The sequence below is a fragment of the Diceros bicornis genome, chromosome 8, assembly GCF_020826845.1.
Source record: "Diceros bicornis minor isolate mBicDic1 chromosome 8, mDicBic1.mat.cur, whole genome shotgun sequence".
Classification (NCBI taxonomy): domain Eukaryota; kingdom Metazoa; phylum Chordata; class Mammalia; order Perissodactyla; family Rhinocerotidae; genus Diceros; species Diceros bicornis.
In genome coordinates, this window is record NC_080747.1 from 60,597,521 (window position 1) to 60,741,699 (window position 144,179).

Here is a 144,179-nt window from a genome sequence, read left to right on the forward strand (position 1 = left end):
TTCATTTTGCATGTGAAATCATGGCCCTCATAAGGCCTTCCTCATACCGATGTTTTGAATTATTAAGAGCAAAGTCCACAAAGCTCTCTTTAACTTCTTTGAAGCTATTGTAGCTTTATTGTGCTATTGTTATGGCTTTAACAGTGTGTTGAAATTTTACATACAGCAAAAATTACCTAAGTGTTTTCAATGTTGCTTTGGCTGCCAAAGTCCTCTTCCAATGGCCAAACCCACCTTTATTTACTTATGGATATTATAACCTAAGGTAGCATGACTGCCTACTCAGAAATAGCTTTGAAATAATATCTAAAAGCATAAAAAATTTTTTAAAAGATGGCACTGGGCTTTAAACTATGGTTCAGTATATATTTTTTATTAGTATCAAAGAGAAGAAATAATACAAGGATCTCTAATTGATTTTAGTGAACTCTTGCCACATCTAAAGACAAGAATTACTAGTTAATATCTTTGGATGTTTTATAAGCACAAAGTATTACTTAAAAAATAGCAAGTGTATAGCCAATGTCAAGTGGAATAAACAGAAAAAAATATTGCAAGTAATAGTCAAAATGAATTTATTGAAGATCATAGTCTCTACTTGGATGTACTATAGGGAAATGGATTCCTGTTTTAATGCAAATGCCAATAGAATCATATTTTTACAGGATAATATTCTTGTGAGGTCACATTGATTTAATAAGTTGAACACGTGGTACTTTATCAAAAGTAAGTGATGCTAATTCTGTGATGGTGGCTACCTTGATGACTGTTTCCATTCTCCTGAATAATCAATATGCTCTCATCCAATGGTTGCTGATGCAGTGAAGAAGCCGTTATTCATGTCACCACTGGTGACCTGTCACACCCTCACTGCCTCAGGGAATAGATTTATTATGCCCTTCAGCTAAAGGCAATTGGGTTGACCCAATAATTTATATGGCCCTATTTCCTTCCAGACAAGTGACTTGTTACTAATTTAAAGATTAAGTGATATGGGAGTCAATTTTAGTAGAAAAGTCACACTGTTACAAGTTTACTTTCTGGGATTGGGATGAATTTTGTTTAAGATGGTAATAACATCAAAATTGGTTAAATATTGAGATTAGGTTTATAATACTGCTGGCACATTCCAGTGGTTACCCAAAAGGGTCTATTTTCATTGGCTTGAAAGGCATCAGAGCTATCCAAACAATTTCTATCCCTGAAGATTGAAGAGCCATCTTCGTTAGCTTTCTCAGTTTGTTTTTGACTTCTCAGGTGGTAGTACCTGTTTTCCTTTGGAGACTTCCCCACCCATGGGGTAGCACTTGACACAAGTTAGACCAATCAGACTCATTCACCTAAGATTTCAAATCTTGTGTGAATAGTCTTAACTAAAATTGGATGGAGATAATTCTTCTTGAACCTCCTGAGAGGGCTCGCTAAAGAAAAGTCCTTTAGTTCCTGCTACTCAAGACGATCATGGTTCTTGAGACCTGATGTTTAACATTTCCTCCCTTTTTGAACTACCTATATCCCTCAAATAAGCTCATTTTTTGCTTAAGTTAGCTAGAATCAATTTCTGTGCCTTGAAAACCAAGAACCTGACAATAGAAAGACTTTAAAATTTGTGATCAAATAGTCATCCCAAGACACGAGATTTCCAGGATTCGACTGGATGTCATTTTTACAGCTTTATGAGTTGATGGTTCTACCAAATAGAAGCATACGAAAGAAAGTCTGTCAAGTTCAAAGGATTTACAACTACATTAAGAGCCAAAGAGATGCCAAATTCAGTCAAGCCACCTAGATGGGAAAAAAGATTTTCATGAGCAGAGCAGAGAAGTGGACTATACGGACTAGGAGACTAAACTCTTTAAGCTATGAAGTCCTTCTAATTGGTGTTGCAAACAAGAATTCAGTCATCATCTCAGCTAATAACTTTAGTCATTACATATGTGAGAAGGTTTCCCTAAAATGTCTGAGGATTTGATAAATGTTTATATAGTGGATAAACATATTTTAAACCCAGGAAGATTTAGAGTTAAGTTTTAAAATATTTCAGAGAATTGTGTCTATAATAAACCCATAATAAGCATAATAATTGTGGTTTAGAAATGTCTACACATTTTGTATTTTATGTACTTGTACTATGTCAGAGAATTTGGTCTATTAGTATAGTCATTTTATAATTCTATTTTAAAATATGTAAATATGTAATTTAGATTAGTGATTTTAAGTGGAAAATTTCTTTGTTTATATATTATCAGAATATTTAAAAGAACTTAAGAGTCACTGTTTGCAAATTTAATTTATTAGATTTAAAAGAATTATTCAAGAATTCAGAGAGTTTTCATTCATTAAGGCTGACAACAGAAACACCTAAAAGGGAAATTAAAATATTAAATTTATAATTGTAGTTTAAAATGTCTTAAGATGTTTAACTTGCATAGTATAAGAGGCTAACTATTATCCAAAACTTTAAAAATGGTATATACAATTTGACTAATCAATAAATAGAATAAAATTTGTAAGCTGAATATAAAACTTTCAGTATTTGTAACTTCAATAAATAGAATAATATTTTCATGCTCAAAACAACCAAAAATAATCACACTGACAGAATCCAGAAAGATAGATGGTAGGGGGAAGGACATAAGTTTCCAAGCCAGTTGTGTTAGCCATGTTAACAGTAAGCGCTACATACAATAAAAATGTATTATTCCATCAAGTCTTTTTTTTTCTCAGCCTAAAGTTAAACTTCTCTTGTGCTTTCCAAATACATGATTTTTCCTGAAGACACACATGAAGTGATTAGAGCTTAAATTTATTCTTCCGAAGCAACCGACCTACAACTTCCTCATGGATTGCCCACATTCACAAAGATATGAAGAGGAAGAAATTACATTCAATTAAAGAGTAGAATGAAAAGAGTAGTGAACCAGAAGTTGTTTGAACTGGGTGTAAGTTTCTCTCTGAACCTGATTAACTACAATTTTGGACATATCGCTTAGCTTCTCTGTGCTATAATTTCCTCATCTGTGAAATGAAGAGAGTAGACAATAAAATCTCTAAGATTTGTACCCAACTTCTATATAATTATTATATTAATTATATCAATAATTATTCTATTATTCTAAAAAGAATTTAGACTAATGATATTAAATATCATAAATTGTGATTCATCTGTTAAAAAATCATTTTAAAAGGAAAAATCATGACTCATAAAAGCAACACATATCAAAGATTTTATTTAACTCCTTCATAAATGAGGGAACCAGTCAGATGTTACAACTGACTCCAAGGATTCAAAATACCATACAATTATAGGCAGATGAGGAATGCTGAAATGAATTTACAAATGGATGCAAAATTGGCAAAAATGCTCAATATCCACATAGTGGTAGTCAATTGCATTTCAATGAACAAAATGTATGTTTATATGGACTAAAATTATTTACATTATTTGCGTTTTCTACAGATTTTTACAGTTCTACATGCTTGTAAAATAGTCAAGACAAACAGAAGAGCCCCATCCTGGGCCTTCTTCAATTAAAGGATATTCAGTAATCTCTTTTATCCATTTCAAAATACTCCTCAGTTCAAACATAAACTGAGTTAAGACAACTTTGTGGAGGACTAGAGATGGTAGATGATAGCAGTAAAGGTTAGTTCTTTACATCTTTAACTGTTAGGCATTCTATTCATTGTCTTAGAGAACTAAGGTATGATTCTATATTCAAGTAGAAAAGTGGATATGAGAAGGTTCTCAAAATCCTTTAATTCTTCAGATTTCCAGCTCAGTAAACAGGTTGGTCCAACAGAAATCTGGAAGTCACACTTGATTCCAGCATCTCCCTCAGCTCCACATCATGTTATCAGTGAGTAGTCCTGTTACTTTTACCTCCAAAATGCATCTCAAATCCATTTTCATCTCTGCATCTTGACTGTCACTACTCTATTCCAACCACTATCAGCTTTTATCAGAACTATTACCAGTACCTTTCAAGCATGTGGCAGGAAAATATTTTAAACTATTAATCTTTTTATTATAATTATTGCCATATTTCCTTCTTCCCCTGCCCCCAAACAATCATTCCAGTTTTCATTGCCAGCTTAGTAGGGAGGAGACAGAGAGGGAAGGACTATGCAGAGCAAAAATCAGAAGTAGCTTAGTAATCATCCAGGCCTTTGTTTCCAAAGACCTAATGCCTAAAGCTGGGAGAAGACTAGCATATGGACAAAGTGTCTAGTGGCCAGAATCATGAAAGGAAAAGGATTTCCCTAAAACAAGAAAATTTCTAGGACTTTAGGGGATAGTTGGATAAAGAGAACAGAGAGGCCTGACAGTCTAAATGCAGAAGGGACTTCCTAGGCAAAGCCACTAGAGGAGTGGAAAGACCGGTAATGAAATGACTACTTTTGTGAGAACCAAGGCAACCTTGCAAAAATTCCTACACCCCCGCCCTGGCAGAGACCCCCTGGATTTGAAGAGCCATGTTGAAGAGAATGATTGATTCTCAATGGTAACGTGGGTTTCACAATAGACAGATGACTCAGTAACCAGATGCTCTTACTCTACTCCAAACTTTAGTATTGAGAAAGAGTCTGGAACCATGGCAAAAAAATCCAGAAAGTTGGGGGTAAACCACAATGACTAAGGTTCAAGTTTCTACCAGCCTAATGAGACGGAAGGCTTAAAATAGAAATTGAGTTACAGAGAATAAAAGTAAGAAAAAAATAAAAGGGGTGAAAAAAGACTAAGAAAATACAAGAGACTGTCACATTTGTAAACACATAGGTCTAGTTATTCTAAAAAAGAAAGAAAGAAAGAAAACGCCTCCTGATGCAAGATATCTTTAAAATTCTGGATAAACTACTATAAACTTTTTATAAATATATATCTAGACTCCAGAAAGTAAAGAAAATCCCCAGCAAACCGCCCCCGCCCCCCGCTCCCCCAAGAAAGGAGAATAAAGCTGTAATGCGAGTGGTCAGCAGTTCTTAAAGCTGTAGAGGCCCCAGCTTTAATGACCACATGGGGAACAAGAGACAAGGGCTTGATTTGCATAAACTGGAGTAATGGGATTAGATTCCCTGGGTAAAGCCAGGGCCCTTGAAGAGTGGCTACAACTTAAATAAAAAGGTAAACCAGAAAAAAAAATATGCCTAATGATAAGGGGAGACACAAAAGGTAATTTTTCTGTCAGGGCCTCAGCTCAGCTCCACATGAAAAAAGAAAATAAAAAATAACAATAAGGGAAGTAGTCTCCCTCTTAAGAACTATAGCCCTAACCTCACATGGATTTGGAGTTTGAATATACATTCCTTAGTTCAGGAAACCCCAGGCTAATAATTTGAAGTTGATATAAGTATGGACCAATCCAGGAGCTCCTAGCAGAATCAAATGCAAATCTTCTCTAAATCAGGGGTTGGGTTGGCAAACTATGGCCAGCAGGTCAAATCTGTTTCTGTATTGCCTGTGACCTCAGAATGTTTGGAAAGAATCAAAAGAAGAATATTTCCTGACACATGGAAATTATATGAGATTCAGCCTTCAGTGTCTATAACTAAAGTTTTCTTGGAACTCAGCTACACGCTACACTTCTTTGCTTACGTGTTGCCTGTAGCTGCTTTCACACTACAACAGCAGTGTTAGTGTGAGTAGTTGTGACCGAGACTGTGTGTGGCACTCTCATGGCTTCACGCTGCTGCTCAGTGCAATACAACTCACAATGGTGAAGTCATAGCCGGCACCATTTTCAGTGTCACACATATCACCACACCACAACATTTTATTATTATTATTTTTTATTATAGTATACCAATTATGTCAAAAGGAACAAAAAAGAAAATGAAAAGTAGATGCCAAGTATGACACTTTTTAGGCACAATGGAAAGTGGATTATTTTGCCAATATAATGGCCAATGTATGGCATTCCCAAAACAGTCAGAAAAATTAGAAAATTTAAAACAAACGTCACATTAGATCAGAATTTTTCCATGAAAATTAGAAATGAAAATGAAGCTTCAACCAAAGTAACTTTCCAAGTGGTAGATTTGTTAGCCAAGCAAGAAAAACTGTTTACTATTTGTGAATTAATTAAATTGTATGATGTCCAGAGAAAATGAACTTGTTTGGGCTAGTAGTTTTTCTGTGAGAACAGCTGCTCAAAGAATGGACATTAGGAGCAGTATCAATAGTCAACTTAAAAACAAGAAAAATGATTTCTACTGGTTTTCCTTGGCTCTTGATGAGTCAACAGATGTTACCAATACTGTTTAGTTCTAGTTATTTGAGGATGCAATACCAAGTTTGAAATGACTGAAAAATTAGTCTCTATGAATGGTCTGAGTAAAACTAGACTCAAGAATATTTTCAAGGGACCTAAGAAAACATGAATTCAGTAAAACCTGAAGTGGAATCTACTAAAATGTCTTAGACAACTGATGGTAGTAAAAAAATGTATAGAGCAGAAAAAGGGTCAAGTTGGATAAATTTACAAATATTGTGAAAACGTAAGGTGTTTAAAGCCCAGGTTATTTATTATATTTTCCATTACAACTATTTGCGGAAATTATTGAAATTTATTACGTATTATTAAAGTAGCATCAAGGGCGATCTTCACTTGCTTTCACAGATTTAACCGTTTTCAGTTACATGAATTTTTTCAGAAATAGAAGCTGAATATCCTGACCTGCTCTACCACACATCAGTTCAATAACTTAGCAGTGGTATGGTTTTATTATTATTTTTTTTTTAGCTCATAGCTGAGAATGGCATTTTCTGTTTTCAAGTTTAAAAACCCTGGGAAAGTGCCCTGAGTAGGGCAAACAGAGCCTGATGTTCACCCTACACCAATCACTGGGGCAAAAGAGGCAGCCTCCATAGGAAGATGCCACCGCCACTGGAATCACTTGCTTAGAGAAGAGAAAAGAGCATTTCTCTGAAGAAAGGGCTGCTCTGGACAGATAAAGCTGTGGATGTTCTTAGCAATCTTCTAAGATGCTTCACTAAACCAGCAGTTCTCAAAGTGTGGTCCGCAGACTCCTAGGGGTCTCTAAGATTCTTTCAGTTCTGCAAAGTCAAAACTATTTTCATAATAATACTAAGAGGCTTTTTACTTTTTTGGCATATTTTAAAATTTTTTCTTTTTCTTTGATGATACAAAAGCAATTGTGGGTAAAATTTCTGGAGTCTTAACATAAATGACGGCGGCGGTACCAAACCATACCAGTAGTCATTGTCTACCTAACCACCAAGCATGTCCAGTTTAAAGGGGAAAAAAGCACGTTTCACTTAAGAATGTCCTTAAAGAAGTAGTAAAAATCATTAATTTTATTAAATCTTGGTCTTGAATACACACCTTTTTCATATTCTATGTAAATAAATGGGAAGTATTCATAAAGCAGGTTTGCTTCATGCCAAAGTGCAATGATTGTCTCAAGGAAATGTACTTGTGTGATGACCAGAGTCACAAGCTAAACTAACCAATTTTTTTACAGAATACAATTTTTACTTGAAAGAACAACTAACAGACAAATTGTAGTTATTCAGACTTGGATATTTGTTAAGACATTTTCTCCATGAAGTTAGCTTGTCACTTCAAGGAAAACAATAGTATTTGGTGCCAATGATAAGATTTAAGCTTAGAAGTGAAAACTAGAATTTTGCCAAACTTGTATCCTCCACCATTAACTTGATAGCTTCCCAATATTTAAAGACTTTTCTGATGATATAGGTGGATATATTAACAAACATAATTTTTTGATATTGTACATTGAGATGTGTTAAAATTTGGAAGATCTACATAATTCGGTGAACCAATATTTTCTATATGACCAATGCATGATGTTACAGAATCATACATGAGTAAAAGATACATTCAAAGTGCAAGATAGACCAATGGATTTTAATCTAACAGAATATGAAAATTTCATTGAGATACTTTTAGATTCCACATTGCTGCTAACTTAAGAAACTACTGCTTGTTGAGTTTTGGTGCAATATAGAAGAACAAAAACCACAATTATCCGAAAGGGCCCTTAATATGCACCTCCAACATAAACAAATGGTTTTTGGAGTTCCTAATCAAATTTAGGAGTGTAAAGGAGTCCTGAGACCAAAATGTTTGAGAAATGCTTCTCTAAACTAAACTATGCATACGTAGACTTCTAAGGCCAAGCAATATTGTCAATGCCTCTGAGTAGTAAGGAATCTCTAATACTACAATGACAGTTGGGAGAATTTTACTATTAATAATCGTTTTTCATCATCATCATAATCACTCCTACCAAATATAAGAGCAAACCTTTATTGAGGCTCTGCTCTGTCTAGGGTCTATTCTAAATGCTTTCCATGTATTTAAGCCTTACAATAATCCTTTGAAATAAGGTATCATTATTATCATCATTGATTCATAGAAGGGGAAACTGAGAGTTAGAGACGTTAATGAGGGCTAGGGGCTACACAATCAGCAAGTCTTAGGCTACTCCACTGTCAGTTCAGAAAGTCCCACCCGCCTGCTCTGTACTTTTACAGAACGTATCCATGAGGCAAAGCAAGAGACTGGGCCAGTATTCTTTAGCCGAACTGCCCATTACGATAGCTACTAGCCACATTTGGCTATTGAGTATTCAAAATGTGCCTAGTCTGAACTAAGATGTTGTATAAGTGTAAAATATACACTGGATTTTGAAGACTTAGAATGAGAAAAAGAAAGTAAATTATCTCATTAATATTGTTTGTATTCATTACATGTTTAAATAACAAATATTTTAGATATATTGGGTTCAATAAAGCATATTATTAAAATTAATTTCACCTTTCTTTCTCCTTTTTTAAAATATGACTTCTAGAAATTTTAAAATTACGTATGTGATCTGTATTTTACTTCTATTAAACAATGCAAATCTACAGTATCAACTCAGTCAAGTTTTAGACTTGTTTAAATAACAGGTTTCATTATGTGTATCACCTCCATGAAGCCAGTTTCTTTCTTCCTGAAATATTTTAAGGGCTTCCTCCTTAATTAAAATAAAAATTAGTGACATGGTTTAGGGTCCTCAAAGAGCTCAACGCAGCTTCAAACAAGTTTATTTAAATCAGGGAAACAACCGTGTTTCCTCACCTCCTTTTAAAACTGCCTTTGTCCAAGCAAATATTTTTTGGCAACATTCCAAATTTACTCTTTTGCACATATTGCATAACTGCCTTTAATCTTTTTTTGCCATTAATATTAAAAAGAGGGAATCAGAGTTAAGAGAAAAGCAAAGTGATGTGAAGACGTGTAGCAGAGCCCACGGAGACATTTTTGCAATGTAACTTGGGAAGAGAAATGAAACCAACGCAAAATATATCAGGGACTGGAGGCTGCTGCCTTCCTGCCTTTGGGGAAGAGGGAGGTGGGGAAGGAGCTGGCAGAGACAGTTTAGAGCCTTCCCCTGCAGCTCACTTGTAGCAGGAGTGGAATTACAGAGGGCAGAGTCCAAGTCATATATCTGTGTATGAAGAAATAGCTGCAGCAGACATTAATGTTTTCTCCTTATACTTTAGATCCAAAAATGTTTTTTCTAATGTACCTCAAAGTTTCTCCTCTAGCGGCTGGCCTGGTGACGTAGCAGTTAAGTTCGCACGTTCAGCAGCCCAGGGTTCGCTGGTTCGGATCCTGGTGGAGGACTCACTCACCGCTCATCAAGCTATGCTGAGACAGAGTCCTGTATAGAAGAGCTACAACTCTACAACTACCATACACAACTATGTACTGGGGCTTTGGGGAGAAAAAAAAAAAAAAGAGGAAGATTGGCAACAGATGTTAGGGCAGGGCCAATCTTCCTCAAAAAAAAAAAAAAAGTTTCTCCTCTAATAATATTTATTGGCACTTGGAACATGTCAAGCCTTTCACATATATAATCCATTCAATCTTCCCAATAATGCCAGGAGGAAACTGAAGCATAAAGATGCTATGTAATTAACATCACTCAGTTAGGGGGGCAGCAGATTAGAATCCAGCCTTCAGGGGCTGTGGGCTAGAATCAGAACTCAGCCTGTAACCACTGTACACGCTCCCTCACTCAGCTCTCTCAACCAAGTTATTCTGTCTCTCCTAGGCCATGATGAATTCCAGAGTCCAGAGCTAACACTTCTATATTATATGACATATGTTATCTGACATTATCTATAAATTATAATAAATTCAGGATGTTGAAAACTGAGTCAACCAAGGGCAATTTTTTTAAGATGTTGAAAGTCTATAACCCTAGAAATTCATCTTAACAGTGATCAAAAAAGAGTGGAAATCAATAAAAGGCAGATTTATCTTAGATTTTATCCCACTGGAGCATTATAAAAGAACCAAGAGAGCTCTATGAAGAAACTGGCTTTTGCAATAAGACTTGACCCTGCTGCTACATGCAAATTCCATCCCTGACCCCACTGAGGAGAGCATGTCCCCCTGCTATAATATCTCATAGCATCTTTTGATTTCCGTCATACTTAAACTCTCTTTAAGTATCTCTCAGTTTCTTTATTTGTAAAAGTGGGATAAACTTATAGAGTATAAAGTTTAAACAGATTACCTAAAATGCTTAGAACAATTCCTAACACAGAGCAGAAGCTCAATAAATGTTAGTGGGTGTTATTACTCATACTATTTAGCATAATAAGTTATTGCATATATTTTCATGATCATTCATTCGATGTTTGACTCCCCACTACTAGAATATAAGCTTCCTGATGGCAGGGACAATTAACCACTGTGGCACACATCATAACTGTTCCCTGCTCTCCAGTTCTCCTCTCCATCTAAGCACACGAGAAGACTGTGCTTTCTTGAAGTTGAGCATGGCCACTGACTTGCTTTATTTATTTATTTATTTTCTGGTGAGGAAGATTAGTCCTGAGTTAACATCTGTTGCCAACCCTCCTCTTTTTGCTGAGGAAGATTAGCCCTGAGCTAACATCTGCCCATCTTCCTCTATTTTATATGTAGGACACCCAACACAGCATGGCTTGATAAGCAGTGCATAGGTCCATACCCAGGATCCGACCCCATGGACTCTGGGCCACCAAAGCGGAGCATGCGAACCCAACCACCACGCCACCGGCCGGCCAGCCAGTGACTTGCTTTAACCAATGAAATGTGAGCAGAAACATCACTTCCTTGTGGAAGACTTAAATGCTGCACTTAACTCTCCACTTCTCTCTTTCCCTGTCTCAGGGAAGCAGGTTTTGATATGGAGGAACAACACTGAGTCCTGATGTAGAGGACAGCTACTCTAGGGAGGAATCTGGATCTACAGCAGAGGTTGATGAGCGAGAAATAAACCATTACTGCTTCAGCCTCTGAGACTGGGGTGGTTTATTACATACAGCAGCATAACCTAGCCTACCCTGACTATTACAGCCTATTACATTCCCACAGCATAAGGTCTGGTACCTGGTAAGTAATCAAATATGTTTTCACTAAATTAACAAATTAAAAGTTTTAATCATTAATAAAAATGAATGATTTTAGTTAAAGAAATTATTTTCAACTCTACTCTGTGTACAATGAAAAGCTTTGGAAACTGTAACTGATTCGTATGTGGGGAATCACCATCCTTTGGGTATTAAACCATCATCTTGGAAATCAAAGTCAGAGTCACACATGTTTTGCATTCCAGAGAGACTTCCATTAAAGTTTTGTTGAATTTCGATTGAATAATTTTTTCTCTGAAGTGGTTTTGAAAAATCTTTATTTCTGTCATAGAGTCACTTATTTAAATGGCACTATTTAAAGGCACCAGTGCCTTATAGAACATCCCTGCAAAATTCCATCTGTGTGTGGTCCCTGCCCCCATGATGACCACAGCCCAGATGCAGAAATTCTTCGTAATCATGTAGATTACACTAGAAACCAGAAGAACCTCAAGGTCAAAAGCCCATTCTTTGAACCTGTTTAACAAATTGAATTTGTAGTTTCTCTGGCCAGGGAGGAGGAAAGGGGGGTGGGCACTTGGTAGTAACATCTTTTACTTCTTATTCCAACAAGAATCAATAAATTTACCAAGACAAAAGAAAAACTATGAGCGCAGTCTAATCTGGTTGTGGAAGCATGACAAGCTCTACAAGTGGTAATGGCGGGTCAGTAAGAAGGACTGACATCATCACAGATAAAGCAATGAGACCCGAAAGAGCGAGAAAATAAAACCTGAAGCTCTGGTATACGAGAAGGAAGTCACAGAAAAAGAAAGCTGTTCTCCAGCACTACTAATGGTCCTGAGCAAATCAATTCTTTAGGAAGGCTCATAAATTCCTGCTGTTTCTCAGCTCTGGTGACTAGGGGACCACCAGGCTCATAATAACATAGATATTGGGAGATGATCTGGCATCTGCTCTGATAGAGATGTGAGAAAGGAGCCAGTCTAAGACGGTGGGGAAGATTAGGTGAAAGGTCAGCTCCCATCTGTGTGAACACACAGAAACTTTGGGCTTTGAAGAAGGAGGATAGTACAGGGGCTGATCCAGGATGTCTGGGCAGGCACCTTACCTGTACCATGAGCTAGTTGTGAGACCTTGGGCAAGTACTTAAACCTCTCTGCGCTTCCATCTCATCCTCTGAAAATGAAGATATAATAGTGCCCACCTCAAAGGATTGTTGTGAGAACTTGATGTGGTTAACACCTGTACAGCACAATTGACCAGCATGCAGCCATCACTCAGGAAACGTCAGCCTTTGTTCTTACGGCCCTGGTGCAGCCCTTACCAGCCCTGTGACCTTGAGCACATCACTTATCTTCTCCGTGCCTTAGTTTTCCCATCTGTAAAATGAAATAATAATACTTATGTCATAGGGTTGTTAGAAGGAGTCGCGATACAGCACCTCGTAGGGTGCCTGACTCATAGTTATCCACCGATCACTGTACCTGACATCAGTACTCTTTCTCCTAGTAAGAAGCTGAATAGGATAGCACACATTCTGGCTCAGGCATCAGGGAGTGCAGTGGGGTTGAACGTGTGTGAGGGTTTAATGCACATGCAGGAACATTTGGAGAAATGAAGGAAAAGTTTTTCGTACTTGGAAAGAAATGTGTACGCTCCCTTACAATGGTGGGGTCTTGGCTTCGTGGTGACGCCTAAGATGGCATATGGTCACCTGTTTAACGGTTGTAAGCTCATGTAAGAAAAGCTGTGATAAGGGGAGAGATCTGCTCACGCTTTTTGCATCCCCTTAGTTCCAGCATCATGTTCGACGCTCCAAACATTTGCTGGACCCAGTCAAAACTCGGATCTCGCGCCCTGACTGTCCAGCAGAGGCCGCCCTGGGCCGGGGCTCCCGGGACCTGAGAGCCGGGAGAGGGTAGGCCAGGGGGTGGCCTTGTCATCGCCGCGGGGCCCGGGTGGGAGGGGTTTGTCGGCTGCAGGCGCGGTGGCGGAGGCGGCCCGGGTTCGGGCGGCTGGGATGGAGCAGAAGCGCGCCGGGCGCCGGAGGACACGCAGCTGACGGAGCCGCGCCGCGTTCGCCTCGCTTCCCCGCGCGCCGCCCGAGCCGTCCGTGCCTCCCGGTTCCCAGCGCAGCCAGCCGGGCAGAGGAGGAGCCGTCCGCGCCCAGTGCGCTCCGCCAGTCCCGGCAAACTCCCGCGCCGCCCGCGTCCGGCTCGGCATCGAGCACCAGGGTACCATGGTCTGCAAGACTCTCTTCGCTCTCTGCATCTTCACAGCAGGTATTTTGGGACGCCATCCTCCCAGAGGGGTCGGGCACGGTCTGGGCCCCGGCGGCCAGCGCTGGTGCCGGGGCTGAAGTGGGGAGACCGGGAAGTAAGTCGCTGCGAGCGGGTGGCCAGAGTGGTGCGAGCCTCTGGGGTTGCGCGAAGGTATGTGCGCACTTGGATTTGGGGTGACGTGCGCCGTTGGAGATACTGGGCCGTGCCGGACCAGGGGGATGGCAGGGTTCTTCCTGCCGCAGCCCGCGCCCTGCACAAACTCTGGGCTTTGTGGAACAGGTGGCTGCGCGCGATGCGTTCGAACCCTGGGTGGGCGACACTGACTGCGACTCCAGGCTTCTGAGGTCTCCGAACACACCCTGCCGGAGTCGAACACCAGACTTCCTGTCGCGGTTGGCCCCGGGGAGGGATGAAAACGCGGGAGAAGCGGGAGAACCGCATCTGGGAAGGCTTTAAGCAGTGGCTGGGCGCCTGGCGGGGCTGGTTTGCGTTCCCCGAGACTTGGCGGTCTCTGGTCTCCTGCCCCCTTTCCTAGTTACGCTTGGGGACCATGGGACCCTAACAGTCACAAGGGCAGCTGCCCCGACCCAGCTCAAGCTCTCGATCACCGCTGGGAGTTTGCAGTTCTATCCTGTGGCTCAGAGCCCTCCAAAAATGCGTGCCACGGCAGAAATTGTTAACTTGGCTAAAACTAGCATCCCCTTGTGCCCCCCTCCCACAGACATACGAAACTGCCCAGGGACGGCTTTCCCATGCGCACCTAGCGGGTCTCGGGAACCGACGGCGACGGCCGCCTCTGGCAGGGGGCTGGGGAGAAAGGAGCAAGAGGATTGAGGTCGGCTTGGTGGGGGCTGGAGACAAATTCAGAGCAATGCTTTGAGGCTGGAGTTGGGATATCTAGTTTTTCCAGAAAATGCAACCCGACAAGGGACAACTGACTGGATACGGCGCCGGTAGAAAAAGTAGCCCGAGTGCGCAGACACTCATGTTTAGATAAGAATGTTCCAAAGCCACACAGCCGATTTGATTCATGCTTGCAGTCCGTGTATTTTTTTCCTCCTGAATTGCTTGGGTTCCCGTAATTGTGGACACAAGTCGTTACAATGTCTTGAAAAGAAGCTAAGGGTTTCCTCGCAGCTCACAAAGGATAATGCAGTTTTGAGGGAAAGTTTCCCAACTTGAGGCTACTTGCTGAACGTCTGAGAAAACTCCGTTTTCGCTATGGTATCCGCACGATTTGGAGGCGCGTCGGCAGACCGTTCCCGAACACTCTCGGGCGGTTTGGGCTGCGCATCCTCGGCCGGGCTGGGAGCGCCTGGATCCCAGCAGGTGGAACAGCCGCGTCCCAAGCCCCGGGATTGCCATGTGTGGCCATTCCCGTAATCCTCGAAGCAAGAAATGTTTAGGAAATGCCATGAAAGGTGCCTTTACTGTCTCCTCTCTAGAAATCTTTTCATAAGACTCAGGGCTCAGAAAACCCCGAGTGAGCCAGTAGGGGGATTTGTGCTAATATTATTTCGTGGCTTGTCTTTTTTATTTTTATTTTTTTAACAGCTCTCGCAGTAGGCAATACCCGGATTAATCCTACCAGGCAGTGTATTGTACCATTTTTTTCTAAGAAGCTCAAGATTTTTTTTTCCTTGGTCAGTTTTCCAGTTTAGCCCCGCTATTCCGGGGGCGGGAATATTGCCCTCGCCCACCGCAGTGAGGGGGCTGCTGGCTCAGGGACCGGTCGGGGAGCCTCATCCCCATCCATGCACACGTGTGTCAGGGCCAGAGCCAAGAAGATTACAGCCTCTCGGTTCTGGGGCTCCTCTGACCCTGGAAGACATAGTTAGGTTTCTATGTACATCTCCCAAATCGTGAAGCTTCCTCCTTCCCTCTGACGTTTGTGCCTCTGAAGGAATCTCTTTGGGGGTCAGTGTGTTGTCAGAGCTCCTTGCAATAAGTTGTTAGGAAAATAATATAAAAATTGGCATAAATACCTCATGAGATTTTTTTGCTTCCCAAAGAAGGGTATTTTCAGAAACTAAAATGTCATTTTTCTAAAATAGAAATAGATGTGTTGGTAAAGGAGAGAGAGGTGAGGGTTCTTGAAATGAAAGTGGCATGCATGTTTCAGTGGCTCATCCTGGAGCTCCCTTGGCAAAGCTCTAGTTAGTTTCACCAGGCAGTTATGTCTTTTCTTCTTTTTTTTTGTTTTTTTGTTTTTTTACCCCTCCAGCTTTAGAGGCTTCAGGAAAATTTCTGTAAATCTCTTAAGGTGATACTTTCTTGAGCCAGGAATGGGGTTTGGCAGGGGAGTTTTTTTAGCTTAATAAATTCACTCAATGTATACATAGCATTTCCTGGTCTCCTCCCAGGGAGAGTAATACACTCCGTCCCATTACCCAGGCTGACCTCTTAGCCCCTTGGTGATGAAGTTAGGGAGAGCTAGATTACAGTCTGCCACCCAGCTAGAGATGCTATCTGTGTTCTGGGCCTGTCATATAGCTCTTCTCCAGGTGACTAACATCTAGAATGACTAACATCTAGGATGACCCCTCCCTACACATTACGGCTCTGTTCTTACTACAGGTCCTGATATATGTCAGGGCCTTATTGTAAGCATTGTAAAGCCTTATCATAAATCTTATCATAAACGTATTAAAATTAAACCAAAAATGCACACACATTTGCAGGAACAGCAAGGTTGCCCTGAAGTCTGTGTCATAGTGAAAGAAGTGACACATCCTTCACATGAAACCTGCCCTTCATTGCTATCTGATACATTTACTGAGGTAGTGTTGCAGCGTGGCACGTCGATTCTGTAGCTAGATTGCCTACGCACAAAGCTAAGTTTTACTACTTACTGATTGTGTAATTTAGGGCAAGTAACTTAACCGCTCAGAGTTTTCCTACCTACAAAATTGGGAGAACAAAACCCCATAAGTGTTAAACCACTGCATATACGTATAGTGCCTGGGACATAGTAAACAGTATGTGTCACCCATTGTTGTCGCTTTTATTCTTATGAATAGTTTACTATATTCAGCACTGGTCAGGTCCTCTCTCCAAAAGCAGAGTTTATATGTTTGCGCTTGGACCATGTAAATCAAAGATCTCAGCTACTATTCCAGCACAGTGCCAGCTGTTCTGGCAAACCCTGATGTGCAAATTAAGAAAATATTCAGCTGAGCCTACAAAATGCCTAATTTGAAAAGGTTAATAATGTGCCAGCTCAGATTTAGCACAACAGTCTAAAAAATGCTCAGTAACAAATAGAAATAAAGTCTCACCAAGGACTTTATTTCTTCCACAAAGTCTTTTGCAAACTGGTGTATTTCAAGGGCCCGACTCAGCTCAACCTTAAGGTCAGGTTCCCAGAGCCACAAATTTTGTATAATTCAGATCAAACAACTTAGGAAAAGGCAGCCTATGGTGTCTGAATGATCCAGAATGGCTCTCTCCAGAACCCAAAACCATCAATAATGGCCAGATCTCTAACTTAACTTGAGCATTTGGACCTGGTCTAATTGAGCTTGTGTTTTTATAAGGAAAATATTGGCCAAGTATATATACTGTTTGAGCAGACTTTCTTAAGCAATAATTTTCCTTGTGGGGGTGGGGGTTAGCTATCCACTGAAAACAATGGAAAAGGACATTTGAAAAATATATTCAAAAGGAATTGGCTGTCTTAACACCCCAATGAAAGGAATCTTGCCATAGCATTTACAATAGTTTACTTCCTTTTGGAAGTATCTGTCACTGAAATTGGACATATTAGTTTAGGAATCAAATATTTAATTTTTTGATAAGATATTGAATGAAAAAGTTGCTTGGAAAAATTAATGTTTCATTTAGAAGACAGCGGCAGTTCTAAAAGGAGATGGGCAAGTAGTGAATGTGTGCCTTATGCAATGATTGATTTTTACTTGGAAATGCAGGGCTAATAGGTTATCCAGTTAATGCGCAAGCAGGGTGACTATAAGATAAGACTGATTTGTGTATGTAGTTCATAGCATTACTTTTTTAAGCCACAGCTTAAATTATTTAAATGTCAGGGACTGATGTAACATCAGATTTTCCAATGAGGGGATCTGTCAGTGTTCATCATAATCCTTTACACCAGCATAGCCCATTTCTTTTACCTTTTTTAATGTTGTCTAGAAACCTTGAGGCCTTTGCCATTTTATAAGTAATATAAATTATTAAAACAAAATAGACAATTATATAATTCTTTTCATTTGTGTTTTTCATTGGTGCAGGATGGTCTAATGTCAATTGAGAATAAGCTATTTTAATTTTCCTTTGTCTAGTGTGGCCAGATTTGGCAAATAAAAGTGCACATTGCCCAGTCCAATTTGGATTTTAAGTAAACAGTGAATTCTAAGTACGTCGCACACAATACTTGGGACATACTTAAACTGAATGATTCTTTGTTGTTTATCTTGAATTGAAATTTAACTGGGCATCCTGTATTTTATTTAGAAATCCTACCTTTCATCTGTGGTTCATCTATGCAATGGGTTTGATATAGGATTAACTTTAGTTTGAACCCTGCCTCACCCGGCTTTAGTTGCCCTGCACCATTTCGATAGTAACAATCTGTTCATGGGAAGACAAGGGGATTTCAGAGCATCTCTCTTGTGGATAGCAACTACAAGGATTAGGATTCAGAGGCAGCTCTCCAATGAAACATTTTGAATCTGATTGCTTATCCATTAACTGTGCACTGTTGTGTGTTTCTGAACAATTGGTGGGATTTCTGTAGCCTGCCTGAGGCTACATTACCTGACCCCCTTGTGACCTTTTCTTTATAAAAAACAGTATATTTTAAATGGTAGCAATGTTCTTGCATAGGAGCTGCAACTAGAAACCTTCTAGAACCCAGCTGGAAGCCGATTAAAAAAGAAAGTTATAGAATAGCTTTGGATTTCAATGTTCTCTTCTGTGCCAGGATCTTAATACATCTCACAAATATTAATTATGTAAGGTTTACATAGTTCCTGCAGGATAGGGCTGTTGGTATCACTTGAAAGCTGTGGCTATATAGAGCCTGAAGCAGCATATTAGACAGAATTTCAAGGCAAATCAGAAAAAAAAATCCTTTAAGCAATTGAACTGTGGTGGAAATTTGTGCCTTTTATACCTAAGGCAAGATCTGTGAATAGGTAATGGTAAGTGGAAAAAAATTGGGGGGAGGTTGCCAGGTGTGATATTTAGAGAACATGTCTATTCAATACAAAATGAGATGCATGGTGGAATACAACTTTGATGATAGTATCTTCTACTTACAGTCCAAATTCTGCCGCCCGATTTTCTTTTCCATCAGGGAGGAAGCAAGGACAGGAGAACTTGAGTGCAGCTGTTGAACAGGAAAAGAATTGGAGGAGAGAAGGTTTTGTTTGATATTTTTGCTTTTTTTGGCCATGATTGTAAATGTAAATCTATCATTCAGACTTCCCACTGGTTAGAACACATTGTATTTCCGTATATGGGGTTATTAAGATATATTTTATCTTTTGAATTGTGATATTCTTGCCAGCTTTGTGTAGTCCAGAGGCATAACTGCATTATTGACAGAGTTTATTCACCCACTATTGTGTCCATGATGGATTGTTATTGGTGCTGTCTGCCCGTTATGAAATCTTTTCAGTTTCCATTGGAAAAGCTTTTGTGATCCCATAGATGGATGGCAGACAGATTCCGTTTTACTGGCATTGAACATTTATTTGATTGTTAAAAACTTCACACTATGTATATGATTCTTGCTTTGTACTGTAATTTGGATTCTTTAGGAAGAACAATAACAATTATTGTAAGGATAAAAGGATGCTCTCTTTATTCACTATGCAAAATCTACAATGCACTGTCTATATGTGTTTAGGGAAATGTTTAAGACTTCAATCATGCTATTGAGTTAATGTAAGATGTCATATTATGAGAGGATTTCAGTACATCTCAGAATTACAACATGACAGGGTCTCCATGCCCAGTTGTTCATCAGAGGGTCCTAAAGAAATCTAAAGGACCAAATGTCTCTTTCTTGCCCTGGGAAAACAGGCAAGTTATTGGTGGATCACATCCTCTGCCAGTCATGGGAATTCTTGCTGTTGATGGATCTGCTGCATGAGAGACAACATCAAGGTGAAAACAGCCATCACCCAACCAATGGGAACCCTAGATGTTTTGTCTTAAAAATTACAATGGTGATGGAGACAGCATTCAAGAAGAGGGAGGACTCTTCTCTCTGGACTTCTCCTTTTTGAAGAGCTGTTCAGACAGGTCTGTGAAGGAGAAAGAATTATCCGTTTTTGAGGATAAATGATCATTCATCATTTACATTCTAGGAAATGTTGGTGAGGAAGGAAATGCGATATCAAATTATGTGTGAAACTGGGTAAGAAATGGACAGTCAGAAGATGCCGAAGCTATTTCAAAATTTCTGCATGAGATCTATGGGAGAGGTTGAGGGTGGTATGTTGCATGAAACTGACAGAATATCAGATGACTGGATGGAAGGGATAATTAAAATTATTTGGGGCTACTAAAGACCAAAGCACCCCCTTGATGCTGCTGCTAGGAATGAAAATTTTTCGTATTTTTCAGGTGAGGATGGGATTTGTGTTACTTCATATGAGAAGCAGCATGGTATAAGGCGGCTTTGGAGTAAGACAGACTGGCATGGAACGCCATCTCTGGGATCTCAGTTTCTTCCCTTGTAAGGTTATGATAATGCACATCAAGTGCCATATGAGTAAACATTCAACAAATGGGTATTAAGCAGGTACACCAACAGGTAGAAGATTTATTTTTACTTACTTGCTTGTCTGACTTTCACTACTAGATTGTAAGGTACATAAGAGCAGAAATTTTAGCCATTTTGTCCCTGCTGTATCCCCAGAACAGAGCAAGACACATAATGGGTGCTTAGCAAATATTTGTTAAATTAATATTTAATTGAGAACCTACATGTGCTCAACACTGTCCGAGGCTCTGGAGATACAGCAGTGAACAAAATAGACAAAACTCTACCCTCAGGGAACTTACATTCTTTGAGGATGATGAATTTTGACTTGGTCAGAAGAAAATCAGTAGTTGACTATCTAATAGTCATCTCACATTCAACACATCTGACCTGAACTCGTGGACTTCCCTCCCCCAAGAGTCTCCACCTGAAGCCTTCTTCATCTCAATTAACTGCAACTCCAACTTTCTAGTTGCTCACGATGAAAATCATGAGTCAACTTTGAGTCTCTTTTTCTCTCAACACCCCTCATCCAACCCTTCAAGAAAATTGGTTTGCCCTACCTTTATAGTGTACCCAGAATTTAAACACGGCTTCCACCTCCATTGCTCTCACTCTGGTGTGGGCCGCCATCATCTTTCTCCTGGGATACTGCAGTGGCCTCCTCTCAGGTCCACCAGCTTTTACCCTTTCCCTCCTAAGGTCTGTTCTTTACATAGCAAGAGTTGATCCAGTGGAAATGTGTCAGATGATGTCGTTGCTCCTTTCACAGCTCTGCAGTGGCTTCTTCTTAAAGTGACCATCGAGACCTGCATGAGATGCTACCTCATCCATTCTTGACCCTAGGCTTCTTCCTCTCCTTTGCTTACCCTATACCAGCCGCACTGGCTTCCTTACAGCATGCAGTGGCTGGTTCTCCTGTCTGGATCATACTTTAGATATCCACATGGCTAATTCCCTCACCTCCCTAAAACCTTTGCTCAGATGTCACCTTCTCAAGGAGACTTACCCTGACCAACATTTTAAAACTGCAATCTGTTCCACCTGCCAATACCATATTTCCAGTGCCCCTTATCCACTTCTTGCCTCCCCTTCTCTTTAATGTCTATCTGCCTCCATCCCTTACCCCTCAGCTGTCCAGGAATTTTGTCCCTCTCTTTTGCTGTGATATCCCTAGTGCAAAATACTGTGTGGCACTTAGGGTTCTTCAAAATATATTTGTTGAACTGACTGTTTAAAAAACATTTTCAAGGGCTGGCAAAATGAAGACTTAATTCAAATTTTGCCTTGGATCACCCCAAAATGAGACATTGGCAAACTTGCTTACTATCAGGTGCTTATGTCTAGTGTTTCTAAATAGTTTTTTAAAAAAATGAGTCGGGGCTGGCCCGGTGGCATAGCGGTTAAGTTCATGCACTCCGCTTCTGCGGCCTGGGGTTCACAGGTTTGGATCCCGGTGTGGACCTGCGCACCACTTGTCAAGCCATGCTGTGGCAGCATCCCATGTAAAGTAGAGGAAGATGGGCACAGATGTTAGCCCAGGGCCAATCTTCCTCAGCAAAAAGAGGAGGATTGGCAACGGATGTTAGCTCAGGGCTAATCTTCCTCACAAGAAAAAAAAAATTTGCCAGGCTTTTAGTTTTCATTGAGGGTTACAAAAGCTAAACTTTAAACTCAGCTTTTTCATTGAGCTATGCACATATAAAACACTTCTTTTTAAAATGTAGGCATTTTTTTTTCCCAGGTACATCACTTTGAAATAGCTGAAACTTCTTAAACTTTCTGGCCAATTAAGAAAATGTCACCTTTGAGCTCAGCTAGAGAAGATAAAGTTATCTCCACTATTTGAACATTTTTGAGAATTCTCTGAATAACTAAAAATAGCCTGATGATAAAAATTGATTTGAATCTAAGGGAAGCACACTTGTAATTTCCCAGTAATGTTTGAGAAAGTTAAGCAAACACTCTGAACGTTGAGGGTGTAAGTCAGTCACTAACAAACTGAAAAACAGAATGGGAGTTTTCTTGGTCTTACAGCTTCTGCCTTCTGCCTTCCTTGGTGATTCTGAAATATGAACTGTGTTTTAGTCCAATCAATAGACAGAAGTGACGTGAAGTCCTGACTAAAATCAAACCTGGATCCTGTGAGCACTTGTTATCAACCCTGTGGGGCTAACACCCCTTGACATGGCTGGTGGTAAAAAAATCACCCAGGGTGGCACATACCCAGCTTCATCATTCAGCAAATACTCATGGTACTTTCTGGCTTAAATAGGAACGTTTAGTTATTTAGCAGTCACCAGAAAGAACATGAGCTTGAAAGATAACAGCGGGCTTGTCTTGAAGCCTTAGGGATAATAGTAAAACTTAAGATTATATCGATCTGAAGAGCAACCTATAAACAAACCAAAGATGGGAAAAGATGACACGTTATATTACAAACACGTGCCTTGCTGATTCGGTGAGGTCCATTTGTTCATTCTTGAGATGGGAAGGCACCCAACCCTCTTGAAGTGCAGCAGCGTTGACTGTAAATAGAGGAGTGGCAAAGGAGAGTCACCCTGATGTTGTGCTGGAAGACTGACCAACAGGCAACTGTGTCCGGTGCTGTGGGTGTGACACTGGAGGACAGGTCACGGTTCCCCCACCTCTTCTCAATAGGAGGTACCATGTTTCCTGATTGAAATGAAAAGCAGGGCCTGAGTTCTCAGTGGAAGGCAAAGGAACACACATTGACAAGAGAAGGCTTGTGGTACCCAAAATCTCAATGTGGTACCCAAAATCTCAAAGGCAGGTGCGGCTGCTGAAGGAGCGAAAATTGCTGCATCACTGAGAATAGAGTTTCAGTTTGGAGGGTTATCAGAAAGAGGGGAGATGTGGCTTTTGAGATTCAGAGATTTACAGCCAAGTTTTTGTTAAAAAGAATTAAATATCAGTAAGTGACAGTTGTCTCTTGTTTTATAACAGTTTTTAAAAGTGGCACTCAAGCACTGAGTTTTTTTTATTATGGAAACCATAAACATACACCAAAATTGACAAGAATGTATCTATAACCTTTCCAGATCTGATTCAGTCTTGTTTGTTTGTTTTGGTTAAGAACTTTTAAAATATTAATACATTGGAAACAATGTAAATATCCAACAATAAAGTGCTAGTCAGGTAAACTAGCATACACTGGACATTTATTCAGCTGGGCAATACTAAGCAACTGCTTCAAAGAATGAGGATGTTCGTTTGTGTACTGACAGATAAAAATGGTTACAATATATTGAACTAATATATTGTAACTTTATATTTCACAGTGTATTGAAAAAGCCAGCTACGGAATAAAATGTATATTATGAGGAAATACTGAAAACATTGTGTTCATGTGTGTGGCTGTGGAGAAGAGGGTTTAGAAGAATGCCCTGGTTATCTCTGGCAAGTGAGCTTTGGATCAGTTTCAGTTTTTATGCTTTTTTTTGTCTTGCCTGACATTTTTTTAAATAATTTATATTGCCTTCGCAATGGAAAAAGTAAAGATGTTATCAACATTTTAATCCTTCTTTATCAACAGTTAATGTGGCTATAGTAACTGCTAGATGGCTATTTCTATCCTTAAAATCTTGATTTGCAAATTCTTCTGACAGAGTCCTCAAAAATAAGATCTTAGAAAAGCAAATAATCTCAGAAAGGTTTACAGGTCATCACTGACGTAATGCACAGGGAAAGTTCTGGGAAGGGATTGACTTAATATTTTCTAAAACCAGAGTGCTGCATAAATCATTGATCAGGAGCAACCATCTTGGACAGTATTTTAAGAGGCTCTGAGTTAACTGACCAGTAGTTAAGGTACTTTGTTAGTTTTTAATATCTTAAAAACAAACAGTGTTTGTTACTTAGGGGAGCAATTTTAAATTAAAAGATTATTCTAAGTTTTTCTAAGATGGAATTTGCCAACTTAAATATCAAATAATAAAAATAGCCCTCAGAAGAATATACGATTTGTTTTTCTTTTGGCAACGTTAAATTTGTTATATTGTCTTTTCAATAAAATAATCAATAAAATGTGGTTGAGGCAAATGCTAGAGGATCCATTATTAATACTCCATGGCATTATCAGAGAACAATGCAAGTGGGAGTAGGGAAGGCTGGAGCAGATAGGACTGGAAGAGGCTTTGGTGTGATCTGGCCAACTCTTTCATTATATAGATAAAACTATACAAGTTGGGGGGCATTCATATTTTTAATTCTTAGTTGTATTACATATCACACATTATAGTAGGTTCATTTCATCTGCAACTTCATCTAATCCTCCCAACAACTCTGTGGGATAGGCTGTACTCTTCCCATTTTGTGGTTCAGGTCACTGAGTCTCAGAAGTTAAGTGATGAGATGTAGATCACACAGTTGGTAAGTGACTGAGCTGGGCTTTGAATCCAGCTCTGTTGTCTTTTACCCACCTCAGCCCCTACTGCCTTGAACTGCCAAGTCAGTTGATAAATCCTCTTGTGTAAATTTAGTCTCTAGATTTCTCCGAGTGCTGATCCTCTTCCCCGTCTCCACTGCTACAGCCCTGGTTGAGAACCTTATCATTTCTTCCTAGACTGTTACAGTAACAGTGTAACAGACCTAAATGGTCACTGGTCACCCTTTCCCCTCTCACAGTCTTTGGCCACTCTTTTAGGACTCATTTTGGCCAGGCCAAATTGCCTGCTCCCATCCAAAGGAGGGGAAGCAGACCTATATCTGCTTAAGAGTCTTCCAGGTGCTCAGATTGTGGTTGTTAAATTCCATTTCCACTAAAAGGAGTGAAAGTTCCTTGGAGAAGTAACTAATTCCAGGTCTGGGTTAGGAAATGTCTAAGATGAGCCTTAGACATTTGGAAGGAATATCTGGAATATCTCCGGAATATATAGCAAGGATGCTATCAAAGACTACCAGGTTCCTGTCAAAAGGACTCAGAACTACTTAATGAGGCTCCCACGGGCCAAAGATGGAACAATTTAAGCATCAGTAAGCCTAATTGCAATGAGTTTCATGAGTTCATGATGATACCAAAAACAAAACAATGATAACACAAAACTTCATTGATCTCCATTGGAGGATGCTAATAAACCAACACATTATTTTGAAAAATAATAGATAAATAGAAAGAATTAAGTATTCTTTATTGATTGATTGATTGATCTTATTTTGCCTTTATTTTATGAGGTGTACCTCTGAGTGACTAAATATTAGATGATGTCTCTATACAAGTATTGCAACTAATAAGTGAAGATGGCACAGTAGACATAGAATATCACCATGTTGCATGATCTAATGAGTTAGTGGATCTTGGCACTGACCATGGTGGCTGCCAACATCATGAAACATGACACAACCAGACACTATATCTCCTGATGGGAGAACATACCATCCCCTGTGAAATAGTCTTGCCACATTGAAAGGAACCTACATCTGATCAAGCCTCCACATCCAACAATCAAGTCACAGGAAATATGAGGACCAAGGAAGATTTAAATAACACCGCAGGAATGAAATCAGCAAACTCCAAACTATGGGAAACTCTATAGGACAAACAACGTGGTTTCTTCAATAAATAAATTGCAAGGGAAAAAAAAAGATAGATTGAGAGATAGATGTAAGGGCAGAATTTATAGACTAAAAAAGACTTAAGAGATATAGCAACCAATGACAACTGTGGACCTTATCTGGATCCTGAATCAAACCAAAACTTTAAAAATAAATGAGGACATTTATGAGACAATTGTGAATTTAATTATTGACTAGATGTTTGATGATGTTAAGGTGTTGTTATTTTCAGCATGATAATGATGTAGCCCTTATGTTTTCAACAAAAGTCCTTGTCTTTTAGAGATACATACTGTTACATCTACGTAAGAAATGCAGCGATGCGTAGGATTTGCTTCAAAACTCTATGGAAATGAGAAAAAAAGTGGCGGTATTATAGAAAAAAATGATTGTGAGTTAATAATTCTGCAAACTGAGCAAAGGGAAGATAGGGGTTCATTATACTCTTCTCTCCAGTATGGTAAATGATTAAATTTTTCCATTATAAAAAGTTTTTAAAAACAATCTTCCAGAACTTGCCATTTCTTACCGAAACAAGTCCAAACTCCTTAGCAAGAGGCTTGAGATCTGAATTAGAGGAAAAACAAAAGAAACAAGGTACAAGTAATCATGGTGTGAGAGGCTGGAGAAGCAAATGGGTCATTCTTGTCTGGGAAGTCTTCTCCAAGATGGACACACCTGCCACGTAGCTTCAGGCCTTTGTCCATGCCAGTTCCTCATTCTAGAATGCCATACTCCTCCATTCTCTGCCAACCAAAATGCTCTTCATCCTGCAAGCTCAAATTTCCCTGTAAGTTGTTTGCACCTGTTAGCCCCAGCAGACTTCCGGCCTTTGGAGAGCAGAGCTCCTGTCTTTGTTTCATATCCCTCCTTCCCATGTATGAGTGCATACACGGTGGGTGCTCAGTACTTGTTGAATTGAACTGAGGAAACTGAGGGTCAAAGATGTGGACTCCAAGGTCTCACAGCTTGTTAGTGGCTGAACTTAGACTAAAAATCTCATGTATATAAGAACATAAGTCCCCTGACTTCAGGCTCCAAAGCCCCTTCAATACTGTTCACCAGCACTCCTCCCCTTGCGAGTTATGACTTAAAGGCTTCGTGGCCTCTGAGAGAAGTAACACAACTTAGCGTAGCTGAAAGTTATCTATTGCCATGCACTGGCACATAGAAGAGCACAGGGCCTGGAGGGAGTGGCCTGTGGGACAGATGGATGGTGTGTTGATGATGGAAAGTGGCCTGAGAGCTGGGGTACGACCTGGACAAGGATTTGCACAGTGAGAGGCACCATGAATGCACTGGACACCAGAACGTCCCAGGGGAAGCACAGAAAGGAGAGGAGATCCAGTCAGCCTGCTTCACGCGATCACACATCAACATGTGAAATTTGGAAAGGAGTTGTAATCACTTTCCAGACAAGCTTGCTGTCTTTGGGCAACCACCCTTACCTGCACATCTTTATGAAATAAAATTTCACTCTAGATAAGTGAATCCAGTAAAGATTGTCTTTTAATGGAGCCATAGGTAGAGGAATTTAAAAGGATGTATGCCCTCCTGGGTAGAAAGGGAAGACCTTCTTCTGCCTTCTCACAAGTTGCCAGTAAGTAAACGTCCTGTCCCCAAATATTACTCCCCCCAAACTGCTGTGAACTGCTTGCTCCCTTGAACTATGCCAACCTGCCAAGCTTGAAATAAATATAGATTAGCTATTGTCTTACTTTTCTAGGGCTGCCATAACAAATTAACATAAACTTGGATGGCTTAAAACAACAGAAATATATTCTGGAAGGTAGAAGTTTGAAATCAAGGTTTCAGCAGGGCCAGGCTCCCTCCAAGCCTCCAGGGGCGTATCCTTCCTTGCTTCTTCTAGTTTCTGGTAGCCCCAGGCGTTCCCGGGCTTGTGGAAGCATTCTCTCCAATCTCTGCCTCTGTCTTCACATGGTCTTCTTCCCTGTGAGTCTGTCTGTGTCCAGACTCCATTCTTATAAGAACACCAGTCATCCAGTCATATTGGATTAGGGCCCACTCTAATTCAGTATGACCTCATCTTAACTTGATTACATCTGCCAAGACCAGATTTCCAAATATGGTCACATTCACAGGTACTCAGCATTAGGACTTCAACAGATCTTTCTGCAAAGACACAATTCAACCCATTCCAGCTATATTATTTTCACATCTAAGCCATGTTCATGAAAGACCCTCCCCCACTGATAAGAGAAGCCGTTAATAACTTAATCAATTTTAAGTTACTTTTATGCAAGGTAGCGGCTGCTATCACCTGAAATATTTTTTGTTTACTTATTTATTTATTTCCCTTGATGGTAGAAGGCTGGTTGAGACTGTTTAAATCAGGTGTTTCTCAACCAGAGTGCTGTGTGCATTTGGAGGGGACATAACACGTGGAGACAGCATCCCTGGTCCCTGACCACTAGATGACAATGGTACCCTACAGGAGTTGTAACAAGCAAGATAAAAGAAAAATAGAGGGGAATAAAAAAAGAAGGGAGGGAAGGAAGGAGGGAGAAAATGCCTTCACAGATTTCTAAACTTATCAGACTCACTGAAAACCAACGGTCTAAATTGATGAAGTTTTTAATGGCCCTCCTTAGAGCTCCACACAGAATGAGTTGTACTAAGCAACAGCAGTTCTGCTCACTCAGCCAGCTGCCAGCTGTGAGACGCCTCTAGATGCTTCAGGAACATTCTGACGTGGACATGGCTAGTAGCCTGTGTACTAGTTGGGAGGCATGAGGCAAATTTGGAGGGCACCGTTTCACTTCTCTGCCAGGTTTGGTACTATATTGTTTTTGACATTGTGCCTGAGGTAGAGTCAGGAAGAGAATAGAAAGAGCAGAAAGTTTCAGGAGATGAAATAGCTTCTGCTCTTTTTGGTGTAGCTCATTGCTTGTAGATATGATGCCTTTCCTCTCTGCAGGGAGGGCATGATCCATACCCTAAAAAGGATGTTTTCCTCAGTTCTGTGTAATGTATTACTGGATGTGGAAAAGAGGAGGTCACAAGAATCAGTCATGGAAAAGTGTAGAAAGTGTGACACTCTAGAACAGTGGATTTCAGCCTGCCAGTGTGAAAATATGTACGTGTAATGTATATATGTGTATATTTATGGGTAGGATGTGTGTTTCCATCTTTTCTTGCCTGCTTTCTTCCTTACTAAAATAATTAGAAGAATTTAAAAATGGGGATACCAAGTAGTACTAGACAGAATGTCTTTTTCAGGGAAAATTAATATTCAATAAATTCATACATTTTCTGTAATATCTAAAATTCAACTCTTCCTCCCCATTAAAAAACAAGATCTTCTGCACATGTAACAGTCATGATCATATACATCCATGTCTTCTGATTAGTAAATAGGGTATTATTAAGTAGAACATATACCGTTTTTTGGCTCTGTAGCTACCTATTCAATGTGTTTTTTAAATCATAGTTTTCCTTATGAGTCAAAGTGAAAATCAACATTTGAAATTCTTTTCCCTGGAAAAAATATAATTTCGTTAATAGGAGAGTTAATTACTTATACAGTTTTGCTTATATAGGCAAGAGAAATATTCTAAGGGAGAGGTCTCCTGTCTAAAGCCTGCCTTGATTTGGGTTGTTCTCAAATGAATAAAAAAATTTAAAGCTCTAACACTAGAAACAAAGCTCCTTAATGAGAACTGAGTTCATGCTGAGATAAAAAGTTACAAAGCAGGAGAACGGCCTCATTATATTTTTAAAATGCCAGGGAGAGGCATTGTTTTGCCAGAGCAATGTGGTGAGACAGCCTGGGACCCAGCATCGGTGCCCAGGAGACTGGAGTAAAGAGCTGTAGCAGCTTTGAATTTTTTTCTAAAACAATCAAGATTAAAGGAGTTAATCAGGAAATCTGAGGTTATATAAGGGGTGAGCAGGTCAACCAGCTCATATATCTGGTTTGGGGCACATGCTTGAGATGACCGAACTTTTCCATGGAAGATCGTACTTTATGATAATTCTTCCAGAATGAAAGAAGTGACAAGAAACATTAAAGTTTGAAAAGTGATCCACTCCCCTACCCCTACCCCACCCCCAGGTCACCGACATCTGAGAACATCCTGGCCTCTCCAGAGACATCTGAACTAGGAAAGCAGATGAGCTGGGGCTCAAACCCCCAAGGGCCTGAAAGGAAGAGGAAGGAAAGTGGGTCATGTCTGGTGAAACAGCTTGTCTTCCTTGGCAAGTCAAGCTGGCCGGTTGGAGGCTACCAACTCTAGGGGGCTGGCCTGGCCACCTTGCTGCCTCCTTTCCAAAGGTGGCATGGCTGCTGCTTGAGACTACGTGGCACTTGAGGCAGAAACTAGGAGTAGATCTGGAATGTATCCTCTGAAGCTCTGAGGCTCAATGCCCGCAATAAATTCTTCTCGAAATTAGTGGGAAGAGATCATTCACTATTTAAGCAAGAAGTACCCAGGAAAAAACAAAAGTCTTCTGAGATGGTGTGTGAAGGGACAGGAGTTCTAGGGAAAAGACCCAATTTCTCTTTGACTTAACCAGGGTTGGGTTTCTAGGAAGGCACAGAAAGCTTGAACTAGAGAGACAACGTCCACTGACCTGTGCCAGCTGATATCTCACCAAGTCTTTTTCAGCCAAAGTAACAATCATGTATCCTCTTTCTTAAGCTGTGCCTATTCTGGTCACACTTTACCGACAGGAGCAGCACCTGTGTTCTTTGCTGAGCACTTACTGTAAGGTTTTTAACAACCCAAATGTGACCTGTGTTTGACTCATATTGCCCGGCAAAAAAATGCTGCTATTTTGAAATTACATGGCAAGCAATGTGTAGATTGGACCTTGCTGTAAACTCAATGGTTCTACCTGCTCATTTTCTTTTCACTTGTGACACTTATGGCCTTTCCTAGCATCGTGTTCAGAAAACACAACCAACCACACTGCACCTGCAAGAGAGCAATTTCTGCTGGCTGTGATGACAGCAAATAAGTAACAGGCACAAATCCCCATCTGCAGTGGGAATGTTGGCCCTCGTCACCTGGACTCCTAAATGTACAAATTATACTGTTTAAGCATTTTCTTGATTTTATTTTTATAAAAATGCCCTTTTCCTAGCATCAGACTTAAGCAACACTTGATTTTTCTTTTTGATGAAGAATCTGGCAGAATATCGGCAATTAGCTAGGAACTGTGTAAATTCAGGAAACCTGATTAACAGATCAAAACTCATCTAAGAATTTAGGTGTAAACCCTGGTGGATAAAGTATCCTTCTAAAAGCATTAGCAGTTTGGCTTTAAATGGGACATTGGATTAATTCAATCTGTGCTTCCTTGCTACACAGCATCTTTTCAAGTTATAAATTCAATTTATGGTATGGAAAATGGATAAGACATGCATAAGCTTGTCTTGATTTAACACGGATGACAAATTAAATGTTCGGGTAAATGAAATATTCCAAATAACTGAGCTTTCTTTATATAGTGTGGGTTGTCAGTTTTTTTCGATGGCAAAAAAAAAACACATTTAAAACTATATTTACCATTTGTGATAAGGTCACTAATGAGCTCCTGCCTCCATTTGTCATCTGTTAAACAGGAGTATTAAATGAGATGAGCTTTAGTGTCTGCTTTCTATGATCTAAAACAGATTCTTACCCTGAGGTCTACTAAAACTTAGATGACACATAAATGAGCACCAGGAAGTCCACGAAACACCTGAAATTGTATCCATCGTTGCCTGTATGCACTTATGTGTCTTTTTTGCCTTGGGAGAAGATCCACAGATTGTATCCAATACTTGAACTCTGGGTGCCCAATAAGGTTAAGAACATCTAACATTCATTCTGCGATTCATTTGACCCTTAAGTGATTTACTCTTTCTCTGAAAAGTCATAAGGCTCCTGGGAATGGTGTGGTACTTGAGGGTGCCCTTATACTAAAGGAAGTAAGTGCTGGCTCAAGTTTATTTGGGCTTTGGCTTCCAACACACAGATTACTCTCGCATGTATCTGTCTCACCATCGGATCACCCACCAAGGCAGAGATTGTCCTTTCAAATTATGATAAGGAAATGGGGGGCGGGGGGTGTGTGGAGGATGGCTCAGAGATATGTCACTGAGGTGGTCAGTGAAAGCCCTGGGAGTCCATCATGGGTGTTTAGACTTCCTGGTCTGGTGTTCTTTCCATTACCCTCTGATATGTAGAATGCCATAAAAACTACATTTTAATGCATGTAGCTCTCAGTACTTTGGAAGCCACTTATTTAGTTAAGGTCTCCAAACTCTAGTGCCCCCAAAAAACCGATCTAAATTTAATCAGACTAATGGCAAGTATGAATTTCAATTTAAAAATGGAAAATATTACCCTGAGCATATAGTTCTTCAGGATCCTCCTCCCTAAATTCTAATAAAAACATTTGAATAGCACCTTGTGGTTTCCACAGAGCTTTCAGGTGCAAAATGACACTCAATCCTCACAAGCTCTTGGCAATCAGTTAGTACCCCCAGTATATAGATGAGAAAAATCGAGACTCAGAGAAATGAGGTGACACATCCAAAGCCACAGAGAAAAGGGCAGAGCCAGAACTCAGTGCCAATGTCATGATGCCATCTTTGCACCTGTTCATTGTACCACAACTGTCTCTACAAAGTTCTTAGGACATTGAGGGTAGGAAAGGGGTACACTGGGAAATGTGTTGTCAGGTGAGACTATTTTCATAGACTCATGCGTTGGAGAGGGAGCTGTCTGCAAAAGAAATTCCATGGCAAGATAAACAGTGCATTCCCTGGAGTCTAGATTTGAAAAATTTTTCTAAAACTTCAGAATCTTTCCCCATACCAGTCAAAGGACAAATATATCTCTGACCAGCAGAAAACTACCGACACTGAAATCCTCCCTGGTTCTAAATGCAGCCTACAACTTTTGACAAGACATTTTTTTGTGGACTTGCATTTTTTTCTTTCCAAAAGAATACATAGCCTACTTCAAATCAGGGAGACTATGAGAGAGATTTAGGACAAGAAAGACTATTGTTGTTCCCTATGTCTTATTGGCTTTTTGCAAATTCCCTAGGAACTGAAACCCAATAATTAATTCTATTATCTTTTGCCAACGTTAAACCTTTCTCCTAAGTAGTTCTATGACATTAAGTGGCTTACAGAGATATTTTTATGATCAGGCTGGACTGAAGGCACATTATAATGCACTAGGGGATGCATGATTTATGTGTTTTGATTTTGACTTCTAGAAGATTTACATCTGGGCATAGATACATAAAATAATAGATAGAGAGTGTTTTGCCAGTACAAAGGAAAGAGCCACTCAGTTCAACTAGTTTGATTCTATCACTCCAGTGGCAGACGAGCAGCTCAGACAAGTTCTCATTACAGATCTGCAAAGAACTTGGGTCTGGAGCCCGTGACCCTGCTTTCGAATTCCAACTCTGCCATTTAGCAGACAAGCGAAGGGGGAACCAGCATTAAATCTGATGAGATACCAGCCATCATGTTAGGCACATTACAGACATTTTCTTATCTGACTCTGCAGCAGCCCTGGAAGGTTGTACTACTGGTCTCTATTTCTGAATGAGAAAACAGAGGCTTAAGGAGGTCCAATAATTCATCCAAAACCACAGAGCCAGTGGCTCCCAAATTTGAACCCGGATCTCTCTGCCATTAAACCCATGCTCTTTCAGTCATTCCACAGTTCGTTTCTGGGCTTCAGTGTCTCCGTCTGTAAAATGTGATCATCAGACTTTTAGGATTGTTGGAATATAAGAGATTAATTTATCCAGAACAATCCTGATACACGAGAGGTATAAAATAAATAGTATTTCTCTTCTTACGTTTTGTTCTGGTAGTAGTTCTGATTCTGTTTGTGTGTTGACTTGTTTGTTTGTTAGGTTGACTGATTAGTTTCTTTTCTATTTTTTTTTTAGATTTGGACCTATCTCAGCTCTTTTTAAAATGCAGAAGCAAAAAGATGACTCTAAATAGAAGTGTTTGTATAGCTTTAGAGGACAGAGATGCCAGAAATAACGTTTTGTTCTTCTGTTTTCTGTCTGAGGTGAAGAGCTGCAGGGCAGTGAGTGGGGTGGTGCTGTTCTGCTCCCGGGGAGAATGTGTGGGGTCACCAGGTGTCTTTTTAGCTGTGCACCAAGGCCTCGTGAGTAACTTGGACATCCTTCATAAAGCAGCTGCAGTCCTGTTGCTTTGGGGAGGGGTTGAAGCCAGACAGCAGCCAAGCTGCACCCTGATAGGCCTGCAATACTTCTGAGTGGCCTCTGTCGCTGTAGGCAGGTAGCCCGGAGCCCTGCCCAGGCCTGGTGCATGGTGGAAAATGCAGACAGAACTTCGCCAGAATTGTAGGAAGAGGCAGTATTTCCTTGCCTGTAAATGACAGCCAGCTTGCAAAGAGACTTGGGAAGAATTGTCTCTGAAATAATGATTATGTATGTATGTATCTATGTCTCTATTCATCTATGTACCTATACATGTATGTATTTAACTTTGCTCCCTGCCTGAAGGCCCTGGAGCCCTCTGCTTGCAGATAATGGATACATCTAAACTGCAAGGTCCAGGGAAAATAGAAAGCATCTAGATAAGCTGGAGTGGTTGGAAAAGGTGATGACTCTTAATCTTAGGAAGATATTTTGATATTTTCATTCAGCAGACATTGACTCAGCACCTTTTTTGAACTGGGGACATACAAAAATGATTGAAGCACAGACTTCGTATTGCATGCACTAACAATCTGGTGGGAGACCAGACTTGCAAACAGATAGTATAACGCAGCCTAGTGGGCTCTGTGTTTCAGGTATGAATGGAGGGTAGTGGAAACCCAAAGCAGACAGGGTAACTGCTTTGCCTGATGGAGAAGTGACATTTGAGTTAGTTTTTAAATGACAAATAGGAAGTTGCCAAGCAAAGGAAAGCAGGAGAGGGAAGGCATCCTAGACAAAGCATGTGCAAAGGCCCAGCATCCACGACAGGAGGATTGTGAGGAATCCATAAGACCTGGCCATAAGACAAACGGGACCAGAGACCAAGCTTGGGGCCAGGATGAAATATCAGGGTCTCTAGATTACGACAGTCAATGGACTCAAGTCCTAGCTCTGCCACTTCTAGATTTTGGCTCTGAACAACTTACATAGCCACTCTGATTCTTGTTCTCCTCATTTATAAAATGGGGAAAATAATAGTGCCTATCTCAGAGGGTTGTTTTGAGGATGAAATCAAAATAGCCCTTAGCACAAAGCTAGCATAGTAGTACTCAATAACTGTCAACTCTCAGTAGTATTCATGGCATCAGTAGTTAATTTTACAATAAAATCAATAACTAAGAACATGAATAGTGTTCACATTAGACTTCTGAAGGGTCTCTTTTAAAGACAAAGGTCTAGAACAGGGCTGTCCAATAAAACTTTCTGTGATAAAGGAAATTTTCTCTTCCTGCCCCATCCAATTCACTAGCCATTAGCTGCATCTGGTTGTTGAGCATTTGAAATGTGACCAGTGCAACTGAGAAACTACAATTTTCATTTTATTTCGTTTAAATGACCACACATGCCTAGAGGCTACTATATTAGACAGTGGAGGTCTAAAGTCATGGAATCATAAAATGTTTAACTTATAAGAAAACTTAAAGATTGATATAAACTTTCCTCATCCTCCCCCACTACCACCATTTTACAAATGTGGAAAGGGAGACTCAGAGAGGGAAATTGACTTGCCCAGGGTCACACAGATAGTTAATGACAGACTTGGCACTAGAACCCAGTGGGTCTTCTGGCTCCCTGGCTAAGGCTCTTATTATCCTGAAGTTTGCTTGGGTTATCCTTTCCACTTTAGAAAGTTGCCGTTGCCCGAGCATCATGGGTTCTGATATCCCATTCAGCCAACTCTCCTTCCCCCACCGTGCACACTTCTGCTCTTTTTGTTTCTAATACACATGCTGCACCCAGTAGATCCCTGATAATCCATAACTCACTGACAGATATTTTAGTTCCTGGTTTTGACAAATGCTAATGGGAACATTACGTATCGGCAGCAGCTCATTTAGTACAAAATGCCCAGCACCACTGTTTTGATAACTAACACTTTTTTGTTGTTGTTATACTGTTATTGTTTTTTGTTACCTTGCCTGGTTATTAAACCAAAGTATTAACAAAAATACAGACCTTCTTATACTATTTACAAAACATGAGCCGAAATTCTTTATCATTGGAAAACTGAGGTGATGGAAGCACTTCTCAGAGCCGTTGGTCAAGGAGGGGTGATCAGGTGCAGACAGGAGTCTTTGCAACAACAAGTGTAGTTAGTGACCCTTGAACCAGAGGCAAATATGCTGACATGACTACTGTGGTTCCTGATCTACAAATGTAGCTCTTTCCTTCTTCTGTAGAGAGAAGCTTCAGCATTTATGTGTAGCAGACCCTGCTTAGGAATGGCATGTGGTATCAGGGAGCTGACCTGTGGGTTTGCTGTCTCTTTCTCCTCCTTCCTGAGACGTGGGTGTGCGTGTGGGTGTGGAAGGAGCAGGGTGGCTAGCTAAGGGAGGTGAGGACAGGTCAGTTAGCATTGAGTCACAGTTCACACAGTGCTCTTCTATGAAATGAAGGAGGTACTTAACTCTTGCCCTCCTGAGCACTTCCCATCATTCCCTGCAGGGAGGACAGCATTCACAGTCTCGAACATGGTCTTAACCTGGCCCTGCATGATTGCTGAGGTCATATGGGTCTCTATGCTCCAGACACACTGGCTTCTGCAGTTCCTAGAATATTCCAGCAGGCCCTTCTTTCAGCCTGGATTGCGCTTTTCATAGTCAGCTTAGCTAACTCTTACTCATCCTTCAGATCTCCTGCAAAAGTTACTCCCTCAGATAAATATCCCTTGACCTCTACTCTCAAAAAGCAAATCAGGGGCTGCCCCAGTGGTGTAGTTGTTTGTTTCATGTGCTCCACTTCATTGGCCCGGGGGTTTGCTGGTTTGGATCCTGGGCGCAGACCTACACCATTCATCAAGCCATGCTGTGGTGGCATCCCACATACAAAATTGGCACAGATGTTAGCTCAGGGACAATCTTCCTCACCAAAAAAAGAGAAAAAAGCAAATCAGCTCCTCCCCACACCCTGCAAATTACACACACGTGCACACACACACACAAACACACAAAGTAGGTTTCATTACATCCTTCCTTGATATTTTCTTTATGATTCTTGTCACAGCTTGAAATGATACTTTATTTTCATGATTGTTTGTTTAATATCTAGCTCCTTAGACTATAGATTCTATGAGGGCAGGGATTGTGTCTGTTTTATTTACTACCCTATTCCAGGATCTAGTCCAGTCCCAGACACTTTGTAGGAGCTTAGAAAATATCTATTGAATTAAAACATAAACAAATAAAAGAAAAACTTTAGGTAGGGGCTAGCTGATTTAGCAACTAAACACAAAGAATAATTTTTTGTTGTGTGAATAAATGAATGAATGACCTGTCCTCCTGAAATTTCTAGGTTAGTTTCTAATTCTCTGGGAGATTTAGGGGTAGTCTTGTCTAAAGACCATTTGGGACATAGAGAGGGGGCAGTGAATCGCAAACAACTAAAGCAAAGTAATGAGTGAATTTGTGATTGCCTTATAAACGTGAAGAAAGCCAATACCAAGCCAGCCCTGATGGCACTCTCAGCGCTTCGGCAGCCTGGGTTTGTTTCCCAGGCTCAGAACCACACCACCCAGCTGTCAGTTGCCATGCTGTGGCAGCAGCTCATATAGAAGAGCTAGAACGACTTACAACTAGGATATACAACCATGCAATGGGGCTTTGGGGAGGGAAAAAAAGATGAACATTGGCAACAGACATTAGCTCAGGGCAAATCCTTCCCTGCAAAAAAAGAAAGAAAGCCAATATTGAACATTTAGGCAAAATAAGCCCCCAGCCACCCATCCTGACTCCCAGATACCAGGGCCAAAATAACTTGCCACAACTCTCCAGTTCATCTTGCATGGGTGGACATTGCATTGAAGTCATTTCTCACCTGATAGATTGTGGGTAAAAATTATTTTAATAATCCTTCTTTTGTGTAAAAATAATTATTGGTGATTGAGAAAATTATTATTTTTATTGAAGTATAATTATCATACAATATTATATTGGTTTTAGATGTACAACATAGTGATTTGATATTTTCATGTATTACAAAATGATCACCACACTAAGGCTAGTTACCATTTGTCACCATACAACGTTGTTACAATATTACTGACTACATTCCCTATGCTGTACATTACATCCCCATGACTTATTTCTTTTATAACTGGAAGTTTGTACCTCTTAATATCTTTCAACTGTTTCACCCATGCCTTCAGCCCTCTCCTCTCTGGCGACAAGTAGTTTGTTTCTTGTATCTATGAGTCTGTTTATTTTGTTATGTTTGTTCATTTGTTTTGTTTTTTTAGATTTCACACATAGGTGAAATCCTATGGTATATGTCTTTATCTGACTTATTCCACTTAACTTAATACTCTCTAGGTCAATCCATGTTGTTGCAAATGGCAAGATTTCATTCTTCTTTATGACCGAGTAATATTTTATTATATATATATTTTTTTATTTTATATTTTATTTTATTTATATATATACCACATCTTCTTTATCTATTCATCTATCAGTGGACACTTAGGTTGCTTCCATATCTTGGCTATTGTAAATAATGCTACAATGAATGTAGGGGTGCATAGTATATCTTTTTGAATTAGTGTTTTTGTTTTCTTAGGATAAATAGCCAGAAGTGGAATTGCTGGATCATATGGTAGTTTTATTTTTAATTTTTTGAGGAACCTCCATAATGTTTTCCATATATTTATCATCCCTAGGTGACTTTTGTGCAGATGGGTCTTCAGAAGGGCTTTTGCTGAACCAAATTATAAGTGTACAGATACATAAGAAAAGAGTTGAGGGATGTAGGGTACAGATGGATTGGAGTTGGTGGGTTCCAGAGGCTCCCTGGGCAAGTGGAGGCCACATGGGCTGACCTTCCTATATAAGAGGGGGGAACACTGATATTAGTGGGGATTTTCATTACCTTGTGCTCTGCTTTATGCCATGTAACTTTCTCCTCCTCACCTCTCCCACCTTCCACAATGAAATCTTCATTAAAATTGCTCATTAATGCCTTGGGTAGTGGGTTTCCCTTTGGATGGCTATGGAATGTGAAGAGCCTTGCTCCAAAGTTAACAAGCAAAAGCTGCCATCTTTGCAATACTCAGAACAATCAAAATAATCACAAAAATATGATCATGTGATGAAAAAGACATTTCACTTCTGTGATATTCTTTCCAAAACCCCATAACCCTGGTCTAATGAAAAACACATCAGACTAACTCAGACTGGGGAACATTCTCCTAGACACCTGACCAATATTCCTCCAGACCAGATAAAAACAAGGAAAGACTGAGAAACTGTCACAAACTGAAGGAGACTGAGAAGACATGAAAATTGAATGCAGTGTGGTACCTGGATTGGAGTCCGAAATAGAAGGAGAAGACTAATAAAAAAACTAAAGAAATCTGAATGAAATATAGTTAATAATAATTTTAATTAAATTTAAAATTTAATTAATAGTAATGTACCAATGACGATTTCTTAGTTTTGACAAAAGTAAGATATTCATAATGGGGGAAACTGGGTAAGGGGTATATGGCAAATCTCTGTACTACTTCTGCAATTTTTCTGTAAATCTAAAATTATTCCAAAATAAACAGTTAATTTAAAGGTAATGCCTCATAACCAAAATAGCCAATGTTTTCTGTAAATCTAAAATTATTCCAAAATAAAGTTTATTTAAAGATAAAGCCTCAGGGGCTGGCCCCATGGCTTGACGGTTAAGTGCGGGTTTGGATCCTGAGCGTGCACCGACGCACCGCTTGTTGGGCCATGCTGAGGCAGCGTCCACATACAGCAACTAGAAGGATGTGCAACTATGACATACAACTATCTACTGGGGCTTTGGGGAGAAAAAAAAAAAAAGGAGGAAGATTGGCAATAGATGTTAGCTCAGAGCCGGTCTTCCTCAGCAAAAAGAGGAGGATTAGCATGGATGTTAGCTCAGGGCTGATCTTCCTCACAAAAAAATAAAAAATAAAAAAATAAAATAAAATAAAAAGATAAAGCCTCAAAACTAAAATAGTCAGTGTTAGCTCTTTGTTAAACTAGAAGGGGAAGCAAGTAAAATAAATGATTAAAGTTTAAAAAAAAAAAGTTTATTTAAACAAAGGAATTTCAAAAAGGAAACCTTTAAGCTCCCTGCTAAGCAGACAGTGACATTTGTAATTGTCACCACAATGCCTTGGCTTTAGGCTCCTATTGCAACACAATCACCACTGTTAAAGAAAACATTATTCTGACACCTGTTACAATGGAAGGAAGACTTTTTGAAATAGATGTCAAGACTATGGCAATAGGGGAGAGAGAGGGGGCTCAACTCAACTACGACAAGACAAGTGGGGATTTATAGCCAAAGAGCAGGGTGAGGGGTCAGTGGATGGAAAATCGCTAAGAGGAGACATCAAGGGTGGGGGATTCTTGATAAGCCTACGTAACAGGCTTGCTGAAGGCAGTCAAGGACTTACACATCAAAGATGGTGGATGAGGAATTTGGTCAGGTATCGAAGATGATCAGATGTCAAGGGTGGGGGGATTCTCGTTAAACTGACTTAGTAGGATTCTTGCTAAGACTGGGCTAGGCAGTCCAGAGACTAGATGGGGGTAGAGGATGAGGGGCCCCAAGGTTGAGACCTAGTCGAGAAGAGGGCTCAGAGAAGCCTGACTGAAGTTTGGTCAAGGAAAGTTTATCATCATTAGTCATGCTAATACCATGTAATTCCAATTTGAGTGGCGCCAATACTACCAACATTTGCCTTGCTTGACTCCTATCTGGATAATTGGGTTGCATCCATAGTCTTGGTATGTTGCAGCCTGAGAGCAGATTTCAAGTGTGATTTCACATCCAGCATCTGAATCTTGGCCTCTGGCGTTACTGAATTGATGTTATATGAGCCAATTTCCTCCCAAATTGATTGGCTTGTGGGTCTGGAGACAGCAAGCTTTGAGGATTTGGCTTGTAATTTTGCAGATGATTTGGTACCTAGAATCCACCAGGCAGTTCTTTCCCAGAGCAGAAGTCCTTTTTTCCAGTCAAAAGATCCTTATGCAGATGTAGGAACTTTACATATAATGCAAACTCAAATCCCATAAATCTGTCAGTTTAGGTCAAGAAGATGAACTACAGAAGGGCTTTATTTCCCTCTGTGCCAGCCCATCACATTCATTCACATTAACAAATCCAGGTGTGCAGGGCTTTGCAAAAATTGATAAGCTCAGTCTCTACTTTGCATTTCTCTTGGTGTAGAATATCATGGTTGTTTGTCATCTGGGTAAGTCCTGGAACAGTGTCTTTTCACGTAAAACCAAGTGATGAAATGCAGACAGCCAGGCAATTTCGAGCAGAACCAGTTTTGGTTTTTGGCCTGTCTTCTGACCTGAAATTATCGTCACAATAGCCCCATTTCTCCGCCTGGATTTGGCTGTGGGGACTCCTTAGAGCTCTGTCTACAGGGAGACAGACTGTGTCACGGGGAGCACTAGAGGAGAGAGCTTTAAGGGGAGGGACAACAGAGGTTGACATTGGCACATGGGCTGAGCTGGTGAAAATTTAAGTTCAAAGTTGTGGGGTTTTTTTATTTCGGTTCCAAAAAAATTTCATAAGCTAACACATTCTGACTCTCCCAACTCCTTAAATAAATTCTGAAAGGACATGAAAGAAGGTCATAAAATCCAGCCAAATCTATGTCTACCTGTAAGGTCCTCTTGTTCTGCTGTTATTTAACTTGTGGTTTTTCCTTGGGGAATATTTTAATATACTGAGAAGGTGAGACAGTGGCTAGAGTATTGGGCAAAATGTAGCCATTATTAAGCAACACACTGACAGATTGTCAGCTAATACCCCAACGCTTTGGTGGATACTTAAGTATCCCACCAGCACAGTGGATAAAGCAGCAAACAAAAGGATCTTGATGTCTTGGAAGAGACTGGCAAGGAAATATAAGTGTTTCATTATTTCTGAAGTCCTCACAGGTTTTTTTTTTTCTCCTTTCATTTTCCTTCTTGCAAAACTCTTTAATTTTAATGCCATCTCTTAGCCAGTTTTCAAAATAAAATTAATATATGTCTATGACTTCATTTCTTTTCAGCAGTTTATGATATTTAAGGACAAGCCAACCATAATTTATTTATAGAATTTGATCCTATTTCTGTTTCTCTATTTTGTCTCCTAGAAAGCAGAAGAAAATAGCTCTAAATGTATCAGAAAAATTAGACATTGAACTTTACTTTCCCCCAAATGCTACAAATAAAATTAGAGCATTTGTCTCAAGAAAAATTAAGGCAAAGAACATTGCATCATTTGGAAATCAGATTACTAAAACATCAGGTCTAGATAATTAAGTTTGTACAGGTCAGGAAATAAGAAAGTCGATTTATTCTGGTTTTATGCCTCACCCTTTATGTGTGGGCTGTACTCTGTAATAAGACTTTCGTGCTTCCTGAATTTTATACCATCTCAACTTCAAATGAGATTTAGAATTTTCACGTCATACCCTGATTATTTGTCAGTGTGCATAGAAGAAGGAAAAGGAGGGGAAAATAATACTTGCACTTAAATTAACTGAAACAGTAATTAATTGTGAAACCAGCCTCCATTTCCCTGACGTAGTCTTGCTGACCGTAGAGAGAAAAGGCAGTCTAGGATCAGTTGTCTGTTTTACCAATTTTGTATCCAATTTTTTTTTTTTTTCAGAACAAAAGAAGGAACTTATCCTTTTGATCATTTACTTCTGTCTCCCCATTACTCAAAGGTAGCAAAATACATGATGTCATTTCATTGGACTGAATTAAACCAAGCTTAAGTTTTGGTAGGGTGTCAAAATCGTATTCGAGAAATACAGGCAGATCTGTAGGATTTTTGGTTTCTGCTCATTCTGAGAGTAGTGGTGCATTCCCACATTTAAGAAACACTGTGATGAATTGAAAAGGTCTCCAATTACATGATTAACATCTTGAGGTTTGACATTTTGTGTCATGTCATTCCAATGTCAGTGCCCCATCTAACCCGAAACTCTGGGGATAGAGCTTGGAAATTGGTAATTTTGTAACATTGCCACATAAATGTACAACTCAGGAGTGAAAACTACAGTTGTAAAAATATTTCTTTGTTAAAAAAAAGAAATGCTGTGAAAGACAATATTAGGTTATGAACTGGTTTGCCCAAGCTGTTCATGTTCAAAAATAGAAATAACCTTCCAGACAGAGATCCAGACTAGACTGAATATAGGCACGCAGTACACCATGCTTTGGCTGCCAGTCTCTCGTGACAGGTAGGTAGTGTCAAGGTAGCCAGGGTGTGTGTACACAGGGCTTCTCCTGATAACCAGGGAGAGGGCAAGGAAGAGCAGCTGACACCCTCCTGCTGCTCTGTCTCACTTTCCAGAGTGCCCAACAGGAGCCAAGCTCACAGTCCTGTGGCTGTGTCGGGGGGTCCAGGGCCCCTTCCTGGTGTGGTAGATAGCTTAAAGGGGGTTTGCAGGCGTTCCGAGGGAAAGCACAAACCTAAACTCCTGCTTCACGTGCAAGAAGGGCCTGAAACACAGGGAGTGTAGCGCAGCATCCAGAGGGTTGTATTATCCAGGTGGCTGACAAGCAAACATCAAATGCGAATGCAGTTGCCACCCCGTTTCATCCAGCCTTCCAGACTCACATGGTGGTCCTGCAAAGCCAGAGGAGGACAGAGAGGGCAGACGGCCTCACATTTCATCACAAGAGCTAATGCGCCTGTCTTGCCTGTGAAAACAGTGTCTCCAGAGGAGTGATGCATTTTCTCAAGCATCTGGTCTGAAGGCACAGCATGGAGAGTGTTTCTTTTCTTCATGAGGTGGAGAAAGCGAAGAAAACAAGGGCCAAAAGACCAGCAGTGGTGTGATGGAACCGAATACCCTAGGAGAAGGCCACGCCTTCATTCCCCTCCCAGCGCTGGCAGCGAGGCCGCCCCTTCTCTTTTGGACGCTCCTCAGCGGCTTGCTGTCAGGTCTCGGGCACCAAGAGAGTGGCCAGGGAGCCTTGGGGTTTTGTTTCCCACTGTTTTCGAGATCATAGTGCACCGCACTCTCATCTTGAGACAATCTATGGGCTAAGCTCCCAGGGCTCCTAACAGGGGCCAAGTGAGTCTGGACGCAACCTTTTTTCTTGTCCAAGTCATTGGCATACTCAGAAAACCAAAGCAGCTCACAGCCAGACGACTAGCCCAGGGATTGTCGGGGGGGAGTAAGGGGTGGGGCAGTCATTATGTCCACTCACCTGTAATCCCGGGGTTGGAATGCTCTGAGTTAAAGGAAACTTGTCCCCACATGAGGAATTAAAGTCCATGCTTCCCCAGCTTAATTTAGTGTGAGGACAGGAGGTACACAGTATCTGTGGTTCCTGGGGCACCAGCCAGATGAGACATTCCAGATCATTCTCTTCAAAGCCTAATTTGTGCTGTGATGCTATCCTGGCACTGCAGCAAGGAGCTGTCCTCTTGTGTGACCTTGCCCCTCTTCTCAAGTCTGAGGGGGTTCTGGGCCACCTGGGCTGGATATTTAGAGACAGGCATGGCACACTTCCACCATTTACCTGGTGACACAGGAGTTGTGGAAGAATCTTAGCACGCCAGCTTTGGGGTGGAGGGAAGGGCTAGGCCTATGGAAAATAAAATCATTTTCACTCCTCTCCCACATTCCGGAAAGTCTAGATAAAGTAAGACATCAACTCTAACTGCCCTAAGTAGCTCTTTAATTGCTGGGCCTGTGGATTACCTACTTTATAGATTTTGCTGAGCACATTTTAAATCCAGAGGCACTGTCCTCCCCACCGGCAAACGCCTACCCAGGTTGCCCCCAACCTGTCCGCATGTGTTCAAGGCAGCAATTTAATTTTTAGATTATCGTAAGCAAAACTTAATCAGGAGCAAACGTTCTGCAGATGAATTTAGTTCTGTTTTCCAGAGCCAAAGATCAATGCCTTGAAGTGAGCGGCCACATAGAGTCATGGCAGCCAACTTGTAGGAGTCATGGGTCTAGTTGGAGCCCTGCCTCAGCTCCTTATAAGCTAAGTGACTTTGAATAAGTCACCCAACCTCTGGACTTTAGGTACACAATACAGTGGAAAACAAAAAGAGACCTAAGGACTAAGTACTGAGCATTCAGGGGCAAGTTGTTTACTGCATCTCATCAATTCTAAGACACTACCATGTGTTCCTCTACATTTATCACCTCTGAAACTGAATGCATCTCACAATCAATGGCCTGTGGTAGTTTGTCGGCAGCACGTTGCTTCTCTCTTAATGGTACATGAAATAATGGTGCATCTGATAATCGCTACTTTTTAGGTCATGTTTCTGGGCAGGGTTTGCTTATCTGAAAAAGAAGCAGTTGAGCTAGGCAGGCTCTGAGGTTCTGAGTTCTGCTTTCCTGAATGGTCCATTCCATCGCCTTCCTCCACTGGTGGGGTTCATGAGGAGCTGGCTTTCCCTTTTAATGACCCTGCCCCTGATCCTAATTTTCTCCCAGCCTGGTCTAGACTCTTCTTTCCAGGAGAAAGTCCTTAAGCTTTCTGAGAAGTCTGAGGTATTGGAACACATTCTTCCTGGAGCGCTGATTAGCTGGATGATGCCAGTCCCTACCAGCACCAGAGCAGAGCCACAAGCATAATGATTTTACATCACAGATGCTTCTTTATTCACATGTAGCTCCTTGAGGTCACAGGTAGCAGGGCCTGGCTGAGGTTGTGCAAGGGTAAGCCGGGGTGTTGACAACATGTGTCCCTGTCTCTGAGCAGGGCAGGGGGTAGAAACACTGAAATTCCTGAGTCATGCCCAGCGGAGCAAGCTGCCTGCACCACCTTCCTGGGGACACTGTAGAGACTGAGGGAAAATAAGCTAAAGCAGTACCACGTGGCTCTGGAATCTCCCGATCATCCACAAGATCTTGTTCTACTGTTAGGGAACCCTGCCTTTGGCACTACACATTGGATTTGTTTTGTTTTGTTTTTTACAATGTAAAAAAAAAAAAACAACAAAAAAATGCCTGTGACAACACTTCCCTTTCAACCACATTTGTTTACTTCATTTTGAAACCTCTCTGTGTTTTTTTCAGAATCCCGTCCCCCCATTTAGCAGTGAGTTCTGTGTTGGTATGTTTCATAACAATAAGATAACTTCAGAAAGAGCACAAATCTCAGTTAAAATCCTTCTGAAATCTTTGCCTGTTTAAAAGCTGAATCTGAATGTTCTCAAAATTCTTTTAGTGCCACTCAGCGGGATTATGCGAGCTCTGACATTCTGCTGTAAATAGCTTCTTGGAATCAAAGTTATATTTGGGGGACTTTTCTTCTTTAACACTCTGGTGAAAACTCTCCTGGTAAACATACAAAGTCATACTCCATGATTTCTTATTCTGATCGGCAGAGACCCTGAAAAAGTAACACAGACTCAATCTGAGCCTATTAACAGGTAACTATGTTCTCTGGATTATTTTATTTTAAATGTTAAATCTTTGATGATAAAATCTTGATGATGCTCCCATGTTTCCAGGTAGTGAGATGAAATGAAAATTTACAATTTGGCATAGGAAGATTGAGGGACAGTGTGGTGGAGAAGGCACGGGCTTTGCTTTCAAGCAGGTGACAGTTGAAAACATTGGCTCTGTCCCTTACCTGCTCAGAGATCTTTATTTCTCTGAGCCTCATTTTCCTCATTTGTATAAGGAGACAGTAATACCTCATGTTATTCTGAAGATTAAACAAAATAATATATGAATGGACCTACTACAATCCCCATCACCCAGTAGGTGTTTAAATTTACCCTTTCTTCCCCATTTCCACACTGCTTTTAGTAGCCTTGTTTAATAATTTTGTTGTTTTGAAACTTAATTTTTTTTGTTTTTCAATCAGTAAAGTTTAAAATCTGGATGTTTTCACAGTGGTACATGTTGTATGCAGATAGACTTGAAATAGAACAATTACCAAAACCTACCATTTAGGCGATGCTGGAAAATATATGTGGAAGAGAGTAACATTTTTTCTAATAAATATGAGCAGAGTTTTAGAGAGTATAAAAGAGTAAATGATCTCCATGTATAAAATATTTCTATTTCCCTCTTAAAGATATCAGCATCCTGAAGACAGCCAAGGCACTTCCCCAGTGTTAAGTCACCATCCAAGGGTAGAGCTGGGGACATGGTCTCTTCTGGAGGCCACTGGAGTGTCAGATCTCCTCATCTGCATCTGAGTGCTGGAAGGGACTACCAGTTGAAGACAAAGTTCTGACCTGAGGGTCTGAATAACCTCAGCTCCTCCCCCTGGATCCTCTTGCAGTGGCATAAGCTTCAAGCTGTCTATTGAGTTGAACATCCGTTTTTCAGGTGTAGAAAACTCGTACTACTCACACAGTACAGAGCCTGGCTGTCTCCTCTCTCCTGACACAAATTCTTAAGGAGTTGGCCAGGGGAACCCAGGCCACCTCCCTCAGGTTCAGGACACTGGGACCCCCAGCTCCCTTCTGATGTAGCAAAGATACATTGGGAGGATGGGCCGTTGGGAATTGTTGAATAACATCCAAGTGAGGATTTGTTCAGACTTCCGTCTTTATGCCAATGTGATTCTCTCATTCAAGCTCAGGAGACATGGAGACATCTAAGGCTTTTATTGGCCATGCCAGCCTGTCAGAAATTTTGCATCCCCCATCTGGTTTATTAGCAAGAATATGGAGATGGTTGCAATCACAGTAGAGAAAAGTAAATGCAGAGGCAAACTCTACTGTGACCTCTCAAGATTTGGCCAGCTGAGGAGAGGACTGTGAAGGACAGCGTTGGATATTCAACTGCTCTGCCACCCCACTCCTCATTGTCAGTGAGATTCTGCCTAGCCCTGCTCCACCCTGAAAGCTGATGCTGCCATTGCCTGTCCCTCAAGAGACAATTTGCGCATTTCCCCTTCCCCCAGCCTTTGAATGTCGATGCAGTCTCTGAAAACCTAGGACAAGTAGACTATGGCATCTGATTTTTGAAAGATTGCAGCCTCTATTAGATGCATTAAATTCTGATGTATCACTTTAAAAGAAAAATCTTCAGTCTAGCTTTAGAGTTAAATGAGCTCTAATTAAACATAACCAGACAATGTAGTTAATGAGAGTTTTGCATTTCCCAGTCCTGCTAGATTATGATTTTGTTTTTATTTCTGGAAGGCAAAACAAAACAAAACAGAAACATAGGATGTGAAGCTCCAACCAGCAGTGGTTCAGTGATCTCAGTTTCCTTGATCCACTTTGTGAGTGCTGGAGTAGTTGAAAGACATTAGCATGCTCGTGATTACATGGGAAAGAATATTCTTTATTTGGTTTTGACATTTCCCAGACATTTTGAAGGCATCTACATGCCAGGGAAGTTTATAAAACAGGGGTGTTGAGTTACCTTTGACTCCAATCATTGTATTAGTGAGATTAATATGGTGAGGAGAGACAAGTGAATTGGTGGTTCCTCAACTTCTATATAATGAACCCTCCCCAAATGGCTTAGGTATAGTTTTCTTTTTTAAAATGAGCATCACATTATTACAGTTGCAATATATGTGCATTGTAGAAAATTAGAAAATTCAGACAAGCATACTTTTTTTAAAATTACAACCTCATCTTCCAACCATCCAAAGATCACCACTGTTCAATCTTAGTGCTTGAGTATATTTTTCAAATAAAGTCGCCGATGCCTGAGATGAAGGTTTGAAATCCGGCCACCATTGGTGAATGTGAACTTACTCCAGAGGCAGTGGCCCTCCATTTCCAGGGTAACGTTCAGAAACCCTTCCTTTGGGAACATTTTCTGAGAAGTTCAGTCAAGCTTTAAAAGAAAAAATACCAAACAGTTTCCCCAATGATATGCCTGAATTAAGTTGCCGTTATTCCAAGACACGTACAGTTTAGTTCTAATTCTTTTTATACAGAAAATCATTATCACCCCTTGAGTCAATCAGCTCACTATTCAGAGGATTCTGATCTCTGACCCCATAAAGTACGCTTGTTAGTCTCATACATCTTTCCCTACTTTTCCATTAACACTCTAACAGGAAGAAAATCAGATCCTCACTGCCCAACCTTACCCCCAACATGATAAAAAAATTGTTCCAGGGAGCAGTCACTGTCCTGTATCTACAATGACAACTCAGAATCTTATACTCAGCCAGGGGGAAAACTAGAGGAACTGACTACAGTTCAGGACCAGGACAAGTTAATCTGGAATATTGATCTGCCCCACACCTCACATACTGTGAGATTCGTAGTCAAGTATGGCTTTGGTCATTGAGTATGGTTTGGGAATGAGGTTTTTCAGAAAACTAAAATCTCTATCCTTTTATGCAGGGAATTTTTGAAGTCTTAACTCATAACTATTTCTTAAGGGACGTCTTTCTGAAATGTATATTTTCCTGACTCAGAAAACAAAACAGACCGTGCATAATTCTTGCATCTCTGAGTGACTCAAGGTCATTGTTACAGAACTTTGGTGATGCTATGATGCTGTGGGATGCTGATGTGGTCCAGCCATTAGACACAAGTAGGAGTTTATCCTTCAGTTCTGAAAACTGGCTCTGCTGGTCACCACACTGGACCTGACCTATATCACCCCTGCCAATGTTTCTACTCCCCTCTGCAGCTTCTGCATCCCATAGCTCTTTACCTTCCATTTCCTCGCCCCCTCTCCTCCCATTTACTTCTTTCTTCTGCTCCTTTTCCTCTCTTCTTTTTTTTAGGTTTGGCCCTGGGGAGTTCACCTTTTTAACTAGAACTAATGCCTGGAAATTCGTGGATGCCAGATTATTAGTTTCTCTGGCTTTCTTTTCCCTGTTAATCCTTCACCTTCCAGTTCAGCAATCTTCCAAGATCTATCTTGTTTTTATTTTTTATGTCAGTGATGTCTTCCTGGTTGCTTTAGTTCATCTTTCTCCTCAGAGGCTGTCTGGATCGTTAAGAGTTAACCAGTTAGTGTGACCTATTAGCATCTCCTGTCCTGTTGGAGAATCCATTCCGCAGTCACCTGAGATCAGTAAAGGGACCTGTGAGCACAGCTGAGTTCCACACCTCCCACACTCTAGTTGAAATAGTGGTCTGAAAATGTAAAACCTCCCAATTATACACCAAAGCAGTATTTTATGAAACAGTAACTTAATGACTCGAAGCAGGGGTTAACAAACTTCGTCATGCCTTGGCACACATAGGGAATGGTAACATTTGCACAGCACACTGGGGTAAACAGAGGAGAGTGCCGGGGACCAGTTGCCCGCTGCCCTGAAGGCTGAGAGGCTCAGTGTCTGCACACACACCAGTAGCCCATTCTCAACACCCTGTTAGGAAGCCTGACATAAAGAATTGTCCTGTTACTAAAGAAGCAGAGCTCACTTATAGGAGTGGAAAGAACTAGTCACTGTGTGTTATATGTGTACCAGAAAGTAATTTGGGGACATTATTTTGAGTACTAACAAGGTTTCCTTACGTTTAGAGATTAACAAAACAAAAAGCACAAAGTATAAGAACAGCAGATGTGTTTTGAATTTTTACTAATCTAGTATATACTGTTTTAAGTGCTTTGCCTGGATATCAGGGAAGAAACCCAGAATACCCTCAGAAGAGTGGGGTCATATTGCAGCCCTCAGCCTATTTTTGTTGAACCTGTGAATTAAAAATGGTTTTTACATTTTGAAAGGTTTTTAAAGAAAAAAATACACAGAGAAGAATATGCAGTAGAGATCATATATTACCTCAAAGCCTAAAATATTTACTGTCTGGCCCCTACAGAAAATGTTTGCCAACTCCTTATCATAGAGGATGGCAAGGGAAGCAAGACTCCAAGACAGACCCAGAGGACATGAGTAAGCAGGCAGGAAGACTAGTTTGCCAAAACTCCGCAGTTGCTGGAAGTCAACAGTGAGACTCAGTAGATAGGAGCAAGACAATTTTTATTTACAGCACAGCGAACAGCAGGAGCATCACATGGTGACGCCAGTTCCTCTGCCACTAAATCCCACACAACACAATGCGCCCAGATGGTGCCCAAGCAGGCAGTTGTGCTACAGCTGAGGTGTCCAGGAGCATGAGCTCAGCACCTTTTGTAGCAAGTAGCGAACTACCAGGCTCCCCCTGGGGAGCTAATAGTCAGATGGGAGTCACTCTGTGTCACTCTGACCTACTTAATTGGCAGTGTGACTAGCTACAGAAATGGCTCAGTGTCAGAGGACAGTTAGCCCTTGCAGTTTTGCACACTCAGCAAGGAAGTGTCCAGATGCTCAGGCCCATGGCAGACTGCCCTTCCCAACAATGGAGGGTCTGTTTCATCCTTACCACAATCCTGTCATGTAGATACTACAATTAGCCCATTTTACAGATGGAGGAACTGAGGCTCAGAGGAAGGAAAGTAACAGAGTAACTTGCCCTAAGTCAAAAATAACCTGCCCAAGGTTGCATAGCTGTAGGTGGTAAGCAGTGGTTTAACTCCGATTTGTCTGAATGAAGAGCCCAAACAGCATATGATTCCCTCATCTCATGCAGCAGGAAGCCAAGAGCCACAAGGGCTAGACTTACATTATATATTGGACAAAATAATGCATTGCTTTGCCTCTTCCTTTAATAACAATAATGCTGAGAGATGGCTTTTTTACAATTCATAGGGCCTGCCATGCATAACCCATTTGAAGATCTACATACGTTTAGATGCCAGCAAAAGTTTGCCGAAAACCTTCCTGGTGAAAAATGGATTTGGCTAGGCTTTACCTTTCCCAGTTGTTTTGAAAGGTTTCCTTTGCAGCATGAAAGGCAAAAACACAGATTTAATTACCCTTCTCTAGCTAATGTTCGAACTGCCTAATTACGCTAAAAGCATTAATTGCAGATATTAAGAGCAGCAGCTCACAGTAAAATATTTCCTCATAATTTAACCAGGCTCATCAATTAAACAAAGTCCCAGACACCTTCTTCCAAACCCTTTGCATTATTCTCTCTACATTTCCACAAACAAGTAACTAATTTGCATGTATAGCGTAGACGCAGGTGCAAGACCTACTGTGCGAGCGTGCCTAGGTGTAGAAACTAACACGAGCAGCAGAGGAGGTTGTTGGAAATGGGAATATGAGCATCTGCACATGAACTCCAATGACAATGCTGGGTCTGACGCTGGGTGTCAGTGAAGGGAGCAGGGCTGTTTTATGTGACTCTTGGGTGGCAGGTCACTGAGACCTCTGAAATGGTTTAAGCAAAGGGGGAGAATTTAATGAAAGAAATTGGTCTTTCTCATAATATCCAAAGGCAGAAAGTTCAGACAAGTCTCAGGCAAGACCAGGAAGTGTCTCCTGATAAGGAAGCCGGCCTGCTCTGCTCTCCGGAGCCACAAGTCCTGCACCCGCCCTGCTGCTCCAGGGCAGCGTCGTGTCAGGCCGACAAGCTGGGCTCCAGAGTCAGACTGCTGGACTCACATCCCTGCTCTGCCACTTCCTTTAATCTCTTTTTGCCTCAGTTTTCTTGACTGTAAACACTTGAGTTTAGTTGCGTTCAATGAGAATTAAATGAGATAGTACGAGACCCATACCAAATCCTTAATATTGTTAGTGCTCCTCTTTCATGCTTCCTTCATTCTTTCTCATCTACAAATTGGCTTCCCTTTCTTCTTTATGCACATGGGAAGATGCCCTCCCAGTTTAAACATTAATTCTGACAGACTACCTAATGTCTCAGTCCCAAATACAATTAATTTCCTGGAGGAAGAGATCTGATTGTTCCAGTTTGGTTCAACCCTGGTCCAGTCAGCTGTGGTTGTAGGACAGGACCACAGTCTTTGGGTGTGAGCACAAGGGTCCATTCCATTTTAGTTCTTAGAAGAGAAGAGAAAGAGCATTTACATGACACTTTTGCATCTACTTTAAATATTCATGGTTATAAACGAGAGAGAGTGAATATTCTAGTAGTCCTATCTATAAACAGTAATTACATTAAGGGAAAGTGTGTATAAATCAAACTCTATTTTAAATAGTATATGAGAGGATCATGAGTAAAATTATCTGAAAAGACTCCTTTTAAATTTGAAATAATAGCTACACTGAATATCCATTTTGTATATTAAAAGTTAAAATATTGGAGGTGTTATTTAAGCCAGGTTTTGTCAAAGTCAGCAGATGAAATTGTGAAGTTTTGAAGTTTGCCACTCAATTAGCTTGATCACCTTTAAAGAAACTAAACTTGATAGATTTTGTGTTATTTGTGGTATTCTCTTATTGTTAACCAATAAGGTCAGAATTCTGTTCTGTTTGAAAGAGATTAAAGTCAAATACAAAGAAGTAAGTCAGCACCTACTTCCTCCAGGGATATTAAATGACCTTTGTCCTCCTTTCTACTATTTGAGACATAAACAGATCATCAGTATCCTGACTCTTGTTTGAGTTATGTTTATTTCATTAATTCAGAAAGAATCCATTTCTGTTCAATTCAGCATTTACTGTGTGTCACACAAGGCCCTATGCTAGGCTCTGTGAGTGAAGCCAGGAGGGGTAAGGTTCCCTTGGGAACCTCACTGTGGAAGAAATGACCACGTATGCAATGGACACATTCACACTGCTGTGTATACAGTGGTCACATTGACACAGCTGTGGGAGAGATGACCATTATTCAGTTAACTCTGTAACATAGAACCTTGCACATCATGGATGGTCAGTCAGTTCTTGTTGAATGAATGAACTCATTGGTGTATCAGGGCAGGAGGATAAAAGTGCTATTGGACAAGTACCAAATGTATGAAAATATAAAAGAGAAAGAATCATTCATTCACCAAAGTAATACTTCTTGTGTGCCTACTATGTGCCAAGCACTGTTATAAGCATAAGCACATGGCTATTACTTCTGCCTAGAAACTTTGAGAAGACGACATGAAGGAGTTGGTGTGTGTGCTGAGCCTTAAAGTTCTGATTCACGGGTTTAAACAGATGTAAATGGGCCTGAGAGAATTCCAAGAGAAGCTAGAAGTTCAGTTTGGCTGGAGATGACAGGTGTGGGGTGAGGCACGATGGCTAAGATTACAAAGGTAGTATAAGCCAAAATCATGAGGAAAGGGCCTTCAGTGTTGGAGGATTAGCTTGGACTTAGTTTTTTAGACAGTGGGGAGCTGTTGAAATGTTTAAAGGGAGGAGTCACGTAAGCAGGCCATCCTTGAGGGGCATTTTCCTAGAAATACTGTGTGGGGTGGATTGGTGATGCTAGAGGTGGGGGCATTAGGAATGAGGCCTTGCAGCAAGGGAGTGATAATGGGAATGTAGAGAACAAATGAATAGGAGAAACATTGGAGGGTTGGAATCCATAACATACAGGAGACATCATAAATGTAAAATTATTGGAAGCAGAAAATAGATCAGGTGAAAATAGTAGGAGACCAGGTGTCAAATATGACTCCTGAGCTTCAGACTTACCTAATGAAGAGATTGAAGGCACCACTGATGAAAATAAGGACCACAGAGGAAGGATCAGATTGGCAGGGAAGATGAGAAGTTGAATATTGGGTATACTGGGCTTGAGGTGAGAGCAGAGTAACCACATGGAAATGTGTAGCACACCCATTGACAAGGTTTTTAATTCAAGCAAGCAAGGCCTGGGAGCCACTGCCATTTGTCCTGAAAGGAGTACTTTCACCTATGACATAGTAATTTCATTGATACCTTCATCTACAAATCCAGCTTTCCCAGCTGGGAGGAGGAGGAATTTTGCAACTGCAGTATAAATAGGTATCAGTGAGCTCCTCCAGAATACTGTTGGCCTCAGCACAACACAGATCTAGCCAGAGATGAAACTTAGATATGCAGGAACAGTACCAAAAATAGCAAATGGATTTCAGGCTCTGTCTGTGATCCAAGAAACAGGGACTTAGGACCATCCAGGGAAAGTCTTGGAAAGTCACAAGTTGCTACCAGCTGAGTTGGGAAGACATTGAAAATCATAGCAGAGAGTGGGAGCTTAGGATCAGAAGGTGGGGAGAGAGCCAAAATAATGGATGTCAACCAAGCATAGTAATTAGGATAATCAGACTAGTTTTGCCAAATGGCAGTTATTTTTGCCTCTGTTCACCTTTACAATATTTAGCACATAAATTCCACTTTGAGGCCTTCTGGTGTTGTAAAGTTGCCACTTAGTACTTGACAAAGATAATAGCTGAAGCCATCAGATTGGGTGACATTGTGAAGGGGAGCGCCTATATTTATGGAGTGATAAGAGGAAATAAATATGGAGAAGACAGAGATAAGAGAAAGACCACAAAGATGCACTATTATGGAAGCAAAGGGAAGACACTTTACATCCAGCCCTTCCAAGAGACCATGTAAAGAGAAATATATATTTTCCAACATGTGCACAGCACTGTGCTAGGTGCAAAAGAAGTCAGATGATACGGGTTCTGCCCTTTGGGAGCACTTTTTCATGGGCATAAGGGGTATATGAAAATTTGGGGGAATAAATTGTGCTATAAGTTATTAAAGCATATGTAACAGATTTCTACTTCTGATCATGATAGAATAACAGAGACCAGATTTGACTTTCTACCCTAAACAACTAAAAAAAGAAAAAAAAAAAAGACAAAATATGTGAATCAATTGTTTTCCAATAGTGGACAACAGGCAGTAATCTCTAAGAGAAGGGAAACAAAAAAGATGAACCCTACAATGGCCTCAGCTTGATACTAGACAGAGTTTCCAAGCTGGGGTGCAGAGAAGAGGAACTTAGGCAGAGTCAGGCAGTCTCCCTGCATTGAAGAGACAGAGTTGAGAATTTTAGGGGCAGACAAGGCAACTAGAATTCCCAAGACAGAGTACCAGAACTACCCAGAGAGAGAGATCCAGAAGCTGAAGAGAGTTCCTTTCAAGTCCTAATCTGAGTACTGATTAGTGCATGTTTGTGTGGAAACTTCCTGAAGTTGAGGAAATAATTGCCAGAAAGGTTTGACAGAAAAATTCCTGACACTCATTCAAGACTGGAAATAATTTGTGTTCCCAGAAGCCAGAGGAGAGAAACCTCATAATACGTGGGGCATCAGGTTTAGTACTCAGAAGGGTATTGCCTAAGTAGAAGGGCCAAATTAACCCTAATCTAAAGGTTAGGTGCTGTGGTCCCACCTAACAAAGATTAAATGCAAGCTATGAAAGGATCAAAATGATTCCAAATAACTTAACTATGTCCCAGAACAAAATTCAAAAACAGTTAAAATAATGCAAAAAAATAAAATAACACCCAACAACATAAAAGGGCACGCTGTCTTTCACCTAATCAAAAATTACCAGGCACATAACAAAGCAATAAAATACAACTCACAATGTGGAGAAAAATTAATCAATAGATCCAGACCTAGAAAAGATACAGATTATAGTATTAATAGAAAATAACATTAAAATAGTTATAATAAATATACCTCATATGTTCAAGAAGATAGAGGAAAAAATGACCATTTTAAGGAGAGATGTGGAAGATTTTTAAAAGAGCCAAATCAAACCTATAGAGAAGAAAATTACAATGTCTAATATGAAAAGTACATTAAATGGGACTAACAGAACCTAGACATGGCATAAGATAAATTAGTAAATTTGAAGACAAAACAATAGAAATTTTCCAAAATAAAACAGTAAGGAAACAGACTTAAAATGAAAAAAGCAGCAATGAGTTGTGGGACAACTTCAAGTGGCCTAATATACATGTTCTCAAAGGAAATGGGGAGTAGAATAAAAATATTTGAAGACCTTATAGCTGAAATTTTTCTAAATTTAATGAAACTATAAACTTAGAAATCCAAGAAGTTCAACAAATGCCAAACAACAGAAACATAAAGACAACTATATGAAGCCCCATCTTAATCAAATTAAGACCAATGAAAAAAGAAAATCTTTAAAGCAGCCAGAAAAAAAAAGACACAATTAATAAAGAACAAGAATAAAAATTACAGCAGACTTCTCATTGAAAACAATGCAAGTCAGAAGAAAGTGAAGCAACAGCATTAAAGAACTGAAAGGAAAAAATACTGGCAATCTAGAATTCTGTCCCCAGAGTTACAAAATTGTTATTTTGTAACTTTCTGTTCCCAAAGTTACAAAATAACTTTCAAAAAACAAAGGCAAAGCAAAGATATCTTCAGACATACAAAAGCTGAAAGAATGTGCTGTCAGCAGACAAGCAATGTAAGAAACGTTAAAGGAAATCCTTCAAGCAGAAGGAAAATTATACCAGATGGAAATCTGGATTTAAACAAGGGAATGAAGAACTTCAGAAATTGTCTTTTTAAAACAAAACTGATAACAGTGTGTTGTGTGCTTTGTAATATATGCATTCCCCCCAAAAAAACATAGTAGTAGTCAACTTTTAAAATGGCTTCCAATCATCCCCACTTCCTGGTGTAATGCCCTTCCCTGTGTGTGAGCTAGATGGAGAGACTTGCTTCTAATGAATGGAATATGGCAAGAGTGCTGGGATGTCACTTCCAAGATTAGGTTATAAAAGTCTGTGACAGCCATCTTGCTCACACTCACTCTGCTTCTTCTTGCTTGCCCACTCGGATGAAGCAATCAACCATGTTGTGTGCTACACTATAGAGAAGCCCATGTGGCAAAGAACTGAGGGTGGCCTCTACCAACAGCCATGAAGAAATTGAAGTCTTCAGTCCAAAAGCTCCCCAGGACCTGAATCCTGCCAACCACCATATGAACAAATGTAGGAACAGATCCTTCCTCAATTGAACCTTGAGCTGACTGAAGCTCTAGACACCTTAATTGCAGTTTTGTGAGAAATCTGGAGACAGAGGACCCAGCTAAGCAGCCCCCTAATTCCTGACCCACAGAAACTGTGAAATAATACATGTTGTTTTAAGCTACTCAGTTTTGGGGTAATTTGTTATGCAGCAATATAGAACTGATACACCAGGAGAAGGGAAATGGAATATATATGGGGATAAATTTAAAATACTTTTCCCCTTATTTTTTATACATCTTTACAAGATAATTGAGTGTTTAAGGCAAAAATAATCTTGCAACAAATGAAGAAGTGAAATGTATGACAATTTTTTATTTTTGGTGACAGGAAGTGGATCAGTGGTTGTCTGGGAACAGGGCTGGGTTTGAAGAAGGGTGGGATTACCAAGGGGCACAACAAAACTTTTGGGATGATGGTATGTTCATCCCCGCGACTGTGGTGATAGTTTCATAGGAGTATACATATGTCAAATCTCTTCAGCTTTGTACACTTGAAATATGTGCTGTTTATTGTACATTAATTATACATATACTCAAAAAAGATGTAAATGAAGAAGGACTAGACCATAAACGTTTAGAAAAGGGAAAAGTCAATGTGGGTTGTAATTATTACAAAAGACTTCACAGAGGACAGAAGACGTAGCAATCGAGTCAGGCTTTGGTAAATTCATGAAAGAAAGGTGGGGAGGGACCTGTGGCAGAGGGTGGGGTACCAGCAAGACCAGGAAGCAGACACTGGTACGGTGTGGAGGGGAAGGTGAGCCGATGCCCAACACTGAGCGTAGTGTGCCTTTTGAAGAAAACAGAGTTCCTCAACCTTTCAAGGGTAATTTCTTCCTGAAAACTTCCATAAAGGCAAATTCTTATAAGTCTAAAGCACAGTCACTATTAACTTCAGGGGATGTTGATGCTTCCTGAGCCCCGAAATTAAGCCGCTTTACTAAAACACCAAATCCCCTTAAAATGGACACTGTCACTTCAGTAGATGACACTAGTTGTCATGGCATGGCCTTCCAAGGCAATTTCCCTCCCTTAATTACTCTGTGTAAGGCTGAATGCCTTTGTTCAGCTCATTTATGGCTATGGCGTGCTATACATTTAAACCTTCACTGTCCTTTTTTAGTCCACAAAAGACAAAATAAATCAATAAAAGTATTGCAAATGGTGCATAAGATTGTCACTATGATAGACTTGCAAACCAAAAATACTGGAAGATAACCTCATAGGGGCTCTTGTTTCCTGGTGCTCAGCTACTTGGGAGGTCCACACCATCCAAAACAGTTCTCATAAATGTGAAAATGCATCATCATCAGCCAAAACAGATAGTACATGAAACTCCTTGCAAATGTAAATTCTTGTAAACCAAAAGGGCAACCGTGGAGTATAACTATAATGGGAAATGAGCTTAGAGAAGAGTCAATAAGACCAGGCTAAGGAAGGGTTTCATTGTTAGATTAAGGATTTTGGACTTACTGAGAGGTTTATGAGATCTAGAAAAGGAAAGTGACGTGAGGAAAGATGTCTTGAAGATTAATCTAGAAGCCATGCGCAGAGCAGAGTTAGATGAGGGAGGAATATGGTGGGAAGGCTGTGTAAGACGCCATCATGGGGTAGACTGAAGAGGGTCTGATGAGATTGTGAATAAAGGAAATAGCAATACAATACCAAATGCATTGAATACTCAGAATTAATATTTATTGAGTGCTTCTTATGTGCCCGGCACTGTGCTAAGTGCTTACATGTTTATGCATTCACTGTGTATTTACTATGGGATTTATACTGTTATTATCCCTATTTTACATTTGAGAAAACCAAGGCACCAAGAGATTGAATAACTTACCCATGCTCACAGAGCTACTAGGAGCAGTTAGGGTTTAACAGTGCAGTCCGGCTCCCGAGTTCCGTGTCTGCTCTGCAGACCCCCAAGTATTCACTGTGTTTGGACCCCGTGATAGGTAATGAGAGTGACATTAAAGGAGCCCAGGCCAAGAGAGATCCTGAGTGCATTCACCTCTCTCCATCTCCAGGCCACTGCCTTAGTCCAGGACAGCGTCTTCTCTTCTCTGAAACAGCCTCCAACTGCTTTCCCCCGCTGCAGACTTGCCAGCCTCCAAACAGTCCTCTAGCCTCACCAGAGTCATCTTCCAAAAGCCTGAAGCCAATCACATCACTCCTCTGTTCAAAATCTCTGGGATGAAGTCCAAAGCTCATACATGTCTTAGAAGGCCCTGCATAATCTGCTCCTGAGGGTTTCCTCAGCCTTGCCTCTCGCCCTTGTCCACTTTGCATTCCAGGTTCTAGACGTAAGACTTCATGCTCTCTCATTTCTGGGATTTTGTACACGATGTTCTTTCGGTTTAAAATGCTGTTCTTCCTTCTTTTCACCCCTCGCCCCCATTCTTCACAGACTGACTTCTACTTATCCCTCACATCCAATCTGAGAGGTCACTTCCCTCAGAAAGTCTGCTCTAACACCCTGACCCACGTGTGCCTCAGGCCCCCTCCGACGTGCTTGAACAGTATCCCGTACCATCACTAATTACACAGCACTCTCACCTCAGACTTAATAATTGGCTCACTCTACTGAATATTAAACTCTGTGAGGGCAATGACCTTGTTCATTATTTGATCCCTGACACTTAGCATGGTATCTAGTGGGCTCTAAATAACTTTTTTAATTGAAGGATAAACGAAGATTGAGTTTGACAGGATATAGAAAACAAAAATGAGAAGGAAATAGAACTTTCTTCTAATACATTAAAGCTAACTAGTGCCATTGGCAGCATCAAGGGAGCATTTGGCAGAATTTGTTTTGGAATTGCTCAGTTTAGACTGTGACCTGTTGAATATGGTGATAAAATGTCACCCAAGGAGAAATGCTCTATGTGCAGCCAGAATGATGGAGTCGGGGCTCATTTGTGAGGCTGGGGATTTAGACTTGCTAATTCCTGGAGAGTTTACCACTTTTATTTTTTAAAGAGAATTTTGCTTTCCTTCTTTTTTCTCAGTAGTGTTTACATAAACTGATTGTGGCTTTATAACAGTGAAGCAGAAATCAAAATTATTACCAGGCATATTCCTTTCTAGGTTGTGTGTATGATCACACATAGAAAGGAGAATTAATTTCTCTGTATGGATCAGAAAGTTTTCTTGTATCCTTTTTATTCTGTTACTTGCTTAGGTCATGAATGAAAGGGTGGATTTCAAAGAGAGAAGCCAAAGCTGAAATGCTCTTGATTCAATTACATAGCAAATAGAAATGCTATTTCTGATCTTGCAAAGAATAATTTTGGCTTTTCTATATATCATTATTTGATAAGGGCTTCATAAAACGTAGATTTTTCTGGATGAAGACTTGTGAATGCAATTACAGCCCCATAGCCATACCAAGCTGAAGTGCTTCTGTTTCAGTCTGCAGAGACCTGACAAACAGCTGATAAGTGTTTTTAGGGGGAGATGTGAATCCGTGATGGTAAAAGCAGCCTCTGAACTAAAGAGAAGGTGTGTTGATAGTCTGGCTGGAAGAGAGCCCCTGCGGAAGGACATGGGGGCATCTGTCCTCCGGCCTGAAGAGTGACCCACCCATTTCCTTCTGGCTACATCTATGAGGAATTTGTATGTTTGGCTAGGTAGAAAAAAGTGTTTCCTTTCTGATAGATCATTTAGAAGGGTGTGTGTGTGTGTCTGTCTGTGTCTGTATATCTGTATGTGTTCATGTGTAGCTTAACGTTTCACCACAGTGCAAAGTGTTTCCCTTAGTAGCCTCTATAGCTGCAGGAATAAGATCCTCCTTACAAAAAGGCCTGAAGGATTCTGGGAATGGTTGGACATATCTGGGCCCAAACCCCAGCTTTGCCTCATGTGAGCTGTGTGACTTTGGACGAATGGATAAAGAAATTGTGAGAGAGATAGATATCAAAATCTCTAGTGTCAATATATTTATATGAATATTATTCAGCCTTTAAAAAAAGAAAGAGATCCTGGGCCGCCCCGTGGCTTGGCGGTTAAGTGCGCGCGCTCCGCTGCTGGCGGCCTGGGTTCAGATCCCGGGCATGCACTGGCGCACTGCTTGTCCGGCTGTGCTGGGGCCGCGTCCCACATACAGCAGCTGGAGGGATGTGCAGCTATGACATACAGCTATCTGCTGGGGTTTTGGGGGAAAAAATAAAATAAATAAATAAAATTATAAAAAAAGAAAGAGATCCTGCCGCTTGCAACAACATGGATGAACCTGGAGGATATTGTGCTGAGTGAAATGAGCCAGACACAGAAAGAAAAAAACTACATGATCTCATTTATATGTGGAATCTAAAAAAGTCGATACATGGAAGCAGAGAGTAGAACAGTGGTTACCAAGGGCGGGAGGTGGGGAAATGGGAAGATCTTGGTCAAAAGGTACAAGGTTGCAGTTACCTAGGATGGATAAGTCTAGAGACCTGATGTACAGCATGGTGACTACAGTTAATGATACTGTATTGAATATGGGAATTTGCTAAAACAGTGGGTTTCAGGTGCTCTCATCACACAAAATAATGGTAACTATTGGAGGGGATGATATGTTAATTAGCTTGACTGTAGTAATCACTGTAATTTCACTGTGTATCACTATGTATTTGATATATATATCAAATTATCATGTTGTGCACCTTAAATATATACAATTTTATTTTAAAAAAATAAACTGAAAAGAACTTGGATAAGGGGAAGAGTGATGACAGAAATAAGCCCAGAGGAGCTGTTTTGATGGGGAAAGATATACCTGTTGTTAGACTTACTGACTTTGAGGGCACAGCCCAAAAGGCATTTGGAGATAGGGGCTGGGACGCAAGAGAGAACGCCAGGCTGGATGTCTAGACCTGAGAAGCACTTTTAAAATAGAGTCACAAGGTAGAGCTGCCTATGCCTCAAACTGAGCATGTGTGCATTTGGGATGTCACAATATAACCTCAACATTGCCAGAGGGAGCATAGGAATGTATTAAAGAAGTGGTTCATAAGATATAGAATAGGCAGAGTTACTTTTTGAATAATTTTTTTCTAAGCAGCAACACTTATAAATTTATTCCGAATAAGTACGCCAAGAGCAAAATTATTCTTCGAGTTAAGCTACCAGCGGAGGGAGCCAATTTTGATGCAGCTGCCGCAATTCACCCGAGTTAGCTCACGTCACCAGACTGTCCTTCCAGATTGATGTGTTTAATAGCATCTGTCAGCAGTGGCTGTGGAGTAGCATTTTAATGGAGCCCAAAGATTTTCATCAGAATATGCTGTCCTCAATAACAGCGCCGGGGGCGCCTCCCCAGTTCGTGTTGCTGACACTTTGCTTCATGAGGTGGCTGTGCTGCGGGCGTATAAGAGATACCAAGGGTAGCAGCAGTTGGAGGTCGGTTCACAAATGAAACTCTGAAGATGATGTTTATGTGGCTGTGTGGACCCAAGTGGTGATTTGTGTTATTTTAAGCGGAGATGCGAATTCCGTAAGGAAAGCAAGCTGCTTCTTTCCGGAGTAGTAATGTGTTGGGGAACAAGAGCAGAAGAGAGTCGGGATTTTTAGGTAAATTAAAAATCAAACAGCTTCTTTACACAGGCGACAAACTAGGAAGTAATTAATCACGTTAAATGAGGATTCACCATGGAATTTCTTCCCAACAGCCAGTTCCCCTCGTCACTTAAAGTATTTGATTAAAATTCGTTATCCACAACATCTCTTACATAAGCCATGGTTCCTGGTACTGATTTCAACTGATTTAGTTCATGATGAGGTACATTTCTTTAGAGAAGATTCACTCCTACACAATTAATAGGTTATCCTAATAAGACACAAACTGGAAATAAGTGTTGTCCCACCTTAGCTGAATGCTCCTCATACCTTCGTGTGAGCTACAAGCACGCACATGTAGCTGGAACTTCCTAATGACCGAGCTCCCGTTCTCTAGGCTCTTTCTCCTTATTCAGGGAAAGAATGGGTGCATGGTTCCCTACTGCCTGTCTTTGACAACATCTCAGGACTTGGAGCACATTCCAGGGGAAAATAAAAAAAAGTCCTCTCCTGGAGCCCCCGTGATGAGTTGGGTCTTGCTGCACAGTGTGGTTCCATCCACAGCTTTCATGCTCCACCCAGTCCTAGATCTGAAAATGGCGTCTCAGCAGAGAGGCCAAGCACAGCATGGAAGGTCCCTAATGGAGAAAAGAGTTAATAATCAGGGAAACTGAGTCTTGAAGAAGAGAAGCAGCTTGTCCAAGGAACTATGGCCTCAACACCTACAAAGCCAGATAGAGACCTCAGGGTTCCAAATCCTGCCTCAGCGCTTCCAGCCTTGAACACTCAAGGGAGTAACAAACCTCATTCTCATTTAGCTGTCTGTAGAGGACAGAGATCTTCAGATTCTAGGAACTATATCCTGACACCGTACGTTTTTAAATCTGTAGTTTAGGAGACAGTTTAAAAGGCAGAAAGAGAGCTAAAGGGCAGAAATTATAGTTAATTAATACCTTACTTTCATGTGTTACTGAATAGCCTACCAATTCCTTTCACCTACTTGTTTTTCCCCTTCTGTCTTAGTCTGTTTGGGCTGCAATAATAAAATTCCACAGGTTGGGTGGCTTATAAACAACAGAAATTTATTTGTCACAGTTCTGGAGGCTGGGAAGTCCAAGATCCAGGCACCAAGCGTGGTTGCGTTCTGGTAAAGGCCCTCTTCCTGGCTCATAGCCGGCGCCTTCTCTCTGTGCCCTCACATGGTGGAAGGGGCGAGGAGCTCAGTGGGGTCTTTTATAAGAGCACTAATGCCACTCACGAGGGCTCCACTCTCATGACCTACGCACCTCCCAAAGGCCCCACCTCCTAATGCCACCACATTGGGGGTTAGGATTTCAACACATGAAAGTGGGGGGACACGAATATTCAGTCCATAGCACCGGCCTTTCAACATACTTAACAAAACAGACAATCTGTGTGGAGAAAAGAGGGTAAAGGAGGAAACATATCTGCACCAATATCAGAGATCTTCATTCAGAAAGGTCGCATGCAAAAGGCAATGAGTATCAATATACAGAGAGAAAAATAGAGTCGAATTGCAGTGGTCAATGACAAGGCTATATGAAATATAGAATACACTTATGTCTCTTCCGGGATGCCTTCTTCCATATTGCTTAGATACCTTGGTCACAGCAGGCACTCAATGTGTATTGCTTGAATTGGACCTAAACAAACAAAGGTCTAGTTGAATTTTTTAAAAGTAAACTGCTAAGTGATGCTTAAAATTTAAAAATAATAGTAGCATGCCACTCTTGTGAGTGTATTCTTGCTTGTACCCCATAGCACTGATAAAGGCAGGCCAGCTTGTCTAAAAATAACAAGGTCCCTGATTGTGTTGAGTGCTGTTTCTCGTGCTTCCTCAGCCTACTGCAGCCACCCTGCCTCAGGCATGTCGTATCAAGACTCATGGTGAAAACTGCCCCAGAAGTTTCTGAACTTTTTTTTAATAAGGTGGAAAAATACAAGTCACATTTAGCTGGGCGGGGGTGTGTGTGTGTGTTTCCTTTCTGATGCGTTCTGTGGGCGTGCGAGGCTGCTCAGCTTTCACGGCATCAGTTTAGAGAATACCTCTGGGAACGCTGACAGGTCCAGCTGCCTGTTCTTCATTGAAGGATGTGAGGAGCTCTCCATCCCCGAGGCTCACAGCCAATGCCACAGTCTCCCTCTGATGGTGCCTAAAAAGTGCCTTTTGTAAATCATTAGCAGATTAAAGGAGGGGAAGGCATTTGGGCCCAGGTTCCAAATAGACAGAGGTCAATGTAATAGCCTAATATTTATTGAGCTCTTACTTTGTGCCAGGCATTGTGAAAAGCTTTTTACGTGCTCGATCGTCCATATTGCAAGTAATAAAAAACCTGGCCAACAGTGCCTTAATCCCCAAAGGCAGTTATTGTTTATTTAACAGAAAGTCTGGTGACAGACATTCCGGGCCTGGCTTGGCAAGATCAACAGTACTATCAAGGAGAAAGGCTCTGTCTCTCTTTTACTGTCATCATCCTTAGTGGGTTGAATTTCATCCTTGGCTTCACATGATGGCTGCCACTGTGCCAGACATCACATCTACATTAAAGACAGGAAGGAGGAGGGAAGAGTAGGTACCAAGAGAATTTCTGTTTCTTGTATATTCCTTTTATAAGGAAGCAAAATTTTCCCAGAAGTCCCTTAGCATATGTCCCATCAATCTCAGCTATACATCTATAAATAGCAACTTGCCTTCTTCTTGGGTTAAGAAGGCTAGTCATTGAGATAGACTGCCTTCTAGAGTTTGAATCCAAGCTGTACTAGTTTCTAGTTACATGTCTTGGTAAATTATTTAACCTCTTTCTGCCTCAGTTTGCTCATTTGTAAAATGGGCATAATAATAAGACTTAGGCTTATTGTGAAGATTTAGGGACTTGATGCTTGTAAAGTCCCCAGCATTTGGCTTGTAATAGGCGTTAGAGAAGTGTTAACTAAGAAGCTATGTAGCAAGCAGCTTCATTTATCTGATTGCATTTCGTGGGCATTATCCTGTGACTAGGCAAATTGTTGATTAATTCACCAATAGGAAGGCCAGGATTCGTCAGCCTGGGATGCCCCTGTGAGCCGTCCTTCCAAAGGCGGATTGCGATGGAGCTGGCCACCTGAAGAGCTCCACCTCTTTGTGAACAAAGAGTCATGGATGGTGCGCTCGGCTGAGCTGGAGACAAAGCGGGGGAAGAAGTAGGCAAGTACGTTGAGGCTGAGAAGGCAGTGGCGCAACTGCCCCAGGGCGGCCTCAGCCATTTGGGCAATTCTGAGTCTAAAGACGATCCTCTGAAGGAAGAGGTTCAGAGTCAAAGCCGGCTGATGTTCCGGGTTTCCTTAAGTTCTAGTAGTTTCCAGGGGCTGCAGGGTATGAGAAATGTGATTGTGATGTAGGCTGTAGGAGGTGGAGTAGAAGGAAGGGTAAGCTCCCTGTCGACCAGGGAAGAGATTTTACAAACACTCAAGCATGAAGACTTTTTTTTCTTTTCAGTCCCATGAGAAATTATTTTGAAATTTCAGTAACAGATTGAGCCAACAGGCAGGGACACAGGAACTGAATTGGGGCCCCAGGCCAGAGGGTGTGGCCTACGAGCACCTGAGTGAGTGTAGGGAGGAGAGAATCACAGCCCAGCTCAGGGTCACCAGCGGAGTGGCTGCCTTTGTTTAAAGTTGCCCTGTGGCTTAGCGGTTAAGTGCGCGCGCTCTGCTTCCGTTGGCCCGGGTTCGGATCCCGGGCGCGCACCAACGCACCGCTTCTCCGGCCATGCTGAGGCCGCGTCCCACATACAGCAACTAGAAGGATGTGCAGCTATGACATACAACTATCTACTGGGGCTTTGAGGAGAAAAAGTAAATAAATAAATAAAATTATAAAAATAAATACATAAATAAATAAAGTTGGTCACCTTGAGAATCACCCAAAGTGCTCCCTGCGCTCTGCCCCACCCTTCTGCTTAGGAATGCCTGAAAATGTGAGGCCTCAGAAGGGGAGCCTGCCCACCAAAGCTGCCTGGGAAACATGCCCAGGTCAGTCTCCATCCTGGTTTCAGGTGGGCCCAGGCCCAGCTTTGGCCTGCACCGCCCTGGTTCCATTAGTCTCGAGGTCACTAGAAGGATCCCCTGGGAATGGGCTGCAGGGTCCTGCATGGAGCAAAGCCTGGGCCACAGACACATCTTAATTTATAACAGTTGCGTGTTTAGACATTTTCTGTCTAAAATGTCTAAACATTTCATCCCCACAGATGTTGGGACTGAGCTCATAGAAGGGAAGTACCAGACAACTTGACATTGTTGTTCAGAAAATCCCTTGCTATCTGAAGGAGACGCTAGGTTGTCGTCTTCTCCCATCCTGCTACCCACTGCATGTGCCCATATCCACCATCAACCACAAAGCAGCTGAAGAGAAGGTACTTGCCCTCCCTCCACTGTCTGTTTCTCTCCACTGCCCTACCCTGAGAGACCCCAATACGGTACCTTCAGAATTTCAGGCATCTGTTGGCATCCTTGCTTAGACAGGCTTCCTCCTAAGGCGACCAGCACAGTCCTTCCCAACCTAAAGATAATGAGTTTTGGGGGACATTTGACTGACAGAGACCAATGTTGCTTCTGGGGAAAAGAAAGAAGATGGTATCTTTTTTTTCTAGGAAGTACAACATTCTTCACAAATATTATTCTCTCATCAGCATTCCCAGCACCCACAGGGAGGCTGGTGAGATCATTAGCCCTGATTTTGTGGATGGAGAAATTGACTTATACATCAGGTCTGTAGGTTCTGATTCGGTGGCTGGAAAACAGAAGTGCTTTTCCTCTTTTTGGACTAAAATTGTATTTCATTTCCATAAACAAAACGCTCAGGAGAATATGGCTTTTCTACTTCAAACAAGTGTCTTCTTAAACACAGTTTGATAGCTTTGTGGCTTACACATTCTGTCTAGACATATGACAGCTTTCAAATACCATATGGTTGGACCAGGCTCTGATTAGTAATGGTTTTGCAGATGTGAAATGAAACTTCTGGAGTGCTGGATGCCCTTAGCAGCCCCAACCAAAAGCAACGTGGGGAATTTTTGTAAGTGTGAGGGTCCCAAACAGCGGCTTCACTCAACCTAAAGAACTCTAAGATCTAGCTTTGATATTAAAAAATATATATATAGGGGCTGGCCCGGTGGTGCCGTGGTTAAGTGCGCGTGCTCCGCTGCGGCGGGCCGGGCTTCGCAGGTTCAGATCCTGGGCACACACCGACGCACTGCTTGTCAAGCCACGCTGTGGCAGCGTCCCACATAAAGTAGAGGAAGATGGGCATGGATGATAGCCCAGGGCCAGTCTTCCTCAGCAAAAAAGAGGAGGATTGGTATTGGATGTTAGCTCAGGGCTGATCTTCCTCGCACACACACAAAATATATATATATATATATATCATTTTAAGATTTTTTTTTAATCTCTGTCTCTTTTTCTCTCTCTTAAACACTTGCTGAAGTTTAATCCAGGGATGGTAAAGGCCAGCCTGTGTTTGGGCCAATTGATTGATGGCTAGAATTTCAAGAGCTGATGACTCTGGTGTGTATCACACAGAGAGAGGGAAAACCCCGCAGTATCCAAAGAGGAAACAAGCAAGCAGCAATAGCAAAAGTCTGTTTAGAAATACATCCAAAAGTTCATATTAGCTGGTGGTGTTTGTGGAACTTACAGAAAAATCAAAGGGAAGATGCGTTTCTGCTATCGTGGCCCAGCATATAAGCCAGAGAACACTTCTGTTTTTCAACGGGTAGAAAATCCATGTTTTTACTCAATGAATATTTATTGAGCACCTTCTCTGTGCCAGGCACTAAGACACACAAAACAAGCTGTGGTCCGTATTATGAGGGCTCCCAGCCTGACGGGGGACAAGCATGGAGAGACATTATGACTCACTATAACGTGGGCTGCAGTTAGAGTCTGTATGATGTGCTGTGGCCACAGAGGGAAGGGCTCTGTCAAGTCGGAGAATACTTCATAGAAGAGGGGAGGCTCTAGAATTCTCAGAATTGGGGTGCGCAGAGGGGAGTCTGGGTGGGAAGAGCAGCAAAAGCAAAGGCTGGGAGGCACACAGTCAGGGATCACAGGTGCTTCAGATTGCTAAAATCGCAGGGCTCCTGAGGAGTGGGGTCAGGAGATCAGAAAAGGTGTTAATGTGCCACGCTGAGGAGTTCAGGATTTATCCTGAGGACATTAAAGAGCCTGTAATGGAAGTAAAGGGAGGGAAAAGAGTTCATATGGTCAGCTAATTTTTTTAAAGATCACTCTAGTGGCCCACACTAGAGAATTTATTAGGGGAGATAGAGGAAAACTGGTGATTGATTGCCTTATAAACTTGGGGCCCCGGATTTCAAAAACACCCTTGCATTTCCCAGTACAATACAGTAGATGGGTTAGAGGGTAACCTAGAGCCAGACAGTTTCAGGTTCAAGCTTCAGCTGTGCCATGGACTAGCTGTGTGACCTTAGAGAAGTTACTTAACTTTTCTGATCCTCTGTTTCATCATCTGTGAAACCAAAATAACAATGGTTATTACAATTAAATGAAATGATGCATGTAAAGTGCTCAGCACAGTGCCCTTCACAAAGTACTCAGCTCACTCGCTCATTCAGTGTATAGATAAATATTTTGAATTCCTACTATGGGCAGTGAGGATACATGGTGAGCAAATCCACTATGGTCCGTCTTCCATGTGAATCTTAGAGTCTGAAGGGGGAGGAATGCATTAAACAAAGCTTCCCATAAGCAGTTACATGCCAATTTCAGTGCTATGAAGTTAAGATACAAGGTGCTCTGAGCACAGGAGGGATTGAGGGTGGGAGGATGGATTTAGCAGAATCAGCAAAGGCCCGGAAGCTGTCACTGGAAGGATGAATAGGAATAACTCAGGCAGAGAAAAGAGGGAGAGCTGTTTAGGCGGAAGGAGTACACTAAAGGAAAAGCCCGGTGCGTTTGAGGACCTGGTGGGGAGGGAGGCTGGACAGACTGGGGCTGGATCATGGAGAGCCTTCTAGGCCTTGGGGGGGATTTGAAGTTTTATCCTCAGTATAGAGAGAAGCCAGTTCAGGCTTCCTTTCCTCCCCTCAGCTCTCGAAGGGGAGTGATGTGGTCCAGTTGGTCTTTTAAGAAGCTCGAGGGGGTGGCTGTGTGGAGTAACCGTTAGCAATTACTTAGCCTGCAGACCTTCAGCACTGTGGGGCCTCTGCCAGGCAGGCCTGGCATGATCCACGAAGACCACAGGCAAAGGCAACACTCAGCCGACTTGGCAGCAAGAGGAGAAGGCTTGACTGTGTTTTGATTGAGTTTCACTGAACTTGCCAAAGCTTTGTCACATGTTTTCTCAGGTACTTGACAAGCCAAGGGCAGGAAAGGACATGTTTGAGGGGGGGAGCATAGATGAGCAGCACAGGTAATCAGGCTGCCTGGGACTCTGGTGCTGGCCCCAGGTTGCTGCTCAGGAAACCCAGGAAGAGGTGACAGTTCAGGGCACTCATTGTCCACAAGCTGCCAACATTGCAGACCTGTATTCGTGACACCAAGTTGGACCAGGAGGAATGCAGAGTCTCTACCCTGGAATATCCTGTAAGTCCTCTCAGCATTGAGAGAACTTGCCCACCTGTCGCAGCCACCGGCCCCCAAATCCCTCCTCCTAACAAGGCAAGAAACCAGGGGTCAAGCCAGACACAGTTCTTTCATATATCAAAGAGACATAAACTATGTTGGTCTCTCCCATAGAGGACAAGATACATGGACACGAATAATTTTCTATCCAGCTAAGAATCTGCTTTTCTTCTGAATGGTAATCTGTCAGCTATTCTTGCAACAGAAAAGCTTTAACCTGACCAAACTTCAGGAAAGGCTGCCATTTGTGAACTTACAAAGAGGAATTTCAGATTAAGTTGGCCATCATACCCTAGACCTCTCATTTGGGCCAAGTCTAAGAGATTTCCTTCCTTGAGTCAATCTATTTCAGGCATGTGGGCCTGTAACTGCCCAGGCAGGGCATACCATATCAGGCACTGTCACTCTGTTTTGGAGCAATGCTCATTCACCTCTAATTTAGAGAATAATGGGTTCAACTTCTTCATTCTATTTACTCTGCCATTTTCTCAAGGAAATATTAGAACTAATTCCTTTCATCAAAGGAAAGTGGCTCTCCTCTGGATGGGAAGGTGTATGGGGCACTACGTTATCTTAACTCCTTCAGCTGTCCAGTCTCCTGTGGGCTTCTCCTTGCTTTCTCTGTAAGGGTGGTTCCTACAGTACATTCCACGAGCATTTTCGAGGCTGGGGCCCAGTGTGGTGGTGGGGTCAGAGGGTGGGAGTTCTAACTCTGTCCCTACACAATTCTTTCTAGGCAACACCGCCTAATTCCTCCTCTTAGATATGTAAATTCAATTACATCACTTCTCCTCTCTATGTCTGTTCTCTCATTTATCAAATGAAGGGTTGTACTCACCGAACAGTTAGGCCCTCTCTAGCTCTAAAAATTTTTTTGAAATCCTGAGGGAATATAAATCCTTGCCTGTTTGACTCATTCAGTTGGTATTCCTGTGGAAACACAGGTTCTATGTATGAGAAAGCAGAAATGATATTTCTTGAGACTATTACTCAGTGATTCTGAATGTTGAAGCCCTAATTCCCAGTGTGATGATGTTAGGAGATGAGGCTTTGGGGAAGTAAATAGGGTTAGATGAGATTATGAGGGTGGGCCCTCACGGTGGGACAAGTGCCCTTGTAAGAAAAGACACCAGAGAGCTTGTTCTCTCTCTTTCTCCACGAGCATACATGGTAAGGACACAGCTAGAAGGTGGCTGCCTACAAGCCAAGAAGGGAGTTCTCACCAGAAACTGAATTGGCCCACACCTTGATCAGACTTCCCAGCCTGCAAACTGTGACAAGTCAATTTCTGTTGTTAAAGCCACCCAGTCTGTGGTATTGTGTTCTGGCAGCCCAAGCCAACCAGGACAGCAGGCATTCTCTAGGATAGTCATGGCGCCTGAGCCTTGGATAACTTCATGCTGAAAGACCCATCCTCATGCAGTCAGAGCAATATGGAATGTACCGTCAACTAAGGCAAAGAAGAGTCATTTAATGCCTTGTTCAAGTGAAGATAACCAGTCGCCACACAATTTCATGCATTATTGTTTTGTTAGAAGTAGGAGTTGCCTGAACGAGACTGTCAAGTACTTTAAGCACCCAGTAAGCAGCCAAGAAAAATGAATGACCACCTGCAGTCCTCCTTGGAAACAGGAAGGTAGGTTATAAAAGTGTAGTAGAGTTAGACGAGAAAATGAATGTCTCCAGCATCAAAGCCAATTCCTGGAGCATGTCATTTTCAGCACTATAATGATTTCTATGGTACAGCTTTTAGCTCCACTGGAAATGACAATGTAATTGTCACCCTGAGCATCATATTCCTTAATGGCATCTTGTGTGTTCTCATCTTTTCAGACCCAATTCAAATACCATCTCTTCTGTGACTTTTCTAAATGTCATTTGAAAATGACTTTTGTATACTTTTTACATTTCGTGGTCCCCATACAGAATTTATTCGTCTTTCCTCACGGCTCCCAATGCGACTTGCTTTTACTTCCATAAGGCACTTATCACATCATATTACAGAACGTTGGGTGTCCTTTATGTCCTGTTAGATAGTGAACTCTCTGAGGGCAAACCCATGGTCATAGAAGCTACTCAATAAAAGCTTGAATGAATGAATTAGTGCTTCTTTTTATATGACTCATTCTTCATTCATCCCAGGCTTCCAAAGACTCTGACTCAGCTACCAGACTAAGGCTCTCTCTGCCTCCATCTGCCCATCTATTATATGATACTATGAATAGCAGTTAAACATTGTCATTTCTTTTTTTTTTCTGGCCTCAGAATCCTTAATGAGCCATGGGAGCTACCAGGATGCAAAGCCAGTAAGCTCCAAGGGTCACATATGAAGATCCAGTGTTTTAATGATATTTGTCCCAACTATTGTTTTGTCCATATTTCAAGGATGTCTTGATCTGTATTCATCCTGAAATTATTGATACTTTACAGCTGCCAAAAGTCCACCAGAGCAACATGGCCTATTATGTGGCCTAATTTGGGAGGCCCGTCCTCCTGTTTACTAGAAGAGTAACTCTCTTGTAGTTTATGGACCTGACCAACTCCTTTTACATAAAATAAAACCAGTTATTTTGGTAACAATCCAAATGTTAAATTCAGTTAAGTAATGAGAAAACTGTTTTCAGGATAGATTCTGTAGCAAGACTTTCCATAAGCTATTGAATCTGTTGTGCGGCAGAATGAAGTAAGCAGTTTATCCCATGTGCCTGAATGCCTCCCCATTCCTCTTTCTCCCTTCCTCTGTGCTAGAATCTAGCCTATGTTTTATTCCTTATGAATCTTGATCATGGTTGCCTGTTACCTGTATGTTACCCCCAAGGAAATCTCCTCAGAGTATGGAGGGTTAAAAATTTGAAAACCTAACAAGACATCGGGCATGGGTATATGTCATGGTAGAATGACAAAGTGAGGCTGACTTTTTAAGCAAGGTTTCTTCCTCAGATAACACCAGTAGGCAGCCATCCCTGAGGCAGCTATGACAGATGTGTTCATACTAAGTGATATGCAGAAGAGAGTAGAGAGATGCGGGAGCATTTTTGAATAAAGTTCTTAAGTTAATTCATTTTTTCACTCTCCTCCCCTCTCTACCTCTCTCCTCTCCTCTCTTTCCTTCCACAAACACTTATTGAGTGCTTAATGACCTAGGCACTGTCCTAGGCTTGGGGGAAACAGCCCTGAATAAGACCAGGTTTTGTTATGAAAAACAAAAATGAGCAAAATGTATGACAGTTCATCAAAAAATGAAACACAGAATTACCATACAATCCACCAATTCCACTTCTGGGTATATATCCAAAAGAATTTAAAGCAGGGTCTCAAACAGATATTTGTACACTCCTGTTCAGAGCAGCATTATTCACAATAGCCAGAAGGTGGAAGCAATCCAAGTGTCCATCAGTGGATGAATGGATAAACAAAATGTGGTATATACGTACAATAGAATATTTTTCAGCCTAAAAAGGAAGGAAATTCTGACACGTGCTATAACATGGATGACCATTGAAGATGTTATGCTAAGTGAAATAAGCCAGTCACAAAAGGATAAATATTATATGGTTCTACTTATATGACGTACCTAGAAGAGTCAAATTCATAGAGACAGAAAGTAGAATAGTGGTTTCCAGGGGATAAGGAAAGGGAAGAATGGAAAGTTGTTGCTTAATGGGTACAGACTTTGAGTTTGGGAAAATGAAAATGTTCTGGAGATGGATGATGGTGATGGTTGAACAATAATGAGAAGATACTTAATGCCACTGAACACTTAAAAATGGTTAGAATGGTAAATGTTATGTTATGTATATTTTAACAATAAAAAGTTCAAAAAATCTTTTAAAAAATAAGCGAGGGGCTGGAATAGGAATGATTTTGGTTAGGATTGTCTGGGAAGGCTCCTCTGATAAGGAGGTGACAGTTGAGGAGAGACCAACTGGAATAATGAGGAGAACATGGGATGGCATAGGGGAGTAGTGTTGGATTTTGTTCTAAGTATAACAGAACACCTTTGGAGGGTTTTGATCAGTTAAAGAATATGATCTGATTTACCACTTTGAAAGATTATACTGGCTGCTATGTGAAAAGTAGACTGAAAGCGAGAAAACCTGGAAACTGCAAGACCAGGTAAGAGGCTATGGCAGTTGTCTAGGTGAGTGCTCGCTGGCCCTAGTGATGCTGAGATAATAGGGGAGGTGGCGAAAAGTGATTGGATTGGGTTATACTGTCAAGGTAGTGTCATCATGATTCGCTGATGCATTTGGTGTGGGGGTGAGGGAAAGAGATGGATCAAGGATGAAGTCTGCTTTTAACTGAGCAACTGAGTGAGGGGGGGTGCCATCCTCTGAGATGGAGTTGACTAGAGGAAATGCTAGCTGGGGAGTGGTCACGGGCATGAGGAGGCGATCAAGAGATGTGTTACATAAAAAGTGAAATCATAAACTCAGTGTCTAGCAGAGTGCTAGCATATAGAAGACATTTATTAAATACTTGAATGAATTAATTAATTAATTAAACTGAGTGGGTAAATGGAGGGAGGGAGGGAGGGAGGGAGAAAGGAAATTAACTAAATTTTACAAAATATAAAAGAGAACGTTTGGCAAAATGATATGACTGTAAAGGCCCCAGGCTAGAATTTGGGAGCACTAGATTCTAGTCTCAGAAAATATTTTCAAACCTCATATTTCTTCCTCCTCCCAGCTTTTATTCTGGGACCTTCCCCCTTTCCTCCTCCATAGGAAATGTGCTCACACCTTTATTCATCCCAGCAGGCACGGCCATAGCCCTTGCATCCCTGTGCTTAATTGCAGAGCTCACAACTCTGGGGCAGAAAACAACCAATCAGTGAGCTCCTGTGTCAGGCAACAGCCAATCAATGAGCTCCTGTGGCAGGGAACAGTCAATCAGTGAGTTTCTCCAGCTTTTCAGTGGGGGGAGGCGGGACTGAGGGCACTCTGCAGGGGCTGCCTCCCCTCCTGCCAGTCACTGCACACTCTCTAACCATTCTTTCCCCGCCCCCAGCACAGACCCTGGGCATCTCCTCAGGCGTTGTAGAGGAGGCCCCTCAGCAGTCCAGGCAAATTACCTGTAAAGTCAGTTACCCAGAGGGTCTTGCTTTTTAAGGGCACGGTTTTAAGCAAAAGGGTGACAAGATTAGTTCATTCCATGTATTGGCTGGACTTGTGTTGACTGACCCGCTATTTGCTCCTGCTGAGCCTTCAGACTGGTTCCTACTGATAGTTACAAAGGAAGGAGAGAGCAATTAGCTGGAAGAAGATATTTAAAATTGGGGAGGCACAGTGCAAAATAAGAAAGTGAAAATGAAAGTGCTGTGAAACAGACTGAGGTTTCCATACATTAACCACTTTCATACCGGCTCTTCCACAGGACTGAGGGTCCAGAGCATGCCTACATCACTCCGCCTGCCTGTTTCTCTGCCAACAGAGATTACCCCAGGGACAGCCGTCTGGACAGGCTCTCCAGAAAGCCCTCCTGCGTCCCCTACAAGTGGCACTTCCAGCAACTCAGTGCTCCCAGTTACAGCATCGGCCCAGACATCTCCACTCCCCAAGAACATTTCCATAGAGCCCAGAGAAGAGGAGACCACCAGCCCAACCTCGAATTGGGAAGGCACAAACCCAGACCCCTCACCAACAAGCGGTGGGCTCCACTTAACACCCACACCCACGGAAGACAGCTCGGGCACCTCTGAGGCGAGTGTGCCAGCTACGGGGTCTCAGTACCCTGCTGAGACTCCCGCGCTCACCTCCCCTCAGGCTCCAGCCTCATCACCTTCACCCCTAACAACCTCACCACTACCAGAGGTTCCTTCTGCCTCCATCAGCACCAAGCACAGTTCCACGGAGACCAGCACCAAGCCCACAGGAGGCCCAACCGTGCCAGAGTCCACAACAGAGGAGCACAGCTCTGGCCACACGCCCACTTCACATGCCACAAGCGAGCTGGTGCCCACGGAGGCAACACCCCAAACAACTGTGCCGGCCATAGTGACTTGTATGCTGATAGATATCAAGACCACCGCCTCCCCCCTCATGCAGGAAGTGGAGCATGCACTAAGTTCAGGTGAGTCTCCATCTAGAACGTCTAGTGTCCTCGACTACACTGAGATGTTAAGAATGCAGTTCAGGTAACCAAACACAATTGATTGTTTGAATTTTGGAGTGTAACGCCTGAGCTGAGTTATAATTCACAAGAATTTCCACAAGAATGCAAACTTTATTTTTAGTTACTTAATAATTTCCACATGATATCTCATTAATTGCTGCCAATCTTTATGTTTTGTCTTTGCATATGTCACAGAGAATGTAAACGAATGAGACTGTATAAGCAAAGAGATGAACAGCGTGGCTTTGGGTCAAGCTTCCTAGGTTTCAATTCTGGCTCCTGGCCTTGGGCGAGTTACTTCATCTCTTTGTGATGAGAGATGATTTTTCCCCATCTGCAGAACGGGGATAAAAGAGGTTCTGTCGTACACGGTTCTTATGGAGATTAAATGAGATGACATATAGAGCACACTTAGAACAGTCCCTGGCAGGGAGTAAGTACTTGGGAAAGGTCAGTTATTATTATTCTGCTCAGTGTGTAAATAAAGTGTTTACCTCATGGAAACCAGTCAAAGGATGTAGGGGGAGTTTGTAGAGAACTTGCTTATTCTTTATAGTCACTGATACATTTCATGGGAAAGACAATAAATTTTACAAGACGTCACGTTTGTTTTTATTCTCCCAGCAACCCTCTGAAGTTAGTATTATTTTTATCTTGGTTTTGCAATCTTGGACATTATGGTGGAGAGAGATTTAGGATCTTTTCTGAGGTCGCATGCATCTAACATTGACGTGAAGACTGTAAACTTGAGTGTATTGGGCAGGAAAAGGCTTTAGTGGGAGCATTTGGCCTGTTGACTGAGAAACAGTGAGGTAGGAACAGCCAGAAGGTGAAAGGGGAAAATGGAGCTGTGGCCCCCTGGGTAGTCTGCCAGGGGCGTGGACTGAGAGGGGAAAATTCAGGACAGAGCCATCCATGCATGACCAGCTGGGGTCAAAGGAATGGCTGTGACTGGGGAGAAATTAACATCTTTTAACAAACAATAAGCAACCACCACGAATGGAAACTGTTAGACAGTGGAGGTGGAGAGAGATAGAGCCAAGATCACAAGCCATGATTCCTCATGGAAGACCTCACAGTTTACTAGGGGATAAAGTCCCAAAGAATTGCAAATTTTTATTGCAAAGGCCCAGGGTATCCGTGAAAGCCCCAACAAGAAAGACAGATACAGTCAAACTGGGATAAAGGAACTAATTACAAAGGTATGGCTGGGGTAGAGGGAAACCACAAGGGATCACAACAGCAGAGCTGTTATGAGTCAGGCCTAGGGGGAGACTAGTAACCAGAACCCAGAAGGAGAGAGTCCTGTAGACTAGACCACCTTGAGAGAAGTAGTGACTCTTGGTTGAAGGACACAGCTAACCTAAGGCTAACCTCCTGGGCGTGAGGGGAAGCCTTACTCTGCCTCAGCTTGCCCCCTTCCCTCAGATATGCAGCCAGAAACTAAGAACAAGGAAACCCATTAATGTGATCCATACAGGTCAGCCTCCTGGAGGGCAGGTCAGAGAGCAAAGTGGAGAAGGGTGGGGAGTGGATCTAGAGAGGCAAAAGGGAGAAATCTGGCACACCTAGTTCAAATGCTCATTCCTCTCTGCAGCCCCCATCCCCAATAGCACCCTGGTTATACCACAAGCCAGCATTTATCGCTTTGCACTTAGATGTGTACTTTCTGTTTAACTCTACCCCAAGCCCCATGTCCCCACTTTTTGCCTGGTACTTTCCATGCTCCCAGCATGCAGGGAACATCTCTAGCATAGACTAGGTACCTGGAGCAGAGCGAGTGTTGACTTAACTCAGTATCTTAAGGACTGTCCCAAAAAAGGTGCCATCAAAGTACAGGCTTGCAGGCAGTGGCACCCATCTCTCTCTCTTTGCTAGTTCAGGTCCTCACCACCACCTACATGGCACTGCTCCTTCAGTTTTCTAACTGATCTCCCTTTCTCCACTCTCTGCCCCCTCCAAGGTGCCCTAGATATGGTAGATTAATTTTCCTGAGCACAAAGTCTGAGCTTGGCATGCAAAAATCTCCATAATCTAGCACTACCTTCCACAAGTACCCTAGTTTCCTGGGTTAGATTATCCAAGACAGTCCTGTTCCAATGTGCTGGCTTGTGTTTTAGACTGTGTGTCAAGAGGCACAAAATTAGTGACAAAGCTGGGTCATGAACCTTTATACTTCTAGGGAATATCGCACCCAGTAGCAACTTCAGAGTAAGTGAATGGATGAATGATTGGGGAAGGGATGGGTGTGGCAGGTTAGAAGGAGGTCACTGAGCACAGGCCAGTGTACATTTCATAGACCAGAGAGGATTTATCCCTTATGATCTCTTAAATCAAAAAATATTTATTGTGCATCTACGAGGACCCTGTGCTTGATGCAAAGAAGTAATAACCTGTTCTTTGAGATTTTATAGTTTAGGTAGAGAGAACCAGCACAAGTAACTCTCAGTACCACTTGCTAGTTTCTAATTTGAGAATGAACCAAGGTGGGTAGAAGGATCTTTGAGCAGATGTGATACAATCTGTTCATTTCAAAGGTGAAGAAATTACATCCCAGAAGTTTGGAGTGCCTCACCCAAGGTCACACCGCCCAGTGGCAGAGCTGGGCCCAGAGCCCAGATCCTTGAAACTACAGTGAAGTCTTCCTTGGGCACCAGCCGTGCTGTACTGCTCCTTTCTCAGACCAAGCAGCACCCTGGGAGACTGTGCTCACAGATTACTATTTGGGAATGTTCTTGTTGAGAAATTCTTGTGCTGCCTTAACAGTGGCGGTAATAATACCACACTTTTGTTTAGCATTTTGTCTTCTTCTGTGTGAGTTTACATAGCATATTTCTATTGATCCAAGTATTCATCCATTCAACAAATCTAGACATGGTCACCAATGAAGAATTGGTTTCGTTCTTCATTGAAGAATGTCATGGCAGTTAAGGTTGACTACAGGGATTAGGGAAGGTTCCATGATGGAGGGAGCACCTGAGCTGAGTTGTAGGAGAAGAAGTGAAATTTGGGCCTAAGAAGAGACAGGGCAAGAGAGATTCAGGCACTTGTGTGCAAAGGCAGGGAGCCGGTGACAAAGTAGCTCATGCTGCACATGCCTGGGTTCAGACTCCACCCGGCAGTGGCAAGCACAGAACTTGCTCTTGTCGTGGTATCCAGTGCCCTCCACAGTGCCAAGTCTAGGGGTTAATTGTTAGGCCTGGCTTGACCCAACCTATCAGCAGCGTTTGACATGGATGGTCACTGCCTTCATCTTAAAGCGCTGTCTCCACTTGACCACCAGAACACATCTCTCTTGCTCTTCACCTACCTGGCTGACCGCTCCTTCTGAGTGTCAGCTGCCTTCCTTCAGCCCTCGCCTTCCTACACTGGAGCACACCCGGCCAATACTGCCCTCCTCTCTCCCCAACCTCTCTACACTCACGCTCTCCTCTTCTCTCCACACTCGCTCTTGAGATCATCCCATCCCATTTCAGGACTTAAAATGCCATCCATATACTGATAACTCTGAAATATAAAATTCTATCTCTGTTTTATTTCATTGAACTAATGACACGTATATCCAGCTGTCAACTAACTCATAATCTCCACGTGGGTGGCTCCTCGGCACCTCATACTTAACGTGTATGAGATGAATTCCTGATTTCCTCAACCCTCAGTCTGCTCCTCCCTCAGTCTGTCCCTACCTTCTTTTGACTCTGCAGGCCGCAAATCTTGGACTAGTCCTAGACTTCTTTTTTTCTCACTTACTCCACATCCAGTCCGTCAGAACCCAGTTTCCCCTCACCCCTGTCATCTCTCACATGTATGACTTTAATATTCCTGTAACTGGTCTCACTACAGCCTTGCCAGAGAGATCCTTTTAAAACCTAGGACAGATCCTGTCACTCCTCAGCTCTAACACTCCAGTTGTTTTCCTTCTGAATCAGAGCAAAAGCCGATGTCTGTATCATGCCCACAGTGCTCAGCACAATCTGAACTAACACAGCCTCTCTGCTCTCACCTTCCTCCCCTTCACCTGCAAATACACTAGCGTCTTACTGTTTCTTGAACGTACCGAGGACATTCTTGCCTCAGGGCCTTTGCTCTTACTGTTCCATCTGCCTGAAATATTTTCTCACCAGGTCTTTAATGGCTCACTCCTTTTCATCAGTCAAGACTTCATTTAGCTGTCCTCTCCTCAGGAGCCTTTCCTCATACCCCATGTGAAATAGTAAGCCCATCGCCATTGATTCCTTTATGCTGCTTTATTTTCCTTTGGATCATTTACCACTTTCTGACTTGAATTCATTTATTTGGTGAGTGGGTGTCTGTTTTCTGCCACTAGACCATCAGCTCCATGAAAGCAAGGACCTTGTTCACAAAGAGGAAGATGTAGGTTACATCCCCATCCCCTAGAATAGAGCCTGACATCTGGTAGACCCTCGATAACATTTGTTGAATAAATGAATGAAAGCGTCTATCACCTAATACCAGGGAAGCTGTTTAATCTCTCTGAGCCTTGGTCTTCTCATCAGTAAGATGGGATAAGGAGAGTGTCCACATGAAGGGGTTATTGTAGGGTTTAGTTGACCTAATAAATTTACATCATAGTGCTGTTGAGCAATGGCTCAGTCAATGCCTATGATTTTTATTTTACTATTGTTTACTGCTATCATCAGCATTATTATTATTACTATTTTGCTATTGTGATTACCATTATTATTGTTATTATATTTATCATAATGAAGAATGCTCACCATCTTCAACAAACTCTTATTGAGCTTTCACTATGAGTCAGGCATCTGGCTGTGCACTTGGGATTTAGCTGTGAATAAGACAGTCCTCTCTCTCCTGGAGTGTACACTGTAGCATGTACACGGCATGGCAAGTGACTTGGTTTTGTGGATCCCAGGATGCATGGAGGAGGGCATTGCAGGAGCAGCAGGAAGGAAGATTCCAGGACAAGTGTTAGAGGACCCTGAGTAGCAGGATGAGACAGTCTGCTTGACTTGACAGGACAGTGATAGTCACCAAAGGGTTTTGATCAGGGAAAGAAAATGCCGAGAATTATATTTTAAGAATACTCAACTGGCAGGAATATGTATAGTAAATTGCAGGGAGTTCAGGACTGGAGACATGTAGGCCAGTTTACACCTGGTGTCTGGTTTGCCTTTGTCACTGATAGACTCTGTCATTACTCTGACTTTAAGGACTCTTTCCTGTAAACTGAATATAAGAGAGACAATCTTTCAGGGCCTTTTGGCTTATCATACCATGAAAATTGTTTGTTATAATTCTCCTATGCAGAAGAAATGAGATTCATACTCATATGGGACTTACTGAGAATATAAATATTCCAAGAATTGGGCTAGCCACTGACACAAGTGGCCCTTCACCTAGTCCTCAGAACAGTCCAGTGAGGTGAGCTCGATGATATCTGTTCTACAGGTAACATAGGGCCCCGAGAGATTAAGTGACTTACTCGAGTTCTCACTTGAGGGAACGGGCCAGGTTTCAAATTCAGTTCTCCTAACTAACCCGAAGTCAAGTGTTCTTCCACTACATCCATCCTACAGTAGAAATGAAAAGTTGCCAGAGGACTGATGGCCCCACAACTACTGTGGAAATGAGCTACATAGGGTGTTGTCAAATGCCGAGTGTGAGCAGGGGGTCTCAGGGGTGCGGCTGCCCCATGGCAGGAGAGGCAGGGGGCAGTAGCAGCCATCCAAGCGGCTATGCAGAAGAAACGAGTTTTGATTTTCATTTTTCAGTTTTTGTTTTGCTTTTAAAGAAAGAAAGAGAGAGGAGATGTGTTAAATTTGAGCCATCTTGTGTTATTAAATCAGAGCTCGTCAAGGGTGGAAACTCTGACTGCAGAAAGTTTTTGACTCCCTGAATTAAACTGAACAGTGCTGAGCACAATTCAGTGCTCACAAATGCTTGAGGGGTTAACCGACGTTGCACACCAAGTGATACTGAAAACGTCATCAATTCATGCATATGCAAACCTCAAAATCATAGTCACTCTGCTTGTTGCAAAATGGATATTCTCTGTAAAATCTGTAAAATCCGAGTGTCCACTGGTCTTATGCTATCCTATACTTTCCATTACAGAGAGAAGGACACGTAATTATGAAAATTGGTGAAGGCCTTTGAACTTTAAATTGCTGGTGTGAACCCCAGTATTTATTCAGTATGAACTGTGCTAATAAATTCCTTTAAATAAAGGACACTAAGCAGGCACAGACATCTAGACGTCTCTGCGTCCATTCCTGCAAGGGACTTTCAGCTGCACACATCTCCTTATTCCTGATTAACTCTTAGGATGAATGAAAAAAGAATTAACTTCTAGAAAAGGTGGAAGAATAATTTTAAAAGTATTTTGTTGTTGTTAGTGCCATTGAGTCGATTCCAACTCCTACCGACCCTGTGTACAGCAGAGGGGAACCCTGCCCGGTCTTTTTGCGCCATCCTCTCACCTTTGGGCGCTACATCAGACAATGCTCTGCTGCTGTTCATAGGGTTTTCATGGCCAATTTTTTCAGAAGTGAGTGGCCAAGTCCTTCTTCCTAGTCTGTCTTAGTCTGGAAGCGCAGCTAAAACCTGTCCACCGTGGGTGACCCTGTGGTATTTGAGATCCCAGTGGTACAGCTTTCAGCATCATAGCAACATGCAGCCGCCACAGTATGACAACCGACAGACTTGACAAGTATACATAGAAAAATTTTAGGAGTAAAAAACTGTGTATTGTAGTAATTTAATAACCATCTTATTTAGATGACATATTAGAAATATGTTAAAGGGGAAAATTTTAATTAAGAAAACATAGGTAAGAAGACCAGGTAAAAGAAAGTTAAACATTTACCGATCAGATTCTTTTGGAATGCCCAGAATATATCAGGAAGCAATAATCCTAAAAGTACGGTATCTTGAGCTCAGTTTTATGAATATTAGATCATTGTAGGTGCCCAGGCCTGGCCTCTGACAGTGAATGGTACCTCTGTTTTTTCAGTTCACTCTCCTTCACTCCGAGTGTCCTCTCCATCACTGAGGATGGTTGATTTTGAACTCTTAGTAGCTCCCAATTCATCTACTTCTCTTCACTTTCACGTCCAAGCTGCCCTAATCCCACTGTGATAGCCTCCTGACTGGTCCCTTCATGTCTTCCCCTGCCCATCTCCCCACCTGGGGGTTCTCTACACAGCAGCTAGAGTGGTGATTAAACACAAATCTGATCAGGTCACACATAGCCTCACTACCACCAGCATCCCAGCCCCTCTGGGGCATCGTACTGCTCTTGTGATGAAATCCACAAGCCCACAGAGCCGTGCAGGATCTGGCCTCTGCCTGCCACCCCTGCCTCATCTCCCCCACTACCCCTCGCTCTCTGCATCTCCCATACAGCTCTCAGTTCCACGAACCTGCTGGTCTCCCTCTTGACACAGGGCCTTTCCTCATTCGGATGCTTCCACCTGGAACCCACAACACATCACTTCATCCGGTTAATTCCAGCTCATTCCTCCGGTCTCAGCTCAAATATCACCTGTTCAGGAAGTCTCTCCCGGAACCCCCAATCCAGCTCCCGTCTCTCAGTTACAAACTATCACAATTCAGTTGTATCTCTTCTTCACAGCGTGTGATTATACACGTACTTGTGTGGCTCTTTGTTTATTGCTTACACTGCTTTTCCAGGTACATGAGGGTGGGGCCTTGTCTCTTTGGGCTCACAAATAAATTCCGGGCACCACCTAATAGTGTCTGGCTCAGCATAGGTACTCAATAAATGTTTGATGAATGAGTAAATGAATGACTTTTAATGACTAAATATCAAGCTTTAGACCACAAACTCACATATTTTCTTAGCTTCATAAATCCTGACCTTTGATTTGAGAATGAAAAATTAAACACCTTCACCTATTGTCATCATCTGTTCAGGCTGCTGTAACAAAAATACCATAGACTGGGTGGCTTAAACAACAAACATTTATTTCTCACAGTTCTAGAGGCTGGGACGTTCTGGCGCAGGCAAATTCTGTGTCTGATGAGAACCCGCTTCCTGGTTCCTAGACAGTTGTCTTCTCACTGTGTCCTCACCTGGCAGAAGGGGTGAGGGAGCTCTCTGGAATCTCTTTTATAAGGGCACAATTCCCATTCATGAGGGCTCCACCCTCATGAACTAATCACCTCCCTAAGGCCCCACCTCTTAATATTATCACATTGCAGGGTTAGGATTTCAACATGTGAATTTGGGGGGGTACAAACATTCAGTCAATAACACCTGTGCACACAAAGATACCTCTCTAATACATCATTATTATGTATTAATAATAATGGGCTAAAACCCATCTAAATGGCCTCTCACCATGAGTTTCTGCCCACCCGCATTGCTGCCACACCTCTCTTTTCCCACCATGCTTACTCCTATCTTTGGTTCCCATGGACTTCAGGGCTGACAAGGTTTTGGGTTGTTATAAACCCTCACTCACATTTGTGTGTGTGTGTGTGTGTGTGTGTGTGTCCAATTCTTTAAACTTAGGCTAAACCTCAAAGTTTGCTAACGCCAAGCAAACTCCCATAAGGAACTCCAACTGTCAGATTTTATTTTGGGTAAAAATTATTCTGAATTCTTGTCTCTGCTACTTTTATTTCTCATTTGGTTTATTTTTACTACCTAAATCTTAATCTAGTTTTGAAATATTTCCAAAATATCCTTTGAAAAATATGTATCAAGGTAATAAAATCAGCTAGTTACCATTTATGTTGTTATCTAGTAGAGTACAACTCTATGCAACATATTTACAACATAAATACAACGTATTTTAATTGTCTCAATGTCACCTTTCATTACATTTGGAGAGTTTCTGTCTCCATGGAGTAATTTCTTTTTTCTGTTTCATATACTTTCACCAGTCACATATGACTAAAGTGATTTTGGAAATGCTTACTGAGAAAGTGGGAGCTAGCTTATAAGCACAGCTGATATCATTAATGAGTCTATGGCTTGTTGGCTCATTGGGAAAACGGATTGGAATATGCTTGAGTCCATATCCAGACTGAACCCTTAATATAACATAATCCTCTGACTCAGAAAAGTGTGTATTCTTAGTTACAAAGTAATCACAGGAAAGTGAGAATGGATCAGTGCCAATCCATTATCTTTATCAGAGAAGGATCTAAAAAATCCCACCCCAGAATGTTGAGTCAGGAGTACTGTATTAGCAGAACACATGGGGATACTAAATTGATATTGTCCTCGGCATGCCTTGTTTCTCAGGTCCTAGGAAAGAAAAATATTGGCCCATAAGAGACAGCACTTTATCTTGTTTTTATCATCAAACTAACAGCCTTCAGGGGTGGACCACAGGCTCAAAAATGAAGGTGAATTTAGGTTAAAATCATAAAATCTCAATAAGTTCGTGGAAGTGGGCCATAAAAAACACTTTGCCATATTTCTGTTTGGAGAAATTATGGGGTCATTTCAAAGCCAGGCTCCAGGAAGGCAAGAATGTTACTAATAGTACAAACTTTGGCATCAGACTTCTTGGTTCAAATCTCACCAATGCCATTTGCTAGATGGGAGACTTGGGCAAAGTTATTCATCACTGGGTGTCACATTTTCCTCATCTATAAAATGAGGATATAATAATACTGTACTTGCCTCATAGGATTCTTATTAGGATTGAATGAGACAAGTATATAAAGTGTCTCTCACAGAATTAGCACTAAATAAATGTTAGCTGTTATTATTTTTACAGTTGGGTCCCTAATTCTCAGCGGAGATGCCAACAAGAGTTTGACTCTTCTAGACTTTGATTTTCTTTTTTTCTTTTCTTTTTTTTTTTTGACTTTGATGTTCTTAACTTGTAAAAATAGAATGTTTTGGGGCCGGCCCTGTGGCTTGGTGGTTAAGTGCGTGCGCTGCGATGCTGGTGGCCCGGGTTCGGATCCCGGGTGCGCATCGAGGCACCACTTCTCCGTTCATCCTGAGGCCGAGTCCCACATACAGCAACTAGAAGGATGTGCAGCTACGACACACAACTATCCAATGGGGCTTTGGGGGGAAAAAATAAAATAAATAAAATCTTTAAAAAAAAAAAAAAATAGAACGTTTTGTAAAACACTTTGACTCCCAAAAGGATTACTACTATAAATATTAGGTGATAAAGGTCCATTTAAGCACCCTCCTATAACACAGTGCAGAAAATGATCATCCAAAAAGTGCGAAAGAGAAAAACTAACTGTGTTCACATTTGAAATAGTAACACTTTCATGGAACTTGGGAAATCCGAAAGAAAGGGTTAAAGAGTGCAAGCATCTAGAGATTTCTAGCTGGGAGAAAAGAAAACTTGGGACAGGCAGGTTACAAAAGCTGAGCTATGGGATTTTGCCTCGGCCCCACTTGCCCCTAAGGGTGGACAATGAGGAGCTAGAGGTTACCCTCGTCCCTTAACTGGCATCAAAGTTTGGAAATTATTTTCTTTCCGGAGTTTTTAACTCTAAAACCTTGGAGGCGTGTATCTGGGAGAAATTAAAACTTGGTAAAGTATACTATCCAAAAGCAGGTTCCTACCTGGCCTTGGTGATTAATTACACGAGGCGAGGTACATTAATGGTTCTGAGGAGATCCCTGAGTCCTTGGGCTGCAGTGATTATAATGATGTCACTGTCCTTGGCCAAGGTGTTGGGACACGTGACCTGAAATTGTGACTCTCTGCTCCCACCCATATTCCATGATACAAATGATGAACTTGCACACTGCATGGCAAACAAGGTTAGGACTCTGTCTTGAGCTCTGAGAAGTTCCTCCCTTCCTTCTTGCTTAGATCCTCTGAATTGAGAAAATACCACTGTAGAAGGTCTTACTTGCTAAGGCTGGGGAACTCCAAAGAAAGCTGAGACTTCACCTGCAAACTGGACAAATCTCAAAAAGAGCATATGCCAACTTTTCTGGTTTGTTTTTCCCCTCCGTATTGTTTTATCCATAGTCATGCCTCATTTTCATCGTTGAAATACTGAAGAGATAAAGGAAGAAGTAACAACAACCAAAAACCTCTTTCAGTCTTCATGGAGACAAATGGTGGCTCTTGAGGAAGACAATGGCATGCTTCCTGCGATATGTTATACGCCCCTCTGTGTGTCAGTCACAAAGTGATGACTTTGGAGTTGAGATCCCCAACCTGGCTTTCATCTTGAAAGTCGGAGGCTACAAAAGGCTGACTCGTCAGCCTACACATACCTCCTCCTGCTGCTGCCATGCAGCTAGTTGTCCCAAACTGGGGGAAAAATCAGGGAATTCTTTTTGATAATTTCAATGCTAATTGCATTAAAAATACTCAGATGGTAGAGAGATTTAGGAGTTTATTTTCCTCTTTCTGACTTGACTCCAGAATAGAAATATCTATGTCCTCCAGTGAAGGAATTAGATGACCTAACATGGCACAGCTGACCCACTCACACTTATAAATCAGAATGTTCAGAAGAGGAAAAGAAGATTTTCCCTTACCCGGGATAAATAATAGAAGGGATTCTCTGTTCTTTTTTTCTCTTTTTTTCAGTTATTCTTCAGAAATCTCATGAACCCTGTGCCCTCCCTCCCCCCATCCCCCAGGTGATCTGGGATAAGGCTGATTCAGAGCTAAGATTCCTACCCATGTCAAGGTGTGGTTCTTTTAGCCCAGTAGAAGTTATAATGCAACCCAGGCTGAATTATATTCATTATATAAAGTAATTGTTAAATAGTTATGATGGCTTATAATGCCAGGCACTGTGAATCAGTCCTACAGGAGACCTATGAGAAGGGCAGAAACCGACATGGAGCATATGAAGGGACAGACGTCAGGGCTTAGCGTCCCGGACCTAGAAGTGAAGTCTTTGTTCATGTCTGCACTGCTACTCCTGGGAGTGGGGGAGTCAGGACGGTTGTTCCTCCTGTGCCACATTTCCTCCAGTTTTGGCCTTTGAGTACTAACAATAAGTAGTATTCATGAAGCTGCCACATTCCCTAGAGCAGTGGCAGATGTTTACACTGGTACTGCTGACCCCGACTCTCTGCCCTCTGTTCTTCCTGGCGTCTTCCAGGGGCTGTGAGGGCAGCTGATTTACCCCTAGCCCAGCATCTCATCTTCCAGCCCCTTTGTGAATCTGGTGTCCTGGGAGCAGTGTCCCCAAAAGTATGGTCTCTACATGGGTAGTATGCAAGATAATGAAACTTCTTTATTCTAATAAAAACTGTATTTTTGTTTTAATGAATTTGAAAAAAGAATTAAATAGCATATTGAATTCATGATGCCATAGCTATCATTGTTTCGAGTGAGGCTGTATGTAGTAAGTATCTAATGAAAATAATGACTTGATTTAAAGACACAGATTATGAAACTAATAGTGCAGGTGGTGTGGACATGGCAGAAAATGTGAGAGTAAATGGAGATGTCTGAATTTTGGAAACATTGCCCTAAAGTAGAGGCTGGGGACTTGTTCTTGTTTATTGCCTCACCTATCAGTGCTTTAAGGCCTTTACTTGGGCTGAGACCAAGGGATAGAGAATTTAAAAAAATATAAACCAGGAATCAAAAGGTATCTAGTCCCAGCTCTGCCATTGATGGAGTCTGATCTCAACCAAATCTCTTAATTTCTATAAGCTTCCATTTTATCATCTGTAAAATGAAGGGGTTAGATTCAATGAGCCGTCTTAGAATTTCCTTTCAATGATAAAATTACATTAGTCCATTGGTCATGACCTCACTGTAAGCAAAACTTGAACTTGAGATCGGAAGTCATTTCTAAAACCCAGGTTGGCTCAAGTGTCCTCTGAATTCACAGTTCCTTCTTGGCTTTAGAGTTTTTATGGGTAAGAGGTGCCTGGAGCCTGAGTGAGACCTTTATATTACACTCCATGATGGACAAAGCATTGTAAGTACGCTATTTAATCTGTAAAAGCACTTTGAGAGGAAAGGAGTGTTTCATCAAAGTTCAGCACATTGCCAACAATAAACATCAGCTGTGTGAATGATTGAATTAATCGCCATTTTACAAGGAGAGATAGGGACACAAATGAAGCCGTGGAGGTGGGGGGGCTGGGGAGGCACAAATTCGCTTGCCCAAGGCTATTCAACTAGTGCGTTTATAAAGTGAGTCTCCATGCCAGGTCTTCTGAATACAGAAAGTAGAAAAGCATAGGTTGGGGAACCCAGCATTGAAGGTTAAATCCCTTTTCTACCCACTAACCAGTTGAGCAGGTTTTTGTTAACTGCTTAGAGCCTACATTTCCTAAACTCCAAAATGGAAATACATGCCCAGCTCTGCCTGGCTCAGTGCCTGGCACAGGTAGCCACGGTAACTGATGGCTGCTATGACTTTTATGGCCAGGAGTGTTTTTCTTAATGCTTTTATTACTGTTCTGGCACGATACTACAGATATCCCCTGAGAACTGTCGTTAAGCCAAGACTGAATTCAGAGCAGTCTTTAAGGAGGTTCTGTTAATAGCATTTGATGGAGGGGTCACCCATGTTTCAGGAGGAATTCCCAGTCCCTGCAGGCTCCTTTTGGTCTAGGGAGCACCCTTAGGTCCACTGAATGGGAGGAATGCTCCCAGACATTGGACATTGACCGGAAGCTGCTGTGTGGTAATCGTCTTGTCCTAATGCTGTGGGAAAGGGGATAAGGAACACTGTTTGCTATTCTTAGAAACCCAGTCACATTACAGGTGTCAAAGGAGAGCTGGGATGGGGCGACCTAAACAGGTAGTTATAACAAATTCCCAGCGGGAAAGAGGCCTCATTTGTGTGGGGAAAGATTGTAATTGTAAGAGAAGTGAAGAACCTTTAATACCATGGTAACCAGGGACTGTGCCGACTTGTGTGCCCTGAGTTGATTTAATTGCAAACCTGTGCTCCCTGCATCCTTAAAGTACAGCTGATGGGCCCTCAAGAGAGAAATGGAGGAAGAGGAAACAGCATTTGGCTCGGGCAAGTGTAAATCTTCTATTATCTCAACAGAGGTTAACATTTCTGGTATACATTTTTAACTACATGCTACCTAAGTGGGTAAAATGCTTTTAGATAAGAAAAGCCAGTCCCCAAACCAGCTCTTCTGATTACAGGAAGTGGAAAAGTATAGATATTGGGGATCCTGTCCCAAAGTTTGAATCCCAATTCTGCCCACTGACCAGTTCTGCCCACCTACAGGCTTTTAGATAAGAGTATAAAACATGACATAAAAGGTTCTGATTGTGGTACTATTTGACTAATTTTGGTAATGTTTACCTCTCCCACTCTGTAAAGAAAGGACTAAGCAGTACTTTAGTGATTTAAAGATTTGGGGGCATGGGGCAGCGGGGAGAAGGACTAATTTACTAAGACAAACTTAGGTTGTGTTAATTAAAAAGACTTCTGTAGGGGCCAGCCTGGTGGCATAGCAGTCAAGTTCGCACACTCCACTTCAGCGGCCTAGGGTTTGCCGGTTCAGATCCTGGGCACAGACCTACACACCACTTGTCAAGCCACACTGTGGGTGTCCCGTATAAAGTAGAGGAAGATGAGCACGGATGTTAGCCCAGGGCCAATCTTCCTCAGCAAAAAAGAGGAGAATGGCAACAGATGTTAACTCAGGGCTAATCTTCCTCAAAAAAAAAAAAAAATTCTGTAGCATATTTGTGTGCAAGCTTTACGCCTTATAAACGAGTTTTATTTTTGCATCATAACTACTTATAAAGTTCAATTTTTTTAAAAAAAGTTATACTTTCAGAAGAAATGAGTTATTTTATGAGTTACCTACTTTGTACCTAGACAAATGAAGAAGTATCTTGGTATCCCTGGCTCTGAGAGACTTTCAGCCTAGAGAGCAGGCAGAACGTGCTCACATAAAACCATTCGTGTAACACTGTATTTCATACATGTATATCTTGTATGTATGTGTATAACTATCCACAGCTATGTATGTATGTCAGTATTAATTATATACTAGAATAAGTTTACTAAATTGTGCCATACAAAGTAGAAGGGCAAACATCTAGAAAAACAGTGCTCAATATGAGCAGATGTCATTGGGCATGATTTCCAAGAGAACATTGGACTTGAGAAGGTTCTTGCAAATCTTCCCTCTGCCCAAAACACTTCCATGGTCCCCGTTCCCCACAATGTCAAGCCCAAACACCATGTCTGGCTGTCAGAATTCTCCATGATTTGGTCCTGAGTACCCAACCATTTCGTGGTCCCTATTTATTTCCACACAGTCTCTTATATAGACTTTGGCCTTAGTTTTGTCACCTCTATAAATGATGTGACCTTGGGTAAGTCACTCAGTGAATCCCCCAGTATGGCCATCTCCTAATCCATAAAGTGAAGGGGCTGGGCTATGCAAGGATCTCAGCAGTCCCCTTCATTGTGCTAATTTACAAAGCACTTCATCTCATTTGATCCTCCCAGCAGCCCTATGAAGTGAAGAGGACAGGGATTATCCCATTTTTTAGATAAGGACACTAGTTGAGGTGTTTCTGTCTCTAGACTTAGTGCTAATCCTTCAAGCCTGGAAATGTTAGGTGTCTGTTCTCCATCTAGCTGGTTCCTGCCTCAAACCTTCATTGCTGCCTGTTCAAGTCCTGCCCATCCTTCAGGAACAGCTTCATTCCCACCTCTTCCCAGGACTGCGCCAGCTTTTATAGACAACCCTCCCCCCCACCCCCGAATTAGAGGCAGAAATACAGAGTTTGGTACCACCCACCTCTCACCTTACCTACCTGCCTATCTGTCCATCTAATCCTACACTCCCTCACATGGTTCCCGGCCTGGGCAGTGAATCCTCAGAGTGCTGCTGTTGCTTCTCTCCACCTTGCGCTGTCCTAGCTCGAGAGGAGCCTGTGGAGCTCATTCAGGAGAAGCTTGTGGCATTGATTTGGGGTCAGAGGAAGATAAGCTTAGCTTTCCTGGTGTGGGGTAGAGTAGGAGGAAAACTGGGAGTGAAATTCAAGCAGAATTCAAGGCCAGAAGTCAAAGTGACCTTCAATAATGGTAAAATTAGGGTCCACCTAGGTGATTGGATCCCAAAACTGAGATCTTGTTCACTTTTTCTCTCCCGTATCACAACCTACACACACGTTCGTGCACACACACACAGACACACGCCCCAAAGCAAATTGCAGCTGCCATGCACCCTGGGTTATTTAACGTACTGCAATGTGCAGCATTTGGCAGCGCTCTCTGCAGTTATTTTGGACCACAACACATGCTGGAAACCAACGACATGGACCTTCTTGGGTCATCGTTCTGTGACTGTTGTCTGCTTCTAACTAATCCTCCTCCCAATTAATCTGAATGATTAAGCTTCAACCCACCGTGACCGGTACCTACAAGAGGACCCAAACCACCACCCAGCCCCAAGCTAGGCCCTGATTCCTGGACAGCCAGCAGAAGCAGACAGAGCATGTGCCAGAGCAGCAGGTTTTACCCGCAAGCAGACTCGGATCTAACACTAGACCCAGGGTGGCAGGAGAGCCTGGTGGGTAATAACATGGACTCTGGAGCCTGCACCTGTGTCCCAGTTCCTCTAATTACCAACCATGTGGCTCTGGGCCCTTAGTTTCTCTCTGCCTCCGTTTCCTCGTCTGTAAAATGGAGATAATAAGAGACCTACCTTATAGAGTTTTTGTGAGGATTACATGAATTAAAATAAGTGAAGCTCATAGAACAGTCTCTGGCACAGAGTCAGTAACAAGAAAGTGTCAGTTTTTATTATTTTATTGTTGTCATTTATTACTACTCTTATCATTGTTCTTTAGAGGAAGGAGTTGTGATACGAGACTATAGCTGTAAAGATGAAAGACCTTTTTCCTGGTGTAATAAAGAGAGATTCAGGCACACACAGAGGTCTCACCTTCAAGCCCCTTTCCTCCCCAGTCACCCACTTCTCTCCTCCAGCACATGCGCAGACACGTGCTTTTAAAAGGAAAGAATTCCTTTGAGACAAAATGTTCTTTTCCTCTTGTGACCTTGACTGAAGGAGCCACCACACACTCTGAAGTGGCCATCTACTTCTCTTCTCCATTTTTCACCTGCTCTCTGGACCAAGGGAAGGAAAGAAAAGAGCAAGAATATTGAAAAACAGTCAAGAGGTTTGTTAAAGACTTCTCAGAATAGACCAGACATGCACACACATACCCAGGAACTTGGTCAAAGTGCTTACACAGTAATTCTAAATAAGCTGACTGTTGAATTTCCAAGGAGAATGTAGTTCAGGATTCATCTACAGAGAGGAGCAAGACACTCACCTTCTTTTCGTCACCCTTGAGAACTTCCCACCATCATCTCCTCTGCGGCCCCCTCCGCCCCCACCCCCCACCCCCGCCAGCCCCGGCTCTCTCAGAGCAATAACAGCTTTCTTAAAGAGCCTAGTAAAGCTCTCTCTTTCAGAGGCTGTTCGGGTTCACGCCATCACATCCTAATATTCTCATTTTGCATACAATTGGCCAGTATCGTGCCGAAGAGGTCAGATGAAACATTTCTTTCATGTTTAAAGTGGGAAAAAAAGAAAATCCTTCAGTGAGAAGAGTCCCCAGAGGAACATTTAAGGTTTGGGAATCTTGCTAAGCCCAGGAAGACAGGAGGGCATCTTTAGGTCAAGTGAGGGGGAGATAGTTTGGACAAGAGCAGAGCTCCTTCTGAGTATGCAAGATGTCCTGAGTCTGTGAAGGGCTAGTAGGAGTGTGGTGGGGGGAGGGGGGCATGTCTGTGGCGTGGGAGGCAGGCAGTGGGGGAGAGAGCCCTTAAAATGAGGCCACAGTTTATTCCAGTGCCGTGCAGGACACGGAGCAGAGTCAAAGCAGGGCGGGTGGTGACCTCCAGGGTCTGGCCAGGTCTGACCAGGAGCATGGCCTCTGGGAGTTTGCTCTGGCTTCGAGGGGATTATCTGACTCCATTCAGACAGTTATTCCTAAAATAATTCTCCTGCAGCTCGGTCATCCATAGGGGCTTGCAAGCTGGGGTGGTTGGACCATGGCTGTAGAGTCAGAGGAGTGAATACTCAGATCTAAGACCTGGAGCAGGAGGTTCCAAGATGGATAGGTGGAGAGCCTGCTGCTGGGGACTTTCTTAGCACAGTAATTGGGCTCAAAAACTGCCAAACTGCCGGTTACCTTTATGTGTGTGTATGTGTGTGCCAATATTACACCCATTCTTTCAACATTAATTAAATGAGTTAAGTACCCACTATGCGCTAGAGACTGTGCCTGGTGCTAAGAGTGTGGGCAGAAGAGGGAAGAGATGCAAGATGAATATGATTAGAATCTGCCTGGGGAAGCTCATAAACACAGCACAGAATGTTTGAAAGAGCAGACGCAGAGCTGAGAACACACAACACCACTGTAATTTGCTTGGGGGTGTCAGAAAGGCTTCTCAGAGAGGTTGATATTTAGTTGTCAGGAAGAAAGAGTAGGAGCTGGCCAAGTTGAGAAAAGGGCCAGGGGAGGTAACCAGTGTATTAATGATTAAAAATGCAAACTCTGGAATGAAACAGTCCTGGGTTCAAATGTTAGCTTAATCATTTACCAGACTGAAAAACTTGAATCAAGTGCTTAATCTCTCTGAACGTTAACTTTCTCTTCCATAAAATGGGAATGATTCTACTCATCTCATAAATAGAATTAAACAGGATGATCACTGTAAAGTTCTTGGCACAGTGCCAGCCCAAAGTAACCACCTACAAGTGTAGACTATGCTATTTATTCTTCAGCCTGTTCCCAGTTTTTTGTTGGGGGTTGTTATGAAAGCGGCGAAATGACACCCCCGAGAAATCCCAGCCTTCAGAGAGGCCCAAAATTCGAGGAAGCTTTGGCTCATGGATCTTCAACAGCCCTCTGGTCAGGCAGAACACGGTGGAATGTGCTAGCACAGTGGAATATTCTGGCATCTCGGCTTATAAAATATACAGATAAGTTTCTTCCAATTCTCTCTTAATTTCTTCTGGCTCCAGGGCTTTACAGCGTGAGTCACACCCAGTCTGTAACAGCGCAAATCTCAGTGAGGAGGAACAGAAATGCCAGCCACCTTCCCATCCCCCACTCCCAGAGCACTGCCCACCTAGTGTCCACACCTTCCTCACAGGGCAGAGCCTCCCCTGCCCCAGCCACACCTTCCTCATTTTCCTTCTCCCTGCACCACTTTGAAAAAAGAGTCAGAGGAGAAGGGGAATTCCAGTTTGGCTTACACAGAACTCAGGGGGAAATGACATTTGTTTTCACAAGGAGGAAATCAAGCCTTTTCAGTTACCATATGAGGTTGTGCTGATGTTGGCTCAGCAACCCCCTCATATGCTCAAACTGTGATGCCCTGAGGTGTGGAACTTCCCAGGGTGAGGTTCCCGGCTGCTTCTGAAGGTAGCAGCTGCTGCAGCCTGAGAGCCAGCTCAGGACACAAGACCTCCTAGGCTGGGAGCCTGATAGAGATCTTCTTGTTCCAGAAGTCGCTGGCTCCCATGGCTGCCACCCTCTGAGAAGAGCCAGTGGGTGGCAGAATCATTAGTAAGGTGGTCCAAATATTTAAGTACAATCTATTTACCTCACATGTTTTGGCCTCACATTGGGCAGTACCAACCCTCAGAAGTGCCCCTTTGCTCAGCTGCACTGAGGGGCCCATCAGGTGGAAAACCGCCTGCTCATTCCAGCTCTGGTCTCGTGGGCTCTTCTCTGTGAACAAGAAAGAAGAGCCCCATCTGAACACTGGGGTTACACCCAGAGCTAGACAGTCACCAGTCACACAGAGGGGAAGCGGGTCACTCGATCACTTGCTGTTTTAGAAAAAAAGAACAGCACTTGAGTTGGGGAACTGCCTGATTTATCTTTAGAAAGAGGTGGTATATAAATAAGTTAAATAAATTGCAGAGTTAGAGGAGATCCAATGCTTTGAGTTAGGGAAGAAACTTTGAAAAATGTCACCGCTGCGATTTCCTATATTAAACCATCCCTGGGGCAAGAAAGAAGAGTCTCCTAGGGAAATCAACTATATTCCTCCTCTTCTCCCATCTTTTTAAAGGGGAAAGTTAAATTAAAAGGTCTGTTTTTAAAGCTGCTCCTAATTGCAATCACTGTATCTTTTTGAAGCTTGAAATACCCCCATCACCTCATCTTGCAGTAATAATCCTCATTTCACAAGCTCTTAAAAGAGCTGTTAAGAGGCTTCAGTGAACTTTGAATTGTTCTGATTTCAGCACAGTTTGGAGGCCGAGAAGCCAAGCGCAGCCTGTCAAAGTCGGAGTGGAGGTTTTCCACAAGGGGATCTGACCTTGAACTTCTTCTACTTGATCCAGTCTGCACATTTGAGCGTTTAGTGCCATAATTCTACCTTTACAATAGTAAAAAGGGGAAGAGGGATGCACTGATAATTATACTAACCTGGCTCTAAAGGATTCTAGGAGCAAGGAGATGGGCATGTGTGTGTCCAGAAGTGTGGAAGCTCTGAAATGGTGCTATATGGCCAGTCTGTGTAGACACATCAAGCTCTGGTCTTAATCGCAATGGTGGCAATGAACCTCCTTGCCTCTCTTTTGGAAATTATAACCACTGGGGGTATGGATGTCTGATGTAGCTTTCTTTCACCCAGAACTTTTGGGGAGTTACTAAAGAGTTAATAAGTAGACTGATTTGCTTCTGAGCTCTGCTCTAATTCCTTTGGTGGAAGGGCTAATGAGAAGAACAATATACAAAAGCCATTCATAAGAGTGGGAAAAAAATAAAAGGAGAAATGGCAAGATAATCTACAAATGATTAGTCTCAAAAAATGTGGGGCAGATCCATCACCTTTGAAATCTGGTACACAAGAGATGGGCACTGATCCAGGATGGTACATTTTGGATAGGACTTTAGCTTGGTGCACATGGCATCTCATTTAATCCTCCTAAAATCGTGTGAAAGGGCAGAGTGGCTACAGGTGAGTCGTATACGAGTGGACAGATTTAAGTAAATAGCCCGTGGTCACACAGCTAATTATGGCGGAACCACACCTGAATCCACATATTCAGACTCCAGATCTCTGATGCTCTTTCCAATGTGTTTCAGAGTCCCGTTCATTTGCTGAAGTGGTAAATAATTTCCCCGTGGCCTGAGAGGGTAAATGGAGTCCCTAACACCAGCTGTACTGCCCAAGCTTTAACTGTTAGGGGACAAGAGCCCAATTGATTCTGGGTATTTCTAAGGTGAAATAACACTGAAGTATATACATTATTAGTCCAAAGCTCACACAAAAAGAGTGTTGTGCTTCAAAACAGTAATCTTTGGAAGCAGTATGGTTATTCTTACCAGGCTACGTGCTCAAAGAGTTGTTTTTTTTTAACTGCCCATTAATAGTTGCCTTTGGAAGCAGACTTCAAATTACACAGTAAAACATTCTTGTTACTTTATAATTGCACCTGGTTATTTCTACAAACAAAACATAGGCTTATCTACCAGACGTGACCTTATTTTTATACCAAACTTGACATTATTCTCTGCAAAATCGAATTTACCTTTCAAGGATAAAAACTGGACACATTTCCCCAAGAGGAGTTTTAAAAAATGTTTTGATTTGACGGCATCATTAAAATTAGTGCATCTCCTACCAAGATGACCCTTTTGAGGTGGACGTTACTGATACACCCGTGCGGTTCTGGATTATTAAAAAAACAACCACATTACTTTGTCATGAGCCTTAGGTAAAACATTCTAAGTCTTCCGGTATTTTGCAAGTGGCAGAAAGACAAGTGACAGCCTATAAAAGAAGAAAAGAGGACATCAGGAAATTTTAAATCCATGACCCCTGCAAACAGTAGCAACAGCAGCAACAGAATGGTGTCATTCTTAAAAAGATAATCAAATATTATGGTGGACTGTTCTCTGAACTCCAGGCCAGTCAAAAGGTCTTAATAAACATTGGTCATTTACTGAACCTCACCTAGCATGAGAAGCATTTTGGTAACAGAATTAAGATCCTGGGTTGCGTTCCAGCTCTGACTTCTGCACAGAATGGTCTCAAATGAATGCCCTTCCTTCATCTTCTTTCCCGTGCCTTTCCTCCTTCACAGGCAGCATCGCCGCCATCACGGTGACAGTCATTGCCGTTGTGTTGTTGGTGTTTGGAGTCGCGGCGTATCTGAAGATCAGGTGAGCGCACCTTCCTCTTCTTTGTGAAGAACAGGATTCCATGTTGTCGGGCTCCAGGCTGAGAGCTGTTTTGCTGAGTGCTTGTTTCTTGATAAGTATCTGAGGTCTCAGAAATATTGGCAGGGAAGTGAAAATGGCCAGCGTACTCCACACTGGGCAGGGATAGATGGTACAGTATCTGAAAACTGGCAAAGCAGAAGAAACAACCTGGAATATAGAGCATGATGATGTAATGAAACGAGAAGGAAGCCGGAGTCAGGAGATTGAGGCCTTGGCCCTCTGCCCTTGGCTCACTCACCTCATCACCCTGAGAAAGCCACTCGCCTCCTGAACCTCAAGGTGTCTCATCTGTGAAATGGAGGAGAGGGGTGGCTTAGTGCTTCCTGAACACTGATATGTTCTGAACACTGATGTGTGGATGTGTACCCAGTCTATAAAGCAAAATCTCGAAAATATAAGGCAAGCGTAGCATTTTCTGTAAAATTGGTTTTTTCCCCTGAGATTATGTCCTTGTATCTTTGGTTTTAAAATATGTTTTATTTTATGAAATGAAGATGATCACAGATGGTAGCTGAGTTTTTATTTTCCTTAGCCGAATAGAAAGTTGCAGTAGTCTGTGAATCCCTCGCTTTTCTTGTCTACTGCTCTGTGAAATCCCAGGACATTACTCACCCTGAGTGTCCTTCCAGCTGTAAAATGCCAAATGGCAAGTAGCAGTCTGATTTGCCAGTCTGGGCACTGCCTGTAACAAGGGACAGAAGGACACGTGCCGCCATGATGAGCACAGCCACTCCCTGACCTCAACACTTCTCCTCAGACCAGCTGGAGCCATCTTATGGAAGCTCCTCTGACCCTGTCACTCCTCCCTCAGAAGCCCCCAGTGGCTTCCCCCTGCGCTTAGAATTAACCCCTCAGCTTGGCCCTCAAGTTCATTCATGGAGCCGCCCCTGCCTACCTCTTCTCACTCATCACCGTCTTTCTCTCCCTCTTAACCGCTTAGCTGCAGTCACACTGGCTTCCTGTTCAATTCTTAGAACACACCAGGTTCTTTTTCTCTCCAGGCCCTTGGCTCTTGTTGGTCCCTGTCCCTGAAATGCTTTTCTTGTAGCTCTTCCTCATGCGTGGCTTTCACGTCACATCCTCCAGGAGACGTCCCCTCCAGTTTGGTGCCCCTGTTATTTATTCTCTTAGCGCCTCAATTACTTTCATCCTGGCTGTTATCCCTATTATTTTGTTTGTTTTTTATTTATTTGTTTGCTTGTTTATTGTCTCTTTTCCCCACCACAAAGTAAGCTCCATGAGGACGTAGACTTTATCTGTGAGCACAGTGCTGGCACACAGGAGATGCTCGCTAAGTTGAATAAATGAACAAGTACACGTAAGCACACTCCATCCCCAGGCACTGTCGTGCACACACACACTCCTGACTGACTTCTCTTCCCCGAAGCCATGCTTCTTCCTCAAGAGGCTGTGCCCGCCCTGTGCTTCCCTCCTGCCCTTGTTCACCATGGGAGTTCATGTATTTAACTTCTCTTCTCTGTGCACACATCCTCTTTACTGCCCTTTCTCGTTTCCTCTAGTCACCCCAGTCCAGACCAACACCCACTAGGGAACTCTCCCCTCCGCCTTCCCTTTTCTCTCCCTCCATCTTTTGTTTTAAATGTGCACCAAATGAATCTAATGATGGTGTCAAGCATGAGAGTGCCTTGTAATATCACCTTTAGGTAAGGTACAAAGAACAGGAAAGCCAAGTTTTCAAAGAGAAATTGAAATTAAAGGGCCAGCATTACCTGTGTCTAAAAGCCTTTATAAAAGAATCCAGAGGTCTTCTTCAAATTTAAAAAAAAAAAAAAAACTTTCTCTTCATTAAGTCTATACTTCCTTGAGCAGCAAACTTAATTTTTAATTTTATGAAATTGTATCTTACTGAATGATGCCCTTTTCCATCTGGCTTAATTGCTAGTTTATCACTGTAGACACACTGTATTTTAATTATGAGTTAAATTGGCTTTTATGAACTAGTTGGGAACCTCATTCCCGGTTGGTATCAGAGTTTCTCTTTGTGTCTGGGGGAGGAGGAGGCTAAAAAAAAGAAACTTATGGATAAACTTTAGAGTCATTTTGGAACCACCAGTGGTGAGTTTCTGAAGGGCTAAGGTCACCAAAAATGCAACCTCCACTGGAGTGTGGAGCGAAATAGAAACACTTCCCTCTTGTCACATACTTGCCAAAAATGATGTTGAAATAACCTAAGGACTCTTCCTCTTGACTCCAGGCAAGAATTGAGCTTTACCACCTCAAACTTTCCGCTGACTATAGACAGGCAGTCTAGGACAGTGATTAAGAATTCATACTCTAGGGGCCATCCCCATGGCGTAGTGGTTAAGTTCGCGCACTCCGCTGCTGGCGGCGTGGGTTCGGATCCCAGGCGTGTACTGACGCACCGCTTGTCAAGCCATGCTGTGGTGGCATCCCATATAAAGTGGAGGAAAATAGGCACAGATGTTAACCCAGGGCCAGTCTTCCTCAGAAAAAAGAGGACAATTGGCGTGGATGTTAGCTCAGGGCTGATCTTCCTTACAAAAAAAAATAGAATTCAGACTCTAGAAACAGGGAGATTTCAGTTGAAATCCTAGCTCTACCACTTTCTAGCAGGTTCTAGTGTGACCTGAGCACGTTACAGAGCTTCACTAACCTTCACTTCCCTCCCTTATAAAATAAGGGCGGTAATTTTAAGTACTTGGTAGCATTTTTGGGAGGATTAATGGACACTGCTTCCCAAGTACATAGCACTTCCATCATCATTGCCATCATCAAAGTCGTCAACTGGAAGAGACCCCAGCACCACAGTTGCTTGATAGGTAGTTACCGAGCGTTAGCCATGGACCAGGCACTCTTCTCAGCAGTGGGGTCACATCATGATGACACACAGTCCTGCCATCACAGAACTTACTGTGTTTGGAAAATTTTGCTAGTAGGCCATTAAAATTGGTTCTAATGAGTGCTGATTAAAATTGTGTAACATTTTATTTTAAAAATTTAAAGTATATTTTCTCCAGGCATTCTCAACACCAGATCAATTTGGTGAATGATTAAGTTGAGTTAGTCACTGTTTCTCTCCCCCATGTAGGTCCTCCCTTTTAAATGTAAAAAGGCCCCAGTGGTATAAGTATAAGGTTGCTATTTATCTTTGGCATTACAAACTTAAGTGTGGATAAAGCGATCAGACTCCTGCTTAGAAACCCCCTAAGGAAAACCCCTATCTGCTACTCTATTAATTATTTCGGCAAAATGATAACATAAGGAGGTTAATCGCTCTCATGAATCTTAGGGCTGTGCTAAAACCCTTTCAAGTGTTATTTTGCCAGATTCTTGGAAAGCCCCACTAATCATTAATTAAAAATACATTTGGTTCAATTGACAGATGTGGGTGTGTGTGCGTGTGTGTGTGTGTGTGTGTGTACCTAAAGTTGGGTTGTGCCTTGGTTGGAAATTTATTATGCTCCTATCATCCCAGATTTCTGAGAACAATAACGTGACAAGAGGTCCGTTGTCTGTGGCCTTTTAGCTCACTTGGCTGCAGCAGCAAGTGACTGAAATCGCAGCCCATGAGGGAGCCATTAGCTTCTGGCCTGCAACCATGGCTGTCGCCTGGGCCAGCCAATGTCCCTGCAAATGCAAAAGAAGAGTCCGCTTGAAAGGGCAGCCTCACAACCAGAAAAAGGGCATGCCTTGCAAGCTCTGCTAACCGTGGCTCAGTAGTTTCACCTTTTTCTCAAATTCTAATTCCCTCTGAAGGCACTGGTAAACTCATTAGCATCTGTTTTCACACTCCTATTCTTCAGGGACCCATGACCCCTAGTTTTGTCACAGTGTCCACTGCCCAGAGAGCCACATCTTTCAGTAAACTAAGCCCCTTTTGGATGAGGCTTATAAAAATGAACTGCCCTGAACCTTCCAGGGCTCCACTCAATTATTGACCTTCCATTTTAACCAGCAGCAGTATGGCGTGGGGGGAGGAACGTGGGCTTTGCAGTCAGGCTCAACACTGACCCTTCTGGGTACTATTTAAGCGGCCTTGGGCCACTTATAATCTCCTTGATCTTTAATTTATTCAGCTGCAAAAGTACTGCTGACAACACCTATCTTTCAAGCTTGTTTTGAAGATGAAAGGAAGAAATCAACATAGAGCACCTGGAGGGACCACAGAGCATGGAGGTTAAAAACATGTACTTGAGGGCAAGTTTAGTAATCACTCTGTGCTCAGTTTCTTCATTCGTAAAATGCGACTGTAATACTAAGACCTAAGTCTGGATGGTTATGAGGATTAAATCATGAACAAATAAACATTCAGTGCTGGGTACTAGGTGAGGGTGATGGAAGGGCTACCTACTGTTGCTATTGTAATTGTTGTTGTTAAAACACGGCTTACTACTTAGGAGCTCAGCAAAATGGTAGCTGCCAAGAGTCCCATTCAGTAGGCATCAGGAATTCAAAGGAGAAGAGAGAGGAGGAGGAGGAAGATGGTGCAGCAGCTCAGTTTTCTATTATGTATTGATGTGCGGGCTTCCATGTTCCATTTTGACAATTTCAACTGTGCTATTTCTAAAGGCCTGTGGACTTGCATCCATGTTATACAGAGATGTTATTACAGGGCTTGTTTGCAACTTTAAAGGAAAGCAGGGCCGGCCTGGTGGCTTAGAGGTTAAGTGCGTGCGCTCTGCCACTGGCAGCACAGGGTTCAGGTCCGGCGTGCACCGACGCACCGCTTCTCCCGCCATGCTGAGGCCGTGTCCCACATACAGCAACTAGCAGGATATGCGGCTATGACATACAACTATCTACCGGGGCTTTGGGGGAAGAAAAGGAGGAGGATTGGCAATAGATGTTAGCTCAGAGCCGGTCTTCCTCAGCAAAAAAAGGAGGATTAGCATGGATGTTAGCTCAGGGCTGATCTTCCTCACAAAAAAAAAAAAAAAGGAAAGCAAAGGCCCTGCCTGCCTCTTGCAGAAGGCTGTCTTTAATTAGTGATGATTGAAGAATGAAGTAAGTCGGTTTGGTTTTGTTTAAATTGGCTCAAAACTGTTCAGCCACGAGATAATCCCCTACTCGAGAGTCCGTATCTGCTATCGCCAGCAGTGTGGATGCTGCTATAATTAGGTGTGCTGGTAACTCAGACAGACAACAGGGGCTGTTCCCTGCACAAAAATAAATGTGATCTTGATTTGTAGACACGACAGGGCCTGGCTCTTAAGGCATTTTGTTAGAAGTCACCTGTTTTGCTTTAAGTCTTCTATTATGATTACATTTTATACGACTGGATTCCTTCTGGTGGTGGTCAGGCTTAAAGAGTAGGCTCAGCCAGCCATAAAGGCTAGGAGCTTCCAGAATTTGTTACCTACAAGTTGCCTTTTTCAAATCAGCTTTTGGCTTTCTGTAGGTCTAGTTGACTTGATTCTCTACCTCAGTGGTTCTCCAGCTTTAATGTGCGTACGAATCAATGGGAAAGCTTATTAAAAACAGTTTCCTGATCTCATTCATCCCCATAGGTTCTCATTTAGTAGGTTGGAGTGGGGCCCATGCATTGGCATTTCTTACCAGCTCACAGGTGATGCCAATGCTGCTGGTCTGAGGACCATACTTTGAGTAACCCTGCTCTACCCTCATTCCCTAACACTCCAAACACACACTTTGCTCTAGAGTTGCCCAGCTGTTCATGCCTCTGTTACTTTGAACATGCTGATCCCTCTGTTGGAGGTGTTTGGTTCACCTCTTTTTAATCTGGCTAATTCCAAGGCTAGCTCAAAAGACACCCTCTCTGGGAAGCCTCCTCCCACCCTCTCCATGGTGGGTTCCTTTGTACCACTCACTTCTCTGTCCTGGAATCACTGCGTTCTCTGCCAGTCTTCTCCACTAGAATGATATAAAGCCCCCAGCAGTACCTGACATAATAGTTGCTTTATAAACATTTGCTGGCTGAGTGAAGGATTCTGGGTAGGGACGTTTGGGGTGTGGCAGCAGTATTTGTTTATTCCAAATCCAGAGAAACTAGGTATAGAGAAGGGGAAGCCATTGGAATCTGTTAAACCATAGACTTGCTCTAGTTACCTTGTGACTCTGAACTTGCTTACAGATAGACAAGTGTTCCAGTGTGCAGGCCGCCTCTGTGTTGAGTGTCTGCCAATATGATATCTGGCAGATAATTTTAAAAAATAAAATAAATTTTATCTGCCACTTCAAAATAAAGGTGATTATTTAAAGATAAGTTTGAAAGTGACTTCTTTTTAAAAGAAACCCAGACTATGGAAAGAACACTTTGAAAATGAATGTTTGGAAATGTTTCTCATTGGGATTTTGGTAGAAAGAAGACAGAACTGACAGGATTCCTGAATTGTGATACTCATTCTGCCACTAACTTGCTATGGTAACTGTGGGCAAATGAAATCATCCCTAAGGTCACAGTTTTCTTAGCTTCAAAATCATAGCTTACAATGTCAATTTCTTAGTTTTGACAAATGTGCCATGGTTTTGTAAGATGTTCACATCAAGGGAAGCTAGGGGAAGGCCATATGGGAATTTATCTTTGCAGTTCTTCTATAAATCTAAAATCATTACAAGATAAAGTTTATTTTTAAAAAATTATAGTCCAGTAGCTACCACACAGATGTGCTGTTTGCTCCTGCCCCAGAGCCTTTGCACTTGCTGTTCTCTCTGTCTCTGTGGTATAGCCCAGGCATCCATATGGTTCATCTGCACCCCCTTTCTGTGTCTGCTCAAATGTCGTCTTAGTGAGACTTTCCCTGATCACCTATTCAAAATTACAATCCTCACCTCCCATGGGGAATTCCTCACTTCCCCTTCCCTCTTCATTTTCCTCCATGACACTGATTACCATCTGCCATATTATTTTTCATGTCGTATTTATTGTGTCTACCCCCACTAGAATGTGAGATCCCTTAGGACAGGGATTTGGTCTTTTCGTTCACTGAAGTATCCCCCAGGCTCCAGAATAGAGCCTGATAGATGGTAAGTTTTCAATGAATAGTTAAATGAAAGGAGTCAGGCAGGGAAATCACAATCAGAGAAAGCAAGCCACCAGCGGAAATAAAGGGGACAGTGACAGCTGCACCAAGTAGCTTTGCTAATGGATGATAAGAGTCTAAGGCTTAATTACTAATGACTAATGAGCTGCAAGTTCAGCTGTGTTTTCCCAGCACTAAGTCATATCTTATTCATCTTTATATCTCTCCTTCTTAGCACATAATAAGCACTAATGATTGAGTGGCAAGACCCGCATGACTATAGAGGAGAGGACTTTGTGAGGAATAGCAATAAACTAGGTTGGAGACTTGATGGCGAACTGGGCTTGATCCTTATAAAGGAGAAGGTGTTTTCTAAAATATGTTTGTTTCAACACAAGGCATCATTCATTTTCAAAGACAATTGAGTTCCATTAAGTATTAATGTTACAGTTATCTTAAAATAGGTACCATTCCATGGTTGTGGAGAAGGCCTCAAACCACAAATATCACCACCACATCTGCCAGTTGTCACCAACAAGGCATCACCAATTGGAGTGGGGGGCAGGGGGAGTGGAGAGGGCTGCTTCCTATTAGAGCAAAGCCCCTTGTGAAGGAAGCATAGAGTCAGGGGCTTAACATAAGTCATTCCCTATTTTGTCCCGGCAGGTTCTGCTTTCAGCGAACTAAACAGTACAATACAGTAGAACAACTTTGACAACAAGCACAGTGCATTGACTAACAGGGACTTTGAGCACTGTGCTGAGGGCTTTAAAGCCACATCATCGCATGGGAGAAATTCAGCTGTAATTCTCTTTCCTCTTCATATCTTTAAGGTCAAAATGGCGGCTTTGACCCTTTGAGTTCTTTAATAAGATATTTTCACTTTGCCGCAATTATATGGCTCAATGAATTACCACAGGCCTACTAATCACTGCTGGTATTGACCCAGCAAACTCCATATATACTGTTTATATGCTAATAGATGTGAGCAGTTATCATCAAATATTTATAAAAGAACCACTGCATCAAGAGCAACATATGAGATGTTCAGAAAATTAGAAGAAAAGTAAGACATGGTCTGCCCCCAAGAGGGTTGCCATCAGAGGGAAGCCAGGGTCCAGCAAGTAGAAAACAGAGCTGTGTTGGATGGGTGCCAGTCTTTACAACAAAACTGAGTAAACACAACTGCTTTGACCCAATGATGAAGTCATTCGTACAGATTGCTGTTCAGAGTGCAATTAGATGAAGAAGTGTCCCATCATAGAGCCAGGAGACCTAGGTATTGGTACCAGCTCTACCATTAAGTCACATGGACAAAGTCACCTAGATTCCTTGAGCCCCACTTTCCTAATCTTTTCACCTCTTAGACTCCACAAATGCCAATCTGAAAACCTCCCCCACTTCCAACTGAAACATGCCCTGATTTAAGAAGTTCTGACCTAGAGAAATAGTTTAAAATGATCGCTTGGGCCGGCCCCGTGGCTTAATGGTTAAGTGCTCGCGCTCTGCTGCTGGCAGACCAGGGTTCGGATCCCGGGCGTGCACCGATGCACTGCTCCTCTGGCCATGCTGAGGCCGCGTCCCACATACAGCAATTAGAAGGATGTGCAACTATGACATACAGCTATCTACTGGGGCTTTGGGGGAAAAATAAATAAATAAAATTTAAAAATAAATAAATAAATAAATAAATGAAATGATCGCTAATTATTCCCCCTTATCACACACACACAAAAATGTGTTTGTCTTACTCCTTCTATGGTATTATAGAATTTATCCAAACCTGACTTGAATCCCAGCACACCCGATATCTTCTTGTTTAGGCTCGTTAATATATTAAAACAAGCCCTACAGGTTCAGTACATTCCCAAATGTGGTTTATCTATATCTCTTGCTTTGCTTTCCCCATTTATCAGCATTTTGCTCAACTCACTGTTTGTTCAAACGAGTAGGCCAAGAAAAGTGAAAGGTCTGTCTTTTTCCTTTATTTTACTAGTGTTTGTGTCATAGACGGCTCTCCTAATACAGCAGATTCAGACAGCTCTGATCAAATAGTCTCGCCTCAAATTACCATAAGCAGTAAAACCTGATGACCAGAAGATTTTTAATCCTCTAACCCCGCTCAAGCATGATAGTAATTTTTAAAAACTCAAATCACAATAATATAAGGAGCTGGTTTTTTAACCATGCCTGGGGCGTAGGCTCAGGTGTTCCTGGTAGGAGGGAGACTCACTTTTCACTCAATTCCCTTTTATACTGTTTGCAGATTTGCCATGTGCTTGTGTAAGTTTCATTATAATAAAAATTAAAAAGCAATACTGGCCAACATTTATTGTGCATCTACTATGTGCCAGGCATTTCATATGCATTACCTCATTTAATCCTGCCAACAACCCTAACACAATTTTTTTTTAGGTTTCTCTGTTTTATAGATGAAGAAGCGGGGATTAAAAACATATTCAAGGACATACGTCTATTGGACCAACTGACACTTTATGGAAATAAAATTATGTGCTAGATATAGAAGTGCTGGGAGAAGTTACGTTACTGTACAAAAGCGAGGCAGACGTGCCCTGTCAGCAAAGCAACGTGGTTATTAGGTAGATGTTGGTCCGGCTTGCCACAGTAAGTCACGCCGGCATTTAGGCCCAGCTCCAGTCTCCTAATCCCCAGGTTTTTACTTGTTTATTCTATAGCTTCCATTTCTCAATCATCCTGTTAAAGGATTTGATTGGAATTGGAGGTTTTAAATGTGAGGAGAGTGTTGGCGATGGATGGCCGCCAGTGACCTCGTTCACCAAAACTGGCCTCCCCTATTCCCGTCGATCCAGAGATCAGCGGTGTGCTATTTGTGATCTCTTTCCTTCTCACACCCGCAGAAATGAATGTGGGCCTTTAGAGAAAACAAAGTATATTGTGGAACATCCTCAAGTTTCCAGGCCTATGGACTGGGTCAGCTGAGCCAGCCTTCAGGACAGAAATCAGAATTTTGAAGGCTAAGCGTTTGAAACCAGCACATCAAGGGTCTGGTTCTTTTCAACAGATCATCTCTTTTCAAGTGCCTGGCAGATGTAAATAAGCTTCCGAAGAGTGGCAGCCATTATTTTAGCAACAGATATAAGTATAGCAAATGCTTTTTGTGCCTCTCAGATTGTATTTTCATTTTGTTTGATTTTCATATCTAGCTGAGAAAGAAAGGAGGAGGATGGGCATGTTTCTCTGTACTATATATAGCATACCTGACTTCCAGTGGCAAGGTGTAACAACTCACATGCTAGCGTGAACCTCCAAGGCACCAGATGCTCATTTTTGTGGTGTTCTCCCAATCCTGTCATTAGTTTTAGTCATAAAATGACCATAATCTTCTCCAGGAAGCTGCCATCTTGTGAATAGATTGGCTTTTCAGGATGTATTTTTTTCCAATCACTTTTCCTTCCACAAACATTTATTGAGGATATTCTTCCAGATGCTGAAGATAGAGCTAAGAACAAATAAAACAGGCAAATATTCCATACATATGGTCTAGTTAGGGGAGAGAGGCAATAACAAAATAAATAAGTATATTATATAGCATGTTAGAAGGTGATGATACTATGAGAAAAATTAAGCAGAGAGTGCTGGGGGGGTGGGAGTTGCAAGTTTAAATAGAGTTCTTAAGGAAGGCCTCACTGAGAAGGTGACGTTTGTGCTTCTTTGTTCTATTTCTGTGAAGAATAAAATACCTAGGAATAAACTTAACCAAAGAGGTGAAAGATCTGTACACCGAAAACTATAAAACATTGCTGAAAGAAATTGAAGAAGACACAAAGAAATGGAAAGATATTCCGTGCTCTTGGATTGGAAGAATTAACGTAGTTAAGATGTCCATACTTCCTAAAGCAATCTATAGATTCAATGCAATCCCTTTACTTCTTATTAAATAGCCATGGAAATGGGGCCTCCTCCTTCTCCAGCACTGGAGGTCAAGGAGAGAGACAAGGACCAAGCTGATCTCAATGGAAGGTGCCAGTCGGGCTCCCAGCTGATCAGTCGTAACGTACAGAGTGTTTGTAGACTGGGACCTCCACGGTGGGTGGGTCTGTTGCCAAGGGGTTGTCTTCCCTCTTGTGGGCCCTGTGAGCCTCCCCAGGTTCAGCCTGCAGGCTGACCTCAGGTGGGAAACTTCTCCAAATAACCACAACCCTCTTCTCATTCCCAACAGGCATTCCTCCTACGGAAGGCTTTTGGATGACCATGACTACGGGTCCTGGGGGAACTACAACAATCCTCTGTACGACGACTCCTAACAAAGGAACATAGCCTGCGATGAGGAAGAACTGTTCTTTATTTATAAGTGCTTATCCAGTAGATTAATAACAAGTACCTGATGCACACTGAGCGACAATCTTAAGCCCTGTTTTGTTGGTATGGTTGTTTTGTTTTCCTCCCTCTCCTCTGGCTGCTACAACTTCCCCTTTCTGGTACAAAAAGAACCATTCTTTAAAGGTGAGTGGAGGCTGATTTGCAGCTGAAATGAGCCAACCATGAGCTGGCCAGGCCAGACCCCCATGGGGGAGGCTTCTGTACCCACCACAGGACATACCATGAGAGGACTGAGGAAGAGGGATCGAGTTGTTTTGTCGGGGTTACTTTAAGGGGAACTTTTTGTTTGTGGTATTTCTTAAGCTTTTATTTAGGAAATTACATTAACTCTCAATGAGGGGAAAGGAAATGAATACTGGGTGGATTTCCCCTATGGGTAAGGAAGCAGGGGTTTCTCAGATTCCTTTTTAACCTCTGTTTATCTGGTTGTGTCTGACAGGACCCCTGCTTGGCTCTACAAGCTGGATGCCAGCTTCATAGCTGCCTAATTAATGAAAGAGGAAACTAGATGTGTCCTGGAGGAGGCCAGCAGGCCGAGGGCAGAGTAGCGGGTTGCTGTCAGATCTCAGCCTGCCCTCTACCTCTTCTCCCCTCCAGGCCACGACAGCTTCTAAGGATGCCCCTTCTAGTCACCTGCAGCTGGGACCCCAGCCCATAAGCTTTCAACAGAGTTGCGTTTCCACAGGAGAAGGCTATGAGATGAGTTTAGTTAAGAAGAGAAGGGAGAGGCATGCGGAGTGAGGGCACAGTGGGGGGTGGGGGTAGGGTGGGAGGGAAGAGAGGAAGCTGACATGCATCGATTACTTCATTAGAGAAGTGGGAATCAGCCCTCAATAACTCAGAGACATCCACTCCTGGATTGGAGGAGCCCATAGAATTCTTGCTTTATACCCACAAAGCAGCTGGTTCACTGCCTTACTGTCCGTTGGATAATGGCTGTAAACTGTTTTAAAAAATTTTTTTTAAAGGCACTAGCCTATCTGCAATTGCTCAGTGAGGCATTTCCATGGGAAACAGACACCTTGATTAATCCATTTATTCTTCCCATACACTTACCTTACTAATTCTGTCCTTTAATAAATGGACACCCCTGGGTATACAGTCTTAAAATTCTGCATCACAAATTTTGAGAAAGAACTGATTATCTTTGCAGGCACCCATTTATTGTAATGGTTCTCAACCAGCAGGTGATTTTGCTCCCCTCAGGGGACATTTGAAAATGTCTGGTGACATTTTTGAGTGTCACAACTTGGGGGTGCTGCTAGAGGCTATGGATGCGCTAAATGTCCTGCAATGCACAGGGTAGCCCACCACAGCAAAGAATTAACTGACCCAAATGTCAATAGTGCTGAGTTTAAGAAACCCTGATTTATTGCAACTCCCATTGTGAAAAAACAAGACACTCCTCATTAGTAATATTTTTTATTTTAATTAACCGAAATGATTTCCTAAATTTTTATCTAAAAAAGTATTTAGTTTGTTGGCTGATGGGTTGTTTTTGGCATGCATGGTTGCCTTTTTATTTTTATGTGTTTTTTAGATAGCTTTATTTCATGGCTATAATTCTGTCCTCCTGTAACACCCGATATTAGCAACTGGCATCTTCTGTCCTGATTTCATGGAGTAGAAAACATATATTGGGTCCTGTTACAAAATGTGTTATATTGTCCTACAATGTCATAAAGAACTTGAAACTGGATCAATTTTTATTTCTAAACTTGGACCTGCTGCCATGACTCTGTTTGGTTTCTGGAAACTTAACCTTCAGCTCAGCCTGTCCATCACTGTAGCCCAGCAAAGACCTGACATGAAAACCACCATTGCCATGCTGTTCTAAACCTCTCTGGTGTCAGAGACACTAAGATCTGTGCCACTTCCCACAACCTGCCATCCCACACTTTGAGAAGAAATTATTCCTAAATCCCTTAGGTATCAAAGGAGAATGAGCAACCCGCAGAGGTGTTTTACAACACAAGTGGGTAATGAGAAGGAGACTTCTAGGAATTCTGATGTCTCTGATTATTAAAAGACAAAAAAAGTGGACATTCTCAGAAAAATGGCCAGGAGTGATCAAGGGTGCCCCCTCTGGCCGTGCTTGGCCTGAATAATTGTCCCTCCTCACTACCCTCACCTTCGTTAGAGGCTTTCAGTTTGACAAAGGACAATTCAATAAAAAGAGGACATTCCCTATATTTTTTTCTCCCTCAGCCACAAGCATTTTGACAAAATGTCCATGAAACACCTTTGGAGAGGGCTCTTCTGGATGTTGCTTCAGTCGTAAATACTGGGTAGAGGGACTGGCCTCTTCCTAGGGAATCCTGGCCAATTATAAACCACAGATTCAGCATCTTTCCTTACCGAAGGCTGCTGTTGTGCAAGAGCACTTTATGGATTTGTTGCTCTTATTAACTTCCAAATCCTTATGGCAAAGAGAAGAATCTGGACCTAAAGCAGATATATTGAGCAAGGTAACAGCTTCCCATAAAAACTCTAACACTCTTTGTTATGTTAGTATAAAATACCTGTGGGTTGAACTTTATTTTGCCAAGTGCATTTTTTCTGTTTTTTTGAATTGGCCAAAGGGTTTTAAAAACTGTGGTCAACAAATGTTGCTTAACACACACACACACACCCCCTGAAATATATGCCGATAGTTGACGTCCTTTACCTCAGGGAGAAGTCTGTTCAGGTCTCCTCAAGGGAAATGGCTCCACTGGACCTAAAACAACCACACACCATCCAGGGATAGGAATAGTCATAGAGCATTAGAGAGAATGTCAGAGCAGGAGGGAGGCAAAGAGCCTCTTCTCGACCATGGATTGCAAATGATGAGAGAGTGGGATTCAGCTTTGTTTTCTTTTCCCATGGCCCTGATGAAGTCTCCTGCCCTCCCTGGATGTCTGTGTCTTCATTTCTTAAGTGGGGGTGATGCTTTCATATTGACCTCACCCCATGCTACCTCACAAATGTGTTGTGAGGACTAATGAAATCACGTCTACAGTGTTTTCAGTATCTGCAGAAAAATATTTATAGACGTTTTAAGTATTACATAGATATATAAGTGATCCTAGTTTCTTGTTTGTTGTTATACTGTGTGTTGTTTTTACTTAAATCCGTAAAACAACAGCTGTACTGTAGCCACATGAGACAGCTGTTACAGCTCCGGGCTGCCCCCCAGTGCAGCTGACTGACTGCAGGGTTAATGAGCCTGGGACCACAAAGGATGGTTTCCATCCCCAAATGAAAGGATGGCCCAGGACGTAGGTCTCACAGACTATTGAGTTAGGACCAAGGAGGTTAGGGTGACACAGTATTGATACCTGAGCACTAACAGCAGTAGACCTCTGGCCTTTACCATCCTGAAGTCTTCTAGGTTCTTTGTGGAGTTAATTTTGATTTGATATCATCTATTTGCCCTTCATCTTGCTTGCAAGGGTGCATGGTTCAATCCTTCGCATCTGGGAAATAAATTTTGCAACTGGGCCAGATGCTAATTTGCACGGTTTCACCTTCTTTGCCTTTAACCTCTTTTTGGCAAATGAATGTACCATTTCAACTTTGATTTGAAAGTGCTAGTTGATATTGGTAATAGTGCTAACCAAGAGACCAGTGCCAGATTGCTTTCTTGGGGTGAGTTAGCCTACATCATTTAAAGATGGAAAGACGTGCAACTTCTTTGATATTTGATGTCACTGTATCTACATTTGTTGTAAGACATTGCATACTAATTATAATTATATCAATTAAAGTTGTTAAAAGCTTGCATCTGACAGTGGTAATTCACATTTTGATATGTTTTGTTATTCAAGCCATTCAGTTGATATGCTCAGTACTTCTCATATTAATTAGCCCTGGCTTGTTCCTAAAGAAAATTTATCCCATGTCAATAAATAATATTTTCTGCAGAGCAGGAAGGTCCCTCTGATCTTGAAACAGAATTGAAGGATGTCAGAAATAAACTCTCCAAGCATGATTTTAACTATACATCATGCCTTGTAAAATGGATGTAAAAATAAACACTTTGATTCAATAAATAGATAGAGGTACATAATCAAGTCATATTAAGGTACACTGGCATTAACAAAACATTTGATACTTACTTTGTTCTCCTTCAAAAATTAAGTTCAGCATACCCATGCTTATCTGATTGTTAAATAGCAAGCAATTTCAATCATCCAGAATAGAATTTCAACCCCGAGAAGCTAACCAAAGATTATTCTTATTCTGAAGAAAAGAGCAACAACAAAGCCCATGCATCTTGCAAGATAGGAGAGAAATGGAACCACTTGTAAACTAGAGCTTATTGACTTGATGGTGGATGCCAACTTCAGGTCAGATTTAGTAAGTTTAGGTACCCAGCTTCCAGGGGCAGAGTGTGGAGGAAGAGTCAAGATGGAGAAAGAGGACCAAACATGAAACAGTCCCTTCCCCACTGATTATTCAGTCATTTCTTGAGGCTTTGTCATGGGCGCAAAAGCCAGTAAAGACTCCATTATTCCAAGCTTGCCTGAACAGTTTGGTCAGAGAGCACTTTAAATGTGCAAAGAAGGAAAAGGCCTAGTAATAATGTGTAGTGTCTACATATTATGGATTTTGGGTCCAAATCAATAGTTTTTCCTGTATTATGACTTTTTCAAGTTAGATCATAATCTGTTTTGATTGTTTAGTAACCTAGCTGCAACATTTTACTCTCCTAAAATTCAACATGCTAACCAATAACTAGCTATATTTTGATTTTTATCAGAAGGTACTGAGTCGTAAATGACACCTGCAGAGCACTGATCAAATTGGGAAAAACCTATAAGAGAGATGATCTCTTCTCGTAAAGGATCTCGGCTTCGGCAGATGTAGAATGGACTACATTTACCTCACTAAAGGAACATTAATCAGTTTGAGTCAACAAATGCGTTTCTATTTTAAGCAAGACACTGAATATTTACTGTAAAAAAGAGGGAATGTAATATTCATTAAGGACTTGAGGTGCCTCTGGGCATTGTCTAATGTAATCCTTGCATCAGCTTTAGTGGTCATTACACTCTCTCCATCTTACGGATGGCAAAACTGAGGTTCCAGGATATTAAATTCATTCATGCATGTACTGAATCCTGTGTACTCCATAATGAATAAGATGGCTCCTGCTCTCCAAGTATTTACACTAGAAAGTGTCAAAGGTGGGATTCAAACCAGGTCCATCTGTTACCAGAGCCCTTGGTTATTTTCCATCCAAGGGTATCTAATGTAAGTATAACCCAGCTCTTAAGACTCTCACACCTCCTGCTAAAATGGGACCTTCCACCCTTCTAAAGTCCCCCTTAGCTATTTTAGGCAGTCTTGAGGGTGTCTGGCATGCAGCCCAGGGCAAGCCTAGTCAGCTCCAGAGCACATGCTCCCTGCCAGGTTGTCACCTTTCTGCAGACTCCTGCTGCCCTGCTGGGCTGTGTTCTCTGCCAAGGGGGGAGACTGCCTCCCCAATTCTGTTAGGGCACCAACACAGGGGCCCTCTGTCCCCAAGGATTTTAGTGACCTCCTCTCAGTTTCCACTTGCAGCCCCCCTGCTCTCCTCAGGAGTCCAGTATGAGTCCACAGCAGCCTGGACTAGGGACGCTGCCCTCAGAATCCCTCCCCCTCTTACCCTAAGGCTCCATCATCGTGCCAACTTGCTTTTCTTGGTGTTGTAATAATAATGATAGCTTACTCTCACGTGGCGCTTACTATGAGCCAGATACTGTTATAAGCACTTTACATAAAGATTATCATGCCTATGACGCAGATACTATTAATATCCTCATTGTACTGATGAGAAAACTAAGGGCCAAAAAGGTGGAGAAATTTGCCCAAGGTCACGCAGCTAGTAGGTGGCGAGGCAGCATTCAGATGCCAACAGTTGGTCTGCAGAGTCCAGGCTCTTGACCACTTCCGCAGAGCCCTCACTCTACACCAAAGGTTCCTGGCGCGTGCCCTCAGCCAGCCGGCACACAGGCCCATCCACGACTGAACTCAGTGTGGGACAACCCGGGGCCAAGGCTGGGTGCCCGCCACAGAAGCAAGGTCCCTCCCTGAAGGAAGATTTCTGGAGTGGCCAAAGGGGCCCACTGTTGGGCTCCTGGCCTGTCAGGCTCTGAGCTGCCTCTATCTAGATGCTGGCATTTCCAGGCAAGGTCACCCACCTGACAACCACAACTCAACAGCAGAGCACTCCTGGCTGACCCTCCCCTTGTCACCAGATCCACACAGCAGCTGTGGTGAGACAGTCCAGACCGCTGTCTCGTTCTCCCACCAGCCATGTCTCCCCTTGGCACTTGAACAGAATTCACAACACACACTGCTGGGCAGCATGTTGAAAAGTTCGAGTCAGTTAGAAGTCAGGTGTTGTCAGGTGGTATAAGAGACAAATGCCCACGCCCAGCCCAGGTGCCAGGACATTTGTTTCCCCAAACAGGGAAAACAAAAAACCCTTCTCCATATATTCCTGGGAGATATATGTATATAGGAATTACTGTCTTACAAACTTTGTAAGAACGGGAAGAGGAGAGGTTAGAGGAGCCGCTAGTAGGTAACCTCTGAAATTCTTGGGTCTCTGGGAAGCTGCCACCATCTTGGGCTGCAGCCGTGAGGCGGGTGGTCCTCATGAGCTCACTGGGAAGCCATAGCTGCCTCCACCCCTGACAGCAACGGTTTCTGGAGAATGGCTTTGCCTTTTCTCCGTTGTCCATATCTCGCCTGAGAACCTCTTGTGGACAAGCTCTAGCCAGAACCATACAGGAAAGGGAACTGCAAGAAACGTGGTTTCTGGCTTCTCCTCTGTGTTGCAAAGGGGACCTTAGAAAAAGGTGGTAACAATGCTGAGCTGAAAATAAACAAATGAGCACAGATTAGAACTTCCCAGAAATGACAGTAACAATGTCATGTTATTCCTGACATGATACACCTGTCCCTTACAGGACTGAGGATGCACTCCCCTGCCTTCTAAAAAGAAAGACACAGTGTCCCATCTGTCGCTTTATCTCTGGGAATATTCACTCCTTTCCTAGTTCAGATGCAATCTTCCTTTGATATCCTATGACCTAAATGCCAAATTATAGGGTTATCACTTTATATTGGATAGAGGGGGGATGAGAAAGAAGAGAAAAAGAGCTGATTAATATATATACCTATATATATATATATATATCAAAGCAAAGCCGAGATGCGTAGTTACAAAGACTTCCTTTCTGCAGTTAGTCACGTGACCATATTGGCATCTGTGACTTTCTTCTCCCACTGGCGTTTGCATGTTCTTTTTGTCCTCAGTCAACATCTCACCTGGCCATGTTCTTTACACAGCAGCGTGACTCAAACTTTCCATCAAAATGTGAGTGGGGACCGGAAAAGAGAAAGGGAGCTACTGAACTGGATACTGTTTCTACCATTTGAAAAATTTAAAAAGAGCAAACAAATGGACAAAAGAAAAACAGAGAGAGAAAACAGCTCACGTTGTAAAGAACGTGGCAAACACTCCCTACTTTCATTGCTCTTTCCTCTCTCCTCCCCGTCCCTCCAGCCCACCTCATCCACCCCCACCAAATAGAAATAAAAAAGGTTGGGGGGAGGGGAAGAGAGAAGGGGTTCAAAACCATTCTCGCACTTAGCGTGCTGCACGCAGAGCCGTGGGTCACTCCACACCCTCATCTACCCACCAGTGCCTCCCATCTCTGCCCATCTCTGCTTGGGGTCTTCTGAGGAGAACGATGCGTTCTTCAGAAAGCCAGAATTTGACAAAAGACCTGCTAGGAAGAGGGGGAGAGAGTAAGAGCAGGGTTTCCTTTGATTTATTCGCTTTCAACATTGACGTTCCACAGGCCGTTCCTCCCTCCACACCCACCAAGCCCCCCATCTCTCCCCTCCCATGAGGAGACTCCGGGCTGCAGACGGTTTTGCTGAGCACGATAACAAGCTCTGGAGCTGATCTGCAATGAAATCAAACACATTTAACTGTTACAGGATGAGTAATCCTCGGTGGTGACTAATCTCAGGTCCTGAGGCCCAGGGGCTGTTTGAGGGGTTGCGCCCTCTCCTTCTGAACATTTGTTTCTGAAAAGCTGCCAAGCTCACCAAGCAGCCCTGCTAGAGGGGGCACGGCCTCTGCTCCAGAGTGGAGAGGGTGCATTTTGTGTCTGTCTCCCGTAGGCCAGTTTCAGGGCTCCCATCAGAGTTCAGGTAAATCCCTGAGCTAGCTTCCTGGGCACTGACCTCCTGAGTCATCCTAGGGAGCCTACAGGTGGCTCTTCAGTAAAGACAGGCAGGATCATTCTTTCCTAGCCTCCCTGAGCTCCTGGAAACGGAGTTAGCCCGTTCTCTGCAAAGTAACAGGCTCTCAATCCAACCACAGTCAAAACCATGAGCTAAGGAGACCTGGTAGGTAGAGATTCTGCCCACTCTCTCTCCTTTCCCCTGAGTTCCTTCTCTGGGCTTAGGACACTAGCTGTAAGAAGAGAGGGGGCAGTGGGACACCCAGGCTGCTACCTGACAGAGGCATGTGGGATTGGAGGCCAATGGGGATGTGTTTGCTCAGGGAGTGCCTCACTGTTCGTTCTGTTAAAGGCCCATGGATTCCCCTAAGGAATGGGCTGTGATGGAATTGTAGCACTGGAAGCAAAATTTTCATTCACTCTTTCGTCATTCAACAAACAGTATCTATTTATACATTCTAGACATATAAACAAGTGAAACAAGACATAATCCCTAAGATAATCTTCATCCTCAAAATGCTTTCAATCTAATAATAAAGAAGTCAAATCTGTGATTCTGGACAGAGTAGTGAGTACCTTGGTAGAGTAATGTGCAGGGTACCCTGGGAGCACGGAAGAGGGGTGTAGTGAAAGGATCTCAAAGTGCCCTGACAACTTTATTTCCATCTTCCTTAGTCCCAGATGTCTCTCAGAGCCTCATTCCCCCACTGTCTGCCGAATCAACTTCCTGGACCTGAACTTGATCTCTGGGCTCTTCCCTTATGTTCCAGCCTTTGCCATCAGTACCAGGTTTTATCTTGGAAATTTAATTTGTTCTTCCAATCTGACCTGTTTGAACCAAGGGGACTGGCCTCTCCCAGTCCTGGTCACACCCAGATCAGCCCTTCTCTTCCAGTGTTTGTCATGGCCCAGCGATGCCCCAGCTGGAAATTGATAAGTATTGTGTCTCTAACTGTGGAAAGAATGCAGCAGAGTGAGGAGACAGGACAGAAGAGACAGGAGAGAGAACATGTATCATCCTCTCTTCATCTTGCCACAATTTCCTGTGATAATAACTCCCTAATGATCACCAAACAGCTAACTGGTTTTCCTGACTGTGTTCTCCAGTGGAAAGGAGAAGGGGAGAAGGGAAATGACATTTGTTGAGTGCTTACACCATGAGGAAGGTATTAAGATCTGTTTAGAGACCAGGAAACTGAGGATCAGAGAGGTTAAGTGACCTTCCCATGGTCACCCAGCTAGTAAGAGGCACAGTCTCGATTTCAACCCTGGAAATCTTACTCCAAAGCCCATGTTCTATCTAGTAAGACAATGTTTCTCAAATTGTAACATGTGCAAATCACTGGGGATGTGGTTAAAATGCAGATTCTGATCCATAGGTTGGGGATGGGGCCTAAGATTCTGCATTTGTAATAAGCTCCAAGATGGTGCTGATGCTAGGGGTTCCCGGCTGCCCCCTGATTTTAAGCAGCAAGGCAGTATAAAGCAAAGCCTTCCACTCATAAACCCACATAAACCCCAAAGACCAGACAGGGAGCGGTTCTTAATAGAGGTGATAACACCACCTCTTACCCCAAGGCAGCAATGTATGGCAGCATATTTTGGTTTTGATTTTTAGTTGTCGCTATGACTGGTGGAGTTACTGGCATTTAGTGTCTGGGAGTCAAGGATGCTACAAATCCTACAATGTATGACATAATTCAGGTTGATTTTCTCGGGACAGTCCCACACAACACAGAATTGTCCCACCTAGAATTCTTACAGCATCCGCATCAAGGAACCCTGAACGGCAGAGTGGGGGGGCTCACCCTGCTGTCAGACACCATCCCTTTGGCTGCCTTATCTCCATTGCTTGTTCTCAGTCATTAGAAATATCAGCCCTGCCCTCCAGCTGTTCTGCTCCAAACCGTCATCATTGACAGCTGCTCTACAGGGTATCACTGCACATGCTGGAGTGCATGCTGATGTCTGGCTTCCTGGAACTACAACGTGTCAACAGAAAAGATGATCCAAGATGGGCCTAATCAGAGAGAGGTACGTTCACATATTTCTGGGCACCTCCAAAGAGCACAGGGATGCTGCTATTACACAAACGTGGACATTTTAGGAAATCATGTAAGCCAGCTGATAAATTCATATCACTTTCCATTCCACGAGAATTTCAAAAGGTATTTATTGAGAAGATGGGAGAGGAGTTGACATCTACTAAGCTTCTGCTATGTTTTACAGATGCTTTACAAATATTATTTCACTGCATCTGTAGCATGGAGTAGTCACTACAAACTCAGACTCCAGAGCTAGAGTGTCTGCGTTTGAATCTCAACTCAGCTAATTACCAGTTGTATTACCTTGAAAAAAATATTTAACCTCCTAGTTCCTCAGTTTCTTCATCTGTAAAATGAGGATCAGAATGGTACCTGCCTCATTAGGCTGCTGTGAAAGTTAAATGAATTAATACCTGCACAGCATAGAGTATAGAGCAAAGACTATAAAAGTATATGCTTGCTGAATAAAATAGCCATGCAAGATAAATTATTTTTCCATATTTTACAGATGAGGAAACTGAGGCTTACCCAAGTTCACACAGCTACAATGAGGTAGAATCTGTCTGATCAATCATAATAAAAACTAATATTCAGTGAGAACTTATTATGTACCAGACACTACTCTAAGTGATTTACTAGCATCAACCCATTTAATCCTCACATCCACCCTAAAAGATGGGTATTATTGGGGCTGGCCTGGTGGCGTAGTGGTTAAGTTTGTGTGCTCCACTTTGGTGGCCAGGAGGTTGCAAGTTCTTATCCCAGGCGTGGACCTACACACCACTCATCAAGCCATGCTGTGGCAGCATCCCACATACAAAATGGAGGAAGACTGGCAACAGATATTAGCTCAGGGCCAATCCTCCTCACTAAAAAAACAAGAAAGACAGGTATTATTATCCCCATTTTACAATAGGAGGAAACTGACTTGGCTGAGGGTACATGTTTAGTTAATGGTGAATCCAGGAATTGAGCCAGGGGTTGGCTCTGCAGCCTGGGTGCTCCAGTTTCAAATTTCATGCCTTATCCATCTTTTTGCCTATCCCTGTTAGACGCTATGATGTGCCCAGCACTGAGCAAGGCATATTTTAGGATAAAAAGAAGTAAATGTCATAATGGTTACTTTTAAATTAATAATTTAATGCCATATCTTTATCTTCTTGTAGGATAGATTATTGGCAAAAGCAGCATATGAAAATAAACTTGCAGTTAAGTCTCAGTTCTGCCAGTTACTAACTTTAATGACCCTGGGCCCATTACTCAATCTCCCTGAGCATCAGATTCCTCATCTTAACAACGTAGATGATAAGACCGACTTGGCAATGGTGTTTATAAAAACTAAACAAGATCCTTTATTCGTAGCACTCAATAACCGTTAACCCCCACCTCTTCTTTTCCTTTCTCTGTGCCTCAGAAGAAATGACAAACTGGAATTAGAAATGCAGATTGTTGACACCTGATTTACAATAAAGTTTCTGGAGGACAGCTAAAAGAGTTCCATAGTTGACTCTTGAATTGGAGTTTTATTTCTGAAAATCCATTTCACATAACTAAAATGCAAATAATCATGAAAAACCCCTTGCTTTGGATACACACATTGACAAACATATATTTAATATGTAAAACCAAACACATAATATAAATCTATATTTGAAAATATCTGGTGGGGTGGGGGCTGGCATAGGCTAATGGTTTGGTTCCTGAAAATGTCAGTCCAGTGAAACATGAACTGAAAATGCCTTCTTTTCCTGGTAGGTTTCTTAGTCATCAGAATCAGCCATTTTCATTGCTCTAAGGGCCTTGAAAATGTCCAATATTTTGTTCACTTGGGCCAAAATGAGTTAATGAGCATGAATGGTCAATTCTAAAGGAGAATTTCAAAGGTGACTTCTCTTACAGTGATCTCCTGCTCCCTTTTCAAAAACATGAAACACCTGTCTTGAACAGTAGCCTTTGTCTTAGAAGACTTCAGCTAACTTCTCCGGAGAAGCCTTCCATGTCTTTATGTCAGCCCTTCCAGCTTCCCCTGAAATCTGAAATTTGCCAGTCAATTATCTTTCTGAACAATTAAACCATCCTTTACTCCACTTACCACCTTTTCTTAGTGGTTTCCCAGGCTCTGTTCATAATAAGAGTTTTAAAAAGTGACAATCAATGCCTTATTGATAAGCTAAGAATTGATAGCTTAGTTCAGGAGCATGCTCTTTAGCCAATCATGAATTCATATCATCATAAGTTTTTTTCACCTTTCAAATCAGCACAGCATGTTGTCTTAGCACTAATTATTTGCATTGACTTAAGTCTGTTCTAAAAGCACATCAGCTTCAGCCGTTAAGTACTCATAAATACTAAGTTTGTTCATTATGATGAAAGTGCTACTTATGATAAGCCTATAAAGATTGAACTTCTCAAATTAAGCCATCCTAAGTCAGGTGGTGTCTGTTTCCAAATATTCCATTAATTACATATGCTGTCTTTGCTCAAAATGGGGATTCTGGTCTGTTAACTAATCCTGCTAACATGGCTTCTCTCAGAGCTAGAAAAAGATTCCAGGTCTCAACTGAGTTATTTTTGGCAGTAGGTAATTCCATGTCCCAGAGATGAAGTTCTTTGCATAATCAAGTTTTAAAATGTCAGTAGCAGTTTGGAGGGTTATTCAAGTATTTCTGACTTTTGAAAAGGCTTCCAAATATCCTTAAATTTGTTTAATCTTTTCTAATGAAGTCAGATAAAAGCTAAAGTTTTTGTTAGTCTGAAGGAGAGCCCAATGCAGGGCCATGGATGCTGAGTGCTACGTCTGCACATTTTGTCCTGAAATATGTAGCCCGGCATCCAGAGAAAATAGCCCAGCCTTGGAAAAGTTGAAGTCACAAGCTTGAAAAGCTTAAACAAACAAAGGGAAGTCATGAAATATGTTTACAGTCCTTTAATCAAAACCCTATTTATATTTAGCATTTTTCCAGCCCAATTTCATTAATTGGCCCTTCTAGGAATTTGGGAGATTGGAGGACAAAATAGTGTCTTATTTGATAGTAAACAAGACCAGCATACTTCAAAATCTTCTCTGTGCACCATGTGAAAGAAGTAGGAAAGGTGAAAAAGAAATGGCCAATGGTCTGGATGACATATAAAGACCAGGTCCAACAATATTCACACCTACAAACATTTTACAAATGAACATGTAAGAATATTTTCGACCTTGCTAGGAATTTTTAAAATTCTAAATAAAACCAGTGTGTCATTTTGTATAATAAATTTAGACAATAAAAATAAATCGTCACATTTAAAAAACCAAGGTATCCAATATCAGAAATTCTGTGATGAAACTATTGTGTCATATATTTGTAGTAGGATATAATTTGGCACGAACCTTCCATCACAGGTCAGAAACTCAAGAATCATACTCCAAGATAGAGATCTGTGTGCAGGAGGTTTATTGGGGAATGATTTGGAGGTCAATACCTGCGAGAGAAGGAAGAGGCAGGATTGGGCAGAGGGTGAGTCGGAACCGCGATAACATTGCAACGAAGATCTTGGTCAATCCTACAGCGAGCTCTGGGACTGAGGTGATCCTTCAAAGTTGTCTCAAATTGGGGTGTTAATTGCAGGCTCTCCTCTGCATAATATTGGGCAAGGCAGCTCTCTCCAGCCTATGGAACTCAGCTGACAGCTATCTGCCACCAACACTCACGCCAGCTGGGGGAATGAATGAAGCAACCTGGAGGGGGATCTATCTGGGTGGCACACCATTGCATCCTCTGTAGACAACTCCTTGCTCCACTTGGATCCACTTGCTTCATGTAATAAATTCTAGGAGAAACTCCTCCAGTATTCTGTTTGGTTTCTTTTCCTGGGGGAATCTTACAACAAGAAGGTTAGAGAGAAAAACTACCATCTCTGCCATCGCACCTGACCTTGAGGAAGTAACAGATGCTCATCCTGCCTGTCTTCCACCATCTATTCTAGAGTCTCTTCACCCTCAGCTAGCACCTCTGCTGGTCTAAATGGCTAGCCTGCTGAGGTGACACAGATGTTTTATCTCTGAATAAGAATGGCCATGGGCCATTGGTCACCATGACGTTTCCAGGTAGTCGTTGCTGCCACATTTACCATCAAAACTGAGCAAACAATTACCAAGAGCAACGCAAGTGGATCACCTGAGTGCCAAATATATTCTTCCCTGCCCCTAGTGTGTAACAGCAGCTCTACCTCTGCCTGATGGTCAAGGTCAATTATTCCTGCTAGATGGTGACTATTTTCCTTGCCTGCTGGCCTCTTGGGACAAGATCTTTGAAGTAACTGAGCAGGAGCTTAATCGTATTAATTACATTAATAGGACCTTGCTGTGTTCCTTGGTGGACCCATTCACCCTGTAAGAATCAAGACTATAAAATATCAGAATCCAGAGTTACGGAGAAGGGAAGCACAAACTCCCAAAAGGAGCCACTGGGCTGATGATAAGCAAGGTCATGGCTACTTCACCTCTTGCTTCCTGGGTCCATGTCTTCTACATCTTGAAAACACATCACCATCTAATATTTAATGATTTGAGGTGTATACTACATCTTAGAGGATAACAGTCCATCTACCCAGGGCATCCTCTCCAAGACGGCACCTCAGCTGGACCTTCAACAGGCTGTTCCAGTGCTCTGTCAGTCCAGCAGCCTGCAGGGCATATGATAGGACTGTGGAACCATGATCATGTGCCCACTGCTCACCTCCTTTGCTATACAATGGGTGTCTTGGTCCAGTGCAATTTTATGTGGGATCCCATGCCTGTGGATCAAACTCTTTCTACCTCCTTGGTTAGCGGTGCAGGCTGAGACCCTGCAGGCACAAAAGGCAAACCGATATTTGGAATAGGAGTCAAATCCAGTGTGGAAGTGTCCATCAGCCCGGACCTATTGTAGATCCCTTTTCTGTTCTGAGATCCACACAAAGCTGGCAATTTTATGTGTCACCCTGTAAGTGAGTTGAAACAATATTCCCAAGTGTGCAATAAATATACTGCCTCCAGAAATATAAGACATCTATCAGGCATTGTGTTCCTTCCTGGTGATGGGAAGTACAAGATGCAATAATCTGCCCCTAACTTTGAAGAGAATGTTCCAGCGTGACTCAGACCATTAGCTAAAAATTGCATTGATGCTGCAGGCCTCTGAATCTTCTTAGGGTTTATCTCCCTCCCTCTAGAACACATTGTATTAATTTGTATTTATTTTCTGTTGTTCCATAAAAAATTACCACAAACAACAGCTTAAAACAACACCCATAGGGTCTGGCCTGGTGGTGTAGTGGTTAAGTTCGCATGCTCTGCTTCAGCGGCCTGGGGTTCACAGGTTCGGATCCAGGGTGTGGACCTACACACTGCTTATCAAGCCATGCTGTGGCGGCATCCCACATATAAATTAGAGGAAGATGGGCACGGATGGTAGCCCAGGGCCAACCTGCCTCAGCAAAAAGAGGAGGATTGGCAACAGATATTAGCTCAGGGCTAATCTTCCTCACAAAACAAAAAAACAAAAAACACCCATACATCACCTCAGGGTTCTGTAGGTCAGAAGACCGGACAGACTCAACTGGATTCTCTGCTTAAGGTCTCACAAGGCCAAAGTCAAGGTGTCAGCTACATCCCATTCCAGTTCACCACTGTTAAAATATTTAACAATTGCACCACCACCACATGCCACAGGTATCTGAGTTCTACCTACCATCAGTAGGTTTTACTTAGTGCCCAATTTTTTGCATAATACATTGAACATAATGCACTAAGTAGCCACTATTTGTATTTACAACTTTCACTCTTCCCTCTAAACTTAAAATTTGTAGCCTACGTCACTGCCAACGATTCCAAGTAAATAAAACAGTGAATGATTTCAGATTTCAATGGAATCTCTTTATTTGCTATAAACACGGCTGGTCCTCCTTCAGAACTAATCTCAATGTATGTTTTCCTATCTACATCATGACTTACAAAGTTATTGTTAATTAAATGAACAAAAATCTCCTAGATCATGGGTTTTCAGGAATAAATAGAACAAAAAATTGTCAAGCAATTTTCCCTCATACATAATGTGACAAACGTTAGGAGCTATTTAAAACTCTGAAATCAGCGGTTTTATAGAACTGCAAAGCAAAATATTTACTATTATTATGCACTTGAGATAGTAATTGCTCCTTCACATTATATTCCATTGATATTGAGCAATACACAACAGAACCATTTCATAAAAGAATTTTACCAATAACCCTCAAACATGATATTTATCATTAACTTTGTGGCTAATTTCACAAGATTCTTGTGATTTGTGTGATAAATACTCATTTTTGTCGTAAGTAGTACTACTTTAAATTTCTTCCATTTTGGTCTCATCTTTGCCTTTAGCAACAAAATTTATTGGTATTATACTAGAAAGCATCATTTTGTGCTTATTCTTGGAAAACTATCAGTTTACTTTGGAGGTTATTTGTGGAAGAAACTGCTACACAATGTCCATTCTCTCCTTCCTCGTGTTAGAACCTCAAATTTTAGATGGACACTATGCTGTGCAGGCAGAGGGCTATCTGCCTACCTCCCTTGCAGCTTGGATGCTCAGGTGACTAAGTTCTGGTCAGTGAGATACATAGATGTGTTTTTGTAGGACTTCTGGGAAGTTTCCTTGAAAGGGAATGAGTATGCCTATCCTTACCTCTTCTTGCTGGCTGGAGTAGGATTGTGATGTCTGGAACTGCAGCAGCCATCTTTGACCATGAAGTAATTGTGAGAACAAAAGCCACACATTGAGATGATAGACTAAAGAGAAAAGAGCCCGGGGCTCTGATGACACCATGGGCCCATTATTCCAACCCTGGACTGCCTGCCCCCAGGCTTCTTTGAGAAGGAGAAATTAATCTCTCTATGTTCAAGCCACTGTTATTTTGGGGTTAATTTCTTAAATGCAGCTGAAATTATTCCTAGTGGATATATTATTATACTTTCTTTGAAAAAGATGCAAAAGCTACAATGTCTTCATGGCTCTATATGACGATGTTTTTCAATGGATAATATACCAAGTATTAAGGAAAATTAAGCTGTCAGTCCAGTAACACTCAAATTTCAGATATTTTATTGTTATGCTTTCTAATAATACCTTTTTTTCCTTGTGCAAAATCATTGTTCCCATGGATTTTCTGTAGTTGATGGAAATTCACAGTATATGTTAATTATATTCACATTCTATATTGAGAAGGTCTGTTCATAAATTCTGAGTTATAGTATTGATGTGACTATTGTTATCATTATATTTATATTTTGATAAATCCTTTTAAGCCTTTCAGTCATTTTGGTAAAATCAAGATATCATGCAACAGCCCAAATCAAAAATAACGGACATAAACGATAACACCAAATAAAATGCAATAATAGAGAGGGGTTGGGAGAATATACTCGACTTCCAGATTTTCTACGCATCGAGTTTGTAATGGCCTCGTGTCCAGTTCAGGTGTGAGGTGCACAAAGAGTGTGACAGCCATAAAGTAAAAAGTTACTGGTGAGAGAGCACAAAGGTACGCACATGGATGTAATATAAGCTCACCTCTGTAAACTACTTCAGATGATGACAAAGAGTGCCATTGATCAAAATGATGACCATAAATCGGTGGCTGAGACAACATCTATGTGTTCTTTAATCTGTAATATTAAGTAAAAACTATTTGTTAAGTTTTGGCAGGAATTGACTGTGAGAGTACAGTTCAAGGGAAATAGTTGTGGACAGATTGAGGAGGACGGACTCTCCATTCTGGCCAAGGGTTTGGCCACTGGGACTGCAGATTAGGCTCCTACAACCCACAGACCCTACTCCCTTCAAACTTTCAAAACCACCCTCAAATAAAGCAGCTTTAGAGACAGTTTGCACTTAAGTACTTGTGAGGAGCTACTTGTACATTCATTTGTTATAAGCCCTCATAGCTGCTCAAACGTATTGCGTTCTCTCTGTGGGTCTCCATGCTTCCAACCAAGAATAAGAAAAGGTCACAGGGCTCTACATCCCCTACCTGAGCAAAGAGAGGTGTGGGAAGGAGAAAATGCCTAAATGTTTAAAGAAATATTGCTTCTGCCATTTATTTTTGGTCTCTATGTAGTTTGGAGCAAAATCTGTCTGTGTATGGAGAAGTGATGGTGACTTTTTTGAAATTCACACCCAACACAAACACAGTGATGCAGATGAACCGAATGTTACCAGGGACAGCTGCCTCACAGGGCTTTTTGACACAAGCAATGCTTTTAGAATATTTTGGTTTGTTAGGAATGTAACAGAATTTCTCTGAAGTCTATAATTAATCTTACACTGAAAACATGTGAAGTATATGTGGACGAAATGTTCATTATTTTTCCTGTAAAATTGCCACACTTGCTGAGGACGTCTTGATAAACTGCTGAGACAACAAGTGGTCTCGGGGCCCCACTCAGACCTCCTGGATCCCGGAAGCACAAATGTCACAGTGAGAGAGTGAGTTCATAGCAGAAGAACCAAGAAGCTGAAAGAGAACCCTGAAAGAAGCTGAAAGAACCCTGAAAATACCACTTTGGTGTAAAAGACTGATAAGAAGGGGCTCTGACAGCCAGTGCACAGACTCAAACAAACTATTACTGAAACTAGGGTACCTTCTGAATTCATCAGAACTGAAAATCGCAGTAGCCTGCCTGCAGGTCCCTGGCATCATGAGCATAGTAACTGAGCTGTAAACGACAGCTGCCTGGAGGAGGTATATCAAAAGGAAAAAAATCCTGTTGTGCTTTATATGGTTTTATAATCTCTGGCCTTTGCTCTAACTGTAACTCCGAGAAGATTTACTCTGAGCATTGAAAGAAAAATTTCCCTGCCAATATAGTTTTATCACTGCCCCTGGGCTTGGGGAAGAAGGGAGTAATGTGGGGGCTTTAGTTATTCCATCCTGGGAAGTGTAGGGTTAGGATTCCTTCTACCCAGCCCCCTCCTACTCATTACTGGCTAGCAGCTATAAGCCATCTTCTTGGGCACGGGCAGAGGAACGAGGGGAATGAATTGAAGACCACAAACAGAGCTGCTGCGTCTAGCTGCTCACAGGTAGCACCCTGCACAGCTGCAGAGGTGCCATTCCCAGGATGAACAGTGTCAGTGGTGCCCTTTGGGGTTGTGCAATGTAGTGGCCCTGACCCAAAAGGCACCCCTACTTTAAGATATCCTCTTGGGGCCGGCCCGTGGCTTAGCGGTTAAGTGCGTGCACTCCACCACTGGTGGCACGGGGTTCGGACCCCAGGCGCGCAGGGACGCACCGCTTGTCTGGCCATGCTGAGGCAGCGCCCCATATACAGCAGCTAGAAGGATGTGCAACTATGAAATACAACTATCTACTGGGGCTTTGGGGAGAAAAAGGGGGAAAAAAAAGGAGGAGGATTGGCAATAGATGTTAGCTCAGGGCTGGTCTTCCTCAGCAAAAAGAGGAGGATTTGCGTGGATATTAGCTCAGGGTTGATCTTCCTCACAAAAAAAAAAAAAAAAAAAATCCTCTTCCGGTCTACCCCAGTGCCCAATTCCATTCCTTTCAAGCCTTTTCAATAACAGATGTGAAAACACTTTACAAAGTATAAAAACTATGCAAAACTAAGGGATTTGGGGAGTATGGTACTATTTCCAGTAGTCAAAATATCAATATGTTTTCTAGAGGGGCTAATGTATTAATATAGTAATCCATTCTGATAGATTGATCAAACGATGTGATATACTTAAAAGCACTTAGCAAACTTTAAGGAACTCTGCAAATGTAAGGTATTTGAATGATGACAGTAAGTGTCTAGGTAAAGAAGTAGTCTAATAAACAGAGCCTCAAAAGAATAAGATGAAGACATGTAAGGTTTAATAGAAGAATGAGAGTCCCAGGGAGCCAAGGCATGGCTTTAAAGTAGGGGGAGCGGCCATAGATAGCATACGGTCACTGAGTCCCGAGTGCAAAGGGGGTTAGAGGAGCCCCAGAGGATAAATGGAGATGCTAAAAATAAACTTCATCTCCTTAACAATTTACCTTTTACATTCACAAACTCATTCTATCTTGCTGGCTCTCTATCTTCTCCTATATCCATTCTTGTCAGATTTCAATTTGTTGAAATAAGAATGAAACTTCTCAGTTCACTCAACCAGGGATGTTAAAAGATTAATTAAATGTTCAGATCTTGAATTTCCTCTACTGGGAATAAACACCCTGCCCACTTATTTTGCTTAATGAAATCTTACAATGGCCGGCAACTGAAGGCACCATTTCTAGTTTGCTTTCCTCGATTTCTGCCCTCTCCTCCCCAAGAACTGGCCGTGTTTTCCTCCAGAGTACCTCACTCATAAAGTTATCTTATCAAGTCCCTTGAGACAATGCCATCATCTTATTCATCTTGCCAGTCCCCATTGCTTAACAAGGAAGATGATTAATGCTTTGAACTACACTGAGCTCCTGAAGTAAGTGGGCTCACAGTTGTGCTATTAGCCTCAAGTAACGGAGACAAATTTTGTCAAGAAATTTTAGGGGGGCCAGCCCAGTGGCTTAGTGGTTGAGTTTGTGCACTCTGCTTTGGTGGCCTGGGGTTTGCAGGATCGGATCCTGGGTGCAGACCTACACACCACTCATCAAGCCATGCTGTGGTGGCATCCCATATACAAAATGGTGGAAGATGGGCACAGACGTTAGCTCAGGGCTGATCTTCCTCACCAAAAAAAGAAACTTTAAGGACCTACCCTTATGAACTCAAGAATCTTAACACTTATATCTCCTTAACAAATCGGAGATGGTACCTACTATTTTAGTCTTTACCTACAAGTGTTCTGGGCCCACTGGAGATATAGAAGCACAGGTTTGAAAAGAGTTCAGGATTTCCATGCCAGAGTTCCAAGAGGCTCAAAGAAGAGATGGCAAGATAGACAACGAAACTTAAAATCTAGTGGGAGGAGATAAATAAAAAACAAATGAACAAACTATAAGACCCTGGATATTGTAATTGATAGTGTATATTTGAAATTTAAACCCAAATTATAATCAATAAAATCTCCCTCTGTAAGAAAATTAATATATGATTACATTAAAACCCTTTTCTTATGTGACATCTCATTTCAAGTGCAAAATAGAAGTTCTGACCCCTTTAGAACATTACTTTATATAACTCCACAAAGTTAAAATCATAATTAAAGGACAATCTTTGGCATTTCTTGAAAAAAAAATGTAATTTAAATCAAAGCCAGAAGGAGATAGCTGTAAAATGGAAAATATTGGTATGGTGGTTTTTCTGGGTCAACTTGGTAAAACTGACACTACATTTCCCAGAATTCTTATGCCTGTATATTATACAGAGTTAAAGTTGGTCAAAATTGGAATTTGTATGAAGTTTGGAAGGTCAAAATGAAGCAGCAGCCATTTTTCTCTAAGGTCATCAAGCTTAGATGTGGGTGACAGACAGATGCAGGTGCCAGTGGGTTCTGCATTTTTGTCACTCTTCTCAACTTATAGTCAAACTCTTCTTTCCGATTACTCGTCCTGTTGTTTAACAGAGATCCCAGGTTCGTCAACAGATGTGTGGCTGTGGACCTAGACAGGCAACAGCTCCTCATAGACCTCTCCATCAGCTTCCCTTTCAGTCTCACTTAGGCAGCTGGATGGGCCTGGCTTTCAGATTGACTGGTTGGTGTCTTCTGTGATCCTCCAACTCACCCTTCAGACCTTCACTTCCCCAGCCTCCCGTAATTGTATAGGGTCTAATTCCTGTAATAAATCCCTTACCCATAGCTCAGAAAGGTCAGCTTTCTCATTGAACCTTGATGTTACAATTGGTTAGAAAGGATCATTCAATTTCATTAACATTTGTTGAGCATCTATCTGGGCCAACTGTCTTCATATATACTCATCTCATTTTATCCTCATGACATCTATGTGAGGATGGCATCACAACCCCCTCCTGCGGGTAGGAAAACAGAAGCTGAAGAGGATTAATTGGCTTGTCTAAGAGGGTCCAGCTAGAAGAGAAAGATGAGCGAAGCAAAGCATTTCTCCTTGGCCTGCCATCCCCTGCCCCACCCATCTCACACACACACAGCAAAGAAGATGCTATAGTTTCATGTTCTCAAGAGCAGTAGGAGAAAGAAATGAATGGCATGCTGGCTAATGAAATTAAAGAAATCAAATAATTAGTGAAATAGGGGCTAGGGCTAAATTAGAAGCAGGTGGGAGTGGTAATTAAGCATGCTAGGAACACTCCATAAATTCTCATAACAACCCTCTCAGGTAGGCATTACTGCCCTCCTCCTCTTACAGATTAGGAAACAAAGAACGTATAAAGCCTCAAGGCAACTAAATCAAGATACAGTAAATCTTCAAACACTCCAGTTCTTCAATGGCAGAAAATTCAGCCAGAATTCTGAAAAAGCCACATGAGTTTCCCACATAAATAAGAAGAGAAAGGGAGCGGGGAAAGGTGACAAGAGAGAGAAAGAAAAAAGGAGAGAAAGAAAGAAAAGAGAGAGAGAGAGAGAAAGGAAGGAAGGAAGTAAAAGAAAGAAAAAAAAAGAAAGGAGAGTGACAGAAGAAAATGGAAGTAAAAAGGCAGAATTGGGAAGGAAGGAAGAGAGGTTGGCAGATGATCTCCATTTATTCCAACATTTCTTGGCCACCTGCTCTGGGTCTGGAACTGTGCAGACTCTGGGTATATGATATGAATAAGTCATCTCCCCCTCCGTGGAGCTTACATTCCAGTAAGTAAACCAGACATTAACCTGCAAATTTAACAATTGCTATATTGTCTGCAATTTACTTTAAATTACTTGACAGGCTGTGTGTTATATAGGTGGTCATTTAAATTTATATCCTAGGTGTGGTCGGTTAATATCTGAACTCCCTAATCAGAAATACACACTCCAGGGGTGGTTAGTTAGCATTTGAAGGACCCCAATCAAAATCCACACTCCAGAGACAACTACCATAAGGGTACAGTTACCTTATTATTTGATCAACAGCAGAAAATATGTTACTTAGTATAATGGATGTTGGAAATAATTTTTCTTTGGTGAAATAAATGATCTTCCAATTGTATGGAATAACTAAAAGTATTGGATACGCACTACCACCCTTACATAAACAAATACAAGAATCTAGCAAACCTAATGGTCTTATATCTTTTGAAATGATGCTCGAGGCCTTGGTATTTCTTCTGGTCCTATATCCTACCATTTAAACAGTATTTGATACTGATTAGAAATTTAGCTGAATCTTGCTGTTAGAGTATTTTCACATTTGCCTACAGTGAACCTTTTAATTAAGAGCTTGTCTGGGTGCATAAAAAGGCAGAGAACTAGGATTTCATTGAGCTTACAGAACAGTCTGTGTGATAGTTTTTGTGCCTGCTTGATGATATTTGCTGTGCAGAATCCATTTTGAGGCTTGCCTTCAATGTAATATCCCTGCTGGTTGTGAGTTCTGGAAAAGATGTAATACTCATAAATAACCAAGCTAGCTTAGGTCATTTTACAAGAACAATTAATTTCAAAAATTACAAATGCCCAAGAGAGAAATACAGGGTAGCACGGAAAAAAAGCATATGACATATATTCCTGATCTAATCTAATAAATCAGAATTAGGGGTCACATGGTGGGAGGGGGATTAATACATTGTAGGTAAAAGATCAAAGATTAAAGTAGCTTGGAATATTTAAGGCTGAAAGAAGGCTACCTGTGATGAGTAAACTGTGTCAGGAAGCTGTGTCATTGGTTAAGGCAAGAAAGAGCCAAATTACACAGGGTCTAATAAGTAAAGATTTTAACTAGATGGAATTAAAACCAGTTGAATGAATGAATGAGACATTCCAAAGGAGAGACCAGAGGAAAGAATACTAGGTCCAAACACAAATCCTTTCCATTTGACAACTGAAGACCAATCTAAAAAGGAGACACTGCTTGGAGAAGCTTGGTCTTGGACAAATTAGATAAGCCTTCAACCTTAGCAAGGAAGATTACATAGTTGTTCTGATCAAAGCCCCTGGCCTTAGGTGAGATCTTCTGACATTTTATCTTTGTTCTTGGGCATTGAGTTTATCTTACTGGTACTCTGAAGTCTCAGAGATAGAGATTAGCAGGATTCTTTTTGGCATTGTGTTTGGCAATGGTGTTTTTGCACCAGTGCCTAATTAGCCCACAATCCCTCAGTGAACAACAAACCTCATCATTTGCATAATTGTTTCCTTTGCTGCTTCCTTTATAAAAAATAATGAGCCATTATGCACATAATTAAAGCAAGCTTAACAAATGAGGGCCAGGCTGACAAGGATCACATGAGGAGGTCAAGAGATGTTAGCATCAAGGCCTGCCTGCTAAGCATAAGGCCAATCTAATATGCACCATCTCCTGGGAGCAGAAGGACTCCTTGGGGGCCTCTGCTTTTGGATTTTCACTGAGGTCAGGCTTCCTGGAGAAAACATCATTTTATTTCATCCTAGCCTTCTGCTTCTCTCCTTTTCCGCCATCCTTCTCAATGGGAAGTATCTGGCTTGCTTGTTATTAGAGCACTTTGCAACAAATCTTGTGTCTCTTTTCCTGCTTCCCCTGAGTCAAACATTTTCCCAGTGAACTTTACTAAAAAACTAATAGAAATCAGCAAAGTTCTTTAATTGTAAGAAGTCCAGCAATAAGCTTTATGGGGACCGATATTTTCTTCTCTAACGTAACAGTATTCTTTGATCTTGGCTCGAGCAAGGCAGAGATTGGCAAGTACATGTGGATCTCCTGGTCATGTGACCTCTAAGCATTTTCTTCCTTCTGGCACCATTGAATTGTCCCATCTTAGCATCTTAAACAGATCCTGATCAGTTTCCAATTCCACAGGCTGAATGTCCCAGTCCCTGGAAGGTGCCATCAGTCATTCCTGGATGTGCCAGATTCCTGCATGATTGGAAGGTCATTGATGAGTGACACGGTGACTATTCCAGGTCTCCCTGGCCTGGATTCTGTGTCCCTTAGGGCCTACTTATTGAGTGTATGGTCTGAGGAGCAGCTGCATCACCTGGGAGCTTGCTAGAAATGCAAAATCTCAGGCCCCTCTCAAAACCTACTCCAGACCTACAAAGTCAGAATTTTAAGAAGATCTCCAGGTAACTGGTTTCCACGTTAAAGTTTGAGAAGTGTGAAAGGATTTCAATCTAAAATAGAACTGGAGATATGAGATGCAGAATCTCACACATGCACCCTCAGAAGAATGGAACTTAAGAAGTGAAAGACTGACTTCCATTAAATGCCTGATTTACAAGAGAAGACCAAGACTTATCGTCTCATCAATGAACATCTGCCTGGAATCTCTCCCCATCCTCAAGCCAATGAACTTACTGCTTGGACTCTGGCTAGACTTGCCCCTCTTTGAATTCCGTGCCAAGAAACAAAGCCCATGCCAAACCCTCGAGGGACTCCCTGGTAGCTTGCTACAGCATGCATTTCCCGAACTGCAGTTCCTCTGTTATTCCTGAATAAATTCAAACTGCTGGTAATTTGAGCTTGCCTCAGTTTACCTCCTTATTTAGGTTGATGCAAGCAACGATCCAGGGCACTCAGTGGGTACCCATTCAGTTCAGTGTCCTCTAGGGTATCTGACCACCTCCTATTCACCCTGTTGGCAAAAGAGGAATTCCGACCCTAGGGCTGTGCAGGTGGCCAACACCCAACACCCAGCACCAGACAGATGAGTTCACAGCAGTTTATCAGTCACATTGACTCACAGCCCAGAGGCACGGAGGGCACCACAGGCCACACAGGTGTGCTCAGGAACAGAATGAATAACCAGGGCCTGTGGGAGGTAAGCTTTGTATTATCAAGAGGGTGAGGTACCCCATTTCCCACTGGAGGATGCGATTGGCTCGCTTGAATAATTCTGTGGGCTGGCGGGGCACTGAAACCGGCTACTCAGGGATAAGTGGGAACTGTACCTGGTCCATTTGATGATAAAGAGGGTTGTTTGGCTTGGGGACCTTACCCACAGGAGTAGAGTGGGAGAGAAGCTTGTGGTTAAGACATTCGAAGGCTACCCCCCACCATTTCACCAGATGTCCAGGCAACATATAATACTGGACCTTAATTTTAGGCTTTATACCACACAGGGAGGCCAGCCCTGGTGGTCTAGTGGTATAAGGTGGTATAAGATTCCATACTTTCACAGCCAGAGCCCGAGTTCCTTCCTGGTCAGGGAACCACACCACCCATCTGTCGGTTGTCATACTGTGGCGGCTGCACGTTGCTGTGATGCTGAAAACTATGCCACCGGTATTTCAGATACCAGAAAGGTGACCCATGGTGGACAGGTTCCAGATAGATGAAGAATAAGGACCTGGCCACCCACTTTCAGAAACATTGGCCATGAAACCCGTATGAATAGCAGTGAAGCACTGTATGATACAGCACCTGAAGGTGAGAGGATGGCACAAAAAGACTGGGCAGGACTCCACTGTGCTGTACACAGGGTCTTTAGGGTCAGAATCAACTCGCCAGCACTAACACTACCACACAGGGAAGTTATCTTACAAAAATACTAATTCCACAGTATCAAGCTATATTTATGAAAACCACCAAGCATAGTGCCTGGATTATGGAAAATGCTCAATAAATATATATATCACTCCCCATCTCCCCTCCGCCCTTAGTTTTAGCCATATAATAACCATAGCCTGTAACGATTCAGATTCTACAGACATTACTTGAATACTTACCACATGCCACGCACTATTAATTGCTCTCACATGCATGATCTTATTATAATATTCACCTCAACACTATGCCCAACACTATGAGTCAGTTGTTCTTATCCTTGTTTTACAGACCAGGAAATTGAAGAGAATTTTATCCAGTCAAAATAGACCACGTTTGAGCCAGCCTTGATGGCCTAGTGATTAAAGTTTGGCATGCCTCTCTTCAATGACCCAGGTTCAGTTCCTGAGGGCAGAACCACACCACTCCTCTGTCAGTAGCCATGCTGTGGTTGTGGCTCACATAGAAGAACTAGAGGACTTACAACTAGAATATACAACTACGTACTGGGGCTTTGGGGAGGGAAAAAAGAAAAGAGAGGGGAAGTTTGACAACAGATGTTAGCTCAGGGTGAATCTTTCCCAGCAAAAAAAGTGGAGCCATATTTAATTTAAAAAAAAAAAAATAGACTATGTTTATCATGTCTCATCATGGCATTCACCAATACAATCTGTAATCTATTATAATAATACAGTTAGAATCTAGCAATGCAATAAAACCTTCATGAATATACAGATGCCAGTTGCAATTTGTGAGAAACCAGCAGTAGAAAGAAATTGAATTTATTTGGCTAACTCAATAATATGAACAGCAGGAAAGATGGGCAGGTATAAAATGTTTTGGACTTGATTTGATAGTCTGATACAGATAAAGTCCGACAGTAACTAGAAGGTTGCTTGAGAAACAGATAATTGAAAGAGACGGTCTAGGAGATGTAGTAGCTATCAATTTTTCTAGGTTATCTAAGTTCTATCTGATTAATTTAGATCATCAGGAGCAGTGCACCTGGCCTGTATCTTTTTAGTCCCCAACAGAAATGCTCTTACTGCTTCATGGTTGGAGGTAGTATAGTATAGTGGTTAGGTGTGCAGACTAAAACTAGCCTTCCTCAGTTCAAATCTCAGATCCTCTGCTTTCTGGCTGTGGGAACTGGTGCCAGTTATGTAACTTCTTTGTGTCTCATTTTCCATCTGCAAAACATAGATAATAACAGCTTCTATTCATAGAGTTGTTGTGAGGATGAAATGAGTAAATATATATAAAGCACTTAGCACGGTGCCTGGTACAGTGTAAGCACCATAAAAGTGGAGGCTATTATTATTGTGAATCAGTGTTATGTCCTTGACTCACACAGATGGTCAACAAAATAAAGTGATCACGTAAGACGTATTCAAATAAATGGAACAAAATAGCCCAGGAACAGACCTCAGTATATAAAAGAATTTAGTTTATGGTAAGGAAACTATTTCAATCAGTAAAGAAAGATTGAGTTATTCGATAAATGGTGTTGAGAGAATTGGCTAACTTGGTCTCCCATTACCTTGCCCTCCATCTGTACTCTGTCATATGCTACTACTGGTGATACTTTGAGTAATCCCATGATGGTACCATATATCATGGATTACCAATGTCCCCTTTCCCCCAGCAAAAAAAAAGATTATTCGTACATTCACCAATTAAGTCATAATCTCAATCCCAGAAACCCATTTTAAAAGCTCATTTCTGGGTCCCTTTCTGGTACCAATTATGTAATCCATTAGGGTGCTAGCAGGATATAGATGGCACATTCAAACAGGGTAATGGAGAACAGTTTAGTTAAGGGATTGTTGACAAAAATGTGGAACCAATAAGAATGGTGAAGAACCACAGGGCTAGCAACAAGAGGTTGAATACCATACCTAGGTCTGAAGAGGTGGAGTGGTTATCAGAATGCAGTCAGACCTCTAGTTGTAAGACAGTTACCCAACAGGAGCTGTGGCCTTGGTAGAAAGTCAGCCACTGCCAACCTGAAGCCTGGCAGGGAGGGAGACATGGAAATAAATACTTTGCCTCTATCTCCTCTGGTACTCTCTGAACTTCTGGAAGAAAAGGAGCCTGGTTGATCCAATTGATACATGTCAACCTCCTGTGGCACAGAGGAGCAGGGAGAGAGGAGAAGAGTGAGCCTTAAGGAGTAAACGGAATAAGAGAATATCCAGCATACCCAGAAAAGAAGCAAATGTGCCATTCCAAGTAATTGAAGGAAAGGTCATTGTCTTCTTAGTTTGCTGAAGTTTCCTAATGACCAGAGGACATTGGTCTTGGAAAGACTAGATCCTTATCTGTTATACTGATAGGAAAAGTCCTATTTATAGTCACTGTATCAATGGTGCCAAAATTTAAAAGAGAAGGCCACATAACCTACATTCCCTAGATTTGCTCATATTATTATTAATCTTCAAGTTAGCTTAGAGTCTATAACCCCCATCCAGATGACTTCAAACTTTGACTGGATTTGGAGATATATAAATAATAATGAACTATTCGAAGGAGAAATTAAGAAAACAATCCTATTTACAATTGCACCAAAAAGAATAAAATACGTAGGAATAAATTTAACCAAGGAGGTGAAAGAGCTGGACTCTGAAAGCTATAAGACATTGATGAAAGAAATTGAAGATGACACAAATAAATAGAAAGATATTCCATGCTCATTGATTGAAAGAATTAATATTGTTAAAATGTCCATACTACCCAAAACAATCTACAGATTCATTGCAATCCCTATCAAAATTCCAAAGCCATTTCTCACAGAAATAGAACAATCCTAAAATTCATATGGAGCCACAAAAGACTCCCAGTAGCCAAAGCAATCTTGAGAAAGAAGAACAAAGCTGGAGGCATCACACTTCCTGACTCAAACTATATTACAAAGCTATAGTAACCAAACAGTATGGTATTGGAATAAAAACAGACACACAGATCAATGGTACAGAATAAACAGCCCAGAAATAAACCCATGCATATATGGTCAATTAATTTACAACAAAGGACCCTAGAATATACAGTGAGGAAATGATAGTCTCTTCAATAAATTATGCTGGGAAAACTGGATAGTCACATGCAAAAGAATGAAACTGGACCACTGTCTTACACCATACACAGAAATCAACTCAAAATGGAATAAAGACTTAAATTTAAGACCTGAAACCATAAAACTCCTAGAAAAAAAATACGGAATCAGCTCCTTGACATTGGTCTTTTCAAATGATTTTTTGGATTTGACACAAAAAGCAGAAGCAATAAAAACAAAAGTAAACAAGTGGGACTACATCAAACTCAAAAGCTTCTGCACAGTAAAGGAATCCATCAATGAAATGAAAAGGCAACATACGGAATGGGAGAAAATACTTGCAAATTACATATCTGATAAGGGGTTAAAATCCAAAATATATAAAGAACTCATACAACTCAATAGCAAAAAACAAACAATCCAATTAAAAAGATTGGCAGAGAAACTGAATAGACATTTTCCCAAAGATATACAAATAGTCAATAGGTACATGAAAAGGTACTCAATGTCACTAATCATCAGGGAAATGCAAATCAACACCACAATGAGATATCACCTCACATTTGTTAGAATGACTATTAAAAAAACAAGAGATAAGTGTTGGTGAGGATGTGGAGAAAAGGGAACCCTTGTGCCCTGTTGGTGAGAACATAAATTGGTGCAGCCACTATGAAAAATAGTATGGAGGTTCCTCAAAAAATTAAAAATAGAACTACCATATGATCCAGCAATTCCACTTCTGGGTATATATCCAAAGGAAATAAAAACAGGGTATTGAAGAGATATCTGCACTCCCATGTTCATTGCAGAATTATTCACAGTAGCCAAGATATAGAAACAACCTAAGTGTCCTAAGTGTCTGTCAATGAATCAATGGATAAAGAGATGTGGTGTGTGTATATATATATACATATAATGAAATATTATTCAACCACGAGAAAGAAGGAAATCCTGCCATTTGCAACAACATGGATGGAACTTGAGGGCATTATGCTAAGTGAAATAAGCCAGTCAGAGAAAGACAAATACAGCGTGGTATTGCTTGTATGCGAAATCTGAAAAAAAGGTCAAACTCACGGAAACAGAGAGTAGAAAAGTGGTTGCCAGACTTGGTGGGGGGGGGGTGAAATAAGGAGAGATTGGTAAAAGGGTGCAAACTTTCAGCTATAAGATTGATAAGGTCTGAGGATCCAATGTATAACATGTTGACTATAGTTGATAATACCATACTACATAATTGAGATTTGCTGGGAAAGCGGAGCTTAAGTATTCTAACAAAAAAAAAGGAGGGATAAATATGTGAGGTGATGGATGTGCTAATTAACTAAATCAGGAGAATCTTTTCACAATGTGTATGGATATCAGATCATCATGATGCATACTTTAAATATCTTACAATTTTATCTGTCAATTATGCCTTAATAAAGCTGGGGAAAAAAGAAAGCAAACTACTAAAATGGCAAAAAAAAAGAAAATAAAATTTGTTGGGAAAAGGATATATGACTGGTTTTTTTAGATTTGATATGGCACTTTAGAGAAAGCCAGGCTGAAGCCCTTTTAAACCTTGCCCAAGAGAGTGTCCTGTAGATACCACGAAACTTACCAGAAATAGTCTGTTATGATTAATTGTATGTATCAAGCTGGCTAGTCTATGGTGCCGTTATTTTATTGGGCACTAGTCTAGATGTTGCTGTGAAGGCATTTTTTAGATGTGATTAACATTTAAGTCAGTAGAAGCAGATTACTCCCACAATATGGGTGAACCTTATCCAGTCAGTTGAAGGCCTTAAGAGCAAAGACTGAGATTTCACAAAGAAGAAGGACTTCTCCTCAAGACTGCAACATAGAAATGCTGCCTGAGTTTCTAGCCTGCAGATTTTAGACTCAAGACTGCAGCATCAACTCTTCCCTGAATTTCCATCCTACAAGCCCGTTCTCCAGATTTTAGACTTGCAAGACCTCCCAATCACATCATGAGCCAATTCCTCAAAATAACTTTCTCTCTCTCTCTCTCTCTCTCTCTCTGTCTTTCTCTCCCTCACCCTCTCCCTCTTCCTCTTCCTCTCTCTCCCTCATCCATGTAGATGTATGCATTGCCCACTTCACAGGACATGCATTCAAGAATTCTCAGAAGGGGCCTCCAAAGGGGAAGAGAGAGAGAGAGAATATTAAACACCTACCAAGCACAAAGAATGCACATCCATGTGACAATAATATCCACCCAGGAAGAACTTCTCTGTCCCTCTCATTTCCCCTCCCTCTATCACCCCTTTCCCAGCCACATCAGTCCAGGTAAGGTAGAAAACGATGATTAGCAAGATAAAAAAGGAGGGATGGAAGCCCAACTTGGGCAAAAAGAGAGACGGCAGCCACCTCCCTTTCCCTGCCTTCCTGCCTGAAGAAAACTACCATCCAAAGGGGTGTAAACACTTTCACTTTAAATCAAGTTCAGAGTTTGGGTCATTACTTGGGACTGGATATCTTAATTTCCGAATTGAAACTCAGGTTGTGATTGTGTTACCGCACTAGTGGGGGTTCTCTGCCCAACGTGCATTTTAAAAAGGCCAATTATTACGGCATCAGCTTTTGAGAAAAGAAAAGGCTTTATTTCAAGATTGACCTTCAAGGAGAGAGGAGGCAAAAGCTCTCAGATCTGTCTCCCCAGTTCAGGGCTTGGGGCAAAATTTATGGGATGAGGGGCAGGGTGGTCTGAAGTGTGGAGATAGATGACTGGAGGTAAGGAGAAGTGATGTAACTGATGATCTGCACAAGCATGGTCAAGCTTCATGCCTCTTCATAAGACCCATGTTCACAAATCACGTTAACATGATCTGAGGGTAGAGTTCTCAGCTCCTTGACGTCAAAAGGGTCACTCATCAGGCCTTGGCACTGGCTTCATTGATGGGTGGTCTCAATTGGCCTGAACTGGACAAGGAGTCGACTGTCAGTTCCTGAAAAACCACTCTTATTTACTCTGTTGATAAGATGGTGTCAGTTTGGACTAGTCAAAGAGGGCCCATGGTTACAACTGTACAATTATTTTTTATTGTTATTATGTAAAAGTAAACCAGGGCAGGGAAACACTTCCTCCATTGAATATATTTTAAACAGACAGTGGGAAATAAAAAATAAATATGCTTTTTGAGTATATTCCAAGAGTCCTGCCTGTTCAAGGTGCCAGTCACACAAGTATTTCTTTTCATGAATTAAAGACCAGCCAATATTAAATTTTTAATATCAATTTAATGAATATTTTCATTTCTCTTATAAATCTTAATTGAATACATTGTCTGTTGTACTGCCTAATAATGTCTTCTATATGAGGACTTAATTCTTCTTCAAAGAATAATTTAGTCCCCCTAAAAGTTAGATTGTCCATAAAAAATATATATTTTAATTTATAATAAAAATTATATTACCTTTATTTCAACAAATATTTATTGCCAACCCACCACATGCTAGATGTGTGCTAATGATAACAAAGTGGGTACTGCTCCTGCCCCATGGAGCCACTGGGTGGTAGAGGAGACATTATTACAATAACAAATAAGAAATTACAAATTTTGATAAGCCTTATATGGAAAAGTATTCTGTGAGAACATAACAGAGGATGGCAATTTAGATCAATACGTTTAGGAACCGTCCCTCTGAGGAAG

At 41.9% G+C, this 144,179-nt stretch overlaps 1 protein-coding gene across 1 annotated transcript; it reads left to right on the plus strand.

Annotated features, from left to right (window-relative positions):
* The first annotated feature begins 13,484 nt into the window (after nt 1–13,484).
* On the plus strand, nt 13,485–111,385 carry PARM1 (prostate androgen-regulated mucin-like protein 1). The gene is made up of 4 exons (XM_058547265.1): nt 13,485–13,683; nt 76,420–77,115; nt 99,182–99,260; nt 110,484–111,385. Exons 1-4 carry the CDS (start codon nt 13,641–13,643, stop codon nt 110,566–110,568), a joined length of 903 nt encoding a protein of 300 aa, XP_058403248.1. The 5' UTR covers nt 13,485–13,640; the 3' UTR covers nt 110,569–111,385.
* Nucleotides 111,386–144,179: the final 32,794 nt, after the last annotated feature.

Excerpts from the sequence above, each read along its gene's own strand:
- PARM1 (XM_058547265.1), top strand. The coding sequence starts at position 13,641 with ATGGTCTGCAAGACTCTCTTCGCTCTCTGCATCTTCACAGCAG. Across the intron at positions 77,116-99,181 it reads GGAGCATGCACTAAGTTCAG|GCAGCATCGCCGCCATCACG; the intron begins GTGAGTCTCCAT and ends CCTCCTTCACAG. Across the intron at positions 99,261-110,483 it reads GCGGCGTATCTGAAGATCAG|GCATTCCTCCTACGGAAGGC; the intron begins GTGAGCGCACCT and ends CATTCCCAACAG.